Source organism: Homalodisca vitripennis, chromosome 2 (assembly GCF_021130785.1).
Source record: "Homalodisca vitripennis isolate AUS2020 chromosome 2, UT_GWSS_2.1, whole genome shotgun sequence".
Taxonomy (NCBI): domain Eukaryota; kingdom Metazoa; phylum Arthropoda; class Insecta; order Hemiptera; family Cicadellidae; genus Homalodisca; species Homalodisca vitripennis.
The window spans coordinates 67635001-67741934 of record NC_060208.1 but is presented as its reverse complement, the minus strand read 5'-3'; the positions used below and the strand labels follow the sequence as shown (position 1 = coordinate 67741934).

The 106934-nt window shown below is 32.9% G+C and overlaps 2 protein-coding genes across 4 annotated transcripts; one reads left to right on the top strand and one right to left on the bottom strand.

Annotated features, from left to right (window-relative positions):
• The first annotated feature begins 11511 nt into the window (after window positions 1-11511).
• Window positions 11512-35584, top strand: LOC124354089 (beta-1,3-glucan-binding protein). Its single transcript, XM_046804292.1, has 9 exons — window positions 11512-11724; window positions 14850-15080; window positions 16481-16731; window positions 26350-26486; window positions 27698-27861; window positions 27955-28182; window positions 28880-28986; window positions 31000-31101; window positions 35347-35584. Exons 1-9 carry the CDS (start codon window positions 11607-11609, stop codon window positions 35443-35445), a joined length of 1437 nt encoding a protein of 478 aa, XP_046660248.1. The 5' UTR covers window positions 11512-11606; the 3' UTR covers window positions 35446-35584.
• LOC124354087 (DEAD-box ATP-dependent RNA helicase 20-like) lies at window positions 35573-89257 on the bottom strand. Of its 3 annotated transcripts, XR_006921656.1 has the most exons (13): window positions 88970-89257; window positions 72652-72948; window positions 67435-67560; window positions 64696-64807; window positions 63348-63461; window positions 59411-59665; window positions 57632-57804; window positions 55029-55139; window positions 52858-52919; window positions 48541-48600; window positions 48331-48431; window positions 45163-45294; window positions 42010-42142 (listed from the first exon to the last, which is right to left on the bottom strand). XR_006921656.1 is itself a non-coding variant. In XM_046804291.1 (12 exons), coding segments are annotated over exons 1-12 (2343 nt in total). In that variant the 5' UTR covers window positions 88972-89256; the 3' UTR covers window positions 35573-36651. The 3 variants fall into 3 exon arrangements, 1 of the variants encoding a protein (XP_046660247.1); XM_046804291.1 differs by lacking the exons at window positions 45163-45294; window positions 48331-48431 and adding an exon at window positions 35573-37439 and having other exon boundaries at window positions 41900-42142; window positions 88970-89256; XR_006921657.1 differs by lacking the exon at window positions 45163-45294 and having other exon boundaries at window positions 42013-42142.
• Between the last annotated feature and the right edge of the window lie 17677 nt (window positions 89258-106934).

Genomic DNA, 106934 nt, shown 5'->3' with positions numbered 1-106934 from the left:
AGTAAAATACTGTTTTGGTACCAAAGTTGCTGTTAAAAATACGTTTACGTTTTCTCATACTATAAAAAATCTGCTTTTTACAGTAGCCACAGACATGTATTTTTAATATAACTTCCAAACTTTGTTTAGTAAAACCATTATCTGTCTCCCATATTCGCATCATGAAGGGATAAATAGAAAACGTGTGAACTTTCATTAAAATAGAAATTATTATCAATAACAGAAACGTTTTGTTAATTGAAAGCTGACTCCCTTACTATAAAGAAATTATAACGTAGACGTTGGTTAATCTCTAAGTGTATCTTATGTTTCTGTAAACATTACATACTTCTGCAAGTGTTATTCAGACACAGTCTTACCTCAAGAAATGTAACAACACCACTAAGGAAAGAGGTAACTATGACAAGGAACAAAAATATAGCCTTATAACAAAATACTAATAGTACTAGTTAATGTTTATTTACATGTTCATATCACTCGGTGACGATAAGAGGCACATAGTGATATATTTATTCTGCGTTTATTGTACACTTTAACGCCATTTCTTTCTGTACTACTATTGTACCTGTACTTTCTGTACAAAGGTTTTCTTTCTATACTACAGTATTGCGACCTAAGACAACCAACCTCAGGTTCTTATGTCGAGCATAACTCAATTGTGCTACAGAGGTGTTGATATTCAGCCATAAACATGCCGCTTTATTTTATTGAAGTCTAATAAAATGTTGCAATTTATAACCTCACCAGAATACATTGATCTTTAGTAGTTGTTTTCACGTATTACTGCGAAATTTATTATCCAACGTGTGGTGACTTGACAGCTCTTCTTCTTCATAATGCTACCACAAAAAATGCCTTCTTAATGATCTTGCTTGCTTTTTTAGGGTTTATTCGGAAAAGTGTTCCCATACTGTAGTGTGTGATTTTTTTCATGAAATTAAGGAAATCATTCTCTGTCTGCGTGGTGTGTGTGTGTGTGTGTGTTTTAGTAGTCTAAACCCTCTTTAGGTATGACGACTAGTAAGATCTATTTAGGTTTGGAGTAACGAGTGTCTACTTTGTATCAATTCAAAATAGCGTCCGTTTTTCTATTTTTTAATCACAATAATCCAAAAACTGTAAATTTATAAATTTTTTAATTTTACCATCTCAATGATGGTGAAACGATTATTGAGATCAGATTATGAATAAATTGATTGATCAAATTTATCCATATCAAACTTATACGGTTCAAAACCAAACTTATAAGGACAAAATTGAAAATGTACCACAAAAGAAAAAAATGTCTAATAACCAAAATCTAAAAGCGTTTTTACAATCATATAAATGAATATACCTTAAAATAATTACAGCTGCAAAAGCATACGAAGTAAATAAATAAAAACCTTTGCTTTAGTGAGAATCTCTCAAAAACCGCTTGGAATTAATAAATAATGAGACAAATTTAAAAAAAATCTTCATCTATTCAACTTGCAGTTTATGATACTGAAATTAATGAGCCTTTATTTGTAGCAAATTCTTTAAATAACCTTTTTTAATATTATGGATGAAAAATCGCCCGATTATAATGCGAATATGGCAAATAATAATCAAGTTGTATCAATGTTACTAATACCGGTGACACCACATCAACTATTCAAAAAGATCAACAGATATTGATGAAATTTCAATGTGGCTGGTTAAAGAATGCTCGAGACATAGATGAACAAATATTACCTTTCAAGCAATAATTTTCTCTGGTTCCCTAAAATACTGAAAAGTTATCCCAATGTATTCAAAAAGGGGCATCTGATGGAAGCTACAAACTATCGTCCTGTATTTGGAAAAAGTGTAGAAAAATTATTATATTGTCAATTATTGGGACATGTAGTTAAATAACAACTATAACAGCAAGGATTCAAATTTGGTTCAGGCAAGGAAAGTCAACAATTGATGCCGTGTTATAAGAAACAACAACAAAATTACAAATATTCATATCTCTAAAGTAACCTTTGGCATAAGAAACGTCCATCAACAATATACAACTTTGATATATTTAGATAATCGCTGATTTAGCTGTTTCATGTATGTTGAAAAATACTTATAAAGGGAGATATTCGTATCTAATCGCTAAATATAAACTAAATGATAAATTATAACACTTTTGTATTCTGATAACTAAAATCAATGTCTTACCAATGAATAAGTATAAAATTATTTATTAATTAATTTACTAATTATTGAAAATGTGAACAAAATATTTTAATTATTATATAGAGATTATAAAATGAAGGGCAAAACGAAAAATTAAGGTTAGATACATAATCAATTATTGGAATTAAAGTTCTTGAGTAGAGAAATTACAAAAAAAGTTAAGGAAATTGCTCATGATTAAATTGTCGTCACTTGTAGTAAAAATTAAAATTCAGACAATTCTCAAAATTTAAATGTTGGTAATTATTTTATTTTGTACTTGTCTTTAGATCAAAGAAATATAGCCCAAAATAGCGATGTAATACATAAAACGTTCGTTTCACAAAAAATAATGTTTTCGCCAAATTTTGGTCTTGAAGTTGCAAGAGGGGTTATCTATATAGCCACATGAAATCGTCGATTTGATACTTCAGGATTTCAGATATTTTTAGAGCAACCGTAAAAGCCGAAAATAATTCAAATATAGCTACTATTATCCCCAATATAGAATATAATTTTTTGTATCTATATTAACCTTATTTCCTAAGGGGTTCATATAAAGAAAAATATAGATCCCAATCCTTGAAACAGTGTTCTATTTTGTAACATACATCTATGTGACATGGTCGAAATACTGTAAATTATTAAATTAAATAATCTATGTGTTGTGTGTTATAAATGATATTTCTTGTAAATTAAAAATACTTCATCTGATTATTTAATTGATGTTTTTGTTTTGTTTTCTTTTTCTAGTAATTATAACAAGGTAATAATATTCATAATTTTATTAATCAGACATCAATTTAGACATGCATTTAATGTATGACTTAGTAATTGCAATGGTGCTGAAGCAAGAATTCTGCATTAATAAAGTGTTTTCCAATCGAGTGATATCTTGTAACAACACTTTTGCAAAATTCTTTTGCGCCCTTCGGATAAGGAAATTTTGAAAAACAACATACAACTACGGTAACTCAGGCCGAACACTTACAGTAAGATTTCCTGAAGCGATAATGGATGAAATACAGAACCCTCCCAGTCCTCGGGGACTTGGTTTGCAGTTTGGTATGTAGGCCTATTACACACCATCAATCCCACCCTTTCCAAAGAGTTCAAGAACCACCACCACCAGATTATCAAAGACAGATTTAGCATTGCAAGTGGTTTACAATCTTTTTTTAAATGTTATGTGTTTTTCATTAAATGTTTAGGTATGCCAGCTCGTGACAACTTGTTTTATAGTTTCATACTTAATGTTCTTAATTGCGAGAATTATTGGCAATTTGTATCGTGAACTTCCGCATTTACTTGATCATTTTATCCACTCGTATTTAATACGTTGTTCATGAATAACAGGTCTCCTTCACATTTTAGGGTAAATGTTTGTTTAAGAGTTGGCTTATTTTGTCAAAACCTTCACCGACAACTCGATGAGGTCCTGTTCCTTGCTCTGCAAGATCTACTGACCTCAATCCTTCAATTGTTTTTCTTGTGGGGTAGATGTTGTAGAACAAGGATGTTAAGAGCAAGGATTCTAAAAGGCATAGTTACAATTCAACATACACCATATTCTTTAAGTTGTCCACCGCTTAATGACAAGTGCGCCTGCATTGATTGAAAATGATTTGCTTGTAGTATAAAAATGAACACTGACAGTTAAACAACCTATTGCATCTTTTGCTTTAGAGAGGCATGCTACATAACGTTGTTCTATGTTTAGTATCACTTAGTTCAGTGGTTTCTAATACACCATTTTTTCAGTTGACACATGCATTGAATTTTTGTAATAACAATTTTTAGATTAAGTTTTATTGATAAACAACATTAAGCTGTGTTATGAATGTCAATATTGAACACAATGTTTATCTAACCGTTTTTACTACTAATATCTTACTATTAAAAAATAAATAAACTTAAACTCAAATGAGTATAACGGTGGAGATATTCAAATAATTGAAGACTAAAATGTTTAAAATTTATGAAATTTTGTTATTAGATTTTGAGTTTAGTTATTTATATAACTAGCAGTTACCGACGGCTTCACAAACGTTTTCGTAGGTTTTGCACATGTACGAGGAATTCTGGTTCGAATGAATTATATTTCCGACGCCAAATAATTCAAAATGCTAAATGTTGAGTTTGCCTTCTTCCCATGATAAAGAAAATACGTTAAAAAAGGTTTATCTATGGTCATCTAATTTACTTCGATGTCAGTATTTGTTGTTCCATTGCTAATTATGCCACTTTCCTGATCAATAATATATATATATATATATATATATATATATATATATACATATATATATATATATATATATATATATATATATATATATATATATACATGCACAGCTCTGAGAAGCCTATTTTCGTCAAGACTTCTAATTTAGGTTTCGTAACAATCTTGAAATGTAAAGTAAAAGTGAAACTACGTAGTCTCTTATATCTGCACTGCTAGCAGTTAACCGATTAGGGAATTTTGTAAAGTATATGAGTACTTACCTAATAGCTGAAATCTAAAATGGCGTTCAAAATATTTGTTATTTATTGGTGAATGTACTGTACTCACTACAAATGTAAATACATTTAAAATAATAAGCAATGTTTAAACACACAAGTTGATTACATTAGATATGTTATTTTAATTGATGTTTCACAAATTCAGAGACCAAAATGGTTTTTTTTTTTTTTTTTTTTTTTTTTTTTTTTTTTTTTTTTTTTTTTTTTTTTTTTTTTGCTGCTTTAGAGACCAGTGGAGAGTAGCCCGGAGGATTTTTGAAACAAAAATACGCCTATATTCGTTTCAGGAGCCCTAATAATGTCCAGGTAAAATTTCAGTACAATCGGTTGAATAGTTTACACATAAAAACAAAACAAACAAACAAACAAAGGCACGTTTGCATTTCAAATATCATTAGGATTTTACGATCCATAAATTTATCACCTGTGTAGAGTGGCCTTGGCAACAAAACTTTATTCAGGTTTCTTTTTCATTACTTTTCATTGGTTTCTAATTAAATATATTCTGGAAGTTTGTTATAAAATCTGACTCCTGTTTGAGAAAGGTTTTTAAATAAATTTAGACTGTGTTGCTGAAGTCTGGGGATTTGATTATATCGTGTGTTGTGATTGTGCTAAGCCCTTACCTCAAATGATTTACACTTCAATTTTGAATGCAATATTGTATTGCATTCTAAAATATATAAACAAGGCAAGGTCAGAAGTTCTCACTTTTTTAGTGAGACTAAGTAATAAAATTAAAATAATACTATATTTACAGAGTATTATGACTACGTCTTACTGTATGCATCTTCCCTTCATTTTGTAATAGAAGTAGAAACATATCAGATTTCTTACTTATTTACCATATTTATAACGTGTTTGTAGCCTCTCCAATCAAAAAGGAGTGGCAAACACCAAAATTGTTGTTTTTAACGAGCCATGACAAAAATCAAATCAACTGGTTTATTTAAACTTAATAGTTCAGTGGCATTGTGTGGCAAAAATATGGACGTAACACTGAATATATATTGTGTGCAAGTGCAAGTGAAAATATATATTTGTAATACTATTTGAATTTATCAGTGTATTGCATGGTTTTGTAGATTCATATGTTGGTTTCTTTAAGGCAATTGCGAGTGGAAAACTGTAATTACATCAATATGATAAAAATGGCTTCCACATGCCTGCAGATTTGTAGGAATGGTACTTGCATTACATCTCTGTCTCAGAGAACACACACGTTCTCTGAAGGCTCTACACTTTACTCTTTTGTGTTGAAAGAGATTATGACGTATTATGTAAATTTATTACAACATTCTTTTTAGTACATTACAATAATTTTTTGCATTTAAAACGTTATCAACAAAAAATAAGGCGAAATAGGTGTTTCTTTGGAATTACAATCTGCATTCAACAATGTTTATTCATTCCCTAAGGTCATTAATGCACTGGTGTTTCGTTTTATAGACGTTCTTTTTAATGTGACCCCACACAGTGTAGTCATGTGGAGATAGCTCTGGCGACCTTGGTGGGCACTCGATACTTCCTCTTCTGCCTATCCAACGATTTGGAAAATTATCGATTAAACACTCGCGGACATGCAGGCCATAATGTGGAGGTGCTCCATCCTGTTTGAACCAAACTGCATTAAAGTTGTTGGTTGCTACTTGGATAGCTGGATAAACCTGGTTTTGTTAAATTTCCTGGTATACCTCAGCATTAATGTTTCTCTCAAAAAGGGCCCAACAAACTGATTCCTCACAACCCCACGGGAAACGTTTAATTTTTCAAGATTGGGGGTATGTTGCTCTCTCATCCAATGAGGGTTAACATCAGCCCAATAACTAGCATTGTGTCTGTTGCCGTTCAACATGAAAGTTGCTTTATCTGAGAAAGCAACTTTGTTTAATAAAACTATATTATTATCGATGTCCCGCATCATTATTACACTAACGTACACTCGAAGATCAAAATCGTCCTCACTTAGCTCATGAACTAAACGGATATTTGTACGCTTTATAATGGCTGTCAGTAAAATTTCACAAACTGAAGTTTGAGATATATGTAATATTTGAACAAACATTTCTTGTTGAGGTATGAGGATCTTCTACAACAGACTGTAAAATGTCAAGTAACAATGCTTCGTTTATACCCGATTTTGTTCGTCCAGGTATGGGGTGGTCTTTAACGCTGCCTGTTTCCTGGAAACGTTGGATTGTTTTTTGGACTCCTGGTTTAGATTGGGATAAGCGTCATTAAATAATTCCTTACTTCATCATAAGATCTCACCCGGTCTCCGTAGCCTTGCATTATCAGGATCATAATACTCTCTTGTTCATTCCGTAGGTCAGTAAATTGTATAAACGCGCAGCTAAATCACAAGGAAGGATGTACACTTCATCTGAATTATATATTATCAGCATAGTAAAGATGTGTCGTGCAAAAGTCCACAGCTCATTTCGTTCTCAAGATATCCTACGGAAAGCATATCGGAAATTTAATATCAGATGGGTTATTTTGTCGTAGCAAAACAATATTATAAAAGTCACTCGTTTACGTAGTAATACACACTCAATCCGGAACTGGGTCGAATTGCATGAGTTTTAATGGCATATAAATTTAAACTCCTAAAATTGTCAATTCACGACAGAGATTTTGCCATCGAGAGCGTTTTCGGGTTTACGGAAATGTCCTTTTCCTGTATGTGTCGTTGTCCTACAGGTGTCGTTGCATCCACAGTTGATTTTTATTTATTTTATTTCGCTTTTGTTTTCTTACTGCTTTTAGGTTTAAATAGTGTTAAATAGTTCCGTTGATTATTTTATGAGTTAAAAACAGTGCAATGTTAAGTTAAAAATTACTTTTATGGTGGTTTACGTTATCTTTACATAATAAATATTACAAATTACAAAGAAAGACGTTTAAACGTTTTACTTCTTCAAGGTCTCCTTTTCAATCCTATTGTAAGTTCCATTGTCTTGTTTTCGAAACAGTGTTGTCTCCTTTTTGTCCTCTCCAACACGATCGTGTACATTTTTCTTGACTCTTCTTAAATCAACTTCTCCCAGTAATCTTCGTTTCTTGTTTTCTCCCTAATCTTCCATACTTAGATTTTTCTTGTCCCCGTAATATTACATACTATCTCCAAATGTTGCATTACTTTTTCATCTAATTTAGGAATAAATTAGAATTGCTTTAAGTACTAAACGGTTTGTACCAAATTTATGCTAATCATTTATTTCAATAATTTAGTTTTAGAATCTCGAACGTGTAAAATTTATTAAATGAAATATGAAGTGAAAATAGCTTGTTTCACTCTTGTTTTAAAACTCTCCAGATGAAAAAGCAAATGTCTCACAAAAGTGTTAACGAAAAGTGCGGATTTATTTATAATTTGAGCGTGGTAAGTGCCGTGAAGTACGGCCCTGAACTGGCGAATAAGATATCAGGAGGAAACCAGTTTGGCAAGTAGCCATACAGTTAGTTGAGAGGAGGTGGAAATCCCTGATAACTACTATTGGACTCCCCCTTCAACACAGCCTATACGGAATGTTAATACCAGTGGTTGGGCTGGATTGTGTTTGGCTTCTACTCCAATTTTGGATCTTGAATGTTCGGAGAGTTTTTTATTTTCTTCATTTAGATATTAACTGTCATATAATAAAATTATGTTATCGGAATCAGGCTACCATTATTTTCATCAAACATGAAAAATACATTTAAGCATATTTTTAAAATGTTTGTTTATTTATTGTAAATAACAACCATTTTAAACCATGTAGCTACAACTTGAACCGACAAAGTAATTAACATCGGATAGAAACACAAGATACACAACAGTTTAATGATAAACGGGAGATATCAACACGTTTATTCAGCAATGTCACGTAAATAAGTACTACAGTACTTAAGTAGGCTACTTTGTCCCAGTAACCATAATAACTGTCAAAAAAGTCCAACTCGATACAAAAATGTATCTTATAAATATCTCGGCGAAGTTTGCCAGCTTGGTACGCCATTTTGACACAATACGGCACTCGTTCAAAAAGGAAAAAATCACAAACTCGCATTTATAGTCTCGGAAAAAGATTTATAAAATAAAAAATATTAATATTTCAACCTAACAAAATTGATTTACTTTTTCTGACTGAGCTGAAAAGACTATTTTAATTTAGATCCTATGGTAAAATAAATGTAATAAGTTTCATTATTAATGGCTAGCAATCAAATTAGGATTGTTATGTATTGCATATTATATTAATCAAAACATTTTATTCGAAAATCTAATGGCAACACAACATTTTTGTTACGAAGTGTATATAGGCAGTAGTTAATCTTTCAACAGTTTGGTAAAAATTAAAAAAAAAAACACCCGGGTGTAGGTTTGCTTTCTACAATATAGATATCGTATGACATGTAGCGGTTTTGATATAAATATACAATACAGGCAAATTATTAAACCTATAGCTGTTGTAGAAGACATTATTAGTATACCCCTCAATATTCCCTTAAAGCTGGCGGAGATAGGATTGTCGCCATAGGTTGAGATGGTCTGTTTCCCTACCGTGAAGCAGGCGAAATACGAGACCGATGAAGTATAACTAGCCTATTTCCAAATCCACTACAAATCAGGTGAGATGCGTTTACAAGTGAAGGTAATAGCAGGTCTATTTCCAAAATCACAGCAAAGTAGGCGATATAAGGTTACAGGTGGTATTACAGCTAGCCGTTTCCAAATCCACTACAAAGAACGAAAGATATGTTCACAAGTATAGCTTAGCAAAGGTATAGTTTGCCTATTTCGAAAATCATCGCAAAGTAGGCGGTAAGGTTACCGGTGGTATGTATAGCTAGCCTATAACCAAAGCCTTTAAGCTAAAGATAGCCTATTTTCAAAATTACTGCAAAGCAGGTGAGATAATGGCGGTGGTAGGTATAGTTGACCTATTGTCAAAATTACTGTGAAGCAGCCGAGACTTGTCACCGATGGTAAGTATAGCTAGCTATCCATTCTCAATGCCGCCACAAAGCAGGAGAATAAAGTTTATCGGTGAAGTTATACGAGTTGTTGGCCTATTTCTAAAGCTACTCGAGAGTAGGTCAGAAGACGTTTTTTCCTGATAGTGCGTTGATGCTGATAAAAGAGTCATTAAAAATAGTGTTTTAAATGTGCTATAATAAAAACCTATTTTAAACCGGTGTGGCAAGTATTGTGTAAGAAATACGACAATATGTAATGCATTTATGCCGACAAATTCCCTTTTATCTTATTTCTAATTTTTCTTAAACAAACCACATAAAAATATTGCCAAAACAATGACTACATCAAGATATTTCGTCCTTGTATTTTACAGCCATCTCATTATTAAGACTAAATTTTTATTGATTGAAGATGGATGCAGGTAAAGAATCTCTAAAATAACATAGTATTTATGATTAGGCCTCTATGTACTTTGACAAGTTGTGAAGTGAAAAATGTGAAAATATTTTATTTAGGTCTTATCTAAACAAAAGAGAAACGCTTGGTAGCTCAATAAGGCCACTCCTGTGTGTAAAATGTCCTTTATTCTGGTTTTTGTTACTGTTTTCCTGAACTGCATTCTCATTTTATTCACAAGCCTCATTGTGGAAAATAGTTAATTTACTTTGCTCATGTTAATCATGAGTCTACTGTTTCCATGTGGAGAATTATTATACATTTTGTTTGAAAACATTTGTATATTTAGACCCTTTACAAACCTAAGCTCATTGGCTGAGCTTTAGCGAAGCCTATCGTTCGTGGAGCTGGAAATATCTTCTGTCTGTCTGTTTGTCCGCACGATATCTCGAAAACGAACTGATCTGTAGGTTTGAAAGACTGCTTGAAGCTTCATCTCTATAAGTAACACTGTATTCGATAATAGTGCATGTCACTCCATGGGATGTGGCTGAGCGTTAGTATATATTTTGTAATTGTCTTTTAGGTAACCAAATGGCAACGAGCATTGCCAGAATATATCAGTTTTTAAATAAATTTAGTACAATCGTATGAAATTTTAATATAGAACTTTTTTTAGAATGTTATTCGTATAGTAAATCGAAAAAAATAATAGAATGAATAGTCAATGGTAAAAGTCGGTGAAACATTTTTAATTTTAGCCTATCTTGCGTTATAGTACCGGACTGTTTATTATTTTAACACTATATGACCTAATTCAATGAAAAAATGTGAACGTATCACTTGCAAAATATCTCGAGAAAGATTTTATTTGCAGACGTTAATTTTGCATCAAACTTCATTTCCTCATAAACCATGTCAAACTATGGAGGTTGAGGGTCATTGAAGCTTATATTCAGTAGGATAACACAATTTCTCTTTTCTCTGTCCGAGGGGGGTGAGGGGTGTGTAAAAAATTGCTTGTCTATATGCCTGTCTGTCCGCATCTCAAGAATGAAATAACTGTATATACATTTTCGCAACCAACCTTAAAGAAGCCTGTTACACGACACGCAGTGTGGCGAACTCCTTGTTTATTGTCAGAGTAAAGATCAGATCACTGATTACAGGTGATTAGAGCAACTTTATACCTGATTAGATCCTGTAATATTCAACTGTAAGAAGATAGAATATTTTTCACATTAAATTTTCGTCAAGTAGAAGAGAGTAATTATATATAATACGATTTTTTACAAAAAGTTATTTCCTTGAACAAATTCAACAAGAAAATAAAACCACTAAAACGTTACGAAAATCTCTTGCAATGTTAGTTTACAGCATTGCTTTTCCTTGTCGCGGATTTGCTGCAACAGGTCATCTGTGGGTCGGGAAGCCCCAGTGCGATTACTCATTATCGTAGACGGGTCAGCAGCTGTTGCCGTACTGTATTCTTCTCTCAGTTGTTGGTCCGACGTTGCTGCCCGCAGACCACGGTCACCCAGTCAGACAGTCGGCCATGTTGATGCGTGTTGTAGCGGTAGTGTGCTTGGTGTCCTGCTGTTATGGAGAGTTCACAGTACCTGAAGCGAAGCTGGAGTTTATAAACCCTAAGGGCCTAAGGATATCAATTCCAGGTATTGCGACGATACATCTTGCTTTATTTAACAAATTATCCGTGGAAAGTATTAATTGTATTGCCTGTATTAAAAATCGTGTCCTCTATAGTGCATTGAGCCTTTAAAGATTTCAAACATACTATTCAACCATATTTAGAAAAAGTCTTCCGTGTTTTGGTCAAGTTGTATACTTGATCATGAACGAGATTCAGGCAAACACAAAATAACTGAGGTATGATAAGAAATATAGCTTTGAAGTAGGTGTGACACATCGTCAATGCTTAAAAGAGAATATAGGCCTAAACCCTTAAATACTATAAAAAGTATATAAAACGGAATTTTGAGATAACTTGGAGCCAACCTTTGGGAAATAGTTAAACAAATTTAAAAATTTCTATAAATATATACACCTTAAATTGTTTGTTTTCTGTATACCTATCTGTTTGTGCTTTTTAAGTTGCATTATTTCCTAAATTAGCCGTTAAAGCTATACAGTTTAAATTTTGAACGTATGCCAGATTTAAACTAATACATAACCCTGGAAGTTCCTTTTTACAAACTTTAATGTTAAATTCCAGAAAATAGCCACTTTGTAAAAAAATAAATTAAAATACTTAAAATTCTAACACAAAACATGACAGTATTTGATTTCTTAAATTTATAACATTTTCCCGAGCAATTTAGAAGTGAATTTATAAGTAAATAAACCTATACATTTTCTTAAATAGGCCGCCAAACTTCGGGAAACAAACACAAATATAAACATTTTTTTAAATTTAGCATAATAAGTAAAATATGTATTTTTATGACTTTGTTGGTTACAGAAAATGAAGTTATCTACAAACGTTTATTCCTAAGGAAAAAATATGCCATCTATTTGTTAAACATCAGCTGTTTAGTGATCAGCTGATCGCTGAAAACAATTATTTGCTGTTTATACACAAACAACATTTGCGATTCGAAATTAAAACAAAACGTTTACACGAACGTATATCTAATCGTTTTCAACAATAGGCTCTGACCAACCAGCTGTTTTGGCAACTTGGTAGATGATATTTATTTTCAAGAGGATCATGCAGCTTTAGAAGCTATGTAGTACATATCTCTGGAACATTTGTGTTTCATACAAAAATCATATGCACATGTGTTTCTACATCTACAAAATACATATTGTTTTTTCCAGTTTCTATATAAAGTCAATAAAGTACTTGTAAACAGCTGTCTCTTTGAACATTTATGTTATTCTAACTCTCACCTTATTTCTTTTTTAAGTTATGTTTGGTGTGACTACTGGTTATGATTGGTTGTGGTTGAGCGTTAGATTATGTTTGCTTTTCAGTTTACACGTAAAGTACTGTGAACATTTGATTTGTAATTAGGCCTATATTGTGTTTATTATTGCAAACAACAATAAGGCAAGAGTGGAGAAAGCTTAAAAAATACCTGTTGAACAAAATAAAATTCAGATTATGATGAGATGGAATAGGCCTAACGAAAAGGACAAACCAAGTTAATGTAATTACCCATTCTACCCCATCCAAAAAGACTGATGGATCTTCTGGCAATCTGAATGTGGATGATACACCAGTGGAAAATGGAAAGGCCAGAGGTTTTGACTTGATAGCTTGCCATTGCAAAGAAAAAGTACAGCGATCGCTTGCGGCTGCAAAAGGTTCACAGTACTGAAAAGTGCAGGAAATTATTAAATTATGCTAAACTAAAATAGGAAGAGTACAAAAGAGCCTGGGAAGGAGTTGCACACGAAACGAGGAGGGTTCTAAGGGACATTTATACATCTTGAACATATTTTTATATCATTAAACGCTGCAGTGCGCTATTTACCAAAAACTGTTTTATTCAGTATATTTTCTTGAATAAAACTGTAAGTAGCTGACCTATGCCCTTGAAATTTTTACCACTTGTTCATATTAATATATTGAAATTTTTGCGTTATCTAGAACTTTCTATCACTTATGATTTTTCTTTAATAAATAAAAAAGTATTGGTATAAATGAATTAAGAAAATTAAAAATTTTTATTTAGGTTAGGGTAGTTTAAATATCGAAAATAAAATAGTGTATTAAAATGTAGATAGATTAGTGAAAAGATATTCAAAATATATACTAAAGAATATCAAAATTTTGAAAACTCAAAACCGTAATAAAATCATTCAAAAAAAAAACAGAATTAATTTATAAAACCCCATTTTATTGATAAAATAGTCTAATTAGTGTTCTTTAAAAATATTATAATGGTCAAAATCAAAATTAGCACAGAAACAAAAAAGTTGTAGATAGTGGCGGATCTCCCCCCCCTTAAGATTCGTCACTGTTAGATGGCAACCTATTAGAGAGCCTCCAATATTTGAATGAGATTTACTCGATCAGAATATAAATGATCGATTTAATGTTAACTAATTTACCGTTATGTTTTAGATTTTTATAATACTTTCCAAAGATGTTCACGCCAATATATCATCAACATTTCCTGTCTCAGGAAAGTAGTGCAAATTAATAAGAAACTATACAGAACAATCATTGTACTTCAGATAAACGTGTTTTTTATGAGTAAGACTTTGGTAAACATTCAAACTTAACGCTTTTAAAGATAAAAATGCTGAGTTTAGGTTTTGGTTACTTCTCTACGGAACTAATGGTCTAAACTGTTTCTTATTGATCTCAATTAATCAAGTCAATCAATTTAAAAACTAAAGTATTTAGAGTTGCTGTATTAAACATTTTTGTTTAAATCCATTTAATACTGTTTTAAAGTCTGTAAAAATAATGAAGTGTTTAGATTACAAATATTTTATGAGTACATTATAGGTATACAAATTTATAGGTTTAAAAATGAACATTATGAATATTAATCCGTAAACATGATCCCATTGTCGACATTGAGTCATTAGATATAGTGTGTACATAACTCCCTCTTTAGAACACAATAGTGTTTTAATATATGGAGAATTTCAGTAATTACTTTAACATATATAATTAGAAATCATAATTTTGAATCAACTTAAACTATTATTTGTGGTTTATGTGTTTTATATATAAATAATATACCAAATACCAAGAAACGTATGGTATGAACTATGGTTGTGTAGTATTGTGCAGATTCAATGTCAAGTGACCCGTTAACAGATACAGACCCAGACGTAACACTTGTGGCATTCCACGTCAATGTCAACGAAGAGTTCCAAGGAGTAGAGGCCGGCCAATGGGCAGCAGATGTTCTCAAACGAAGGGGTGGTCGTTGGACCTACAACTTTCCCCAAGTTAAGGTCAAGAAAGGAGATACGATTCACTACTGGGTGTATGCCATCAGGAATGGTCTTGGCTACCAGAACTTGGATCGCAGCTACCAGGTTACCGGTGAGTGTGATTTATTCCCTAAAGTTCTTTCTAAGGGCAACGAGGTTCATGAAATTTGATCACTAAATACTGTATGTGCATTAACCACTTGCACTGTATTTTTGCATTATTTTTTAGCTATTTTCTTTAAATTTATCATAATTTTAACATGAAAATAGTGACATTAAATCATCTGCAATAATACTACACCTTCATATAAATCACAGATCAATCGTTATATCCTTTCATCATATCATATCATAGTATCTTTCGCCAAAACAATATTCTAACCTTCCCGTCTATTTACATTTTTCAATGGCCGTCCTTTTACAAAAAGTATCCACAAATATCACTGTCGCCAACAATGTTAATCATAATTATCATTTAAGGATTAAAAATTACCTTATCTTACCTCGCCACAAAACTAAATTATTTTAAAATCAGAACTTTTATGCCTGCATTCGTATTTTTAACTCTTTGCCTCTTTACTTGAAAAGTATTGCTGATGACAGGTAATTCCGGAATAAATTTAAAAAGTTCCTTATTTTAAAAGAATACTACAGTGTTCGAGAATACCTAGAAATGAAAAAATGTTGACCTCCATAACTAGTTTGCCTTATTTTATATTTCAAGGGTAACTCTATATTGATTTATTACTTTTATATACCACATCGTGTATACATGTATTTTGACGATTGTCCATGCATCTTATGTTTTTTGACAACAAATTAATTGAGTTGAGTTATAATAAACTACAAGAACACTGTTTTGGCTATTGCACAGATAGATAAAATATTTATGCAATTGTCTTAAATAAAATGGCTACACATTTTGGCTATTAATGCTTACCCTAAACACTTTGAAGGTAAAATGTTGAAATATTGCTTCAATTAGCATATTACACATACAATACACTTGTATAAAATTGTATATTTTTTGTTATTGGTATAATGAACAATAGACTTGTAAATATGATTCCAATACCTAAAAAACAAGTACAGAAACCATAAAACACAAGAGCCTAATAATTAAACACAGTTCACAGTTTTTAGCGCACTCTGTCCTAGAAGGTCTACTGACTTCAGTCAAGCGTCTAGAATTGGTTTCTCTTTGACCTCAAGCCTTGCTAACTTTGTGAGAGTAGCCTACACATGAATGAGCAGATAGTTGACTCGCTACTAAGGTGACATAAACTCTGTCACGATGGACTGCTGTGTTAGTTAGTCACAAACAGAATAAACTAATCGTATTTGTTGTTTGATTATTTTTCGATTTTGCAGCTTAATTTCCAAAACACCTTACTTTATCTTTATGATGTTCAATTTTAAAACATTCTTAGCGTAATTGTTGAGCCAATTTATCAAAAAAGCACCTATACATAACTGAGCAATGTATTTTCTTAATATAATCTAATCTTTCAGAAGATAATCCTCATGGTTCACCAGGGCCCACCACTACCCAGAAACCAATGCCACAACCTCCCCCTTATCCAGGACCCACGGAACCACCTAGCCCCCTCCCCGTGGACTGGCGAAACTGTAAACTTTCCCAAACATCGATCCGTGACAAGGCTCCGCCCTGTGCTGGCAGGGGAGTATTCAACGCTACTTTCCGCACCATCGCAGATCTTTCTCAATGGCAACACGAAATCCACGTTGGCGGAACGCATCTGGTAGGAGCTGTCATTTTTTATTCTTGAATATCCCATGAGTGTATATAATATTTTATGCCCTTTAAACACAGGCCGTTTGATGTCGCGGCCTGTTACAAAACACTTCTAAGAAACTGATCGTTTTTACAGGGTTTTGTAGTGTAGTTGTGTATATAGAGACAAATATATCAATTTTATTCGTTTTGTGGAAATTCTAATGTTGTAAGAAAGTGTAACTTAAAAGTTTAAGTGTAAGCGTAAATCATTTATAATCTTTGAAATGTAGAAAATATCGTAAACGGTTTTGAAATTTTGAATTTATTTTAATATTAGGCTCCGTAAATATATTTTATCCATTAGTTTTCATGAAATTTAGTATACAGAGGTTTCGGGGGCGATAAATCGATCTAGATAGGTTTCATTTTTATAAAACAGTCTTTTCAAGCATTGAAATACTGCTACATCTATATATATAAAAATGAATGTTTGTATGTTTGTCCTTTATGGAATCGTGAACTATTGGACCGATCATGATGAAAATTTGTACGTATATGTATTTTTCCACGGAGAAGGTTTATAAGCTATGCCCATCCCTTTCCCGATTCAGGATTCCGCCCCACTGGTTACAGAAATACCCATAAGAAATGCATTGCAGCAAACATATGTTAACGTCTTTTCAAATTTTTAATCAGCTGTTCTTTGTAAACATATATTACACTTATAGTTTTAAAGCATAGAGTAAGCTTAAGAGAAACGACAAATTTTGTTTAAACTGTTTTTGCAATCACTGTTAAACATAGACTTTACTATCCAGATAATACAATTCAAATTTGACGTAAAAATTCACCTTTAACTGCAATATTTATTTAATATAAACCATGCTCATGCTTGATCAGAAGAGTAATGCAGATATCATAATTACTATCTTACGTTGGCTACAAATATAAAGAATGTTATAAAATCAACCTTAGTTGTTTTTTTTTGACAGAAGTATGGTTCTCAAAACTCCGTGTGTACATATTCTCTCGATCGAGACAACAAAGCAAGCTCAATCGTGGCATCGGAGATATAACTAATTTAATCTAAAATTTATTATAGTAAAAAAAAATTTACTAAGTAATATAAGGACTTCGGTTCTTAAGATTTGCGTGCGAAGCCGTGGGTAACAGCTAGATAGAGGCAGGAATATGGTACATACCTTCATAATACGCCCAAGAGGCTCACGATGGAACGACTATCAATTATCTCAGCAATGTTTAGAATGTGATAGAAAAAGAATAAGTGAATATAGTGTACTGTTTTCAACGGGAAATTGCGTGCGAAGCCGCGGGCAACTTTTGCAAAAAATTATTGAAATGCGCAGCAAAGCGCGCCGGGCCCGCTAGTAATATATAAAGATGAATGTTTGTGTGTTTGTCCTTTATAGACTCAGAAACTATGGGACCGATCACTATGAAAATTTGTATTTATTTGTATTTTTCTATGTAGAAGGTTTATATGCAATGCCCATTGATGTAACTCACCACCAGGCTGAGTACTGCAAGATATAAAAGTTATCAAAGCGCCTGCACATTATAAACTGCAATTACGACACGGTTACGTATATTAAATAGCCAAACACTATTTGAAGGCAAAGAAATATACGGGCAAAGCTTAAGAGACGCGTGCGAAGCCGCGGGAAACAGCTAGTCTATATATATAAAAATGAATGTTTGTATGTTTGTCCTTTATGGAATCGTGAACTATTGGACCGATCATGATGAAAATTTGTACGTATATGTATTTTTCCACGGAGAAGGTTTATAAGCTATGCCCATCCCTTTCCCGATTCAGGATTCCGCCCCACTGGTTACAGAAATACCCATAAGAAATGCATTGCAGCAAACATATGTTAACGTCTTTTCAAATTTTTAATCAGCTGTTCTTTGTAAACATATATTACACTTATAGTTTTAAAGCATAGAGTAAGCTTAAGAGAAACGACAAATTTTGTTTAAACTGTTTTTGCAATCACTGTTAAACATAGACTTTACTATCCAGATAATACAATTCAAATTTGACGTAAAAATTCACCTTTAACTGCAATATTTATTTAATATAAACCATGCTCATGCTTGATCAGAAGAGTAATGCAGATATCATAATTACTATCTTACGTTGGCTACAAATATAAAGAATGTTATAAAATCAACCTTAGTTGTTTTTTTTTGACAGAAGTATGGTTCTCAAAACTCCGTGTGTACATATTCTCTCGATCGAGACAACAAAGCAAGCTCAATCGTGGTGGCATCGGAGATATAACTAATTTAATCTAAAATTTATTATAGTAAAAAAAAAATTTACTAAGTAATATAAGGACTTCGGTTCTTAAGATTTGCGTGCGAAGCCGTGGGTAACAGCTAGATAGAGGCAGGAATATGGTACATACCTTCATAATACGCCCAAGAGGCTCACGATGGAACGACTATCAATTATCTCAGCAATGTTTAGAATGTGATAGAAAAAGAATAAGTGAATATAGTGTACTGTTTTCAACGGGAAATTGCGTGCGAAGCCGCGGGCAACTTTTGCAAAAAATTATTGAAATGCGCAGCAAAGCGCGCCGGGCCCGCTAGTAATATATAAAGATGAATGTTTGTGTGTTTGTCCTTTATAGACTCAGAAACTATGGGACCGATCACTATGAAAATTTGTATTTATTTGTATTTTTCTATGTAGAAGGTTTATATGCAATGCCCATTGATGTAACTCACCACCAGGCTGAGTACTGCAAGATATAAAAGTTATCAAAGCGCCTGCACATTATAAACTGCAATTACGACACAGTTACGTATATTAAATAGCCAAACACTATTTGAAGGCAAAGAAATATACGGGCAAAGCTTAAGAGACGCGTGCGAAGCCGCGGGAAACAGCTAGTCTATATATATAAAAATGAATGTTTGTATGTTTGTCCTTTATGGAATCGTGAACTATTGGACCGATCATGATGAAAATTTGTACGTATATGTATTTTTCCACGGAGAAGGTTTATAAGCTATGCCCATCCCTTTCCCGATTCAGGATTCCGCCCCACTGGTTACAGAAATACCCATAAGAAATGCATTGCAGCAAACATATGTTAACGTCTTTTCAAATTTTTAATCAGCTGTTCTTTGTAAACATATATTACACTTATAGTTTTAAAGCATAGAGTAAGCTTAAGAGAAACGACAAATTTTGTTTAAACTGTTTTTGCAATCACTGTTAAACATAGACTTTACTATCCAGATAATACAATTCAAATTTGACGTAAAAATTCACCTTTAACTGCAATATTTATTTAATATAAACCATGCTCATGCTTGATCAGAAGAGTAATGCAGATATCATAATTACTATCTTACGTTGGCTACAAATATAAAGAATGTTATAAAATCAACCTTAGTTGTTTTTTTTTGACAGAAGTATGGTTCTCAAAACTCCGTGTGTACATATTCTCTCGATCGAGACAACAAAGCAAGCTCAATCGTGGCATCGGAGATATAACTAATTTAATCTAAAATTTATTATAGTAAAAAAAAAAATTTACTAAGTAATATAAGGACTTCGGTTCTTAAGATTTGCGTGCGAAGCCGTGGGTAACAGCTAGATAGAGGCAGGAATATGGTACATACCTTCATAATACGCCCAAGAGGCTCACGATGGAACGACTATCAATTATCTCAGCAATGTTTAGAATGTGATAGAAAAAGAATAAGTGAATATAGTGTACTGTTTTCAACGGGAAATTGCGTGCGAAGCCGCGGGCAACTTTTGCAAAAAATTATTGAAATGCGCAGCAAAGCGCGCCGGGCCCGCTAGTTGTCAATATTTATTTATTTTTCTATTTCTTTGTTTACATTCTATAGTAAAAATGACATCTGACGTATCATAACAAGAGTAGTAAGCCAATGTCTATTAGGTTCGAGGTTAAATGATTGATAAAATATGTGTCTTTTTAATTCACGCGTTCACTTAAACATGCCTAAAATATCTTTGAAAAAAACTCTAATAAACAATAAACATACTCGTATGAAACAATAACTGTATTTGAATATTAACATTGACGAATACCTCACAGCTCATGTTTCATCAGTAATGGCAAATAACTCAGTAAAATAAGGCAAAATAAGGATGCAACCTCGGAATGAAAGATAATAAGCTAAAAATTTGCATACGTCTTTATTTTGATGGTATAAAACTTACCTCAAAAGTCTCATATAATCACGTGTACGTGTCTTTAGATATTTAAGGTCAAAGTTCATGAAAATCAGTTTTTTGAAAATATCTCGTTCCCTTACGCTAAATGACTTTGAAGGTGGTAAGAGAAATTGTAGAACAAAAAATTCTCTTCAACTTTTGTCTGAAGTAATTTTATGTACGTTCAACCCTTTTTGAGATACAGCGCAAAGAGTAGGGGACCGCTTACCTGTATATACGATAATGAGAGGTCAGCCAATAGAATACAATAAATAAATGAGTTATATTGTTAATTATTCACTTACTATTATTATTATTACTTAATACTATTATTACTGTTAGCATTATTATCATTATTATTACATTTTTATTATTATCATTATTATTACATTTTTATTATTATTTATTATTTAATATTCCATATTTATAGATATTAATTATAAATTATATATTCTCTAAATAATAATTATTATATTTTTACCAAACATACAATATTAAAAGAAATACTTTTCTTCCATATTACTATATTACTATGAATATTATACCATATGAATATTATATCATCGATGGTTGATTTCTCTTGCATCGCGTTGTATGGAATAAAGATGATACTATCTCTCATATTTTGAATAAATACGTCAAATATTTACAAACACAATATGGGTTAAGTATCGTTGTTGTATTTGATGGTTACTCAGACTACACTAAGAACATTAAAGCAATGGAACAATTAAGAAGAACTGCTGGTGTTTCAAAATCTTACGAACTCCGCTTTGATGAAACAATGGAGGTGCCAATTAGCCAAGAAAAGTGTTCATCGAATTCATCTAATAAAAAAATATTTATAGACATGCTTATCAACAAATTAAAAACTGTTAATATTACTACAAAACAAGCCAGAGATGATGGTGATGTTATCATTGTAGAAACAGCTATTGCACAGTCTGAACTTTAAAAAAATTACTTCTGTCATTGTAGGAGAAGATATTGATTTGCTAGTTATCTTGATAGGACGTGCTCAAACACATCAACAAGAAATTTAAAAAAAAAATGGGTAAGAGTAATGTGGAGACAAAACTGTATTTATCGAAAAGTTTTGATAAATACCCTCATTCTAAGAAACACATATTATTTTTACACGCGTTTAGTGGATGTGATACGACTTCTGCGCTTTATAAAAAAGGTAAAATATCGTTTATGAAAATGTTCGAAAAACATCACGATTTAAATCAACAGCTGAACTATTTAAAAAAAAAACTGCTCTGTACAAGAATTATTTGAAAATGGAGTATTTTCTTAGCAACGTATAATGCTCCGAAATCAGAAGACGATATAGACTCTTTTCGATACACCCAGTTCATCAAATCAACAAGACGCAACAAACCAGTGCAGTTATCAAGTCTTCCACCTTCAAGTACAGCAGCTCGTCAGCATATCCTTCGTGTCTATTATCAGACCCAAATTTGGTTGGGAAATGATTTAGAACCCCAGGAATTCGGCTGGGTACTGCAAAATGGAACCAATAACAACATTATTACCACCAGCACCAGAAGAACTGCTGAATACAATATTTTGCAATTGCAAGAAAGGTTGTGGTTCTAATTGCAGTAAATCAGGATTGTGATGCACTTTAATTTGTGGGCAGTGCAGTGGACAATCATGCCTCAACGCTTCATCAACTTCAGATGGTTTCAATGAAGGAAGTGAATATGCACCTGATATTCTTGAATGATGATAATGAATCCGATATTGAACAGCCAGAGGAAGAAGAAGAAAATTAAAACAAAAATATTAATCATTAATAATAAAAACAAATATTTTATATTTGTAATTTTAATTAATTGATTATTGGATCAATAAATAAATATATAATTAAAATTCATTTGAAATATTTCTTTTAATATTGTATGTTTGGTAAAAATAAAATAAGTATTATTTAGAGAATATATAATTTATAATTAATATCTATAAATATGGAATATTAAATAATAAATAATAATAAAAATGTAATAATAATGATAATAATAAAAATGTAATAATAATGATAATAATGCTAACAGTAATAATAGTATTAAGTAACAATAATAATAGTAAGTGAATAATTAACAATATAACTCATTTATTTATTGTATTCTATTGGCTGACCTCGCATTATCGTATATACAGGTAAGCGGTCCCCTACTCTTTGCGCTGTATCTCAAAAAGGGTTCAACGTACATAAAATTACTTCAGACAAAAGTTGAAGAGAATTTTTCGTTCTACAATTTCTCTTACCACCTTCAAAGTCATTTAGCGTAAGGGAAACGAGATATTTTCAAAAAACTGATTTTCATGAACTTTGACCTTAAATATCTAAAGACGCGTACACGTGATTATATGAGACTTTTGAGGTAAGTTTTATACCATCAAAATAAAGACGTATGCAAATTTTTAGCTTATTATCTTTCATTCCGAGGTTGCATCCTTATTTTACCGGACTAAAAGTATTAAGATAAGAATTTTTGTATACATTAACCGATTAACGAAGGTTCAAATCCAAAAGAAATTTTAATTGTAATATTAGTTGATGAATAATTTCACACCTTTTAAAATTAAGTTTATTTATCTATTTTATATACTTCGTCCCACACGTACTGCTAAGTCAAATGCCTGCAAACCTTAACTGACATTATACGAGCAGAAAGTTCTCATGATTTAGTTTTTTTTTTCACAAGAGCCTGCAGCACAACCTGTAGCTATTGAAAATAACGAACAACGTGGACAACGTCTGCTAGATATGCGGCAGCGTGCGGCACTATGTGTAGCTACTGAAAATGAAGAACAACGAGAATACCATTAGAAATACCATTAGAAGAACAAAGATGTCGAGACGGAAGACGTCGTCATAGGGCTTTAGAACTTAATAATTATTTACCAATATATAAATATGCCGTTACTGCAGCTGAGCAATATCACGCCTTGGAACATTTAAAATTGTGTGTATCCATGCCTTGTGTTTATTGCATTTCCCTGAGGAACGGGTTACTAATCGGGTAAATAGAAATTCTTTTGGTGATTGTTGTTTTTATGGACAAATTTCAACAAAAAATCAAGCAACAAAAATTTTCAAAGGAATTAGTACGTCTTTTTAAATCGTTGCCCGTATTCGGAAGAGTTTCATACAAAATTAAGAAACATAGACGCATCTTTTGCTCTAGCATCCTTTAATTCAGAAGATGACAGAACAATAAATAGCCATGGAATTTTTCACTTTTATCGTTTGTGGACAAGTTTATCATAAAATGAATCCCAAAACACGATTTACCAGAAAAAATATCGAGCAAAGCTCGGTTTCCTGATATTGCATGGTAATATGGTCAAAATATAAAATCATCACATAAGTAGAAACTTAGATCTAACAGTAAACTTATAAATAAATCTTTAAAAATGTAATTTAATAAAACTCAACATAGTAAGCTTTACTTTATTTTATGCCACTTAAGTATAGTCTTTTAAATAGCCATTTTTAATATATGCATGGATCATAATATATATAAAAAAAACAGCTTTTATAAGTATGTATATTTATTAAACATCATATTAGGAGGACATCGCGTCTGTGCCCAAATAATTAGTACATTTTCTCATGAAATTAGTTTTTGAATTCAGGATATTTCATATATTACCAAACTGGCACTTTATTACACCTTGAACTTGAAAGCATCAGTGGACCATACTATTTTGGAGCTTCACATGGCATTTGCTTGCATGTAGCATATGGAGTACTTAAGAACTAGTTAAGTAATTATAATATTTCTAGACATATCTTAAAATAATATAATATTTCTATAATTAAGGCATCTTTAATCATTTCAAATAAAATTAAAATTAATTACCTGTAAGAACAAAAGTAATTAAATTTTACAAATCAGTAACAAATAGATCCCTCAAAAGTCATATTTAGGAATAAATCTTTTTTACTTATCAGTAATCAGTGAGTGTTATTTTAATTTTAAGCTAATTTTACAATTACATTAGCTTAGTTGGTAGTTTTAGGATTTTAACAAATTTTACTAGATCTAGTGAACTTTTATATATCCTGGACGGTTTAATTATTGTAAATGCATGTTGGCGAGAATGCCATCTTGCAGCTTGTTCCACACGTTACCTCCTCGATGAGTACACTGAACGGACTGTAAGAACAACAGAGATCTTAAGCAGGAGGTTGAATTCCTTAATGATAATCTCGTGTCAGCTGAAAATCGTTGCCAACCTTGACAACAGGTTCAAGAGAAAGACTGGAGTGTTGTGAGCTGGAGGATCAGTACAAGAGTGATATTTTAAGGCTCAATACTCAGTTGACACAGTGTTGGGAGTAGAGCGCTCTTCCTGCAGCAATGTTGACACCAGCAGACTGGTTACTGAGAGCCAAGAGAAGATTGCTGTACTGACTGTGGAGCATTTTGGCCTTCTTACGACTATCGAGGTGCTAGAGGCCAATGTGAAGTGTTTACATGATGAGGTGAGACGGACCAGAATGAGGTAGAGGCGAAACTCAGCACTTGATACCTGCTTGCTGAGCTGAGTGCTGCTGAGACGATAGCTGCTAGCACAACTATTCCTTCACCTCCATCACGACAATCTCCCGTCACTCTACCGACACATGACACGAACACCACAACCCTGTCACCCACCTCTGACAGTCAGCATGAAGATTTTAAAAACATTCTCTTTATAGGCGATTCTCATCTTATATATGCCCCTGAGGAGTGTGTGAACCATGGTATGTACCTCGAATGCTGTTCAGGAGGTGGAAGCTGTTCAGGAGGTGGAATAAGTGACATTAAAAATAGACTTTTAAGCTATGTAGATGTAAAACTCTCCGTTAATGTAATTTATTTGGAAAGTAGTGTGCTTTAGATCTATGTACAACTTATTTTTATAACAATGCCAGTTTCCTAGGCATAGCTTTGAAAAGATTGGATCAATACAATTAAAGTATATTTAGTACAATTAACCAAGAAATGGTCAAAATAAGATGAATTTAATAAGCCTGTTATATAAAATAATTATCTTTATTCATGTAGTATTTTATTATTATACTATTCATTTACAAGAAGTGACAGAAAAAATAGGTTTTCTCTCAACCCCTTCATCTATCTTAGAATCTTTTGTTTGGATTTACCATTAAAAATCAAATTTGTAAATTATATTTTCTAAATGCAGTGAAAAATCTTTCAGGACACAGAAGTAAGATTATTTATTGGTTTTAGAGTGGTCGAGCAGGTTTTGTGTTGTAAATTTGATTAATTATTTTGTATGGTTCGTATTAGTGCAATACATCAGATTATCATTATTACTAATATAACTCACGCATTTATCAACATTTAAATGATACTCGAGCATGATTACTAAGAATTAATTGACACATTTTTCTAGGAAGATGAATTCACTGTCTTTACCAAAGACAGTGAGGTGATCAGTGTTTTAAACGGCCAACTCCACATTTCTCCAATTCTCTTGGAACAGAAATACTCGAGAAACTTTGTCACCAGTGGAACACTTAACTTGGAAGAGTAAGAATATTTACATATACTTAGTTACAACAGCAAGTGATTCTTCGACAATCCTGTAATAGAGACACAACAGATCTGTAGTGTTTGTAGAATGAGGGAAAGAGCCTAAGACCCTGCATTTAGTCCTAAAACGACCTTTGTACCCCTTACTTATTATTAACCTTAAAATCTGAGGCTTCTTCAAAAACTTATTAGATTTGAGGGCTCCTGTTCTCTGATCTTCATTGGGCTCAAGAGACAAACTTCCAGGAGTTTTTTCTGATTATGAAAATAGCAGGACATTTTAGCCATATGTACTTTACTGATTCTTTTGCCTCTCCGTAGAGTCTACATTCATCAGTCTGGCTTAGATCCACTTTCATCAGATGTTTTTGAACAGAGTCATGTCTTGTTAGCATCCTAAGTACTAATCGTACATCCTCCTTGCTTGGGTTTAGGAATCTTGACCATATTTTGCATATGGAGAGATAATCATTTTTGATTGCCTGAGTCCTTTCCACAAGTTTTGGACCTAATCCTCTTTTCCCAGACAGTTATTAGAACTTTACTGTAGGTGTAGGCTAATCCACAGCCCAGCTCTGGCAGTACCAAAAGGTTTTCAGCGTCAGTTTTAGCAAGAGTGTCTACCATAAAGACATATTTTTTAAGATTTTTCGGGTAAAAATAGTGTGAATATGCTCTTCATTTATTAGAACTATTTTCTATATCTAATTTTTTATAAAAAAGGAAGTAGATCCCCTTTTAAGCCTAATTTTTCTGCCTCATGGGCCAATGGTTTGTGCAATGATCTTATCAAACTGAATGAGGAGCGTTGATGAAATATAAGGTTGGTGGTACTGATTTAAATGGTAAGGTCATAGACAAGATTTCAGCCTATGCCCTCTATAACTCAGATTCACATTCAAAGTCTGATGTTATAGACCGTAAGACATCATCTCACCTCAATTGGGTGTGTGTGATAATTGACTCAGAGAACATGAAATCCTGTCATGAGAGAGAGTTTACTAGGCAGATTTGTAAAAAGGCTATATCAACTTGTTTGGAGAAAAATCAGTTATAAGGAAGTCCATAAAATAAAAAAATACAATACTAATAAGAATGAAATAATGATAAAATGGTGGAAATAAACTGTAATAACTGTTAGAAATACTATTGTTATATATCATGTCTATTACTATATCTCTTTTCATATTGTAATCCTGTGTTTTCAGATGCACAGCTATAAATTTGGACTTCTGCAGTGCCAGGGCAGTATCTTACTTGATTCTACCCCCAGTCATTTCTGCCAGACTCACCACCAAAAAGACATTCAGCTTCCTTTATGGAACTGTAGAGATTAAGGCTAAGCTACCCAAAGGAGACTGGATAGTTCCAGGTAATTGATTTATCACTTATTGAGTGTTAGAAAGTTATTCCTTAACTGTTATTATTTTCACATAGTATATATTTGACCAACTAACTGTCCTAGAAATTTGGCTGCAGCCCAAAGACGGAGCTTATGGAATTCACTCTGGCCGGATTGTTCTGGGTCTCTCCCGTGGAAATAATCAACTGACAGTGGAAGGAAGACATTTCGGAAATAAACTGTTGGAGGCAGGAATTCTGCTCAACTCTTCACATGGAACTACTTTCCAGCGTTCTCAACAGAACAGTTGGGCAGACGACTTTCACATTTTTAAACTTCATTGGACCCCTCGTGAGTATTGGAATAACTCAGCATACATAAAGGACATAGTTCCTAAAATTTAGATTTAAAAATGCCCTTCTGGATTAGTTAGAAGAAAGGTATATTTCGCAAGTGGCAGACATCTCAAAATGGTATATATTTGTCCACCATAATGTTCACGTTAGGCATGTGGTGTACTCAAGAGATCGAATATTGTTACTGCATGTTTTTTTCATAATAATTAACATGCAATACACAATACTGAATATAAATAATAAATATAAAATAATTTTATGTAATATTTAGTAAATCGTGTGGTACACTTAAACATTTTTATCATACATTTAACTGTCAACACAGCAAACATTTTGTGTCAGCTTACAGAAATATATCCTGAATCAATAATGTTCATTTCCAATTACATAATTCCCCCCATCTTATTAGCCATACATTACCTAAATAGATTAGTTGAACAATCTTTCTTTATAATAAAACTAACATGGGTGATGTTAACAATAATTCCAAAATAAATGTAATTTTGTAAAACAATACAGATAATTACCAGATATGCTACAGTGGTTTCTTATTATTAAGGACCTGACAGAGTGTTCTTGAAATCGTCTCATCTGTTTTGTTAGGTCCTCCGATACACTGTTGTACCGGTTTATAAAACTTCACAATTAGTGTCGCTACTCATTACACTTAACAGCTGTTTCTAATTTTGCAGATGCTCTAGAGTTTTCTGTGGATGATCAACAGATTGGACGTATTGCACCAGAAACAGATCTGGACCCAACCTTAGGAGGAGAGAAATTGGCACCCTTTGATAGAGAGGTAGTTTACATGAACTAATCTATAATCTAGGTCAACTGGGTATATTGTATAAACTGAGTGTCCCATTTATAGCTGACTAACAATTTAAAAAAATGGTTCTTAGCAACAAAGTAAAAATATCAAATGGAACATAGTCCGAAAACTCTGCAGTGGTAGAGAGGACTTTATAGTCCTAACTTCGCCTCTAATAAAGACATTTTTCATTTCACTTCATGTGTTTTATAGAACTTTTTAAATGGTTTAAGGTACAGCATTAAAATTTGGTACACATGTTGTGAGTACCTTCAAGTATAATACTGAAGATAAAAATATTATGCCGCAAACAATTTTAATATGGTGACTATGTTTAAGCTTTAATCACAAATTTAGTGATAACTGAAAGTTTTTACTATACACAACAAATTATGAAAGGTGTGCAATTATCACAAAACCAATTATACTAAATGTCTTCTAATCAGTCATGGACTAACTGATCTATAGCCTTTTTTTCTTAATATCCTTATATGTATTATAATACCAGTAGATTTATTACTATTATTTTTCTAATGTAACAATGGAATACATTAGTACTATCCTATTATGTGATCAATAATTAGGATATATTTTGGTTTCAACATATATTTTACCAAACATTGCTGATCTTTAAATGGTTGTGTTATTTTTTTGTAAGTAAAAAATCTAACACTATAAACATTTTTACTTCTCAACAGCTTGCAGATATAATTTGTATTCCTGCATGTTCTTTTCCAATACATTAGTGTGCTAAATGAGACGACCTATTTACCGCAGCAATTTTTCCATTTTCACTTAACCTTAAAAACAATATACAGTTTTAATGATGGCTGATACTCTTATTAATATGCTATGGGCCAATCTGTACCCATTATCAATTGTAGAAACGTTCCCATTGCACTTTATATAAACAAAATAAGTTTGCATATGATTATGAAGTAAAATTACATTATATTATTAGCTTTTTTTAATTCACTAATATAAAAATACCATTAACTGTCTAAAACATTAAAACAAATCCCAATTGATTGTATAGTGCTATTTACTGCTGCAAATATCTAAAATATCCTGAACCTACAGTTATAGTAATACAGTTATAGTAATACAGTAATATAATTTTTTTTTTATCTATTAATGTGTGACAAATTTTGTATCAATAGTTTCAAGTTCCACATCGTATTAATTAATTGTGTACTTGTAAAAACCCTCAGACTCCATAAAATGTAAAATTAAAATTTGAGAACATATTTTTGAACCGTAAATGGCATATTTTTATTTTCACTAATGTAGTTAGTAATACTCACTGTATATGTTCCAAATTTCAGTGCTAGGTTTTAACAGTTTTCAAATATACATGCTGTATTTTCTACAAAAACATATAATCTGAAATCAAAGCATTTTGGGGCAAATATTCCATTTTATGTTTTTTTTAAACATAATATGTTGGTTTCAGATTATAGTGGTTTTAGGTTCTAAAGAAACAAAAAAATCCTGGAAACAAAGCAATTGTAATTATACTCAGAGTTCTATGAAATCTACATAAAAACATGTGCCTCTCAGCTAGATTTCAAGAAAAATCATACACTTTATAAGAATAGTAATCACTTTAGTTCAAACAATACTTTTATACCAAAACTTTAAAGTTATGTGCATGCTACATAAACTATTTATTTTTAAGTTATCTACCTGTCAATTATATCTATACTATTTATTTAATAAAGTGGTTTAATATTGTGGCTGAAGACATTTGCCTAATTTCAAAAAACGTATTTATATATCTTTTGCTTATGCTGCCAATATCATGACTGGATTAAAGTTTTCCTGTACATCCAAAATAGGTGTAAAAATGTAAGTTAATAGAACAAAAAATATAATTTCACATAGTTTATTACAATATGTTTTAAATGGGCCTAAAATATCAATATTTTTGGTGATGGATAAGCTGATTAAAATTGTTTGTTCTTACTGCTAAAGGATTATGTACATAATCATTGATTACAGTTTTATATCTCTCTCGGAGTCCATGTGGGAGGAATGAGGGATTTTCCTGACACAGCCATCAGTGGAGATAACCAGAAACCTTGGAAGAATACTAGTCCAAAGGTGAGTGATTAAGTGGAACATTTATGCAAGTAAAATACAAACAAGGTTATTAATTAATTTAAAATGTTATTATTTATTGCGGTAAAATTTAAAATTTAAATATAAGTTTACTTAAAAATATGTTTTTGTAGTAAAATAATATCTTTCTGATTGTGAAATTGCAAAATAGTTACCTTGTAATTAATTAATTATAAGGTAAAGATCGGTACTAACACTTTACAGAACATAGAACAATTTCACTTGACCCTTTTGGAACAAGGAATCAAAAATTACTTATATACTGATATTGTACAACACCAAATCGAGAATATGCTCCAAAACTATACAGACCTATTAAGAAACATTTTTATTAGAGTTGTAAAACAATTCACAACTAGAAGCCTTGAATGGAAAATAATGTTAACCTATTCAAAATTCTGAAAATATTTACTGTATAAAGCTTATATTTTAAGAGGTTATGCCTTAATGCATTGGTATGTGTCCAGCTGTGTGTTTTGATGTTATTTGCTTTACACAAAGGACAATGGAAATTGGCAGTTTTACATTAAAAAATCCAAACATTTTATTTTGTAAGAAAACTTTATTTATAATGCGGAATTATTTTGTCTTGAAGAAGTATTTATTTATCAAAAAAATGTTCATAATAAAGACCATCTGCTCTAGTGGTCACTGAAACAGCAATACTAGTGTGGGGGAGTTTGTACATGGCTACTATGAATTTTAAATTTTGACACTCTAAATTAATTCTATCAATTTCAACACTATAGGACCTCATGAATAGACAAAATATTTTGGTTAAGCTGACTAATCTCTGTTCTCACTAAATATGTGAGTAAAGATTTATGAGTATTGTAAAATAAAGTTTTCTGTTCAAGAACAATTATATATTTAAAACAATAAGCCATGTATATCAGATATGGTGACCAAGTTGAACCTTTAAAATGGCACTAATCTAGGATTAAAGGGCTTATTGTGTTCATGTATTAAGGTACATAGTATAATCTTAGAAGATGGATTGTTTCATTTTTTTTTATCATAATCAGGTGTAGATGACAATTAGAATATAGAATAGGATATCCTCAAGCTCGCAAAATACATTTGATTTTATGAACTACACACATTTGAGGTACATTTGTTTTTTTATATTCATGTTCTTTATTATTGTACACTTAAAAATGTATTACTGTAATGTGGTTATTATTCTGTACATACAGAGATGATATAATGTGTTAATAAAGATGGTCTACTTTTAGGAGTTATAGTGGGAGTGTCTCATCCACTATATATATAGTGAGAACTATGACATTTTTGTTTTAAACCAAAACCTGGAATCTAAATTTTTAAAACAGTGTACATCGAGGCATTGTGGGACTTTCCCAAAAGCTGGCCATTAGGCAAAAAACTGACTCTGTATCCTTCTTTTTGGCTTTATTTTTAATACATTTTAAATAATGGTATTTTACCCCTTCAATACATCCATAACTACTTGTCACAGCACTAAAATGTGTTGGACGTTTTCAACCCAGATGTAATATATTTTAATTTTGTATTCCATAATATTTGTGCTAAACACAGGGTTTCAAGATATTTGCAAAAAGCTGCCTTTTCACTCTCTCCAAAAAACACCTGATACTCTTTATTGTGAAACTTTAACCATTTATTACTAGGAGAGTACAGAACAAATTACCAAAGGTAGAACTTATTTCAGATGAAGAGGGTTAGTCAATTTTGCAATACTATATGTAGAACTAAAGATTCATAAAAACTTCATTTCTACAGCATTGAATTTTTTCCTAATTTATACATATGGCAGGGCAGTTAAGCCATATATGTTCCGCTGATTCTTCTGCTTTTCCTCAGCGCCTGCATTCATCAGTCTAGCTTAGACCTACCTTCAGCAGATGTTTCCTAAGAGGGCCATGTCCTATCAACATCCCTTAATACCAGTTGTATATCCTCCTTACTTTGTTCTAGGAGAGCTGATTACCTTCTGCATAATGAGAGATAAAAATTTTAGATTCTCTTAGTGCAGAGACTCTTCTCTAGTTTAAGGATCTAATCCTCTTTTAACAGTCTTTTACTAGAGCTTAGCTGTAGACTAAGCTACTTCTCAGCCTGGCTCTGGCACCAACATAAGAATTTCTGTATCTATTTTGGTGAGAATATCTGCTTTTTCGTTTCCCCGAATGCCCTCGTGGCCCTGCACCCAACAAAGTGTAACTTTGTTTCTCGTTGCCAGTTCCGCTAGTACATTCTTACATTTCCATACTGTTTTAGGGTCGAAGGAGCAGACACCAAGTGCCTTTAATGCTGCTTGACTATCTGAAAGTTTCAAATATTCTGCTCCTTTTACCCAAATTTGCGAGTTTTCTGACGCAAGGTTCTAATTGCCATGATTTCTGCTTGGAAGACTGTTTAGTGTGTTTTCCCAGAGGCATAGCTAAATTTACTCTTGGTCCATACATACCAAACCCTGTCCTAGAGTCACATGATCCATCTGTATAATACTTCTGGACACCTCCTTATTACTCCATTTTCTCTATTTTCAATAGACTAGATATGGTTTTTCAAAGGAGTATTTCTTAATCATACTGATACAGAGGTTATCATTTTAGCCTCGTGGAATTCCTGCGTTATCACCTGTGCCTTCTTCACCTCCTGGGCTAGTGGATCCAAGAACCACTTCAAATTCCAAAGTTGGACAGGTCATTGCCCGGGTGATGCTTAAGCAAGCTAACCTTAGAAGACTCTGTAGCCTCTTGGCAACTTTTGTTTTACTTTTGGCTGCCACACTAGAGAAGCATATGTGACCATTGGTTTTATTATGGCTTTGTATATCCAATATATTTTGGGTTTCAGTCTCCATTTTTTAGGCTTACTAACTGTATTGTGGGTAAAACTAAAAATTAGTACAGTATATAAATTTGCCTTTTTGACAATAACAAATCCACCCCTGCTTTCAAGTTATATCTATAAAAAATACAATGAATTGAATCATAACTGTACTGTATGTTTATAGAGATTGTGTAAAGTGTGCTACTGACATAATATTACATATCGTTAAACAGAGTAAGTTAAAAATATTGATACTCTGTTCAGTTTTTGATGGATAAAGATGGAACTCTGGACACCTTTCTAAGAAATAAAAGTGGACTTTTTAGTCACTGTTACACTTTTGCCTATTTCTCCAAAATGGGATTTTGGGGGGGGGAGGGCTCTATAATTTTAAATGTAAAGACCCATTAAGTGACACCTCATTTGAATGTTCTTCATAAAAGAAAAAAAGTGGAAACTACAGCTTTCTATCTCAACCCAGTAGCAAATGACAGCTCATTTAAATTAATTCAGTTCCATGTCTCAATCTTTATTCGTAAAAAAACTAAATAGGGTGTATCCATATTTTTAACTCACACTGTATATTGTTGCCGTTTCATTCTGTTGTCTGCCATAATATTGTTCAAGAAGCATTTCTATGACAAACATGTGTCGTGTAAGTAGTTCTAGTGTTTTTCTACTAGATGTCAGCACTTCCTTGGCCCTATGTCATGACTGTTTGCATCTTGGTGAGTTTACTGTAGTCACACAGTGCAGGCACCTACCACTTGCATGTATCCCCCTTCCTGGAGTGTTTTATGGTTTTAACATACTGTTTATTGTAACACGGAAATATACAATGAAAGTAACCAGTTTATGGACAGAATGGGAAGTAGTGGGGGTAGCACCTCCGTGTTGCCATCGGTGTAAAGTGGTTAAGTACGCTTATAACTATGCAAGGCACAGCATTGTAATTTCATACATTATCCAGTGCATGGGCGAAGTGTTTTCTTTTTTAACTAAGTGATATATTTGGTCGAAAAAGCAATTAGCAGCTGAGAATCATAGTGATGGCCCAAACATTTGAGTGAAGGTGTAGTCCATCAATTGATGAGATAAAAAAGAAATGGAACAATATTCCCGATGAAGAAGTGAGTGGTAAAAATATTCACAGGTGGCAGATTTTTATCTGGAGGGCATTTTAAAGACTGTTCAAAGATATGACAAAAGCTAAAATCTGCTTGGTGTCTACGTAGAAAATTAGATGAATTTTACAGTTTTCTGAGTATGTAATAACAGTTTTGTATCTACATTGGTTTAATTTTCTTTTCAAAATGGAGATTACTTTCTGGATAACCTCGTACAAACATGTTAATAATTGCCTTACTCTGTAATGATCTATAATGAATATAATATTCTGCTTGTTTTCAGGCTAGGCTCAGATTCTGGGAAACAAAAGGACAATGGTTTCCTTCTTGGACAACAGACTCTGTTCTTCTAGTGGAATACGTAAAAGTTACTGCTTTATGATTTCTTACTGCAACATTTCCTATATTGCAATGTATGAGTTTGTCTTACCATGTTGCTACTTGTTATTGAAGGAAAATGTTAAATAACAGAAAATAAAGTACAGGGTTTAAGAATGGAATAAAACAAGTTACTTGAAAAATGTTGTTTACTATCTAACATAGAATACATTATCACATACCTATAGATAATGAATGATAATTAAACAGTAATGTAGAAATTAAGTTAAATTTACAAAAAAATAAATAATTTTGCATGAGCTACACAACTTCATTGGACAGGTCGTGTAACCATTTTGATATTAACAGTACAAACACTTTTTTAAATTTTATATGAATTAATAAAATAAATGACAAGATAATGTTTTAGTATTTTCAACTAATAATAATAGTAAGAAACTACTACTGTATTGTTTAACACCAACAGACTGATTAAAAATAAACTGATCTTAATGAAGGTAATACCTGCCATAAGTTGAGTTTATTTATTTTTGCAAGTTAACAGTTTCATAACATTTTGATGTACATCACTGTTTTTGATAGTATATTAGACGCTTTTTTAAAGCACATCTTCTTTTAGTAATTAAACATTTATAAAGAGAGAATACTCTTAACAACATAAAATTAAGACATACTAAACAAAAATATAAATATTTTAAAGAAATCATCAGACCTGAAAACAAAGAAACTCAATATAGAATTGAAAAACAAATACTTTCTCTATGTTTAGTGAGATTTAAAGATATTCTTTGTTTAAAAGTTTCAGCTATAACATGTCCACAATTAAAACATAAAATCAAAATAAAACTTAAGTTAATCTGAAACCATGCAAGAGGTCATTTTATGCAGATACAAATAGCTTTTCTACCACAATGGTATTTGCTAAAAGTTGTTTTCACCAAACTTTAAAGTTATGTCAGAGCTAATACAGAATTTAAATGTAACAGTTTTACATAGTGTATTCGCAACTTTATAATATAAATTTACATAAAAAACAAAATCTATTAATCACTCTAATTGTATAATACATCATAATGCAGCCAATTCTCTAAAACAAAACAATTCTTCTTACAAGTACTTACAACTTATATTGTAGTCCTTAAATCAATCACAGATTTCTTTTAATAGATATAAAATAATAGGAAGTGAGCTATTGTTCACTTGAAATTTTGGAATTTTAATTCAAATAATTCAACGAGTTACTCATTAATTAGTTGCGGCTTATGCCTATTTGGTTTTGAAACCCAAAGCCATTCATGGGCTGTTGTTGAAACTGCTGTCCAAAATTCATGGGCATGCCTTGTTGGTTGTAGCCTGGAGGTGGGGCATTGAAGTTCCCCAAGAGAGGAGCGGGTCGAGCACCACCATCATCTGCATTTGGGCCCGATCCACGATTCTCAGCATTCCTCCGACTTCTAGTTGCCTTCTGTTCGTCTGTCTCTTCCCCCCATCTGCTTTCACGTTTGGGTCGTCCTCGGCCTCTGTCTCCCATCCCACGACCTCTTCCTCTTTCGTTATTGAAGGCCCCTCCTCTTCCTCCCCCCATATAACTGGCACTGCTATCCTCATTGGAATTTCCACCAATGCCCCCACCTCTACCTCCTCTCTCACCTCCAAATCTTCCACCCCTATCACCTCCTCTTCCACCAAATCTCCCTCCAAATCTTCCTCCGTCAGTGCCTCGCCCACCACTAAATCTATTATTGTCATCGTTTCCTCTACCAAATCCATTTCCTTCGTTATCTCCTCTTCCTGCACTGAATCGATTTCCGTCATCAACCCCTCTGCCTCCTCCGAATCTACCTCTATTATCATTTCCAGAATTCCAGTCATTAGTTGATCGCTCATTTCCACTATAACGCCCCCCACTACCTCCACCAGTAAACCGTCCCCCATCACGTCCTCCCCTTGATCCTCCCCGTGAACCTCTGCTGAAGCCTCGTTCCTTGCGGCCACCTCCACTATCATAGTTGCGGTCCATTCTAAAACGGTTCCTACCTAAACATAGAACCAAAAATTTCACCATTAATATATAATATTGTTTGCATTTTATTCAATTGATTATTTTCCAACATTACAGAATGTTGTGTAACAGAACTATTCCTAAATACATTATTTGTATTTACTTTTGAACTGAATATTTAATTTAGATACTTTTAGACAGAAACAGAATAATCAGATAATACAGATTCTGAATAAAAATGTGTTAATTTCTTAAAACAATACAATAAGCTAAATAATCTCGACTACATATTTCCTTCAGTGATTCTTGATATGATGCAGAAAAAAAAAGTTATAAATAAATAAGTGATTTTTTTCACTAAAACATATTTTAAGCGGAAGATTATATTAAAATACTCACTTATTTCATATGTAATGATGTTATGGCTCATACCTGAACTTGCCATAGTATATTAACCCTTTGGACGCCAACGTCCGGTTGATCGGACCGGCGAGGTCCGGGCGAAAAACGCCAACGTCCGATTGATCAGCCGTTCGAGAAAAAAAATCTTTTAAAAGTTATTTTTAACTTGAAAAGTCTGTCTAAACTGTTTAGGACTATTTTAGAAGTAAATAAGACTATATGTAATCAATTTCGTTCAGCTTAGTGTCCACCCATTGTGTTTCCCTAAACACACATGTTAGAAGTGACGGGGACAAATGTATATATTTTGTAAATAATTATTTTGTTGACAAAGTATTCTCTTACTTTTTTTTGAAGAAAATCTATGATATAGACTTATAGTATTGAGAAGAGGCTCTCATTTTAATACTATGTAAGTATGTACAAACGTATTTCCTACTGTAAAATTAATTCTAGTTATAGTACATTTTTTCTAATATCAACACTAATTAAAAGTATTTTTGTGAAACTATTTTTCAACTTTCAGTTCTGAATTTTTGTGAACAGTCTTAGATATAATATCTGTAACGAATAAAAATATCACTGATAAGTAAAAATATTTTTTTTTTTACCGATATTTTGGCCTGAAGTGAAAGTTTTATGTAAACAAATGTTTTGGTTAGGCATTACCTCATCATAATTAATCTAGTTCCATTCTAAATGCTATTTATAATAACATTATTCGATAGCGCATATAATTTCCTACAAATAAAAAAATAAACATTCAATTAACATAAATACTAAGGACAATACAGAGCAAAGCGTAATAGGCTACAAAAACGTCAAAACAGGGCTGGCGGTTTTGGCTAGTACAGTTGGTTCGGGCGCTAGTGTGATGGGTAGGGCGGCAGCCTTGGGCGTTGGCGTCCAAAGGGTTAAAATATAACTGTTTATCAAAATGTTTAGTATTTTATTCACATTGCTTTCCCATCTTAGAATAGTTAGTTAACATTTACTGGAAAATGCAAGATATAATTTTAATTTGATAAAACCTGAGCCTGTAAATCTCTTTTAATATTTTTCTCTACTGTCTAATAAAGAACATATTATTCATTAACTTAATCTACATAATTAAGTACATTATGCATAAACATAATTGTTAAAAAATACAAAAATGATTAAAACAAACTTTTAAATTTTAATATTTTGGGGTTTAGCAGGACAGCACCTGTCCTACTGATAATGAGTGGCCAAGTCGTACACCGGACAGCATACTAGGGTAGCCAATTAGCACCTGCTATTCTGCGCTGTTGTGTTCTTTATTCATTTATTCAGTAGCTAATTAACCTTTTTTTATTTCAATTTTCACTGTTCGCTTAATATTCTCTAAAAAAACACACTGGAAATTGAAATATTTTTGGATAACAAAAACACATTTTTAGTTGCAATATTTTTGATTTGGTATAAATAACTTCCAGCTGTAATTATTAAAATATGCTAACTAAAAAAATTGGCTCATTATTTCCTAATTCAAATAGTAAAGCAAACTTAAGAAATAGTTGGTAAAAATGTAATTCTGTGTTTATTTTAAAACAGTACATAACGAATTTTCACAGATGTGCTCAAAATATTGGTTAATTTAGTTTTTAACAGGAAAACATCCCAGAATTCCAACTCAATATTATCTATCAAATTTATGGCTCTTTCACGGTTTTCACAGCAGCTGTAATAATAATTTTACGGCGGAGTAGTTTATATAAACAACTTTACCACTAAAGAAACAAAAAATATAGTGTTTGGGGGGGGGGGTACAAATTTGAGATGCTGACACGACTCAGATATGGTAGAATGGTCTAATTTTTAAAAACTTTCCCTTGTTTTACTAACAATGTTCTAAAAAATAAGAATTAAATTTAAGTCTCAGCTTAAACAAGCATGACAGTATGTGCTCAATGGTATGGTTTGCTAAATAATGAATATAAAAGAGTATAGTATTTGCCGCTTCCGTACTATAAGGTGACGCAGAAGAGATGAAAGAATAGTAAGGTAATAGGTAAGACAGTTTCATCTACTGCTACTGTATTCAGAGCTTAGAGAAGATACCAGAATTGTTTAAGATTATTACCATGTCTTAAAGATCATTCAATGAACAAGTGTGGAATATTAACTTTGATTCTACAATAAAGGCCTACACTCTACTACTATCGTAGTGTAAACCGTTCAGTGTTAAAGTCACACATTTTTAACATTAAGACAAAGTGCCAAGTCCTGGGCCACTTAACGTGCTTGTGGTGCTTTTTGGCACAAGGCACTGAATTAGGCCACAAGTATGAAAGCACCAATGATAATCTATTGTTTGCAACTCTACAAGTCCAACAGGCGGGCAGTTGGTGATTTGTGGATGTTAAGAGTGCAAAGCACTGTGTTTGGAGTTTCATTGGGTTTTGTGGTCCATATTGAATCAAATGAAGCGGTTCACACAAGCGAGTGCGAGCTAGCTGACGGCAGCATGCAGGCACGATGTTTTTGAACAACCACCACCATTAGAATAGAATAGAATAATTTATTGGCCACAAGATATTTCACACAAATACATAGGCAGGTCAGTATAATTTATAATTGTACTTCACTAGTTAACCCTCTCCCGGTCACAAGCCATGAATCGCCACGCACTGTTCCGAGCCACTGAAGGTCAAACGCCACGAATCGCCACGATCTACATTACCAACTGTGTCCGTCTGGTGCTGCCTCCCATCGGCATTAATTTGAACTATTACAGATTCTAGCCTATACGGAGTCCTACTTCTTAGTATTGAAACCATTACAACGAATTATTATCTATTATTTTGGCAGTAGTTGAGTGGTAAATATGGCTGATTTTAGGTGTTCGCTTCGCAACAGTGAGATTGATCGGGAGGTGTGTAGTAATAGTGATATTAGTGATGTTAGTGATGCATCAAGTGTTGGTGATTTGAATGATGTTGACGATAATATATTACTGACTGAACAAAGTGATTCGGAGAGTGCGGGTGAGTCAAACGATGTTGCTGACCTTGAGCCGGGCGAGCCGACGACTAGTTGTCGCCGACAAACATGCGGCCGTGTGCCCTCTCCCTGGTCTCGCACAATAACTTACACAGAACCAAATTTATTTTACAGTGATTTTGGGCCATCTCACACTTTGCCTGTTGGTTCTGATGTCGTAGAATATTTTATAGGCCGCTGAGCGCTCACCGTAACGCGCCGCCACGAATTAATAGGTCTCGTTCTGCCGTGAGCGCCTGAAACTAATGTGACCGGGAGAGGGTTAAAGAAGTCACTGTCAGTCCATTTACTCAATAAAAACTCACTTATTGAATAAAATGCATTATTTAACAAGAAATTATATAATTTTGATTTAAAAGAACAGTCTTTTAATTTTTTCATTTCCATAGGCAATTTATTCATAAATCTAGATGCAATGTGCAGAGGGTTTTTTTCACTTTTGCTAAGTCTATGTGGAGGTAAATTTATTAAATGGCTATTTCTTGTATTGTATGAGTGGATTTCATTTCTGAGCATGATTCTGTCTTCATTTTTTCTAAGATACAACAAGCATTGCATTATATACAGACAAGGTAGAGTGAGAATCCTGAGCTGTACAAAAATATCCCTACAGTGATCAAGCCTACCAGCTCCGGCAATGATACGGATAGCTTTTTTCTGTAATATAAATACCTCTTCGGCATGGGAGGCTCAATTACTAGATCACAGCTATCAGCTGCAAGCCCTGGTGACATAGTGGTATGTGGGAGCATTGGACAATTTATGACGAGCAAGTACAATATACAAGGATATTGTGCCTTGCTCTCCACCTCCCTAGGTAACTGTAATCTGTTACCTTGTGTAGCAGAGTTGCTGGAATCTGCAACTTCTCAGCTACTTATCAGAAAATCAAGTCTAAATTTATATACATTTGAGGTTTAAGTTCTAGGGAGGTGGAGAGCAAGGCACAATATCCTTGTTTAGTAAACATTCTCTCCTCAACAAATATCAAACACCGTTCTAAAAGTACAATATGCCGCTGATCTCTTGAAATCTACATCTCACCTGTAGATCTGACACTAGTACTCACCGCCCTTGCCGAATGCACCACTCCTCGCCATCTCTGCCAACTGGTACAGCATCCCGCTGACCTCCTGCCCTGCCTCCTGTAGCACACTGATGAGGTCAGATGCCTGCTTTGCGTTACTCGGTGTGAAGAAAGTATAAGAGGTACCGGTCTTGCTTGACCGACCTGTACGCCCGATCCGGTGTACGTAGTCCTCCGATGACTGTGGGTAGTCGTAATTGATCACAAACTTCACGTCGTCCACGTCTATATGAATAATACAACAGTGTGAAATTTATCTCAGTTAACTCTGACTACACTACTTAGAGATTAGATTATATATTTAAGTACAGTAGTATGTAATTTAAACAGTTGTAAAAACATAATAATATTTTAGATCTTAAAATTTGTTTAAGACATAATTTAAAGAAAGAAAGCATTAAAATAAATAATATTTATATTGATCTAATGCAAGCTTAATAATATTGAAGACATTAGTTTGTATCAGTATGGTCTGAATAACAATTTATAAATAAAAACTAATACTATGCCTGTATATTATATATAAGTCCTACTTAACCAATTGAAAACAGACCGCACGAATCACACTTTTTGGTCTGGTAAATTTATGAGATGCTGTACAATTACATGTGGATTATCATCAGCCAAGTAAATACAATTTCCTCTATTAGTTAATCATCAATTTTAAATATTACCTAATTTAACAAATAAATTATTGCAAAACATTTTATTTGTTAACACTCACTTTGAAGCAATTTACACAAGCCCTGTCTGAAGTATGTTCATTTAATGCATGCAAAAACCTTGGATATATTGTTTCCGCTGTTGTTTGTAACATTATATGAACAACTTTATAAATACTTGTAACACAATATCATTATCTAAGGTATATCCTTTGAGATGTTTAAAGGTTCAGATAAACCAGATAAACTTTGATTCTAAGTTCGTGCAGCTGCCTGTTTACATTTTTGACGTGACAACGTCTTAAATTAGGTTGCGGCTCGGAGTCACTCATGAAAAAGTGTAATGCCCGGTAACGTTACGATGCCCGTCCAGTGGGTCCGCCGCACGGGATCCGCACGGGATAAAGCAGATAACTGTGGGTCCGCCGCACGGGATAAAGCAGATAACTGTGGGTCCGCAACACGGGATAAAGCAGATAACTATGTTTATTCGTGAAAATGTGGAGTGCTTAGATTCGTCATTTACAACAACTACAACAATAAAGGTAAATAATTGTACACTGATATTTCATTATCGTAAACTATGATTGATTGATTAATTGTTAGATTGACATAAAAGTTGAGAAACTGAGTTTATAGGTTATGTCATACTATTGACAAATGTTGATAGTGTTAAGTAAATTATTAGTTTAAATCACTCTGCAATCAATCGTAATTCAGTCGATTGAGAAGAAACAGCGCGTATTGCTAGTTAAACATTTAAAATAACAAATTATAACCTCTAACCTGTCATAACAGTGCGACCAAACAAACGAACTAAACCGACCAATCACCAAGCGCGAAGTTAGAATTTAACTGTGTTTAGCAAGAATTTCAAATTCCAATTTTAGTAAATGTTTTATTCAACTTTACCATTTACAATAACAAATTTTAATTAATTTCAAATTATGTACAATGTTTTAGTAAACAAAATATATTTCTATAGTTAAAATTTGTGCAATTCTTATTTTCATTCAATTCCTTGTTCCTATTGTGCAATTTAATAATATTCATATCAATAAATATTCTACCGAGAAAAAGACGTTGTCACGTAAAATCTTCGCCCGTAAAACCGACTTTACAGGCAACCATAACTTTTAACCTATCCTTGCCATTCAGATTTTTCACAAAATAATGCAATTGTTAATCTTGTTGCTGACCGTGTCCCAAGTTTCATTTGCTAATGTTTTTGGGTCTCTTGTAGAGTACAGTAACTCTTCAGTACTGCATTCTAATAAAGGTTTTAATTATTATACTAGGAAAGTTCTACAGTAATAAGAGTTTTAGTTTCTTTAGTATTTTAAAAAGTATACCTTTTTTGCACACCTTGTAGTTAAAAATGTGTACATTATTTAAAACTTCAAAACAATTTTAGAATATTTAAAACTGTTAATTTATTTTTTTAAAGTATTCTGAAATAGTTTTTAATTAGGGTTTAGGTCAAGCAGTACATTTGGTCTCTAAAAGTTCAATCTATACAAATTGGCAGCTTATATTAATTCTTATATCCAATGCTGACTGCATGAGTTTTACTATTCTAACTAGGTAAAGGAATTTCAACAAAGCTATTTTCAACAAGGTCACGTTTCAAGTTAAATCGCTGCCATTTTGTATGGATTGAACAGTTTGAGGTCAGATTTGTGGCATTGTGTTCTCATAATAGAATTTGATGTATTACTCGACACAAGTTCTTATTAAAAATTTTCTTCTTATTCCTTGTGGGCTGTCTACTGAAATCATGAAATAATAAGATATTTAGATGAAAAGTAGATATTCATGTATAGTACTGATGTGTAAAGGTTTAAATGCTTTATCTGGTTAAAAAAGTACAAAGCTGTTTCCATACAACCCGACTTGGTATTATGCTAGCATTATACCGACCGACTATGCTAGCATTATTTTGTAAAATTCAATTTTTATATTCATGTTGGAAATTTAAATACAATAAAGTTTTATTAATGAATATGCACTCAATACAAATAGCCCACTTCGTAATGTAATTAGCTTTTTTTGTATTACATTTTACTTTCACCATGGTTCTTACACATATTAATAAAATGTGTAATTTTTAAAACCTTTAACACTAAATTTAGTGAGTTAAAAACAATGACCAAGAATAAAAACATTTTAAAATGTTGTTTTACATTAAAATTTGCAGGAAAACATAGATGTTTCATAAGAAATTTTAAACTTGGCTTAAAAATACCATATAGGTATGTAGAGACCGAATTTATAAATTCTAGAATACTTTAAAGTTTTACTACAAAGTAGGGGTAAAGTCCCTATTTAAACTTTGCTGTATTAGTTATTTATGAGATACCAATAGTGGTATATATAATGGAAATCCTGCATATAGCAATGTAAACTTTGGTATCATAGTGTTTATTTTCTGAAGGATTTAGTGAACTTCTGGAAATAGACTATAAGTGGCATGCACACAAGGTATTTTTACAAGAATCTATCTGTATTAATATTTAACATTCTGGTATTCAAATTATAGTATAAAAAGTGCCTACTCATAATTTACAAGCAAATCCAACGTACCTGGAGTGTTCCAACGCTGGGGGAATATGGCAGTGGCCAGTGTCGTGACGTGGTGCCGAGGAGATATAAAGCTAACAGTAAGATCCTAGGCCTAGTGTACAACGACAGAGGCACCGAGTGCACTGAGTGCCTCTGAAAGCACACAACCAGACTGACACTGTTGATGCCCCACAACACAATTCTGTCCAACAGCCCAAGCATTCTCTGCGGTGCGGCCGCCCCAACACACCCATCAGCCATTAACACTAGGGCTGGGCATCGGATACCACTTTTTATTTAACCACTCACATTATATTTTGAGGACCCCATTTTATTCTGGTACACAATGTTTTCTTACTTGCTGATATTTTTCTTCAGCGTAATGTTTGGGTTGCCTGATTATTTAAATTTATTTTGGCCGAGAGAGTACCCAATCTATGTTCTGCAATAACTCATCATATGATTTTAAGATACATCACATTTTAGGTACCACAATAATTTTTGGGTTACTGAGCTATCCCAACAATCTTATTTTATACAAAACAAAAAAACATTACTATTCCCAGCCCTAGTACAGACACAATTTGTACACCCACAGAGAATGAAGATTATTCCCTCTTTATCAATGGTATAATTTTGTCTATTCTACAAGAATTTGTGGCACAAGGTCACACACTTTGCCATGTTAGCCCTCTACAAAATAAATGGGCAAGAACCTACAACTAATAGAGGTTCTTGCATGTGGATGTGTAAGCAATATTAAAATCCACCAAACATTTGAATTCTCTGAATCACAAAGTTAAGAATGCAAATGTACAAAAAATAGTAGTTTCTTCTTCTCATTATAAAGCATCCTCAAATTTTTCTGCCCCTATTAGTTAGATTTTGTTGTAGTTCATCGACAAAGTTCAGTGCTGGGAATAATTAAAATTATTTATTACATTATCTACTACAACTATTACATAATTTTGTTTTAACTATTAAAAGAACATGTGACTTCATTATATGATATTGGTTACAAGAAAAAGTTTTCATCCAAAAAGTACAGTGAATTCAGTCCCCTATTCTCTGTGGTACTGTACTTAAGTTTGCATTAGACATATTTGCTCAGGAAATGTGTTGAGGCTACCCATCATATCTACAGTAATACACAAACTGTGGAATGCAAAGTAAGGTTATACTACCTAAAAATGTATTCTTAAAATTTAAAAAAAGACTCTTGATATAATATTTTACCCATCATCTGCTCACTGTAAAGACATAACTTATGGACTAGACAGAAAATAAGTATAAAACCATGCACACACATCCACAACAAATTTCTGTTAACCTATATAGCTTGCACTTACAATTAAAAATAGAATCATTATTCATTCATTCAATCATATCGTAGAGCCACAGTTTAGTTATGACGTATATTTATTTCTTCTTGAACAATAACTGAATGCTAGGCTTTGCTGGACATTTTGCCACCCTTTGTTCATTGCTACAAAGATCTAGTATAAGTGTGGGTGTCTACATTAACTCTTAATCTGATCTGAATCTCCCGTTGAACTGAAAGAGAGGCTCAAATTACTGAAGTGCGAGATACAGCCTCTCGCTATGAAAATTTCCATCTACAATAGATACAAACAGGGCTTACTCGTTCCGAAAGCCATCTTATACAGTTTCAGTTCACACACAAATGTTGTTTTTGGTGAGATACATAAAACTTTTGATTTTTATTTGAAGACTCATCTCTATACTGCACCAAAAGTTGTTTCTTTCAATGTTGTTCTGTATATACAACAAAATTGGATCTTTAAATGGAGTCCTCTGTTTAACACAAGTTGTAGAATTCTTTCCCAGTGAAGTCCATTCTTTATTGCCTAAAAGTCTTAAGTTTGGTGAAGTTTGCCTTTTTGTTATAGGAAAGTGGACACCTGAAATACCTTAAAAGTTTCATAATATTTCTTAAAGACTTTATAGAAGATTCTAGTTTATTTTTAACACTGGAATCAAATGGGAAACACTAGTGCTCATCTAGCCCTACATTTCATACATTAACATTGACCTTTTATGCACTAAAAGTTAGACGCAATATTAAGCCATTTGAACCTGAGTACAGGATTAACCTTACTGTCAAAAAAGGAAACAGAAATACCTTATGTCACTTGTCTATACCCAATCTAATAAACAAAATAATTTAAAGATAAAAAAATGTAATGTAATATACAGTACTCTTTCTGTTCTTGGTGAAGATATTAAATTTAGTTGAAAAAGAAATTTGACTACAAGTAAAAGAAATTGATAATTTTTCTAATATGAAAAATTCAGCCAATAGTTGTACTTGTTCATATTACACAAGAATTTTACTAATTTAAATTTTGAATACCTTAAGCTTTGTATAATTGAAATAATAACCTTCTAATATAAAACAAACGCTATAGTCCTGTTATAATTACTAGACGAGTAAGCCCCATAACATATCTATATAGTTTATGATGATTGACATAGTCACACATTGCTTTAAATTTATTACTTCTTCCCAAACAAATGAACTGTGCACCTTTATATCCTACTTTGAGGTTTTCTCTGTAAACTACTCCATTGACTACCCTTCATCCTATCTATTGAAGAGCCTTCAATGCAAGACAGCCACTCATTTTTATGGTGGCTTATTGTGTTGATCACCTTGCACAATGTCCTGAAATAAATTAAATAATGAGGATACCTAAAGCCAGTTATTATTACTTGATTCTTTATGTTTAGTAAACGGACTAGAACATAACCAATTTGTTTACAGGCAACAATGGGTTTCAAATGGGTTTATGAGAAAAATGCTCTAATTTATTTGAAAATAAAATAAAACATTAAAAGGGTCAATAAGAACTATTTTTAACTAATTTATGATATTTAAAGATACTTGGAAGGTTTTCAATGACCAATACAGCAGTTTATAAAACAAACACAACCAATATATGTAGAACATTGCTTGTGATCACAGTCACAGCTAATGAATTAACTCAGTTGTTATATTTGAAAAACCTTCTGGTATCTATCACAGCTCTCCCACTTTCCCTTTGTTTCACGTCCCTTGTCAACCTTGCTGGCACAAACACAAATGGTATTTGGGTACTCTTTCAAGAGAACACTTCACACCATGAAAAACTACCCTAAGTATGAAGCATTTCAAAGCAGGCAAAGTACCTCTGATGAGGCGTCGCCGAGCACAGTTCATCGTAAGGAAGTCTAACGCCCGCTCTCTTCCAGTTCTCAAGTCCAAGACGCATGCACCCCAAGTAGACACCCTGGGCATCAAGTTATCAGTCAGGCGTGGTTGCTCCCGCTAGTTATTGTAACAGTTACCGTTACGTGGTAACGGCTACTGCAGTAAGCTAATACCAACATTCTACTTACCAAGCCCTCTTGCTGCTACGTCTGTTGCAACCAGAATGTTAGTCCTTCCTGACCGAAAATCTGAAAATGATTCAAAATAAATATTTGGCTCAACTAAACAATCAAATGTGCTAACTCAATTTGAAGCAACTATCTTATCTATTTAACGTCCTGGAACACTATTTGCTAGCAAAAACTCCACTGACAACTTCATAATTAAATTTAGTTTCTAGTGTATGCAGACCTAGGATTAATCACAGCTTAACCTCAGTCACTTGAAGCTCACAACTGAGTTAGAATACAAATTGTAAACTTTGTCAGAAACATTTATTAAATCCCACAAGTATTTGAAATGTAGGAAGTCAAGTGGACAATCTGGTAACATAGCTAAAAGTTAATTCTTACTGAAGAGAAACTAATAAACAAAACATCATTTCAATTGTTAAAATAGTCTGCATATTTTTGTTTATCAGTTGTCGATCCATATTGGAGATTAGTACCAAAGAGGAATGGAAATGCCTGAGCCCATATGAGGAGTGCTTAGTTTATGTGAGAGCTGTCATCAACTTACTACTAGTGGTAGACAGTACAGTTGGACATTAATATTTGAAGACAATACCAAACCATGGGTCGCGTAAAGGCCTTCACTGAGCTTGCACGCAAAATTTAAAGTCTGTAGATTATTTTATTCTCAAGATGTCCTGTGTACACATAAGACAGACAAGCATGATTTTATAATACTATAATTTAAATATCATACTCAGTATGATTGCAGAAAATAAATATTTGCTTTTTTTGGTAGACAATAAAGAAAATTTGACAGCGAAGTCATTGTCTATGAAGAAATTAAGCATTATGAAAAATGTAGTCTTCAGGTGATATCTTCCATGAGATATCTTGCCACATGATACATTAATATCTTTGTAAATTAAGTTATGCTTCATAGCATTGTTTAAATAATTCAATGGGCTAGGGAGGATACTACAATGCAAGAGTGTGCTGAAATCAAATCTTTACTGAAATTTAAATCTGATGGCTGAAATCAATACTTTTCTGTATGAATAAGCTACGAGGGTTGTTTGAAAAGTTTCAAACCTAACAAAGATACAAGACATTTTTTCTGAACACTTTTTTATTTCCCAAGATAGTCTCCTTGCAACGCTATATACTTCTCCCAGCGATGTTCCTATCTCTGTAACCCCTCCATATTATACTCAGCATTTTTCTGTCTTCACCTTTGTCCTCTGAGCGCAATTTTTAGATTTTTTAGGAATAAAATTAAGTTGCTTGGGGCTAGATTTGGTGATTAAGGCGGATGGTCAAGCAGTTCAAACTGTAATTCGTGGATTTTCACCATGCCAACCATTGATGTGTAAAACAAGATTTTGTTTTTCTGCAAATGTGGCTGTTTTCCTCAAGTTCTGCCTTCAGCTTGTCAAGTAATGAACATAATATGCACCTGTAATTATTTTTCCTTTTTGAAGATCATTGTTAAAATAACTACATAACTACCCCAAAAAACAATCGTCATCACTTTCCCCAACAGAAAAAAACAGTTTTTACTTTTTTTGAAGCAGGTTTCTCCTTTGCAGTCTACGATGTGAAATGTATTTTTGTTTCGGCCGTGTTATCCAAGTTTTATCAACAGTAATTAATTGGCGCCAAAACTAGGATTTATTTTGCTTAACCCTTTCCGGGCCAGGCATATTGCCGCCATAGATCGCATCTGAAAAGTGCCAGGCGGCAAAATATTGCAGTCGGTGATATACGCGAAAAGCGCCAATACATAGTCTCCTTGATATTCGTTGTTTTCTTAAATAAATACGACTTCAAATGATTAAAGTTTTATTTTTTTTTATTCCCTGGTATATTTGTAGATAATTAATATGAATATAATTTTTATTTTGGAGGTCTATGCATTTTTATTTCGTAATTGTCACGTGACATTATCAGCTGACTCGATCTATTGTTGTTAATTCTTTATGCTTTAGTGTAACCGTACTATTGTATGCTGGATTCTTCTTAATTATTTTATTTTGTGGTTGTAAATATTAGTAGTTTTAGTTGTTACGTGCTCAGCTATTGTGTGTAGTAGTTACAATGACTGACAATTTGGGATCTCATGGGAGTGAAATAATTGTAAGTAGCACATTTGTAAATAGAAAAAGTGTAAATCAATTTCAAATAAAATTGTGTAAATATTTCTTGGTAAATGGTGTTTTTTAACTGTATTTAAACTGTTTATGGATCCTACAATCATCTGTTTACCGGTACATCCATAACGTGAATATTTATTTCAAGTTTCTTGCAATGTAAGAGTCAGTTGCTTTAACACTTATAAATGTTGCAAAGTACAATTATGCGTATTTATACAAAATGTGTCATAACAAATTTATTTATGAGAGAAATAACAGAAAATTTTGTATGGTTGTTCCTTTCTAAATATACAATATAATAAAATAAAAAATTTGTATGTTATCTGTTAAAACATTATTTTTAAAATTTTAAATTACTTAAAACTACATCTACTGTATGTGAAAAAATTTTGCAACATCTCATATTTGGTCCTGGCTCTGAAAGGGTTAAGCTGCACCAAAAGAGAGTTGGAAATGTTCATTTAAACAAGTTTTTGGTCTAACATGAGCAAATGCAGCACACAATGATAGCTTTCTCATGAGTAAATGTTGATTTAATATGTGACAAAGAAGTTCTTTTGACATGTTCATAACCTCTGCTGTCGCTCGCACCATTTGGTGAACCTTAGTAATGTTTTCGTTGGTATTTGCAGTTTTTGGACGTCCCAAACATTCATCATCTTCCAAACTTTTACGGTCACATTAAAATTCAGCAGTACAAAATTTTAATGTGGTAAATGATGGTGCAGAGTCTCCATACAAAGAATCCAACTCACTTTGATTTGCAAAGGTGCATTGCCTTTGAAAAACAAATATTAAATGACAGCTCTATACTCAATTTTGTCCATAAAAAAACTCACATCAACTTACTTGATTTTGTTTTTTACGTCATACATAAAAAGTGCACGTCTAAAATGGCTGAAACTTTGGTGAGTAACCATCAACAGATGAACGTCAAACAGTAGCTTTTAATTACAAGTGCTGCCATTTTCAAAGTGCTTTTATTTACGAGTTGAGGTCAGAAACTTTACAGACCACCTCTATACATGTCTTACATGATAAAATTTTATATGATAGTACTCAGCTTATTTACAATTTATTTACTCTGTTATTTTCTTGTTGCAATCATGGTTACCCATAAGAGCATTGTATGTTTATTAAAATCAAACATAGATAAAAAATGCTATTAATATTTCAAATTCTAGCATCGGAAATCAAATTTTTTGTTATTGGATATTAAAATCCTGGATTCAATCATCACTCCCTTGCATTAGCATGGAGGAGCAATAATTCCTTTATCAGGAATTCAGCAATTTTGTTCTGAACCACCAAACGGAGCTTGGTTAATGTTAAGGAGTTGGCATCTTAGTTATTCCTTATGATATTAATTTAACCAGCAAAACACCAGCGTCTATCCCAGAAGACATATGTCATTATCTGGTGCTGTAACAGTGTTTGTTTGTTTTTGACTCTGACAAAGGGGTTACCACCATTCTATAAACACCTGTTTCATCTCCTGTGATGATTTGACCATACATGTCATGCTTTCTTCATCGTAACGTGCAAAAAAGGTCATGTAACTGTCCAATCTATTTTGTTTGTGGTAGGAGTTTGAGTATCCACTAAGAGCATTATTTTCTGGAAATTAGTTTTTATGACAATTTATACACAACAGACCTAGTCACTCTAAAAAAATTCTTTGAAGAGAGATTTTATTGTGGATTTTAAATCTTCACAAATTTGTGCTGTAATTGCAGTCATCACATCTTTACTGATCAGAGATCCGCCCTTGATCTCTCTGATCTATTTTCACACTTTGCCTTCAATAATTTTATTATTATCATACACTTCAGAAAGCTGATGATTAATGGCTGTAGCCATTTTTTGTGCATTAGAAAAATATCACTGACAAAAGGTGGGTGATACAATTATCTTAACGACGTACAGCGAAGCTTATAAATTAGCTACAAAATTGCAAATGGTACTTACTTGTTCCTACGAGATGCCTTGAAATGATATGTACGGTGTAAGAGTATAGGAGATAACGGCGTAACTAAAAAATTTCCACATACAGATAAATCCTTTTCATATACCCACAGTCCTATGAGAGATATTTTTTAAAATTTAAATCCACTGCACAATTAGGTAGAAAATGTTATACGATTGAATTTTAATTTTATAATTACTAGTCAAAATAACTCACCGGCCAGTACGTAATCTCTGTCTTGTTGGGATTTGTCTCCGTGAATAGCCATGGCGTTAAATCTGTAACATAAAGCATGAGTAAAAATCTCGACATTTAAAGTTTAAATTTAAATAAACAGAGGTGATATCGATAATGAGGGCTGTTAAGCACATGTGCACTTCAACTGATTTGAAGGAAATGGTAAATATGTTCTATCATATTTTGCCTTTCTTTCTATTCTTTCCTTTTTCTGTAACCTGATTTATAGCCATAACGTGCTCACAAGCCACGTGTAACAGCATCTGCTCAGGGAATGTCAACGTTGTAAGAGGGTACGGTTTAATTTCTCATTACGTAACAATATATTATTTAAGGATGTTTCTTTTGTGGTAATGAAATGATTTTTTACTTATTACCTATATTAATAAATAGTTCTTTTGAGTTAATACCCCATTAGACTTGCTTCAAAACAGATTTTTACTTAAGTATGTGGCTCCAAAAGCTGTCTCTAATTTTTACGATCTGTTGCACTCCAAGAAAACTTTGCATATACCTTCCTAATGTAAAAGAGACATATTTATCCACTTTTGACTTCACAAAATATAATTCAAATTATTAAAAGAAAAGAACTAATACGTAACAAAGAAGAAGTACTTCTTGTCTTAAGAATATATTTTAAACAATCCTGTTTCTTATTGGTCTGTTACGATGGGTTGTGGTCGACCGATAACAGATCTACAACAATGATAGTGGAAAGTGACACTGCAATAACAGAGGCCTTTGTTCAATATTTCAAGTCTGTGTATGGTGCTTCTGCACCTGTTCGGCTTGGCATTTGTTCTCTTTATCTCCCTCTCCCTCCTTACTCCCTTCGTTCTTGACAAAAAAAAAATGAAACACACACACACACAAACAAACAGTTTAAAAATAATAATGGCATTATTAAGCATCTGGTGTATTTTAGGGCTCTAACCATGGCCTTTTGTTGCTTATTTTGGATTGTGTCAAAAATAGTAAAATTCTGTTTGTCAATAATTTGAAGATATTGCAACAGATTACGAGCTTGAGTGATTATGAATTACTTGAAGAAGATATGAATCACTTAGTTGTTCAGTGAACAAGTTGAACATGGTTGGACAGAGTCAAACATGTTTGAAATTTAATTCCAACAAATGTGTTGTTGTGAGATATTCCAGAACCTTTTTTTCATTATTTTACTAACAATGTTGTTTTGTTAGTTGTTACAATGTTAAAGATTTGGGTGTAATTTTTAATAATACTCTTTCATTTAATAGTCACATAATAAAAATTTATAAAATAGCCTATAAAATATTAGGATTTATATGCAAATCTGGCTATTAAAAAGTATTAACTTTAAAGTTATTGTATCTATTACTAGTTTGATCAGCACTTGAACTCGGATTTATTATTTGCATAAGCATAACTATTTAGTTGTAATGCTGGAAAAAATCCAAATTTAGTTTTACAGATGTCTGTATTTTAAAGTATTTGGAATTTATACTAATCTTGTACCTTATTCTAAGCTGTTATAATTGTTTGGAGCTGAAACTTGTAAAAGTGTCATACATTTATTACTCCTTTATAAAAAGGCTGATAAGTTGATGGCCGATTAAATTGGTTTTATTAATCATTTTAACATTCTGATTCTCTGACCTTCATTTAGAACTCGAGCCTTGTTTAGCCATAGTTTTGCTAATTCAAATTTGAGTATTAACTCACATATTAATGTGACGAGGCTTCTACACAATGCTCTGTCTGAAGAGGTTGATATGCTGTTGTCGACCTTAATCTCTTTTATCAAAACTGTTCAGCGATGCTTTGATCCCTGGCTTTGCCTTCTATTATGAGTAAATGCTTTCTCTTAATAATTTTGTATTAATAGGACTTGTTTTATTAATTGTACTGTCTAGTCATTTATACAATAGTTTATTATTTGTGTATTCTGTAATCTGTATATTAGAAAGAGAAGTAAAAAAAGTAGAATATGGAATTTGAGTAGAATTTGATTTTGTATTGATGTTAAATTATAAGAAAATGCTTGTTAGAGTTGTGGTTTTTGTTTGGTATGGTACAATGCAATTTGACATATTGTGTTGTTTTGTAGAATGTTACTCTCAAGTCAAGGCTAGTGTAAATTCCTGCTTTGTGTTTTGTTCTCTTACACTCACCCATTTCTCTGTACAGCCCTGGTGATCTCGTCCACTCCCCGCTTTGTTTCCACAAAGATGATAGCTTTGTTGTCAGGTTCTTGTGAGATGTCGCTCAGCAATTTCAACAGCCTGTTACAATCACTAGATTAGAAAGGCACTCAATTCCTGACACTAAATTTGATGGTATTAGAGAATGCATAGTACTTCAACCACTGATTCATTGATACAAAATGGAAGCCTAAAAGCAAAATAAAAACAACATAAGTAGGACCTTGACCTCATGTTGATAAGGAGTTACGGTGGTATTATTGAATACTCTCAGTTTCTTGAAGACAAGACAGGAAAACCCTATTTACTGTTATCCAACAAATGTAGAGGTAAAAAAATAATTTTTTGTTGGAAATTGTTTTTCAAATTTACATAACCGACACAAAACATACTACTGAAAGTAAATTAGTTACTTCACAAGACAAAATTACTAAATTTCTTTGTCATGAAATTCATACGATCCGTACTCTGGATAGGGTCAACCTTTTTAAGTGCGGTTTGCGGTAATGAGTTTCTCTTTACTAGACCTTTAATTTGATACCAAACTCGGCCTATGCTTACATTTAAGATTTTCGTCCGACTCCTCACGGGCCGTCCCCATGAAAAGATAAAATGTCCCCACTGGTCTCAAAAACTAGGTTCTTAATACAAGTGGTGATGTACAAAATTTAATTTGTATAAGTGAAGCCATACAAAATTAGTGAAAGCGTTTCCATACTTTTTTTCCACCCTGTATAGCTTAATAATGTTAAAACAAGAAACAACACAGGATGCCAAATCCAACACACAAAGGAAATGACTCTTTAACAGTCAGATTTATATTAAATAAGGAGAAATAAAGCTCTTACTCCAGTTGGCAGTTTCGACTAAATATCTGTTTACTGAAGATAGCTCTCCACAGTGAATCCACAATATTTTAAAAATGTAACTGAGTAAGCTGGTAATGCTCAAATCCAGAATTTTTCAATCTTGAACCAGATTACAAATTATTACAATTGTATTCCTAATTCACAAATTTAAATCCAAATAGCTTTTTTAGCCTAAGTTTGATTTAAATAAATCCTCTGGAGTCTGCCCAATGAAACAAAGATTAATTTTAGAATGTCACTCTAATGTACAGCGATTTCCTGAGTTTAAGGGAAAATGTTATATATTTTAAGAACTAAGTTATATGCTGTACCCTCTACTTTTATTTGATGGATTACAAAATAAACTTCCCAAATATACACTACTTACTTAAAAAATATACGCATATATTTGTAAGTGTGCGCTCCCTTTGAATCTAGACAACAAAGACTGAAAAGTGTTGTTACTCTATGAATTGAACAAACAAAAATGTTATGAAATTTGTCGAAAAGGTATGTAAAATTGACTTGGTATTCTTTACACTTACCTTATAAACTCAGGTTGGCATTTTTGCAGGTACTCAGAAATCTATCTGGTACTAAAAGGGTTATTAGTAAACTAGTCCTTTTTTTGTTTTTTGTCACTTCTTCACTTCAATTTCGCATTGATGCAATCCGTTTTTTGACAAATATTTAATACTGTCATTAACTAGTACAGTAGTAGCAAAAAACTTGTATTGACATATTGAAAGGATTCATGTATGACCATAATAGTAGTGTTAAATGTTTTAACAATTTGTAATATGATAAGAACTGTGATAAAAGTAATGAGGTTTTTACAGATTTCCATGGCTAAGCTGTTAATGTTTCAAACACATTTTTTAGCGAGCCCCTATGATGTGTACAAAATTTCATGTAAACGTGATGAGTCAGTCACCAGTGGTATTGGCTTTCTACTAATGATATCAATCAATAATTATTTGTATAATTTTTATGAAAATATGTTATAGAATGAATGTAAACTAATACTGCCTAACTTCTGATATATGTAAAGTATTGAGTATCTATTTATAAATAATGTTTTATAATTTGTATTTGTCTTTAAAATGGTTATGTATAAGAAAGTAGGGAATACTTTTTCAATATATTGACTCCAAATAATAATGTCCAACCGTAGCGTTCACTGAACACTTGTTAATAGAGTGAGCTTTGTAACTGATGTATTAGGCACGATACGCAACACTCAGAAGGAGGGTAACAATTGATCTTGATTAGTCTTTTGAGATATTAGATTTATTCATGCTTCTCATGCATACCAGTGACTGGAAACCGAGCTGTAACTTAAGAAGTAGTATTGCTTTTAAATTGATCCAGTTTTGAAATATGTTTAAGAATGTGACAATTATGAAAAATTAACAAATTTAATGACATGATGATAGAATGTGGATCAAATTTTCTTGATATCTCTGAGAGTAAATAGACATTTCTATTGTTTGTTCACTGTAACCCAATTTCAATTAAAAATATGGGTTGTTTGATAAAAGCAATCCCATTTGAGCCATTTTACTCCAAATCCAAGAGTTTGGTCATCAGGGTAAATATAGCACAGCATCATTTAGTAAAATTTAAAGAAAAAATGAAGTAAATTGTTATTGTGAATTACCCTGATGACAGTGTACAGGTTCTACAAATAAAACAGAAAACTACGTCACAAAGCTTAAAACCCACATGTCAGGCTTCTCAACATCATCGCAGACTTCGACAATCTGATGAATGTTGTGATTGGCTGCCAGCTGGAGGGAGCCGATGTTTATCTGTAGGTAGTTGTTGAGGAATTCCTCTGCAAGGTTCCGCACTTCCTTAGGCCATGTTGCCGACCACATCAGGACCTGCCTATCCGGCTGCAACAACACCCAGAACACCGTGAGGACAAACAACTTGATATAAAGGTAAATGCAATTCATTATCCCACATTGCAGCTCATGTGAAACAAATTAAACAATGTCATTCTCAGCATGGAGTATTTTTTGTGTTTTGGTAAATAAAGCAATCTTGCCAATGATATTGCAATCTTGTTAGATACAAAACACAGTACTAAATCATTTCGGATCATTATAGATATACTCTGAACGTCCTTGCATAAAGTAAACCAAGTGAGCATCCACTTAACGGACAGTTAGCGAATTGGATAAATCTTATCTTATCTTATAAGATAAAATATCTGGACGCTACAGTCTGTTAGCTGACTGGTTTTCAAATTATCATTAGTTAGAAAAACAATAGCAAGTGAAGTGCTCTAATTCAGTTTGGTATTGAGTTTTTGTATTTTCTCTGATATTGGTTCAGTTATGGAATGTGATTAATCACCTGAGATTAACCATTTATTATAAGAGAGTGGTAATGAGGTTAGTGGTAATGATTGACACATATAAAGTTGTTCAAAAGGTAACAGGAATTTTTAAGTTTCACGGGTTTGAAGAGTCCGATAGTCAAGATTTTATTTTTATTAGGTTGGTAATCATGATCTTGAAGTATAATAAAGTTTCAAATTGTACTCATTGTTTACTTTTTCAGTGGGAGCCACTAAGGTTAGACGTGTTTTATGAAATCTGTAATTTTCATTTATTACCAAAAATGAATCAAAGAATTTGTATGAAACTGTGTGAAAAATTAAGTAAAGTGTGGGAAACAAAGGTTTACGGTGAGTCTGCTATGAATAAAACAAGAGTTTATCAGTGGTATAAAAGTTTCAAAGATGAAACTTAAGCGTTAAAAGACATTTAAGATGTTGAACGCTCCGATACCCCAGCACATCAATAACCGATAAAAAGTGAAACAAAAAAAACTGTTATACGATCGCCATATTACGATCAGAGAAGTTTCTGATGATGCTGGCATATCAACTGGCTAATGCCAAGAAATGGAAGTTGTTCAGGAGGCACTATATGAAGTCAACGACGATGCAGAATTACTGAAACGTGTTATAACCAGTGATAAAAACATGGGTTTATAGATGTCAAAACAAAGGCTCAATCATTTCAATGGAGGTATTCTAAATAGCCAAAACCAAAAAAGACTCTACAAGTGCAGTCGAATGTGAAGGTATAATGTTCATTGCGTACTTCGATTTTAAAGGCATCATAGTTTTTCGAGTTCATCATGAATTCTTGTACAAGGTCAAACGGTCAATATGGAGTACCACCTGCAAGTTCAATGCTGTTTCGTGAAGCAATAAAAAAAATGCCTGGATACGTGGCAAAACAATTCATGGCTTTTCCACCATGGCAATGCAACTGCTCACACTTAATTTGCATGTTCATGAATGTTTGGCCAAAAATCACTCTCACAATGCTCCAGCCTCCATATTCTCCAGACATGGCTCCATGTAACTTTTTAGTATTTCCAAAAATGAAGAGAACCTTAATGGGCAATTGTTTTACAAGCTTAGATGGCTTTAAAAGTGATTTAAAAAATAACAGATGACAATCAATATTGAAAGGTTCCTACCCTGATCTGTTCGATGATCTTGCGTATTTGTGGCTCGAAGCCCATGTCCAGCATCCTGTCAGCCTCGTCCAGCACCAGGTAGGTGCACCGCCGTAGGTTAGTCTGGCCACGCTCCAGGAAGTCTATAAGACGGCCTGGTGTCGCTATCACAATCTCTACTCCTCGCTCCAGATCTCGGGCTTGCGGCCCTTTGGGTGCTCCTCCAAATACACAAGTGTTGCGGACATACGTGGATGAACCGAAATCTGTGGCAACCTGTAAAGACAAAGTTTAGATCAATTGGATTGACCTAACTAACAATTAATAATTTTAGAGGTGTTCCAGTTTTTACAATAATTAAATTGATTGCTATTTGCATATATAATTAATTTTTAAACCAGCCAATTAACCAAAAAAAAAACTCTAAAATTACTACACTGTATGGCAAAAGTTATATGAATCACAAAAATGTTTACGTGTGAGTAGAGCAGCTCATGATTAATTGAGACTCAGTGTTTGATAAACAGCATTCTCATCAACAGCATCAGTAACAACTTTAAATATAACAAAATATATGCAATAAGTCCAATAAGAATTGACACAACTGCATAAGATTGAAAATGTACATAGAGTTAAAGAATCATTAAGAAGGAGAAGATGAACACTTCCTAAACTAATTTTTAAGATTGCTATTATGATAACTTCTCTGAATACAAAATGTAGGAACATGTTTTATCACTCCATGTGAAATTACAGGCACTTAAAGTAAGAAGTATAAACATTTTTGTAAACTGCCCAAAAGTTTCTTCATATAAGAATTTAATTTCACTAAGAATAAATACTAAAAACATATAATTTTATAAAATTATATTTAATTAAAAATGTAATTATCTTAAGTCATATATGAATATAATACATGTCACTCCATGAAGCTATAATTTTTTTATGTAAATAACGTAGAAGTTTCACATTTTTATTTTCAGCAATTTTTATTTGGGCCTCACACTGCTCAACTAACCCATGAAACCATTATAATTCCCATTTGTTTCGTACACTGAAGGAGGAGGCATTACAAGAGAAGAAGTTCCAAGATAGCAAAGATGTCAAATAGGTGAGAAATATACACTAGGATAAAAAGTTCTATTCAGCCAGTATAAAAGCTACTGATAACGACACGAATGTTGGGAATTGTGTTGAAAAGTAGGAAAAATCTTGTTTTGTAGAATAAAATGTTACTCAAGGTCCCTTAATACTCTGGACAAAAGTATACCATGTTATTGCTCAGGTCAAGACAAACACATTTCACCATATTAACATGGATCTCTGAAGCTTAGTTTCTGATCTGTTTCTCTATATGTGATTTTTATAAAAAGATTAATATCTTAAAAACTAATTACCATTTTTACTAATTACTATTATTCATTACTATTTATATTTTGTACAAAGCCTTTCATAATTAATAATACTATTACAAGATTCAAAAATAAATATTTAGATACATTTTACACTAAATTTAATAATAGCGAAATAACATTTTGATGTGTTAAAAAATGAAATTGTCTAATGAAAGAAACAAACTCCAAAAGGCACCATACAAAAAATATAACAGGAAAATTTGTACTTATTCATATTTAGATTGCAGACTCAACTTCCTATTAGTTATAATAAAACAAATTTCTTGCAAATGCAAAAACCTGTAAAAAAACCAATGTCAATTGATTACTTCAATAATCACAAATTAACCAACACCAATTTATGAGAGTTAGACCACTAATCGGTAGTTTGATTATAAAAAACCATAGATATATAACCTAATCAAAAAATTATCGTGCATATGGAAATAATGTTTTGTTTTCCTTCTTTCTATATTTATGTTTGTGCAATGCCACGCTCCTGCTGTGTATAGACACGGATATCAGCAGCTTGTGAATTTCAAAACTTGTCTAGTTGTAGTTGTATAAATATTTCTTAAAGTTTACAGTTTAATACTTTTTTATAATTACTACGCTTGGTTTGAAATTTAAAGTATGTGTAATAAGTCACAGATTGCTGTCTAGATTGTTTGCAGATTAAAAGCATATATTCTGGAAGTTCTTGTTTAATCTATCAAATTAAAGTAGAAGGAAGAGCATATGACTTCAATAAATAAATGTACAGTTTTATAAAACTCGGGTTTATTAAAGTTAACTAAGAAATTCACATAAATATTTAAAGTATTGTTACATGAGATTAATTTTGGATAGCATGTAGTCCCAATAAGTGATTACAATTTAGTTTCTATCAGCACACATGCACGGTTCAGTTTAATTTATTAGATAACAAATCAAATGTATAGTTCTTTAAAATTGTTTTGTCATGATCATTTGAAATTTGTTAGTTTTACATGATTTCTTAGCAAAATAAGAAATAAGGAAATTGACTGAACCCCAATAAGTATTATCCAGGATACTCAACTGATTATTATCAGAAACCAACGCCCAACTTACTACACTGATGGACGCTGCTTCACATTAAAATTTATATTCTGTTACGATCCAAATTATTTTATTGCACTTGAAATATTATTAAATTAATAGTTTATTCTATTTTGGATTATTTTAATGTTTTTTATTACATATTCTTGATCAAAATATTGCATTTAGATGCCGCTTGAGCTTTTGCAAGTTTTCTGTTTTAAAACCACCAAATAAGAAATAGTAATATTTCCAATAAATATGTTTCAATAATTTAGATGGTGTTGTGCTGATCTCAATTATTTTATAATTATTCGTTCTAAAAGAAACAACCAATGTTACAACACTGTAACTGCTATTATTTTGTTTGCTCCCGATTTTGATTTGAATGTTATAAAATCATAGATAATAAACCTTTTATACTATTCAACCATTACAACTAATGAAAGTTTATTGATTGGGCAGTCAGGCTCTAGTCTTTTCAGTCAAAAGGGTTACTGAAACCAAATGGTGCCTAACGAAATTCTTTCTTAATTGTCTCCGAATGTGGAAACAGACTTTGCATTACTTCTGACAATCAATTTGTGTCTATATCAGATGTGTTCAAGATGGGTTTCACATCCGCTTATAGGCAAGCACAAGGAACAGAGATTTGATTATGCATTGCAATTATCAGCAATCTTCTGACCTTGAGGGAGATGGTTCATCCAACTGTATAGAGTCTGGAATCTGACACTGTCACAGACTTGTCTCCTAGAATTTGGAGTCATATTTGTCTGAAGAGATCAAAAAATAATCCATGACAAAAGGGCTAAAAATGAACTCTTTACATTGTTTCAAAATCAGTGACACTTAGACTACAAAATATAGTGTAATCAAATTTCAAAAGGAAGGTGAACTGGAACTAAAGCAAACTTTTAATTGAATTCCCATTATAACCACATTATGTGTAGAAAACTCAGTTGCTCCTCTGTACTTAGAGATCGAGTCTAAAACTTAGTAGTGCACTCAATTTTGCACTTGATGAGACAATGAGAATACCTCTTAAACTAGATTATACTATATTTTGTAGTTTAGGTGTCTCTGATGTCAAAACAATGGAAAGAGTTCATTCTGAGCTTCTTCATCAACTACTTTTTGTATCCCCAGATTCCAGGAGTCAAGTCTGTGTCAGATTACAGACGCTACACTGAAAGGAAGGTGAATTGGAGATAAATCAAACATTCACACCCATAAACATATTGTATTATGTTATTTTAAAATCACATAATTTTTGCCAAATTTTATTTATAAATCCAAGGAGACAGTCAGTAAATGTTTTTTTTTTTTGCCTTAAATACAAATTGTTTTGTGAGGCACCTGAGACCAAGGATAATATACCACTTTTTCATAAATATATCATTATTGCACCTCACTTCGATTGTATTACTATAAGTCACATAAAACTATTTAAATTTAGTTTTGCAACTATTTTTAGAAACATTATGTGTTGATCCATTACTCACTTGTTGTATTTGTTGAGCTAATTCTCTTGTGGGAGCCAGCACCAACGCTATTGGACCATCACCACGCAACAGACGTGGCTGGTAATTGATGTGGACTATGGCTGGTAGAATATACTGCAAATCACAAAAATATCAACTATATTGATAAAAACTGCAATATGTGAAGAATATGTTTTTAACTCTATTCTGATATTTGTGGTGTTTACTGATGAGTTCAAAGCATTCTATTGTTTAGACATGCCATGATTTCAGTGTACTTAGTGTTGATTTGTAATTCTATATTTCATAACCTGATGAAGACAGTTGACCAAATTTGTTGAAACATTTTAATTTAAGGTTAAGAAAACACTGACAGTATCAACAGTAAATGTCTGAGAATTTAGTTTTAAACATTTCTATTATAGAAAGTATAGTAAAGAAAATTATTTAGATGTTCAGTATTATGCATGGTAATAATGTACTTAAGACTTGAAGATTTTCAAGTGGATTAAAAATTTTACATTTATTCATTTTTAAGTTAATATCAATGTGTTGATATAATTCTATAAATTTTATATTTCAAAAGATTAATTTAGAAAAGTTAAATAAAAGAACTTTTTACACACAGGAGAATTAAACTATTATATGTTATTACACATTAATGCAATCCTAAATAAAAAATTAGTAGTATAAATCAAATTTGTAGCACTAACCTTTTGAAAATAAACACCAAGAATGAAACATGTTTATGCACGCTAAAGCTTGTTTATTCATAAAATTCTAAAACTTAGGATATAAGAGTACTCTTTTATCCACTACACTAGACCGTGCTACAAATAAAGAAGAATACAAAGATTTAAATTCATTTTAAATGTTGTAAGCTATTATTACATGACGAAATATTGTACTCCATACATTTCAGCCTCCTTTAAACATTGCCATGAGAAATTATTTATTAGTCTATTATTAATTTTAATAAGTGTGTCATATATATGGAGAGAGAAAATTAGGTTATAATAGATCATGCACAATATGGATTAGAAACTTCCAGCTCAAAATCACAAGTTTTTCTAAGAGCGTATTGCTGAGATTTTAAGGCTATGAGCTCTAACTGAAATTACATTGTTTTAGAAGTTAAAGATAAAAAAAGACACACAAAGCAGAAAATTCAGAAAAATAAATCACAATCATGTATGTTTTTTATACGCAAGGTGTTCTTCACCAAGAATTTCTTCTCCAAGAACAAACAAATTCCATGTATCAAGTGGAGAACTTAAGACACTGCATACAACCAAATTTAATACAAGATGATGGATAGATTTTCTCTACATCTATGCAGCACCATAGCACATAACAGTAATTGACTCACCGCCAAGGTTTTACCAGATCCAGTCTGTGCAATGCCGACCATGTCTCGACCACTGAGAGCGATTGGCCAGCCCTGAGATTGGATGGCTGTTGGTTGTCCAAAACCCTGTTTCCTGTGTTCAAAAACAATTAAAAATTATCACAATTAATCTTATTTTATTACTGATGAATGCAGAAGAAGCCGTGTTTAAACAATAATGGCAATATTATACCCATATCTCACTTCTAATCTAATGTTTAGAACAAAATTATGGGGAAAAACACAAAATTATGTTCTTTTGAACTATAACACCAACAAAATAATGTAATATCTATGACTTTGGAAATGATAAACCTAATTTTATTAAATCTGTACTATACCAAAATATAAATAACTTGTGTGAAATATTAAAATAGAACAGTTTGTTCACAAGTAATGGTTATAAAAATCATAAAGTTCACTAAATTTTGTTGTAACCAACATCTGATTAACCCATTGCGGATCGTATTGTTTTGGCGCGCGGGCACCAGCGGGCGCGAATTAATTCACTGTCAGCGGCCGCACGAACAGCAATGGTGCGCCACATCTTATCGCTCTCTATTGTATACTAGAAAATTCAGCTGCGAAGGTATTCGTTCAGATGGAACATGGCCTGCTGGGGTATCCTTGATGTAGGAACGATAACACGCGAGCAAGGTTACGGCGTGGCAGGGATGATGTCTAAATCATAGTCTAAATAAAGCGGCTAGGACGAATCGATTGCAACATCCGGGCCATTGTCTAGACTAAACCCACCAACATGTACGTCTGCGTCGTTTAGTTGTGTCACTAACCTCAAAAGTATTATAATAACAACTAAGGAAAACACCAATCAGAAGCGCTAAAAAGCAGAGATTGAACTCATATGAATGATTTTTCAACTTCGACATACAACTGCGATCTGTAGGATACTTATAAAACTTTTGAAAATTCTAAACGTAGACCGGTGTTAAACACTCTTAGTAGACAAGTGAAGACGATCGCCCGATCTATCAGACATTAACAGAACTATTTGGAGGGAAATTTAAAAGCAGACCGCTTTTGCGACCTGAGCTCGACACCGTGCCGTTAAGCCCGGCCGCTGCATGACGAGCCCAGCTCGTCAGTGATCCGCAATGGGTTAAAGGTTTACTGGTGTGTTTGAACACTTAAACTACAATTAATTATGATCAACAAATAAGTATATTAAATTTTAAATTTTTTATGAGATGCATCTTAATACATGTTTATACAAGGCATATCCAGAAATTAAGTGTAATTAATTTTTTTATGTTAAACAAATTTTTATTTAAACAAAAAACCTTTTGGTCAAGGTTGATAAGGTGTAACGCCCCTGTCGAGACTGCCTTTTGGATTCAGGTGTGTAGTGTGGAGTCACCTGAACATAAAAACTTTGGTTTAAAAAAGCCTTGTCCAAAAAATAAAACAATATTGGAAAAGTGTTGTTTTAATAACTACCAATTTCAAAAACTCTTGATCCGCCTCTACTGTGTTGGTCTGTCAACTGTTTTGGCATTCACCTTGCAGAGTTTCTGATATCCGAGTGTTTCTGTGATCGTTCGTGAAGCAGAGATTTATAGAAACTTTAAACACAATCCATCTGCGATCATTACGGAGTGCATTTAATTTTTTCCAGAATTTCATCAGTCAAAATTGGTCTTCTGCATCTCTGGTCATCATCTATAGATGTACAATCGTTTTTAAACTCACAACACTACATGAGCACACTTCTACAACTTATAACTTTGTCACCATATGCAATTTTTACCTCATTATAAACCTCAACCGGAGTTTTTCTTTTCTAAATGAGATAATACATGACACCATGTATTTCGCACTTGGCGTGATATTGAATTGATATTTTTCACAAAACATATTGTTGCATTGACATTTCTCAATGTACTGACCTCAAACCGGTTTTGTTGTGGATGGGAGGAATGACTCTATACAACTAACATGTACGAAAAAAATCCCTCCAGTCATGAGTGCCTCAATACTTTTATTTTCTGATATGCCTTATATGTGTGTGAATGAATATATATATATATATATATATATATATATATATATATATATATATATATATATATAAGGTCATTGGATTAGGTTACCCAATGGAGGACTTAAAAAGTAAATATATATATATATATATATATATATATATATATATATATATATAAGTAAGGGTCTTGAGGGATCTAATCACATTCATGCATGGGTAAGTAACATAGTTTAGGAGCAATGCCTGATTCTTGTAAAAATTCTATACACAAGAGTAAATTGTAGACAAGTAGTTTTATTGGAATCCATACCTAATTGTTCTTTAAATAAATCAAGTTAGCTAGATGTTCAAAGTGTATTCAATATGTATGTAAAGCATTATTAATACAAAGACTGCCAGCATAATATATGTAATCCAGGAGAAGACTCAAGTTTTAAAGTTATGAACACTTGAACAACTTTGGTAGAGAGTTGTTTTCTTATGAAAGCACACAACAGAATTGTCAGACATTTAGAGATAATTAACGCACTTCTAGACTGAATTATTCATATTGAAAGTTTAACAATAAATCCATTTTTATACAAATTTTACCTTACTACAGACTAAAATAACAACAAAATTATAGGCTGTAAGTATTACTTAATTACAATTTTAGATCATCAATTTAAAAATTTAAATATTCAGACCCAAAAAAAAGGCTAAGTACACTAAGTACTTACCTGATCTCATCCATGACGTAGTCAGGAAAGTTGACTTCCTCAAAGTGACAGATCGGGTTGGGTATTCCATCTCCATGAGTTGTAATTTCCATTGACTCTCGGAACCTGGCAACTTCAGCTGGTGGTCTGAAATGTGTAGTTGAGTTACTTCTGTATACTATCTTTTTGTGGAAAAATGTTAACCGATAGAAATCTGAAGACTACCAGAAAAAGTTCTTTCAGTCATGTGTGTCAACAAGTGATGATCGTAAAAGTAACATTACCATAGTCTCGTTTCCATTTTCTCTAATCCAAACTTAACATATCCTCAAAAATGTATATACTTAGATCCACATTACAATAGAAATCTCAATAGACAACACAGAAACAACAATAGAAATAGACAATATTACAATAAACAATTTCAACCCTATAATTTTAAAATTAATTATCTTCAGTCTCCTTCAAAATATTCACAGTTGCTACTGAATGAATCATTAGTTAGGCAATTTTACACTTACCACTAGCCTTAAGCTTGGTACAGTAATCTAAATAAATATACACTTGTATGAGTTACAATAAAGAGGTAACTACAATGATATTTTGTGTAAATGTTATATAGTGTAGTGATAAACATGTATGCATAGAAGATGATTTATGTAAATTATACACAACAAACAAGTACTCAATAATAATTGTACATTTTATAGAAACATAATTACATAGTAATAGTAATTTTGGTTTCTTTTTTAATAGTATTTTCTTTGATCATTTAGTACTTTCCAAGTAAAATGGTTTTATCGCTTCTTCTATAGTGTTTTCACTTATATGATGTTGTCTTCTCTAATCTGACCATTTGGAAAAACCACTAGTCATAAATCTTTTCTTTTTTAGGAAAAATGCTAGTCTTTTGTGGAATAACAATGTAATATCTTGTTAAATATTTATTATATTTTTAATCGAGCATTAACTTTTTGCACTCCAAAGGCCAGCAGCACTGGACACACCAAGGTTTCAGACAGCTCGCATTAGTTTTGCCGTAGTTTGTCCTCGCAACTAGTATGGCTAGTACAGTACAGTATGGCCATATTTGTTGTTTGGCTCCCCAGATCAGAATTATTTTTCAATTTCTTCCACGTTATTTGCATAGTAATTTAAAATATTTTAAGAAGAAATAAAAAATAATTTATTTCTAATGAATCTTTCTAATACAAAGATAAACATAGATTTGAAAAATTTAATTCTTATGCTTATACTGTTGACAAAAATATGTAAATAAAATGTTTTAAAGTAGGCCTTTAAGTTATGTTATACTTATACATGAACTATTTTACATTTTTCTCAGTCTTTACATATTTTTAAGGAATAAAACTTTTTTAAATACAGGGTGGGGCAGGGAAACATCCCTACTTTCGAGGTGGCATTGTGAGTAGTGGGGACATGTTGGAGGAGTGGAGGTAGGTTCGAATGACGCTGTGGCCACGGAATTTTCCGATAGTAGCGCTGTCAGTTGTAGACATGGCTTGGTCGAATGAGCAACGCGCTTTTGCTGTCGAGACGTATTTTTCTCAGAATAAGTCTACTGTTGCAGTGCAGCGTGCGCTGCGAACTCGTTATCGGATTCCCCCTCGCAACCCTGTTCCTGACCGCAAATCCATTTTGTTGTGGGTGGAAAACTTCCGTGCATGTGGTAGTGTAGTGAAAAAGAGAGTTGGGGCTCGGAGAACTGTCCGAACTCCAGAAAACATTGACCGTGTCAGAAGATTGATCTTGCAGTCTCCTAAGCGTTCTGCCCGCAAGCATGCATCCGCCCTTGCATTGTCTAATCGCACTGTGCGTCGTATTCTCCACGAAGAACTCCACTTCCATCCATACAAGATGGTCATCGTTCAAGAACTCACACAATGGGACTGGCAACAACGAGTACAGGCATGTGAAACTTTAATTGCTGACTTGCCTCATGATGCACGAGTTTTGTTTAGTGACGAAGCGCACTTCCACATTTCTGGAGTTGTTAATAAGCAGAATATGCGTTATTGGAGTGGTGCAAACCCTAGGGTAGTTCATGAGAGGCCTCTAAACAGTGAAAAAGTGACTGTTTGGTGTGCAATCAGCAGTGAAGGCATAATTGGGCCTTATTTCTTCGAGGAGGACAATCGTTGTGTTACCATCAATTCTGAGCGGTATGTAAATATGCTCCAACAATTTCTTGCACCACAATTGCAACAGAATAATTTTGGAGTAGTGTGGTTTCAGCAGGATGGTGCCACAGCCCATACTGCTAGACATTCAATGGCTGTTTTGAGGGAAATGTTCCCCGGGCGATTAATCTCCCGGTATGGTGACATTCCATGGCCTGCGCGCTCGCCGGATTTAACTCCGTGTGATTACTTTTTATGGGGATACCTCAAGAGTGAAGTGTTTAAACATCGACCCAGAACCCTACAAGACTTGAAGGATGCAATTCTCGTTGAAGTTGCCCGCATTCCACAACAAATGCTTCGCAGAGTTATGCAGAACTTCAGAACCAGACTAGATCAGTGTGTTGACAATGAGGGACATCACTTGAATGATGTATTGTTTAAAACAAAGTAAGAATTAACTTCCATCTGTACCCTTTTGATGCCACAATAAAGTTTTGTTCTAACACTTTTCGTTTTTTTTAATTTACCTTCAAAGTTAGGGATACTTCCCTGCCCCACCCTGTACATACCTATGTCTAGTCATGAATAGTTAGCACACATTTTATAATAAAATTTTCTAGGATTTCTATCCCTTCTATCACTTCAGTGTATAAGCCTACTAAATGTCATTATAGGCTGATTTAAAATTTACTACTTTACTTAAAAATTACTTTAAAGTGAAGCTGCTTGATAGGTTTCAGCACTTTATAAAACAAAGAGAATATTAGAAAATAACTGTTTTAGTGGCCAGTGGTGCTGATCTTACGAGCTATGGACATATTATATCTTGTCCAGTACAGCTGGACATACGAGCTGAGATAACATTACAGTAAAAATTCATTTGTGCTTCCGACAAAATGGCGGCAGCCAGTAGAGCTGGCCATACGAGCTCCAAGGTCAAATTATAAATACTGCCTTCGAGTGCATAAGGTTAATTTTTTTCACTGAATTGGTTGACTCTTTTACTCTTATCAATTCAGATCTATAATATTCGGGGAAGGAAGAAGGTAAGATTTATTAATAGCATGTAGTGCATATTTCAATTTTGTCTACAAAAATGCAATTGGAGTCACATTTTTGACGACTTAAGACTTTTGAGAATTCTCTAGTCGAGTGGAAATGGTAATACAATATCTTCAATGTAAAAAAGTAATTAAAATTCAATTAAAGTTGACTACTTAACAAATTAGTTCATAAAGCATGGAACTCTTATTTTAAATGGCTGGTACTAATACATTACATAAATAATGGACCACTTTCTTATCTATCACAAGCACAATATTAGTTCTATTTATGAAAGCAGATGTTTGATAAATGTGTTAAAATGCACTCTATGCCAATTAAAAAGTGATTAACCACAGCATTAAATTTATAACAATCAGAATTCCTGGTTTTTCTGGTTGAAAGTATCCAAATCTCTAGTTAATGTTCAAATCATATACAAACTGTGTGTGATATTGTATTTAACCATTACATGCTACAGACACAGAATGGTTTTTCGTCAGCAGCTCTATTTGCAGGATATGCCAAGAAGTTGCGTTAGCTTAGCAGCAAATTTCGTCACTAGCAGACACGTTTGTGTTGACAAATATAGATAGAGAAACTACGAAAATCAATAAAAATATTATTTTAAAATTCGCTATTTTTTACCACACGTTTAAAAATAATATTTAACAAAAAAGAATTTTATAAACACGTTTTAACAATCGCTAATTTGCAAAGTGCTCAGTTCCTGTCAGCAAATAAACGCAGCAGTCACGATAATGAACCAAAATAAATATATAAAATACAAATAACCAAAATATTATTTGTAAAACTACAGTAATTTGTTAATTTTGTTATCTGTCTACATTTTTATATAGAAAGTACAACTAAACACACGTGATAGCAATTGGCAATTTGCATACCTGTCGATCAGCTACACATACACAACTGTACGTGAATCTACAATAGTAGACTTGTGGTGATGCATGTACATAAATATAGAACATAGAATAATTACTACAAGCTTAATATTAATTATAAAAGTATGATCATTTGTTAGTTAGGTTATATATGTATGGTTAATTAAACAAAAATTACTTCAAAACATGTTTAGCTACTTGTAACTTGTGTACTGCCGATTAGACGCTAATTACTGATGCAGCGAATATCTGCACACTCGTTTCTCAAACCCCATCTATTGATTCTCGAATATGAATCTTTGTTCGAGATTCGGGAAATCTACTTCAAGACATTAATATTTCAGATGGGAGAATAGATGAACAGATGGGATTTCCATCAGCTGTCGTCTAACCAATGCCCCTATGACGAAAACTGACATGTGTGAGGAATTCGGCAGGCCAGCCGTCTGTGCAGACTGACAACAATATTAGTTCAGTGGAAGTTTGGATGTAACTGTGATATCATAAAATTTTCTTTGTTTCAACTTGTAATGTGTATGAGGAGCAATCATTCATAAACTCAACAAGACGGTCGGCTGACATCACCACATGTTGCCAATTTTCACGCATCATGTTACGTAAAATACGACGTTTGGATTAATCAAATCTTGATTCAAGAAGTTGTCAAATTATTTCCTGATTTCATAAATTCATACGGAAAGAAATTTGTTGATATTTTCCTGATTCTTCTAGAAGATACCCAACTTTCTTTCCAGTTGGGTGGCCACCCTTTTTAATGACAGAAGAGAAAAAGCAGTAAATGTCTCTGGAGACTCATGATGACTCATGAAGTAATATAATATTCTGAGGCCTATCCTAAGAAATATGTTCAAGATTTTAATGAATAAATCAGTTGTAATTAACTTTAATTCAATCTATAACTCTAACTTTGTTGAGTGCTTAGATTGCTACAGATTAATTGAAAATGAGTTAGTAAAAAATTAATGAACAAATGGTTTCTAGCCGTACTATAAACACTGCAGGACAATAGCTTATTTACAACTTAAAAGCTTCGATTTCATAAAAATGATCAGGCTATAAATACTTATGTATTGGAAGACTATTTCAATCCCACTTTAATAAAAACCATAAAAGATTACAACCTCACTTACCTATTAGCGACAGTGGGAGAGGCAACATAGAAATCTTTTCGGAAAGGTTCCAGTGAGTTCATGTCCCACCTCGGCTTCCTTAGGTTTTGTCCTGGCATATCTCCCTTCATACTCCTGCTTCCACCTCTACTGCTGCTCCAGCTGTCCCGTCCCCCGCCACCACCTCCTCTCCCCCTGAAACTGCTATCCCCACCCGTCCTGCTGCCACCACCACGGCCTCCTCCTCTACTGGCACCACCCCGGCCACCGCCCCTGCCGCCACCACGTCCTCCCTGCCGACCACCTGAGTCTCGAAACCTGTAGACCAAACTAGTAGTTAATTGTGAATTTAAAATACAATTAATACAAATGTACAATAAAACAAGTTTACTTACCCATGTGTCTTCTGCTTTGTACTGCAAAGAACACATTACAGTTTACAGTTACAATGTCAGATATTGCATATGAAATGTTGAGTATCCTAATCCTAAAAATATTACAAATGTGAAAGTGCCTTTGGTTTTTTTGCTTTGCTTTTAGCGTAAAATATTCAACTGATTGTACTGAAATTTTACAAGGACATTCTTACGGCCTTGGGATGAATATAGGCCTATTCTTATTTCAAAAATCCCTCTGGGCTAAGCCCCACTGGTCTTTTAAAGTAATGGAAAATCCTGCTCAGTGTGAGCATATCTAATGTAATCAACTGTTCTGTGTAAACATGGTTTATTATTTTCAATTCGTTTAGTTTTATATTGAGTACATTCTTTAACGAATAACAATTATTTGTTACGCAGTTTTAGATTTCAGCGATTAGGTAAGTACTTGATCAATATTGTAATGCAGGTATCAAAGACAAACTTAATATCTAACTATTACTATATTGTTAAAGATTATTAAAAAACCCATATATTTTTCTTCTGACAATAATAGGATTCTTAGACGTGTGTGTGTGTGTGTGTGTGTGTGAGAGAGAGAGTGTGTGAGTGTGTGTGTGTGTGTGTGTGTGTGTGTGTGTGTGTGTGTGTGTGTGTGTGTGTGTGTGTGTGTGTGTGTGTGTGTGTGTGTTTTATCAGGAAACAAGGCAGAAACAATTACAGAACAAAAATACTATTATAAATCTTTTTTGTTGTTGACATTTTACGAAATGCATGACAGTTGTCAATTCACAACTTAAATGTAAACTTAAGGCAATAGTGTAGATATTACACCATAAAAATCTGTAATGTTATACAGTGGTTTATTCCATAGAATTTCCTAAAGTACTATCTTAAAACTTTGAGGTGTCAGAGATTTTCATTTTCCAAGTAATACATTATACATTTGAACTTCTTGATACACAAAGCTTTGTTGAGTTGCTGAAAGCATGCACCTTGTATGTGCTATATTAATTACTATTTCTTATTATATAGTTATGTAAGTCACTAACTTAATTGTGCTTTGCACGTTCTCCTTTACATACTTGAACAAAAACTAAAAAAAACATACGTAGATGGTAGAGTAAGTATACCTAGTCTAACAAAAAATGGTTAGCAGTGAGCCTGCTACTCAGCACCAAGGTCAAGACCATAAGACAGACTGCTTTGTAACACAAATAATTTGTGAGCATAAAAACAATTCGTCCAATGTGAAGTTTCATAAGACAAGTGGCTATGTACATGACCATAATAGATGCAAGCCCTAAGACTAGAGTAAATCACAATAGTTATAGTAATACACTTATTAACACATTTTCTTATTGTCTTGTTAAAGTGAATTATATTTCTGACTCCAATGTTGAGTTTGCCTTTTTGATATATTTTATTAATTCACTTTCAGAACCAGAAGTGCTAATACACGTGCAAATCCCACAAAATTGTGTACAAAGCCGAAGGTAACTGCTAGCGGTATTACTGAGATATTGACACTAAATGCATTTTTTTATACAAAATCTGTGAGGGGACATTGTGTCCATTATTCATTGATAATGTACACAATACTGATTAGGTATATAAATGCTGGTATAATTCCTAGACTAAACCAAGGAAATAGTATGATATAGTGAGCATGGATTGGGGAGCAAGAACATGTACTTTACTGTATCAGATTTACATATACTCATTCTTTAAAAAACGAATACTGAGGGTACAAACAAAAGCAAAAGGCTAGGTGGCCTGCAAAGCAGGAATAAATTTCCTTTTGGAGAACTAAACTAATTGTATATAAATTACTAGTAAATTGGGCCAGTTTGAAAAGTTCAGGACTTTATGTGTATGTCCATGCATGTTTGTCCATACAGTACCTCGAAAGTTGTTTGATATACAGTGAACAGATTTTAGCACCCATGTATGTATACCTATTGAAGAGTAAGGCACAAGCGAGAAGTTAGGATTTTTCACTGTGTACCCATTTACCCGAAGTGGAATAAAAGTGCAGAAAAAGACACTTTTAACTATATTAGGCTTCTCAGCCCAAAATATGTAATATATATATATATATATATATATATATATATATATATATATATCTTTGGCCCAAAGATCATGTTGAATAACAAATCACTCTTTCAAATATAATAAAAGATATAATACAAAAAAAATATATATAATAAAAAATAAATTGAACTTCTGCTTCTTTAAATAGAGTCAAATGGGCTGTTATAATAGGTATTATTTAAGGTTATGAACAGAAAATTCTACTTTATAAATAATTTAAATTTCTTTGGTGCATTTTTGGTACATTAACAGAGTTTTGTATTACTCATAATTTGAATTAAAAGCATAAAATATCTAATCATAGTTTACATAATTAAACACTTTTAACTCAATGTATAACATAAAACTATTTGGTTTCCTTGGAAAAAATATATTTATTACTCAATAACTAATTTAAGAATATCACACTGACACAGGTTGATAAGTGATATAGATTGTGAAGTAGCAATATTTTACAGTTTGAGCGTTATGATCGAGGATTTATTTTGTGTTTGTCAGCTTCAAATCAGTATTTCAGTATTCTGTATCAGTGAGGATATGAGTACTTCAGGACTAGTAAAGTAATCAGTACGAGAAAATGTCTGTATCTTGTAACCATATGGAGTACTAGATACAAAGTATCTGTCATCAGTATTTTTCGTTCTCAGTAACTGTTACAGATACTGGAGAAAAGTAACCGTTACAAAGTACTGATTACTGAAATACCGTCTCACCTCTAGTCAAAACCATACAGTGTATTGTGCCTGAACATGTCTATGTCCTTAAAATAGAACCTGAAACTGACTGCTTTTTGTATAAGATCATCAAAAAAATCATTAAAAACAGCCTAACATTATCACCATCTAAAAGCACTACGTTTGGCTGGAAAACCAAAGTGACAAGACATTAAGCCTATTATTGATTTCACAATGCCAATCAATCAAATTATGAACCAAATCAGTCTGACATGATCCACATATTCTGTTATTCCTACAACCAATCAAAGTGTTCAATAATTATCAGTCTAATACAACTAAGATGTTAAAGCCAACACTTCTGAAGTGTACCATGTGGATTATATTGGCCCCCTCAGTCACATTGCACATAACTGGCTTGACAGTGTTCTCAAACGTGGACTTCTCCTATATGCCAGAATGTGTGATTTGAAAACAAAATGTTTCTAATCCATTGCTCAACTCAACCCAGTAGTTATTATACATCAATGGGAGTAAGTACACCTGAGATACAGAGCAGCCTATAAGAAAAGCCAGTATAAGCACACTATCTACCTTGTTAAGGAAACAAATATTTGAATACTCGCCTTCGGCTCGCTGGGGGCTACGCCCCCAGGCCCCCAAAGTAAACGCTTGCAAATTCGGGGATAAGCGGAATTCGGTGACTGGTTAAGTCCGGACATTAAGTAAATGACAAGGGATTTAAAAATTGACCTTTTTCATAGATTTTTTTCCGGATTCGTAAAAACTTTTGACTTTGAGGGCATTTTGCGGTTAAACCGTTAGAGATACGACAAAAAGTGACTGGACCTTTCTTGTTGGAAATTTAATTTTGTCTTTCGATTGTGCCCTCAGATCTGATCTACAATCCATAGTCGACAACGACCTATGGTTTAGCCAGAAATGAGCTCGGGAGAAAAGTCTGCACGGGTCAGCTATCTTGAATTGTTTAGTATAAACATAATAAAAACCGACCTCAAGGCAGTATTTTAAGTCGAACAGGGGGTTTAATATCACCAGGAGACTATCTAGTCAAGGCGAGAAATTCCCTGGGTGGGTGATTAATGTTAAGGAGGTTAAGACAAGAGGGGGTTTAATTTCGTCAGGATATTGTCTGGTCATATGAACAAATTCCCAGGGGGGGTTAACGTTACCGGGGGATAAGTCTCCAGGGGGTTATCTGGTCATACCAGGATCTTCCCAGGGGGGGGGGGGGGGGGTTAAGAGATTTGGTGACTGGTAAAATTCGGACATGAGGTCATGGCAGGAAATTCCCTGGGGGGGTTTAATGTTACCAGGGGGGTTAACACATCAGGGGGTTGAATGTACAGGAGGTTATCAGGTCATACCAGGAAATCCCCGGGGGGGGGGGGGTTAATATTACCGGGGGTTAATGACACACTTGGGCCTTTTTTAGAGGGTATTGTGTCTGTGAACATAATAAATATTCCTCTGTCCCTATCTACTATTGACGCTTAGCTAACGCTCAGCCAACTCCCGAAGTCACTGAACCTTTTCTGTAGATCACGTGATTTCCTAAATCCCGTTTAAAATTTGTTTTGAGTTACGACCAACCGTTTAGCCGCTATCAAGCCCGGAATGTAAATTTTTAGGCGAAAATGTCCAATATTTTCACTTAATCGCGTTTTGCGGTCAAACTAAGGGAAATATAGTAAAAAGTCACTGGACCTTTTTTGTAGGTCATCTTATTTCCTAAATAAAACGTTAGTCTTATATTGACCTCCGACCAATGGTTTCGCCGCTATCGACCCCAAAAACAAAAGTTTCGCGTAAAAGTTACAACAAAATTGTACATAATCACGTTTTTTCGGCCAAACCAATCGAGATAGGGCAAAAGATTACTGGACCTTTTCTGTAGATCGCGCAATTTGCTAATTTGATGGGTCAATCAGATTTGAGCTACGACCAACGGTTCGGCCGCTATCGGGCTTGAAACATTATTTTTATCGAAAAAATCTCTGGAATTTCAAATGTTCGAGCGTTTTGTCGCTTAACCATGGAAGATAGAGCAAAAAGTCATTAGACCTTTTTTGTAGTTCACTTCATTCCTGACCATGAATTTTCCGTCAGATCCGAGCTAGCTCCAACGGTTCGCCCGCTATCGGGCTTACAAAAAATGCCTGCAGGGGTGAAGAATGCGCGATTTTTTGGGAATTTTTTTGAGGGGTTGAAAATGAAAAATTCTCACTTTTCGGGATTTTCCTGGTGGTTACACGTGGAAAGCTATCTGTGTACCAAATTTCAAGTCTCTAACTCATCTGGAAGTAGGTTAGAATTAGTATACGTGAGTCAGTCAGTCAGTCAGTTACACATGCGGTTGTATATATATTAGACACATACTATACTAGTAAAGGATTAAATGCTTGTGCCAAAAAGAGAGCACAATATTTTTAGAAAGACTGTATGAAGCACTTAAGATTTATTAATTGTTATTCCATGTGCATCTACCAGATATATAACTTACTATAGTATTTTTTATAATATTGTTCTGATTGCAAAATCATTGTCATATTTATATACCTTTAACAGTTGAATCAGCAACTGTCTTTTTATTACAATTAGGTCTAAATTTTTAATTAGATTTTCCCCACTTTGCAATACTATATAACTCTTATCTAGGATTTGAAACCTCTATAGCTTAGATTACATTAGCTTTTCCGAGTTTGTCACACATATTTATAACCTATTACATTTCTCCATTATAACTGTAACAAAGAATGGAATGTGTCTAGAGGTTGCATTATAATTCACTATTAGGTAGTTAGGCAGAGAAATTTGATTTCTTTCATTGGTATTTACAAAAACTGTTTTGCTCTCTGACTCCAGACCTTAAAATATTACCCTTTAACCTTAAACGTCCAATTATATGAAAATGCATTAGGAGAGTGGAACATCTTCCATTGACCATCACCTATCACAGGAGTGTTTTTTCGTCATTTAAAAAGGATGTCTCAGTTGTTCAGTTAGATATTGTGTGAAGCCGCTGTTAACTGCTAGTGTTTTAACAATCATAATATAATTAATTATTTTTCACACATTTAGAATCCACATTTTGTGCTGAATGAAATTATATACAACATTAATACATTAAGGCAATTACAATATTTTTAAGAATATAAATATGTTAGCAGAGTGGCAAAAAATGAATGACACTATGAACTGTTATAACCATGGCCGTTCTAATGTCAAATTCCCTAAATTCCATATTTTAAATATTACCTAGGCTAATTCCTAAAGCTACAGTACATATATAGAATTAAAATATTAAGTTGACATTTTTGTAAGATTTGTGATAATTTATAATATCTCAGGAGTACAATTCTAAAAAAGGATCAAAAAGAGGAACTGGCAATGCCAAACAAAACTGCAGTCAAAATTACTGGAAAGAAACAAGAATTGCAGTTCAGTTTTGCAAAATAGATATAAAATTTCCTATCTACTGTTTTACCATGTCTGTAAAACTGATAACCCGAAAATGAAAATCTTTAAGTATTAGCTTTTCTAAGTACACTACCATATGATTGTTACATCTTTTAAATTATTGATTTATTAAAAGCTTTAAAACTTGGAAATACAAGGAATACTATTGGATATTTGGTATATTTGCAAAAAAATGTTAGAATTGAGAAGAGAACTTTATCATTTATCAATAGTTCTGAATTGGAGTAATAAATACTTTATATTCAGGGATAAAGTATCAAATACTTATAGAGCCATCACACTGGTATAGTTTACATAGATTAAGGCATATTGTACTTCATAAATAGTAAAACTTATGAACTTTATGAAACAGACAAATTATTTACCCATAGCTGCTGTAGTCGTCGTAATTTACCATCAAGCAAGATTATACAAAATTGGTCTTTAGGAATAGACACAATCACAAATCAATTACAGTTCATATCAAAATTAATTTTAAATGGCTTTTATAATGGGCTAAGATGACAATGGTCAAGAGATAAGAAGAATCGCTTTTGTTCAAGATAGTAAATCTGTGAACACCATTTCAAAACAGCATGAAAGTGTGTTAGTTTCTTGGCTGAATATCAGGTAAAATTTAATTGGTTTGAAAACATTGATATATTACTTATTACACATTTAAATTTTATGTAGTATAAATGTAAAAATTTTTAACTGTTTGTCAGACAATTCATAAAAGGAGAATGTGTTTTTAAAATCAGTAGCCGGTGTGGTTAACATGTGCAGTACCATGACATGCATGTTGACAATCCATTCTTCATAATCCATTAGAACGTTCTGCACCATACGTATCATAAAGATACACATATCCCTTGTTACCAATTGGGCAACATGTAACCTATAATTTGTGATAATGCATAATAAAGTACATACATTATGTATCGAAACTGAGCTCTTGTAATATTATAAATTGAATCTCATGGTCCAGGTCTACGCCAGAGCCCAACCAGTTGCGGCCCAGGATGTCTGATAACTACTTAGATCACGGATTCGTAACAAAATTACAATCAACATGATTCAGTTTATGTGATATGTTTGTACAATTATTTATCTCCATTTTTATAAACTAATATATCAGCTTGTCAATCTTAAAAAAGAAAATAAAACAATTTTAGAGAAACAAATTACTAAAAGAGAAATCATTATGCACAGAAAAATGATACACATAACCCCTGCTCTCAAAATTGACTTCATTGACACAGATTGGGCCAAGTGTATTATTTTTGCACAAATTTAAAAAAATAAGAATTAATACTATTGCTAGTCTGGTTTCAAAAATAACAAAAGTAGGGTATTTAGTCTTATTGATCTTAAAACACACTTGGTCCCTGTAAAATGAAAATTTTACCTTGACCCTGCCTGTGATTTTATCTTATTATGAAGGCTCTGTGTATCCTTGTAAATGTGTCCATAAGAGTAGTATTAATTGTTGTGTATAATGTTTTATACACACTAACTTACACTGGATGTTTTAATCCAACTGTATCCGAATAATTACAATGTAAATATATAATAAAACTCTACATTTTATTTAAATTTTGAACAAATTCTAGTCTGGATATACAAGATGAAAAGTATTATAGGAAAAAAGTTTATACATGTTCAACATCAAATACAGAGTGGTATGTTACTTCCTTAAATTTGGGTAAGAAAAATTCTTTTTTTTACCAAAACGTAGGTCTTTTTAGACTTCTATTTTATATAGCATCTGATTAAGTACAACTCTCATACATTTTTGAAGAGCCAAAGTTAAGATTGAGAATGTCACTGAGTGTAGCATTTTGTCTTTTCGTCAGATTAACAGTTTAGTAACTAACACAGCATATCTCTGGTTGGATGTGGGCAACTGGTGGGCTATAAGGGTGTCTACTTTGCCACATTCTTGTTTAATTAAATAACTCCAGAGAGACTCCTAACATGAAATAAACAACAAATGGCCTCAGAATTCTCAGAAAATATAGAAAACTGTCAGGCCAGAGAATGAGGCTCTTCGCCTGATTCCTGTGTAGCAGGTTTCTAAATAGTCAGTAAAATTTTACTACATAAAGTGCATGTTCAAGTCTGTAACTTGTAGTCTTGGCACAGTCCATTATCTGCTGGCCTTATGGACTGGAGAATGTTCTTCTGTGTTATGTTGACAGTTTGAAATCCAACGGTCACGAAAGCAGGACTATAGGTAGTATATTTGAGGTTTTATCTCACAACATGCAGCCTTGCATGTCATCTTATAAATAAAAATGAATCGCTAGTGTTGCCGATCTCAAGAATGGCTGTACCATTTTTTTTTTTTAACATCCCTTTAAGTCTAGAGAAGATTTGTAAGATTAGAAAGATCAAAAGTTTTATAAATACACACACAAAACCTGATATGTCATAATTTTTCTTAAACACTGAACACTGAGATAATATGTATCAGATGGTTTTCATCTGAAAATATGGGAAGTTAATGTTCTATGGTTATTGAAAATGCCACTGAAGCACTGATGACCAGGAGTATTTTCTATCAGTAGTATCCCAACCTCTGATCATCCATCTTTCTAACACACCTGACATGGCAATATACTGATTAGAATTGCCCCTGGTAATCAGTGTGAGCTTCAGAGGTGCCTTCTACACCACTCCAAAAAAAGAAGAAAAACATGCCTCAAGATAGAACCTAAACCAAAGCTCTGATCACGTAAAGGTCACTCAAAGCATTGATCTTTTTGAAATAATATATAATAACAAAGAATTACTATATTTGCTTCATTCGATGTTTATATTTATAATTTTCAGGTTCTGCCGCCTTTCCGGTACGTGTAACCGCCTTATATATTATTAAAAATGTTTACTTGTAATCACGTATACATGCCTTCGACCCATCAGTGTTATGTCTGGATTTTTAAAAGACTTTGATTTTGTATCTCAATGCAATTTAAAGTAGATGACAGAAATAACATTGAGATCCAAAGTAAAACTGTTACTTGAATGGTATTTGTTTTCTTACAAAATTAAGCAAGTAGGCCTAATTCTTTCTAATTGTATGCAATTTAAGTTAAATTGCAATAATAAATCAAAATAAAGACTAGGTTTCTGGTTTGATATGTTTCATAATCAAAGTTAATAGAGTTTCTGCTTCTCTCTTGTTGTCAGGACAGATCTCGAGTCTGTATCGATGCCCTCTTCTATTCCCTGCAGGTACAGTTTCTATTAATCCTAACACCCAAATTCCTTCAACTAATCTCCCACGGTTGGACTTTCTTAAGCCTATTTTACATTCATCAATTTCTACTACAACCCATAGCTGGACCACCCAATTTTTCCTCCCTGTCAAACTTATCATCTAGCCAAATGAAACAAATTTATCTACAGAAAGAAAGCCAGTATACTCGACACAATATACTTTTTGTCACTGGATTCAAACATCAAAAGTCATAATTTGTCTGGTTCATAGAGAAAAAGTACATGACAGTAACTATATTTCTCATTCCAAACTTAGAACCTTCAAAGACCATGTTGGCAAAAGCGTTTTTGCATATTTTTGGGCATTTAAACACCAACATGTATGCACCTCTGACACAGGTCTTCATTTCACTTTTAAACAAACAGAATATAATTAATAAGTTAAAATCATATGTTAATTTTAATAAATTGCAGTATCCAATTAGGCTATTCTTAATAAAAAAATCGAAACCTTCGATGTAAAGTCTAGCCATCCCACTTACATAATTTGTTGATATATTAATGTTTAAAAATTGTTAAGGAGTAAATATTAAATAAAAAAATTAAGAAAGCCCTAATAAGAAAAATACCCACCTGAAGAGTAAATTCTAAAATGAACAGAATTCCTTAGTCTTTTAATTTGGACCTATAATATCCAACTGAGGTGATAACCAAAAATTAAGTTTTTGAAATATGAGAATAAGTTACCAATGTTATGTTCATGAAAGAAACGAAATCTGACATAGCGTTGAACTTTCAACTATTTTACTGTCTCGCCTATCCAAGGACCTATCTTCCAATCTGAGGATATAACACTTCACCCGAGAGTCAATCGCCCTACCTCAGAATTTAAGGCTGAGATCTCTCTATCCAAGAGAGATAATGTTCACATTAGCTCTGACAATCTAAAAACAATTTATCAATTGCTTAAAAGAGAATTTTTTTCATTTCCAGAAAGAAGTTTTTGGAGGATATGATAAATAATAGTGCAATAATTGATGATGTTTAAATTTTAAGTTATATCCCATACGAGTACAGTACATTAAGTTATATCCCTTGTATAGTACATTAATCTAGGGACCAAGGGTAATTGAGGTTTCTGGGTGGGAGAGATAACAAGCTAAGGAGGAGTAGACAACGTCATTGTATAGCACATCTGGTTATAATACTGTTTTTCCCCATTTCATGATTGGTCAATTTTTCTGCGCTTTAAATTTCAAATAAAGACGTCATTATTTGTGTTTTGTCGTTGCCATTAACCATTTTGTATTCAAGTTGTGTTGTGATAGTAAGATTCCTAGAAGTTCTTGTGATTTACCTACAGACAATATATGTGGTGGTTGCTCTGTAGTTTTTTAATTGTGTTAAAATTATGTCAGCCTACATTTTGTAGATTTGACTATGACATGGATTTTTACATTCCTTTTCCTTGTGTCAACAAATGTGCAGGCCATTGTCCTCTAGATGAGAATACACTGTTGTTTCAGACAGGTTTAATATGGTTATGTGAGTTTTTAATAATTAGTGATCAGCCATTTGGAATTATATTTTACTGATCGGTACCAGGCTATCTTGAGGGAGTTTTTAATTCTGCCGGAGACTGCGCTGATGTCTGGAAGCATTACTGTTAGTCCACTCAATACCAGTGCCTTTTACAAGATTAAGTATCTTTCAAAATTTAATTGTTATCTGTTGTGTTTTAAATTCAATTTTTAAGCATATACAGGCCTACTATTCCTTTTGGAAAACAACTTATATTGTGAAGTGGCTAAAGTAAACAATTACGATTCCCTATGGAGAAGAATCTTTTTTCATTTATAGGCCTTTGCTTCACTTTAACCCTAGAACTGTTAATCGACATAATTTTGTCGGTCAATGCCGCTTCTGTAGTGTTAACCGTCAAAATTTTGTCGGTCAAACATTCTCTCGTATAATTACTTTTTACAATATACTCCGGTAACGTATCGATATAATTCATGCACCATTGGATTCGGGAAGAAAAATGCTAGGGAACAGATGAGTTTTATTCCTCTTTGTATTATGCTTATGACGTAGCAAGCTTGTTATTTTGAACGTAAAAGAAAACGCGACGCCGTTTGTTGTGACCGCCATATTGCCGCTGCCGTTCTGTATCACTTTCATGCCGAGCTGTAGATATTTGTAAGTTTTAATAGTTTTATGCGTGTTTTAGTGTCGTATTTAATGTGTAGTGTGTTGTTTGATGTCGTAGTAGTGTAAACATATATATTTTAGAATAAATCAATTTCTATTTACTGAAATATGTTTGAGAAATTACCAGCTTTGTGTAGGCTATGGCAAAATGACTTGGCTAAAATTCATTTCACATAGTTTGTTATTGTTTTCACTGGGTCCGGTTCGATTACTCCACCGATCGTTGGCCCAACGACCCAAACATTAGTTTAGTTTAAAATAAGAGGGTCGTTGGCGCAACGATCAGTGGTGTAATCGGACTGATTTGTTTCATAAAGTGAAACATAACTAAAATGGGTCTTTGACCCAACGAACCGTATTTACAATTTAAACAGTAAATTTACAATCAAGGTTCGTTGGCCCAACGATCAAAAATTTACTTACATATATTAATAACGTATGTGGTTCGTTGGGCCAACGACCCTATTGGAGTAACAAGTTAAATTGTAGAATGCAGGTTCGATTACACCACTGTTCGTTGGGCCAACGACCCGTTTTATAATTTATAGAGGTTCGATTAGTCCACTGGGTCGTTGGCCCAACGACCCGATCAAATAAAACATTGCATTTCAAATGAAAAGGGTCGATTACTCCATTGACCGATTAGTCCACTATGGACAAGGGCAGGCGGTATGGCAGCCGCTCCTCCTGCACTGTAGTAATTTTATCTTCATTATGAGCGTGAATACATTTGATGAAAATATAAATATATATAACTATAAATGTTATTATAAATTATATATTAATTAAATGCAGGTATGAGGTAACTTGTACATTATTAATTTTTTTGTCGGTACAGAAAAAATTACATTGGTTAGTATAAACGTAATATATTTTTAGTTATAATTTATTTTACATCATTGACGTGACTAAACAAATATATGTTTATATAAAATTTGTATAAACGGCAAAAGCGTGATTTAATCTTTATTGAAACTACATTAGTATCGATTTTTTATCATATACATATACATGTACAAGTAAAAGAACTGGCCAAATCTCTTCAAAAAGCCAATGTAGAATGTTCTGAAGCATTTAAACATTTTCGTGTATCTGGTACGTTTCTTCAGATGGATATAAACTACATTTACAGTATATATTAAAGGTAACTATCAATCATTAAAGCTTCATTGAGAATATGTTGCCAACTTTAAAATAGAAGCCTCTGAAGAAGTAGGCCTAATGTTGATTATTAATGGAATGTGACAGAAGGCATTACATTATCCTATACCGGGTATTCTATATGAGATAATCTATAAACGTAATGCAGCTCAATCAAAGTATCGTAAGCAAAATATAAAATATTTATATTTCATAGAAATATTTTTATGAATAAACTGGTATAAACAATCTGCACTAATTCTTGATCATTTAAAATATATTTTTATTTAGATTTTATCTCATATATTTCCAGTATCGATTTATTGTGGCCAAACAATAACACATCGTTAAATAGTGTAGATTTATTGCATAATTATTTTCTATATCAATGAATAAGTGTTTGTATGAAGTGTCCAGATATAGTTTATAAAAGTTATTCATTATAGATTATTTCAAAAGAATATCCATCTTATTGAAATTATTTAAATTGAATTAATTGAATAATTCAGCTAACACCATAACGTCCTACCCAAAACCTCAGTCAACCTTAATTATTTTATGTCACAGGCACTGTAGTAATCGACAAATACTATATTTTCTTCTTTATGTATAAATCTTGTGTTATATTTTTCCATTGTGTGTCTTGTTATGCTGTTTGTATTTTATAATTTTTGACTCCAAAGATTTAAGATTGCAAATTAAAATTATTACAAATATCTTTAAGTGAAAGTGGTTCATCTATCGAACTACACATAACGTTCGTTTAAAATTGCATTCTTGTGTAATAATATGTTAATAACCTGTGTCAAATGTCAAACACCATAAAATATGTAAATAACGCTTCTAAATGTAGTTATAACTGTTTAACAATTATTAATTTTCACATGATATTAAGGATTATGGACCCTGAGAAATCTTACAATAATAGGTTTTTTAAATGCAAAATAATTCTCGATACATTTTATTATGAAAAATAATCAGGTTTGAAATAGTTTTAAGATGTTATATGATATTACTATTATAATTATTCCTAAACTTGTAAAACATATGCATCTAACAACGTTTACGGGATTTCAATACATTTTACCGACTTCTTATTAACCATGCAAAATATAACTATCAACGAAATTTAATAATATAATATTTGGTTAAATATGAAACCACTTATACTTTTTATCAACCTTGTTATATAAATATTAAACAGGTAATGATAAAAAAAAATTGTCATCTCATAATAGCATTTGTGGGTACTAATACTAATATAATAGTACATACTCCTACTAATATGTATATATTTGATTTTTAGTATTTAATATATATGTGGTTACTTTATCAGTTATGACATATTTTCTACATACATTAGTATCTCGAGAACAACACTAAAACGACATATTAACTGGAGTGCTAAAAAAGTAAAACATTGCCTTGCAAGGGGACTTATAAGGAGAAGGAGAATGAAGTAGTGGACTAATCGACCCTCTGGCCGCTGAAATGAGCTAATGTAGCGGCGTGGGTCGTTGGGCCAACGCCTGGTGGTGTAATCGGCCCTCTTTTGAACATCGTACGATTCATTTCACTTAGGTTCGTTGGCCCAACGACCCCCTTTAAATAATATTGCTTAATATTAATTCATGGTCCAATTACACCACTGATCGTTGGCCCAACGAACCTATACCAGTAAATAAAACATATAAGGTTCTTTGGGCCAACGACCCTTTATTTACAATTTACAGAAATGAAACAAATAGGGTCGTTGGGCCAACGAACCAGTGGAGTAATCGAACCTCTACATGTTTGTAAAATGGGCCGTTGGGCCAACGACCCTCTGTAAAAATTACATTTCTTCCAGGAGGGTCGTTGGGCCAACGATCAGTGGAATAATCGAGCCGTCCCCTTTTCACTTACTAAACGTTATTTATAGCACTCTTTTAGCTCTGAAGTAACTATTTATTTTTGGTAAATAGATAGTTTTCACAATAAAATATATATTTCCTGTAATTTCTTTGGTTATATATAAAACTGTTTGGGTTATTCTATATTTTTTCATTATATTTAGTTATATTTATAGTTTTCTAACTACATAATATTTCCTATTACTTATAAACCATAAATTTATAAATTTTGATATAGTACAAGCTTTAGAAACGATTTTATATTTTGCTAAATGAAAATTTTTCGCAAAATTTTTGAATAATGGCAAAATTTAACTTTTTTGTACTTTTCAAAAAATAATTTATGGTAATTAGCCTATTTCATTAGTATACTGTATACTCTATTTTATTCTATTCTATTATATTAAGTAATAAAATATGCAATATAACATGTATTCATAGATAAATGTATTAGCAAAACTTGTTTTACCAAAGTCTTACGTGTACACCCGATTTTCAGAATTTATACGCATCGCTGCTTTTTGTTTTATAGCTTTATGATGCTTTAATAAATGTGTATAAGTTAATGTTTATGTTTTTCTGAAACTAGATAAAATTTGACACAGAATGGCTATCTCACTTATAAATATTTCTCACTATAACTTCATTTGCTAGGTATGGTCCCCCCTAAATTTAAGAAATATTTTTCGTAAATTTTATATTTGATTAAAAAAAGTGTTTATTAAAAATTTTTTTATGGTTAATTTTACAATATAGTGCAATTCTACGTTTAATTCTGAACACAAAAATATATACTCTTATTTATATTGCTTTTATTTTATATTTTTAATAATTTTTTTTAAAAAACCTTGCGCGAAGCTCCAAAACAGCCCGACACTACAGGATGAAATGACCGCCAGTTCTAGGGTTAATTTAATTAATAGGCCTATTAATTGGTATCCTAGTCACTTATTCAGCACTTTCCATTTGAAAAATCAACAAGTGTCTTGTAAACTAGTTTACCTATCATTTAATTTGTAAGAATTTTCTTTAAACCCAATGACATCCCAAAGAGCCTATGATTTAAAAACAAAAGCCACTAATATATAATGATAATAAGGGTACTCATATGATAATCAAGGACATCAAACAAACAGTACCTTAGGTTACAACAAACACAGGTTGCATCTTATATATTCTGATCCATGATCAAAAGAGTGTACATCTAGTTAGCAATACATAAAATATGATCTTGAAATGAACTTACATTGTATTGGAGTTAACAAAGGTAACGCCGAAAGCCTAAGATAGGCTCTTGAGGTTAATAAATTAAGAAGAAATATTAGATGTTTATATTTGCACTAATATATGCAGTATGAAGTAACTTAAATATCACCACATTCAACGTTATTTATTATTTCAAGAAAATAACAATAAATAATATAACTACACTCCGTTTAATAAGAACTAAAATATCAACTAAGTCAAGTCGCCCTAAATCAAAACCTCAAAACGAAGAATCACGAATCGACTATCAAACTCAAAATGGCGTCATGGCTTGTTTTAAATGTTTGAGTTTGGACTCTCCTTAAAGAGAATGTACGGTCAGAGAATATATCAGTCCTTATTACTATTACTGTATTAAACAACGTCAATACAAAATCGATTCTTGTATGTCTGTTACATTATTATAAGTACGTAGCAAATAAAATATTCATACAGTGCACAAATTCAAATTAACCTCGTTAACTAAACATTGTTTCAAAATACCATCTTCAACAAAATAAAGAAATCATTCATCTGGAAAATACAATCAAGCTATAGAAAACACTGGCCAACGATTTTATCAAAAGTTTGAGAATAAAAACATTGCATTTCACCATTTATTGATAAGTAAAACCAAGTTTGTATCACCTACTTGGGTCTTTATTCGCCCAAGCTATATAATTCAGTTCCATTCGTTGTTGTTATTATTATACTGTGTGTTATTTTAATGTTTTTGTTTCTTCTTATATTTGTGACTTACTTCAGAATTTTAAGGATGGTTTGGAAAATTATAATGATTTTACATGATGAGCTCAAATATATTCTATTCTGAAGCAATTAAAATAAGAGTGCAGAAATGTACAAACAATAAACAACAAACCATAAACTACAAATTAATACATAACAATGGATAAAAATAAAATAAGAATATACAGTAAAATCACTTTAAATGTTTATACAGGAGCCAGTACTCTTCGTCGAACTGTTAAAGTATTTTCATTGAAGAAGTCAATGGTATGGTATAAACTGTTTACAAAGCCGCATCTCTCTAGAAGTGGGCCATTGCAATCATAAACACGTGAGTAGTGACGCCTACCAAACAGATCAAATGACCGAGTTCTTGATATAGTACGGTAATCCACTTGGGACAGTAGAGCAGGCCGTTCGTTAATTAATTTGCCAAGAAATAACATATCGGCAACTCACGCCTGACTTGAAGATCCGGAAGGAGAACCTCGGCCTGAAGGTTAAGAAGTGGCAACTCCTTAAAACGCAGTCCCTGGCGTATAGCCACCAATTTTAAAAAGTTCTTCTGGGTAGCTTCAAGCATATTAATCAGATCAAGCTGGTAGGAGGGCCTAACAGGATTAGCATACTTTAGGAGCTGATGAGCAAAGGATGAAAAAGTATTTTTAAAACCACAGGGCTCGCCATACCTTGACTTGATCTTGCGATGTATCCCAACATCCTGTGTGCACGTCTGCAAAAATCATAAACATGTTCATTGAAGGAGAGATAAACACAAAAGGTAACATCCATATCCTTTATGGCAGAGATCCCATCTAGTGGTTGACGACCCAGAGTGTACTAGAAATAACGTCGATCAGCATTTCTACCGAAAGTCTTGACAGAGCACTTAGAAAAGTAAAGTTTCATGCTGTCTGCTTTACACCAATCCAGGATACTGTTGAGGCCAGACAGCAGCCAAACAAAGTCGTCTTGATTGAAGATCATTGCAAAAATCTTGACGTCATTGGCCCTAAACGTAGTTACTGAGCCGAGAGAGTAGTAGATCTTAGATCCCATAAGCCTCCAGCTTACATATAACAATGGAGTAATCTACTTTATCGGATGCCAAGGCATTGTCAATAAAGGCGCGACATCCAGCTGTTTTCCATCCCGTCTAAAATTTGTAAGTTATCTCAATGATTCTAAAGATAATTTGGATATTTTAGTTTCTACCGAATTACATCCTTTTGAAGTCCAAATATGTTCCATCCTGAAACAGTCAGTGAACACAGGAGTTCATAAATGGTATTTCTTCTAACATTCGTCCGTACCTCATGGATTCTAACGAAGATTTAGAGGTATTTTGTTTCTTTCCAATAACATTTATTTGTATGCTGAATGTATTATTTAATGAAGCAGTCCGATATGAATGCAGAAATGGGATTTCTTGCAATATTCTTCACTTATCTCAAAGATTTAACTATGATTTATATTTTTGTTTTGTTTATTACCACCTAACCTTCGTGTAGAGGACATAATTATTTCATTCTAAAGCATGAAAATAAAATAGAGTTAAGAAATGTGTGCTTCTACCAATGGTTATCGTTTAAACAACCGATTCTAATGAGGAATTTGAAGATAATGATTTGTTACTGAATGGCATCGTTGAAAGGCTAAGTGCAATCCATCCTGATTTTACATGAAAGTGCAAATATAGGATGTTTATCCCAAATTCATCACTTACTTGAAGAAAAGCTTTAGTCAATTTCCAAGTTTGATATATTGTTGTACATTTGCTGGGGACTACCTTAATTGTGAATCGTAAGATTTAAAAGAAAAGAAAAGAAAATAATCGCCATAACTACATAATTTGAGCAATTTATTCATGTTAACTTTCTTAGAATTACGTGTTATTGATTTATTTCATTAAAATAAACTGAACTTTTAAATATACTGTATAATTTGCTTATAGATTTACTATGTGTGATGTGTTAACTCATCCTGTACTGTAAGAATGAGCGTACTACTATTAATACAGAGTGTCCCACGAACAGGTTTAAACGTTTGATTTTATATTACTTGCCCATTTATGCACCGAACATTTTCAAATTCTACACAATTCATTATATAGATTTCAAAAATATTCTGTGAAAGTTTCAGCTTTCTAGCAATTGTTGAAACAAAATGGTGACATATTGAACATTTTACCATTTTACTTCCTATACAAATTCATTTCTTGAATTCCCTCATGTGATTACTGTGTTACAGTTTTAAAGAACAGCTGTTTAATAAAGCTTATTGTTGAAAACAGCTGTTTGATTGAAGAATACTGCTTATGCTATAAAAACATAACCTAACCTTCTCCATTACAGTTTTACTGATATTGAAGTTCGAGAAATGGCTTTTAATGTTGAACAAAAAGTGAGATGCTGTGCGTGGGCTATTGCTTTTGGCAACATTACAGAAGCAATTAAAAATTTCAGGTTGCCTACCCAGGAGTTGAACCACCTAGCAATTCAACAATAACTAAGTGGAAAAATCTAATATAAGTGGGTCCAGTGGTGATCCCTGTCTAATCTGCTACCGTCTACTTAGACCGATAGTATAAATGTAAATGTTGTTGAACAACCATATACCGTTATTGCGAACACATTACTATACCTTGTCCTGTAAAACAAACCTAGTGTAACTGACAACTTGAAAAATTAAATTGCAGGAAAGAAGTCACTAAAAAGAGAACTCTATAATTTTCGTTAAGTTAGTGATTTCCATGACCATAACATCTCCAAGAGCTTAGTTGATAATTAGGGCACCAACTTGTTATTTCTGTTAATTATTGTTATATATCACTCATTTATTGTTGTTAACATTGCATACAGTGAATGATATAGTAAGATAGCCTAACAATATTGAACATAGATTAACGTATTGAAAATCCTTAATACAATTCTTGAAGGTTGTATATAAATTTATTGATTAAAATGCACGTTATTTTCTTATTTTCTGTACATGTGTGTTATTGTACAGTTTCACTCCCTGACATTTAAAATGGTTTTGTGTATTACAATATGTATATCTGTTGTCTGTTAGATTAAACCTGTTCCTTGTACTGTGATCATGCATGTAAACTATGAAAGTTGTTAAGGTTTTGTTTAACAAAAAGTATTGCTTGCAGCACATCTGAGAGAAAGGTCACCGCATTGAATCCTTTTGAATAGTGGCCCAATTCCAATTTGAACCACTAGTTATTGTTGACGCTCTCTTCTGCAGTTCAAAAAGCTTTAAGCAGCTAAAAACTATCCTAAAATACGATGTCATATGTGAGATACATAAGCATAGTAAATGCAAAGAAGAATCTCAACCGTCACACTGTCTTTGAGATTCGTAACATAATCAACCCTCTCGAAATTTGAACAGTAACACTGTCAACATGGCTAAACCATTTCAAATCAGATTGGATACGTATCCTTAACTACCTCTTTCTTTTGTGTGATAACAAGTGGAAGATCAAAAACTCTATCTGCATTAAGGGAAATTTTGTTATCTGCGCACCAGTCACTTAGGATTTTAGTATGACCAATGTATGACATCCATCTCATCAAGTCTTTTGCTTTGCCCACAAAAAGACCCAGACCATCAGCAAGAAAATAAACCTTCAGTTCTTATACCACAGTAAGCATTTAGATTCCAAACAGCAAATGATCTTTCTGTAAACAAGTGACTCCAAGACCTACGACACGGTATTAAGGTGTAGACCTATAGTTTACATGCTCAATCATAGCCACCTTCTCATGGCCTTACTACATTTTAATATTCTAGGAAATAAGCGCTCTGTGGTGTAATGGTATCACATTCACCCGGCAAGTGAGAGATCCGGGTTCGACTCCCGGCGGAGCAAGTACTTTTTGCGATTCAATGTTTATTGAAATTAAATAAGGCTATTATTGCCATTTATACAATTTAATGTAAATAAAAGTCGTTTGACAGGTATTTGGTCTTCCGATCATATGTTAGTTTGCTTATTTAAACGCATATGTGACAGATACGGCCAAATACAAAATAATTGAATCGGAAAAAGTAAGCGCTCTGTGGTGTAATGGTAGCACATTCACCCGGCAAGTGAGAGATCCGGGTTCGACTCCCGGCGGAGCAAGTACTTTTTGCGATTCAATGTTTATTGAAATTAAATAAGGCTATTGCCATTTATACAATTTTATATATATATATATATATATATATATATATATATATATATAAGATATATATATATATAAGATATATATATATATATAAGAACATTGAAAATTTATCTATTTACAAACCTTCGTCTAAAGAAAATTTGGTATTAAAGAAAGGCCTAACCTTTTCCCCTACACCATACAAATTTAATCACATTAACTTTGTAACTGATGCTTTGGAATTCGCAAGAAACATAAGAATAAAATATTATTTCAGTCAAAACCCTTGTGATGATAAAAATAAAACTCCTCAATGTTTACTAAAATTCAAAGATCGTTCAGGATGGCAACCTCCACCACTTCCACTAGAACACCCTGTTGAGCAATTCATAAGTTTAATTTTGGCAAATATTTCAAATCCTGATCTGCCAGACAGTCTTCCTAATTCCAAAAACATATCTCATGCTGAACGAAAAGCAATTAGGTCACTTCAAAATAATGATCAAATTATGATTTTGCCTTCGGACAAAGGCAATTCTATTGTAATTTTAAACAAGGTTGATTACATAAAAGAGGCAGAAAGACAGCTAAGTGATAGTTCTACGTACAAACAAATTGATGAAGAACTAACATCAGCATTTAACCAAGAAATCCGTGATTATCTTACTCAAGAGGCTGCTAATGAGGATCTTTCAGATGATATGCTAAATCTTCTTGTCCCAAAAGTACCGAAAACACCAGTTTTCTACCATTTACCAAAAATACATAAACCATCGAGACCACCTCCTGGCAGACCTATCGTGGCAAGCATCGGTTCTCCTACAGAGCGAATCTCAGCATTCGTAGATGACAACCTGCAACCCCTGGTGAGAAATCTTCCATCCTACATCAAAGGCACCGGACACTTTTTATCAAGACTCAAGGATGTTCACCAGCCACTTCCTGATGAGACGATTCTTGTAACGATAGATGTAGAATCGCTTTACACTAACATTCCACATCAAGGTGGTCTGGAAGCCGCCACACATTTTCTTGAAAGAAGGCCAAATAACACTAAACCTTCAACAAACTTTTTAACCTCACTCATTCATTTAATTTTAACAATGAATAATTTCAAATTCATGGATCAGAACTATCTCCAAATTAAAGGAACGGCGATGGGTACTCGAATGGCCCCATCATACGCCAACCTCTTTATGGGATTTGTAGAACAAAATTTTCTTAAAACTCAAAATTTCCTTCCTTTATTGTGGCTAAGATTTATAGATGACATTTTTGTAGTCTGGAATCATGGGTTAGAGAAACTTCATCATTTCCTTGATAGTTTAAATAAATTTTCATGTCTTAACTTTAATTGGAATATTAATCACAAAATCGTCACTTTTTTGGATGTTGAAGTTTTTCTAGAAAATCATATTTTAAAAACCAAAATACATGTTAAGGGTACTAACAAAATGAATTACTTGCATTACAGTAGCTGCCATCCAAATCATGTAAAAAAGTCCATTCCAAAAAGTCTTTCCCTTAGAGCCAAATCCTTATGTACAAACGCTTCAGATTTCAAAATTTACAAAAGCAAACTTACTAAAGCTCTTTCCAACAGGGGATACCCTACAAAACTTTTGAACCGGCAGCTCAGACAACCAAAAAAGGCTACAACTATTCCAAATCACTTCCAAAATGATCCTAAATTTATAACAAAATTTTATCCTGGTTTGCACAAATTCAATAGAGTTATGAAAATTGGCTATGAAATTTTAAAAAACTCGCCCTTAACTGAGAAATTATTGTCCAGGCCACCTAGAATAGTATTTAAGAGACCTAAAAATTTGAAGAATATGCTTGTAAGGCCCAAAATTCATGTTGGAAAAAATTATGAAAATTTATCTTTTGGCTGTGAACCTTGTAATAAACCACGTTGTGGTATTTGCAAAATTATGGATAAGACCGATCAATTCCAAAGTAGTGTAACTAAAAAAACTTATCCAATAGCTGGTAAATTGGACTGTACCTCCAACAATTCAATTTACCAGCTAACCTGTAGGTTTTGTCCCAAGGACTACATTGGGCAAACCTCTAATTCTTTGCGGGTAAGAATGACCGGTCACCGTTTTTCTATCAATCACAAAGACGACAAAAAACCAGTAGCCTTACACGCTATTCACCATAACAAAAGCTTTGAGGATTGTTACAAACTCAAAGCTATAAGCAAAATTACTCCTTGTGAAAACAGCTCTCGAAATGATTTAAATTTAAGGAATACTGAATTGGCACACCAACTTATATTAAAATCAAAACAACCATATGGACTTAACATTCGCTAAATTATTGTTTTCCACTTGAATAATTAGATTGTGATACAAATTTACCTAAATTCAAAATTATATTATATTATATTATGTTATTATTGTTAAATTAAAAACAACTAATCAAACCTTGTGTACATGTCAAAATTGTATTTACATTTAGAATGTTTATTATCAGGTGTTTCTTCCTTTGTTTGTTTATTTTATTCTGTGTTATTATTGTGTACTTGAAAAAGTTGTTAATACAACGAAATATTGTACAAGATAATTGTAGTTTTCTTTTGAACTGCTTAAGAGACTATATATATATATATATATATATATATATATATATATATATATATATATATATATATATATATCTTTACCTTCGCTTGCATACTGTTTTTTCTGAAAGTTTTATTTATCATACTCTAGTTTTTACTTAATTAGTTGATTGTTCAATAATTCAATAAAATTGGTATTAAAATCATTCTTTGTTAGAAAATGTCAATACTCGCCAGTGGGTGCATTTTCAGAAAACTGCTCATGTAGAGCCAGGCATACTGGAAATCCTCTTTAGATAATTCGTGAGTGGTTTTATTAACTTTTATAAAATACTCACCCTTCATTAAAACCAACAAATATTACGCATTTTTATTTAAGGTGAAGTATGGAGAACTTGAATGTAAAATCTAATAAGTTTTGCTCTTCACAAAATATTTAAAAACCATAAGTTGTTCAAATACGTGTTTAAAACAATAAATGTTGAACTTTTTAATTGTTTTACAAAAGAGATTTGGAGAAAATCGTAATGATAACAGTTTATCATAAAACAGCTTTACATAGTGTACAATACTTGTTATGAAATATTAATTTTGAATGTGTTCTATTACATGGATGAAAATTTAAAAGTTTTAGAAGTACATAATTGTATAACAAACGTATTTTGAACAATATTTTATGAACATGTTGATATTCTTTAATACATGTTTTCCAAGGCTAATTAATTTAACATGAAATTGACTAATATTTCACATAAACATACGTATAATATGTACTGTAATTGCTTAATGTTACCTGAATGTTAAAACAAGTAAAATACTTAATATTGTAAAGTATTTAAAATAAATCATACATCAAAGATTGTTAGAACATAAATGAACATTACACGTGTAATACTGTAAAATGATTGTAGTTATAAAAAACCAATGTACTATGATAGGGGTTGACAGTGAAACTTACTTAACCCCTGAGAGGTCCCGTCCTATCCACATACGTAGCAGGTCTCATGTATAGCTGCTATTTAACATTGTGTTTTTGTATGTTACCTTTGTTTTTATGCTTTTAAATGCTTCTTTATTTGAAGGATTGTATCGGTTTTTGGATAAGTTTACATTTCATTTAGTTTAAATCAATAAAAGCATAATATTATACATTTTTTAGACGAATGCATGTAAATAACACAAGTGTTTAGTGTATAAAAACTAAAGATTTAAAGCTAATTCTTTATATTTTTGTGGTATTGCATTAGGAGTGAAATACTGTTTGTCAGTAACGGTGCACAACTTTATGATTGATACTGTACTCGTATTATAATCTTAGTTACCCTCTTATGCTATAAAACCATAAGAGTTTAAGAGTGCTTAAATTCCGCTATGTTTTGTTTGACGCCCTATAAAAGTAAGACGTAACCTTTAATGAAAAAAATTTAAAATGTAGAAAATATTGAAATTACCAGAAAAATAAGTTATTTAAATTTGAATTGGTTTAATTAAATTTTCCATTAAAGAATATTTTTAAACATTCAACATGAAGCCACAGTAAATAATATATTAACATGGTACTATGTATAAATAAATTCAAGATCTGAAATTTAATATTGTACATTGAATTAGCATTCCCAATCAATATTTAATGGTCTATTAACATCAAATAACAATAATTAATGAGTAATTAGCTAAAATTGTTTACCGTATAATATTAGTTTACATGTAATATTTCAAGAACTTATTTATTTAATTATGCCTATTTAATAATATGTTGGAGATCAATCAACTTGTGCTATTACTTCTGTAATAAAGATACATTAAGTAACACAAATGATCAGAGGATCAGCGCGTTCTATGTGTTGGCCTAAATATACAGACTGTCAGAACTTGGACAGTTAGACGAATCCACGAAGTAAATAAAAGTCGAAAAAGAAGTTTATAGAAGAATCTTCGTGGGTGATGCTTGTGACTGCGACACACATAGAGGCTGGCGGAGCTTGGGCAGGATAGCGAATCTTCGTAGTAACAGAGAAGTTGGATGATCACCGTGAATGATGATGGTGGTAATAAGAGCCTTGTGTCAGTCAGTCCCTAGGCGAGTAGCACAGGAACATTCTAAATAAAACAAAATCAAATCAAATCAAATCAAATCAATTTTTATTGCCAGGACATAATCACATGTATAGCAATAGTCAAGATATTCTAAAATTAATATCTAAAATTTAAAACTTTCACATCGCCTCAAACCACATTCAAACGTACAAATTTTCAGCCAACTCCACATTCATCCAGCCAATATTCCCATTTCCAGCGCCGGTAGTCAGTTTGCTAATTGTGCGGTCACCCAGTCGAATGCCATAAACTCGTCAGCACTGTAAAATGCTTGCGACACTAAAAAGCGTCTTAAACGAGTTTTTAACACCTTAGGCGTTGGGGCATTTCTTAACTGATCTGGCAACTTGTTGATGAACCGAATACCTGCCTGGGAGGGCAAGTGTTCGTAAACCCCCGTCCTGTGTCTTCCAGTTCGGTAGGCATCTCTGCCTCTTGTCTCATACTCGTGTATGTCACGGCCCCGGGTTAATGCACATTTGGACAAACAAAATGAGCTTGTCTCAAGAATGTAGAGACAAGGCAGAGTCAACAGTTGCAACGTTTTGAAGGCAACGTTTTGAACAAAATAATTATCAACTCCGGACTTGGTTATAGATTAGGCTACTATCAGGTACCTGCGGTTTCGCAAGTACACTTGCCAACTGAAAGATAAAGAAACTATGTATACATTAGTACTTAGAAGCCTACTGTCTATTCCAGAGTTTCCCAAAGTGTGCGCCGCGGCGCCGCGGGGCGCCGCCAGCTAGTGCTAGGTGCGCCGCCGTTGTTTATCAAAGAAAAACAACTAGGCAAGGTCAGACAACAGAGCTTTGCATCTCGGTACGTCATTCTGTTCTTGGAACTCGTTGCTAGGCAACGGAACTACCTTCGTGTATTTTCGGAAATCGTCGTACGTTCCCGGCGGACAGTCTGCTACTACTACTTGCAGTCTAGCTTCTGTTGAGGTTATGTTTTAGATTTAAGTTGCGAGTTTATGTTTACACAGTGTGACAGTCGCACAAGTGAAGTAAATAATCAAAGTAGTGAAGTTGTAGTTTTGTTCAGTTTATTTAGTGTTGGTTATTATATTGTTCTTTAAAATGAAAAGATTCTTATCTTCAAATAAAACTGAACAAGGAAGTAAACAAAGTAGTGATTCCACGTCAACTTCTGCAAAGAGCGATGCCGAGGCAGCTGAGGGAAGCCGTAAACTAAAATACAGAAAATATGACGATAAGTATTTAGATTTTGGTTTTTCTTGTATTGAAATTAATAATGAAGAGCGCCCGCAATGTGTTGTTTGCATGAAGGTTTTATCAGTCGAATCTATGCTGCCTAGTAAACTAAAACGGCATTTAGAAACTGTCCACTCAAATTTTATAGGGAAACCAAGAGAGTTCTTTATAAGAAAGGAAACTGAGGCAGTAAAACAAAAGTCTTCTTTTTCTAAACATTCCAAAGCTAACAGCGATGCACTTTTAGCTTCATTCAAAGTGGCATATCACATTGCAAAATGCAAAAAGCCTCACACAATTGCGGAAGAGCTTATTTTACCAGCTGCCATTGACATGGCTAAGATAATGATTGGCGAGGATGCAGGAAAGCTGCTTCTTAAAATTCCTCTGTCAAACAATACAATAAGCAGGAGGATTGATGACATATCTGAGGACATTAAAAACCAGCTTATAAATAGTTTGAGAGGTAAAAAGTTCGGAATTCAATTAGACGAGGCTACTGACAGTCACAATGACGCTAATTTAATTTGCTACGTTAGGTATGTGAATGAAAACCAGTTGATAGACGTTTTGTTGTTTTGTAAGGAAATTGAAGGAGGCACCTCTGGTAAAGAGTTGTTTGATATTGTTAACAATTTTATGGCGGAGAATGATATTAACTGGGAAGACTGTGTTGGGGTGTGTACTGATGGAGGCCGGTCAATGTCAGGCCACTACCAAGGACTGCAATCTCGCATTCGGGAAAAAGCCCCAAACGCTGTTTGGACACACTGTATTATACACCGAGGAGCACTGGCAGCAGCAAAGTTCAGTTCAGAGTTAAGTGCAGTTATAAAAACCGTGATCCAAGTAATAAATTTTATCAAAACAAGACCAATGTAAGCCCGGTTTTTTTCTAAACTATGTGATAACACAGGCGCTCAACACTCGTCGCTTTTGTACTATAGCAGTGCTCGATGGCTATCTCTGGGCAATTCTCTGCTAAGATTGTTTGAACTGAGGCAAGAAATCCACATTTTTCTGAGTGAAGACAATAATGCTCTTGCTGAAATGTTTATTGATGAAAGTTTTCTCCTTAAACTGGCGTTCCTGTCAGATATTTTTGAACGTTTGAACATTCTTAATAAGTCTTTGCAGGGGAACAATACGGATATTTTTCAATTGGCCAGTAAAGTTGAAGCATTCAAGAAGAAACTTATGCTTTGGGAAAAAAGTTTGAAGAATGGAGATTGTTCGATGTTTTCAACTTTGAATCAGTTTCTTAAAGAAAACGATCTTAGTCTGAAAGAAGAAATGAAAACAATGTTGACTCAGCACTTGTCTAGAGTACAAAGTTATTTTGAAGACTACCTGCCAAAAGATGAAATCAAAGCGCAGCAGTGGGTAAACGACCCTTTTCAAACTGAAATGCCTGAAAACTTCAGCAATGAAGAAGCAGAACAGCTAATTGACATTTCAACGGACTTGTCTTTGAAATCAAAATTTCAGTCCCAATCCCTGTTTGAGTTTTGGAATGGTATTAAAAACGAATTTCCACTGTTGAGCAAAAAGGCTTTGCGTGCAGTTATTCCATTTGCAAGTTCTTACCTTTGCGAGTGTGGTTTTTCCGCTGTTGCAGTGATAAAATCCAAGTATAGAGCAAAGCTTAACATTGAAAAGGAAATTCGGGTTGCTATATCAAAATTTATACCCAGGTACAATGAGCTTATAAAAGACAAACAAGCGCATCCGTCCCATTGAAACATAAACTTATGGACTTTGTTATTTATGTATAATATTTTTCAAGTTATCATTTCATTTCTATTATATAATTTTCTTATAAAGGGAGTCGTGTTTTTCTTATGGTTGTTTTAAGTTATTATTATTACATTTTTTGCAATAAATCAAGTACAATCCAACTTTTGTGTGTTTAATGATGTTTTTTACCGTTGTAAGAACAAGGTAAACCTGGTGTGTTGTTACAAAAGTAATAACAATCTTATTAACAATGCTACGTAAAGTATAATAACAAATAACTATTAAATTTTTATCCTACAAATTTAATTATTGTAATGTAAGTGCAATGCAAAACTGATAAATTATACTAGGTGCGCCGCAAAGCCATGTCTGTACTCAAAGGGAGCCGTGGGCCAAAAAAGTTTGGGAACCTCTGGTCTATTCCATGCGTTTAAAGTCACTACTGATTTAATATACCGGGTGAGTCTAAAAGGACTTTACAACTTTGAAATTATATAGATATTTATTGACTTTACTTACAGACTTGATATATGTGTCATTTTGTAGCAAATTACTTCAAGTTTGACTCCCGTAGTGCTGTAGTACCAAGTTCCGCCACTGCGAGCGCCTGCTTCGTATGTACTAAAATGGCTACTTTCACTGGTGCGGAGCGTGCTCATGAAACAAACTCTGCTACAAGTATTCAGCGTAGATTTCGCACAGAATACAGAAGAGACCCTCCAAGCAGGCCTTCTATTTACAGTTGGCACAAGAATTTTGTCGAGATAGGTTGTTGTGTTCGTCATGAGGAATCGCCAGGTCGCCCACAGGTTAGTGATGCTACTGTCGAACAGGTCAGGGAAACTTTTGCACGTAGTCCTAAAAAATCAAAGCGGCGTGCAGCTGTGGAGACTGGAATTCCACAAAAGACAGTTTGGCGAGTGCTACGGAGACGTTTGCACTAGTTCGTCAATGTAAGTTCATTTCAATATCATATTTTATGTATTGCTAACTAGATGTACACTCTTTTGATCATGCAGACTTACGATGGTACAACATATCACTGATTTATTTAAAGCTGCTCGAGAAGAATTCTGTGCTGTAATGTTGGATCGAATTGGGAAAGATGAGACATTCCTGAATTCAATAATCTTCAGTGACGAGAGTACCTTTCATATCAGTGGTAAAGTGAACACCCATAACTGCAGAATCTGGGGAACCCAAGAGAATCTCTTGAACGAGTTCGGGGCAGTCCAAAAGTGAATGTGTTTTGTGCGATGAGTACATTTAAAGTGTACGGGCCATTTTTCTTCATGGAGAGAATTGTCACTTGTATCATTTACCTTGATATGTTGTAGAATGTTTTGATTCCTCAAATTGATGAACAATAAGATGCTCCTTTCTACTACCAGCAAGACGGAGCACCACCTCACTACCTAACAGATGTTAGGAATTTCCTAAACGGTCGTTTTCCAGGTCGCTGGATTGGGCGTTCAGGACCAATTGCATGGCCAACTCGTTCCCCCGATTTGACTCCTATGGATTTTTTTCTATGGGGTTTCATTAACGATAGAGTGTATGTTCCACCTCTACCAGCCAGTCTTGCAGATCTAAGAAGAAGAATCACAGCTGCGGTTGCTGAAGTTACGCCAGATTTGCTAGAACGGGTGTGGCGAGAAATTGATTACTGGTGGGATGTTTGCCGTATCACTAATGGAAGTCACATCGAACCGAAATAAGAATATGACAATAAACTTGAAGTAATTTGCTACAAAATGACACATATATCAAGACTGTAAGTAAAGTCTATATATATATATATATATATATATATATATATATAATATATATATATATATATATATATATATATATATATATATAATTTCAAATTTGTAAAGTCCTTTTAGACTCACCCTGTATTTACAGTCCCACAGCTCATATTGCTTAGTTGAATAAATGAATAAATAAATGAGTAAATTATTTACTATTTACATAATTATTATAACCTTGCCCTTATCAAGAAAATATATAACTATGTAGGTCTCAGATGCTTCTTCTGTCAAAAAGCTTCTCCACCCGACCTTTATAATCTACTTCCAACCTACGATAAATCTCAGGTTGTCATAGTCAGGGGCGTACCGACGACGGGGGGGGGGGACGAAGTGAACCTGTCCCCTCCCAAAAGCATTTTATTTCTCAAATAATCTACCTACCTGTACTCGGTAATTCAGTAACTGAGTACAACATGTATTCGTACTGATTCAAACTTGTATGTTACAGAGTGCTCCTAAAATGGTAAAGGTACAAGCTCCGGTTTATGTTACTGCTAAGAGAGTCCGAGTAGCCTACTTTGTACGTAAGTGTGTAAAGTATCTGTAACAGTAATCTGTACCGGGTAGTTTCGGTTTGCGGTAACAAAGTACTCTGTGTACAAGTATCTTTTACAGTAGTCCCGACGTGATCAGCTGTAGTGGTGAGTTGCCGATCTCTGATTAGTTCTGTACTGTGTTAGTTTCTTGTCACTCGTCACTACGAGGCAACACCGCACTGGGCAATCAGATGATTGCCCGTAAAACGAACAGTTATCGGTTACGGCGAATTAGTAAAAAAACCTGCTCACTGTAATATGTGTTCAAAATTAAACGTTTTAATTTGTGATTTTACAAAATTGCACACTCTTAGCTCCATAACTTGACCAGTGCCGAATGTGGATCTAAAAGTTAAGATGGTAAGTTAATAACAACTTTTATTCATACTACTCTTAAATTTACATAGCACAATTACAACTACAGTATAAGTGTACAGAATATACATTTTGTAGAACAATCTCGTCTTAATCGGGTCAAAAGTTTCCGAGTTACGAATTTTCAAAGTTAGAGTTTGGTTGAAAATCGCCAAAAACCGACATTTGTCGTTGATATAAAAACTGAAAGTATTGTTAGTAAACCGTTTTTATATTTAGAAACGTTCAAATAACCAGCACAAGTTAATATAACTCCTCCGTTATATTCTCTTAATTAGTTAGTTTATGGTCAACTTCCAAACTCGGATATCAGTAATTTTTATTTTAAATTTAACTATTTTGTCCAGTTTTTTTTAATGTTGTGATAAAATTTTTTCCAGTTACATACAGCTTATAAAACTGTATTTGTTACATAAGATTTTAATTAACCCTGTATAAGCTTTCCCTGGCTATTGGTAGAAGAGCGGGTTTACTGTAAACTTTACACACTCTGACCTGATCTTATGTGACCTCTTATATCCTGTGTGACTAAAACAATTATGTGTGTGTGTACTTAACTATGGATTTAACCTACAAGTTTTCCCAATTGGAAAGTTAATAGTTACAAGTGAAAGTGCTTATGTTTTATAGTTTTACCCAGTTGTTCTAAATTTAATATGAAATGATTATGAGCAAGTTAGTGATAAAGCTAATGAGGACTGTTTTAAAAACAATTTATTTTCATGTATAGCCTACATTGTGACTCGAAATGTATTTATTACAAACATAACTGTGTATATTACATTGATAGATTTGTAGTTAGTAAGGTACATAAACAATAACGTGTAATTAATAGCTGTTTGCAGCTTTTGATCAATCATGACATTATTGCTTGCAAGAACGTTTTATATATTAATAAAATCTTTGACAGAGTTAATCCTTAAAAAGTAATTAAGAAGGTGCTTGATGTATTAGTAGTTCCAGATAACAATTTAAAGGATGTTACAATATTACACTCCTCTTAAATATTAAGCTGGATGAAAATAATATTAATATTGTGTTGGCAAGAAATTAGCAGACAAGATGTTTTTGTTAAATCTTCCAATTGTGGAAGAATGTAGTAAGATTTATACATTTAAATTAATTTAGGTAATATGTTTCATATTTTGTTAAAGTAAAACTTAATGATTTGGCAAAAGAAATGTTTACAGTATCCTTGCAACGTAGGATAACCAGACAATTAATTTAGTTCACTAATGGTTAGTGAATTACAAATATAAAATATAATTGAGTTAGTTACATAAATTTACAATTTTATTTTTGGTAAAATATGAACAATTATATAACATATCATTATAATTTTAAAACGCTATACTGAAATGTAAGTTTGTAAAGTTACAAAGCTGTATTTAGTGTTCCTCTCCTAACAGGTATAAGCTAAAATACATTTTTAATATTATGTTTTCAGATTAGTTAATGACCTTGTATTTATTTATACTATCTTGTTAAAATATTAAAGTTTGCTTATACTTTATTATGTTAGTTTATCATATATTGAAGTTATTCTTTATAATGTTATATTTTGTTAGTTGACAGATACGTAATAATAAAATTGGATGTATGACACACACACATGCGTATGTATGTATATATATATATATATTTGATACCGTACTAACATCGTTTTTACAGTTATGTACTTCCTGGTTTGTTTCTCAGTGTATTTTAAAAGTTTACATGATGATTCTTTAACACATCTACTGAAGCCCTCTTGATATTAAATAATAAAATTATGTTAAAACTAATTCTTCTTAAAATTATGAACATTTGGTATTACTTGCTTGTAGTAAAAAACATAGGTACTAAATTTAAATAAATCTGAAATAATAATAGTGTAGTAAGAGTATATATTATCTTACCTGTCACATTTTTCTTTCCATTCTCACGGTGTCAGTTTAATCAATTATGGTTTGTTCTTGGTGTATTTTGGTGCGACTTCGAGGAAGGTGCTTGTTACACAGTTTGTCATTATTTTCATCAAATTAATGTTGTTGTGCCTCATCCGTTTTCTCTATACGTTTTGTTGAATTTATATGGCATTATATGTCATAAATTGCACTATTTATCAAACTAAATTCACATATAAGGTCCTAGAAGTCTGCGTTGGTTCACCTCGTTTTAAAAATAGATTAAAAATATGTCAAAGTGTGATTTGTTTGATGTAATAATTACTAACAGCAATTATTGTACTCATTTCTCAATAATATTTCATGGTTCCAAACTCTCGTCTGGGACTTGAATCTTTTTGGAGTTTTCTTTCTGTAAGCGCGGAGGAAGATTATTTGGGGACCTTGAGACTAAAGATGCTTGGGTCTTCTTACCATTAAAGATTTTCCTCCACTTTGGAGTCACGGCATCCAGCAGGTCTATTTCCTGGTCCACGGAAAACCCGATATCCGAAGTTGAGAGCTTCTCCCGGACCTGTCTTCTAGCCAGTAATTCTTCCTTATCGATTAATCTCACAAATCTGACTACAATGATAGCCGGTATTTTCTCGTCTGTTTCGTGCTTTATTCTATAGCAACAGTCAATCATAGAATCAGTTATATTGAACTCTAACACATTGCCAATATCTTTCAGTATTTCGATCAGTCGTTCTTGTGACTCCATCGTAGTCTCTGGGACTCCGTGGATCTCGAAGGAGTTCTTCCTCGCACTTTTATTATATTCTT

Bases quoted from the DNA above. Each gene is read 5' to 3' on its own strand.
- LOC124354089 (XM_046804292.1), top strand. From the start codon at position 11,607: ATGTTGATGCGTGTTGTAGCGGTAGTGTGCTTGGTGTCCTGCTGTTAT. The intron at 26,487-27,697 runs GTAAGAATATTT...CTGTGTTTTCAG, and splicing joins GGAACACTTAACTTGGAAGA to ATGCACAGCTATAAATTTGG. The intron at 27,862-27,954 runs GTAATTGATTTA...TAACTGTCCTAG, and splicing joins AGGAGACTGGATAGTTCCAG to AAATTTGGCTGCAGCCCAAA.
- LOC124354087 (XM_046804291.1), bottom strand. The intron at 67,561-72,651 runs GTAAGTGAGGTT...TACACATTTCAG, and splicing joins TCTCCCACTGTCGCTAATAG to ACCACCAGCTGAAGTTGCCA. The intron at 55,140-57,631 runs GTGGGTTTTAAG...TGATTGTAACAG, and splicing joins GATGTTGAGAAGCCTGACAT to GCTGTTGAAATTGCTGAGCG.